The sequence below is a fragment of the Leucopleurus acutus genome (genome assembly GCF_964270905.1).
Source record: "Leucopleurus acutus genome assembly, chromosome: 11".
NCBI lineage: Eukaryota > Metazoa > Chordata > Mammalia > Artiodactyla > Delphinidae > Leucopleurus > Leucopleurus acutus.
In genome coordinates, this window is record NC_139152.1 from 7,249,154 (window position 1) to 7,362,133 (window position 112,980).

Consider the following 112,980-nt stretch of genomic DNA (forward strand, 5'->3'; position numbering starts at 1 on the left):
TTTTCAGTCTATTAAGACTGGTAAAGATAAGTACATACACTTTGAACCAGAAACTGCACCTCCTAAGAATGTATTCCACAGAGCCATGTTACTCAAAATGCGGTCCAGAGACCAGCAGAATTGGTATCGCTTTAAGGGGTCGGAATCTACATTTTAATGAGCTCCTCAGGCAATTCCTATGCACAGTAAAATTTGAGAAGTACTGTTACAGAGTACTCACACCGAAGAGCAAAGATATATCTATGAGGATTTCTATTGCAGGATTGTTTATAATGTTGATAATTTTCTTTAAAGTTAATACACCTCGGGCTTCCCTGGTGGCGCAGTGGTTGAGAATCTGCCTGCCAATTCAGGGGACACAGTTTCGAGCCCTGGTCTGGGAAGATCCCACATGCCGCGGAGCAACTAGGCCCGGGAGCCACAAGTAATGAGCCTGCGCGTCTGGAGCTTGTGCTCCACAACAAGAGAGGCCGCGACAGTGAGAGGCCCGCGCACCACGATGAAGAGAGGCCCCCGCCCGCCGCAACTAGAGAAAGCCCACGCACAGAAACAAAGACCCAACACAGCCATAAATAAATAAAATTAAAAAAAAAAAGTTAATATTCCTCAACAGAAAACAGTTAAAAAATTACCATATAGCTACATAATGGAAGACTTAGAAAACTATAAACAAAGAGGTAGATAAATGTTTAGTAATATGAAAGATGTCTAAGACATATTGTTAAATGAAAATAATCCAGATGTATGTATGATTGATACCATTTTTGTCTTTTAAAAATCTATATATTAATGAGAGTGGTGCTGAGGGGGATCATGGACTTTTATGTTCCTCTATACACACATCTCTACTATTGCATTTTTTTTTTTTTTTTTTTTTTTTGCGGTACGCGGGCCTCTCACTGTTGTGGCCTCTCCCGTTGCGGAGCACAGGCTCCGGACGCGTAGGCTCAGCGGCCATGGCTCACAGGCCCAGCCGCTCCGCGGCATGTGGGATCTTCCCGGACCGGCACACGAACCCGTGTCCCCTGCATCGGCAGGCGGACTCAACCACTGCGCCACCAAGGAAGCCCTATTTGCATTTTTATTTTAATTAAATAGTACTTTTGTAATCGAAGGAGATGTTCTCTAGACCAGGCACTGGGGGAAGGATGTCACTGAGAAGGACGTGGAGTTTCTAGCTCTCATTACACGGCATCGATTCAGTCCTTGTCAACAAAACAAAATAAAACCTCCAGCGACTCCTTACAGCTTTTGGGATAAAGTCCAACCGTCTGTTGCTCCTCCCTCATGCTCCTGAGTGCACCTCCGCTCCAGCCAGCAGAACCCCTGCCTTCCTTCCACTGACACTGAGCTCTTTCTCCTCCAGGACTTAACACCGGCGCCTCTTCTGTCTAGAGTCTCTGCCCTGAACATGTGATATTATGTGCACATGTGTATTATAAGATTATCCCCTGGCACTTCGTAAAAGCCCTGTAAGTGCTGGGTTTCATTATTATAACATATTTCTCATTATATTGAATTACTTGTCCACTAACCCTATCCCTGGACTCTAAGCCCCCTGAAGACAAGGCCTGTGTTTTACTGTCCTTGAGTGCCCAGCCAGTCCAGCCGGGCAGAGAGTAAGTGCTTAACAAAAGCATGCTAAATGATCCCTCCCTTTCTTCTGTGCCAAGGAAGAAAATCACATCCTTTCTCTCCGACTACATCAAACCACCTGGATGCTCCCCTTCTCCACACTCCAGCAATGTGATAACTCCTTTGCAAAGCACTTCTAGCCCTTCAGAGAGCTTTCCTATCTACTCTTTTTTTCCCCATTAATTAATTAATTTATTTATTTTTGGCTGCATTGGGTCTTCGTTGCTGCGCACAGGCTTTCTCTAGTTGCTGTGAGCGGGGACTACTCTTTGTTGCGGTACGTGGGCTTCTCATTGCAGTGGCTTCTCTTGTTGCAGAGTACGGGCTCTAGGCACGTGGAATTCAGTAGTTGTAGCTCGCAGGTTCAGTAGTTGTGGTGCATGGGCTTAGTTGCTCCATGGCATGTGGGATCTTCCTGAACCAGGGCTCGAACCCGTGTCCCTGCATTGGCAGGCGTATTCTTAACCACTGCGCCACCAGGGAAGTCCCCTATTTACTCTTTTTTATTCCTCACAACAACCCCAGGACCGAGGAAACAGGCAAGGGGTGGGTGGGAGATGTTTACGAGGGTTAACTAAGTGAAGGCGGTAACTCACACTCTTTTAAGTGTCCAGCAGTCTTTTGAGGTGGACATGTTTATCCCCATTTCAAAAATGTGAGAATGAAACCTCAGTAAAATGATATAACCTGCTGAGGAACACGCAGCTATTAAGTGGTGGAGTGCGTTTGGAACCTGCTCTCTCTGACTTTAAAACCCCAGCTAGTTCCATGATACCAAGTGAACAGATTTGTCTGTGAACTATATTAGCCAAGCCAGACAAGGCAGGAGGTAGTATTTCCCGATTTTCAACTCAACACATCTGTCATCAGACCACTTTTCCTGTTGTATAGTCTGTAACGCAAACGTTAACAATTAATCACATGACATGTTACCTTGTGACCTAATTGTTTTATTTACATTAGATTCTACAGGATTGATAATATCCCCCTTCCTCCATGCAGGAATATTAGCTTCGCTAAGCCTTAATTTCCTCTTCTCCCAAATATCTATCCCACAGGACTGATGTGGAGATTCAATAGCACTCGCAAAGGCATCTCACACAATGTCTGGCAGAAATATCTGGCACAATGTCCCTCCAGAAATATTTGTTGCATCTCAACCTCTCTTTTCCATCTCCTTCAACAAGTCACACAGGCTTGAGTGCCTGGGTGTGGCTGTACCAATTCTTGTTGATTATTTATATGACAGTGCCGGATGAGGATTATTTTAGTGGACTCCTGCTGGATTTTCTCCCTTTATATCCCACAGAAGGTTTGCATCAAAAGATGAGGATGGAAATGGTCCCAAGCTGGGTTTAGCAATCGATACAGTGCTTCAGCATACATCACACTCTTACTCCATCCCTGTAAGCTGGTATAGTTAAACTTATTTTATAGATGAGAAAGTGGGGTCTTAGGTAACTTGCTAGCGAATTACAGATCTGTCAAGACTCCAAAACAGGCTTTTTTTTTTTTTTTTTTGGCTTTGCTGCGTAACTTGTGGGATCTTAGTTCCCTGACCAGGGTTCGAACCCAGGCCACAGCAGTGAAAGTGCTGAGTCCTAACCACTGGACGGCCAGGGAATTCCCAACAATCCAGGTCTTAAGATACATCGGGCCTGGGCTCCTTCCACTCCAGGAAGCCACCTGCCAGAGGTCTACCTGAAAATAATTATTGGGTGGGACCAATAATTATCGGTGGGGGAACCAGACCAAATACCACTTGGTAGGTATTTCTTTCCTTTCTTTTTTTTTTTTTTTTCTCTTTATAGTCCCTGAGCCTCTCCTTGTCCCATCATGAGGTCTTAATTTATTTTATTTACTTTTGCTGTGTTGGGTCTTTGTTTCTGTGCCAGGACTTTGTCTAGTTGTGGCAAGTGGGGGCCACTCTTCATCACGGTGTGCGGGCCTCTCACTATCGCGGCCTCTCTTGTTGCGGAGCTCCAGATGTGCAGGCTCAGTAGTTGTGGCTCACGGGCCCAGTTGCTCCGCGGCATGTGGGATCTTCCCAGACCAGGGCTCGAACCCGTGTCCCCTGCATTAGCAGGCAGATTCCCCACCACTGCGCCACCAGGGAAGCCCCCTCTTTTTTTTTTTTTATAAGTTTATTTATTTACTTATTTTGGCGGCAGTGGATCTTCGTTGCTGCGCATGGGCTTTCTCTAGTTGTGGTGAGAGGGGGCTACTCTTGTTGGGTGTGCGGGCTTCTCATTGCGGTGGCTTCTTTTGTTGGGAGCACTGACTCTAGGCGCGCAGGCTTCAGTAGTTGTGGTACTTAGGTTTCAGTAGTTATGGCTCGCGGGGTCTAGAGGGCAGGCTCAGTAGCTGTGGTGCACGGAACGTAGGATTTCCCTGGACCAGGGCTCGAACCCGTGCCCCCTGCATTGTCAGGTGGATTCTTAACCACTGCGCCACCCACCACTTGGTATTTCTTGCTCTTCTTCCCCACCTTTTGCTTCAGGGAATGAGTTTCTTTTGAATTCACAGTACTTCTGCATTGAGGTTGTCCGGTTCCTTTAAGGTCTCGCATGATGCAATGGCTAGCCCGCCCCTGTCCCGCCCCTCAGCTCTACTAAGCCACGCCCACTTACTTTTTCAGCGGGCCAATTACCGCCCTTCATTCGTGTTCCTAGGACTGGGAAATTGGGCTCGTAACCAGGCAACTACCGGTCTACTTGCTTCGCGGCGGATTTTCAGTTCGGTTATTCGCAGCTCTTCTCTCAACGGCTGCCAGCTGCGGAAGGCGAGTGCCCGCCCCCCCCGCCCATTGCCATAACAGCAGTACACAACTCCTTCTCCCTTGCCCTCTACCAAACAGTCCTTCCCTCTGGGGCCAAGACCTCTCCAGTAGAGCTTCTAGTTGAGCAGAACCAGGGTCTGCGCCCCTTTGCAAAGGAGGATTGATTGAGTGGGAGGGTTGGAGGCTGCGTGTCAGGCTGGTGTCCCAGAGGGGACAGGGAAATGGGTCTACGCGGCGTGGGAGAGTTAGAAGAGAGGAGTAGAGCAGGGGTTATAGAGATGGAAGGGGATGGGAAGGGGCAGTAGGGAGGTTTGGAGGAGAACGTGGCTTAAGGCAGAAGTGGGGAGAACTAAAGAGAGGGAAGTCCAGGAAGCTGGACACCGAGCTGCTGGAGGAGTTGGAGCCCCTGAGAAGGGCAGGAAATGTCTTGGGGGTCTGGGAAGGCATCCAAGTGAGAGGGGTCCTTGGTGGGAAGTATGAAGTGGAGGTTGGGAGTCAAAATGAGATGTTCACAGGGATGAGGAAAGAAGCATCGCTGGCAGGAGGTCTGGGGTGATAGGGTGATGAGAGGGGTACCCATTCATGGAGGTGAGGGAGGGAGCGTTGGCAGACGCTGAAGAGACCTTCTTTCTCAGGGCCGGGACCTAGCTGGATTTGACTCCAGAGCCTTCAGCAGGGAAGAAAAATGTCAGATGAAGATGATCTGGAAGACTTTGAGTCAAACCTGGATGGTCTGGAAAGGGAAGACGACGAGAAGGAGACAGAGGAGTGGGAGGACCACAGGAAAGAGGGAGAAGACTCTGAGGAAGTGAGAGCTTGGAAACAGAGGGGCCGGGATTAAGGGCTGGGGAGAAAGGGATGCCTGAGTCCGCTTCCTACTGCAGTGGATGTCCACGCCCCTCACAGAGGACATGATGAAGGAAGGGCTTTCTGCGCTCTGCAAGACGGGTAATGGACTGGCCCATGCTTACGTCAAGCTGGTGGTTAAAGACAGGTGTGTTCATGGGGGACCAGGAGAGGTCTGAGGATGTGGGACCCAGTGTCCTTTCTCAGCCTCCATCCTGGGTGTTTCGGCTGAGGTTGGATATCTGGCATCCTGGACCAGCGAGGAGGGAAGGATAGAGTCTACTTTTCAGGACGCTGTGACTCCCTGTGTCAGAGCTGGCCTGGGCAATTGGAGGCTGTGAGGGTATGGGATGGGGGTGGGGATTCCTGTTGGACTACCTCACTAGTCTTTCAGAGTGTCGCTTCTCGGCCCTTCACAGACACAAGGTCCCTGCCCACCGTTGAGAACCCACCTACCTTCTCTTCCCCCTCCCCAGCCCTCCCTTCTGTCAGCCCCTCTCCTCTCCACTCTAAGCCATCTTCACACTGCCCTCTGCTTTAGTACCTCTGATAGTCCTTGCTGGATTCTTAACCCTGACCCTGGCCTCTACCATCTCCTAGGGATCTGACAGACATCCACTTGCTGCGTTCCTACATCCATCTGCGCTTTGTGGATGTTTCCAGAAACCACTTGACAGACTTGTCCCCACTCAATTGCCTCACCCACCTGCTCTGGCTCAAGGCTGACGGCAACAGGCTGCGGAGTGCCCGGTTGAGCGAACTGCCCTACCTGCAGATCGCCAGCTTTGCCTATAACCAGATCACCGACACTGAGGGCATCTCTCATCCTCGTCTGGCCAGCCTGGATCTCAAAGGTGGGGCCTTGGGATGGGCCTCACAAGATTCCTTCCTCACCTGGGGCCGACATAAGTGGGCAGTGTGGTCCTTGGCTGTGCCACACAGCAATCTGCATTCATGCATTCACTCATTCACGATGGTTCACGATGACAGTTCTGTGTGCTGGAGATGTAGCAGTGAACAAAACAAAGAAAATCCCTCTTCTCCTGTAGCTTACATTGTAGTCAAGGGAGGCAGGCAATTATCAGTGATCAGTATTTTATTTTTAATTTTTGGCTGTACTGCGTGGCATGTGGGATCTTAGTTCCCCAAGCAGGGATCAAACCCGTATCCCCTGCAGTGGAAGGATGGAGTCTTAGCCACTGGACCACCAGGGAAGTCCCAATGATCACAATAAATAAGTAAATTTAGGGACTTCCCTGGTGGCGCAGTGGTTAAGAATCCGCCTGCCAATGCAGGGGACACAGGTTCGAGCCCTGGTCCAGGAAGATCCCACATGCTGCGGAGCAACTAAGCCCGCGAGCCACAACTCCTGAGCCCGTGCGCCGCAACTACTGATGCCCGCGCACCTAGAGCCTGTGATCCGCAACAAGAGAAGCCACCGCAGTGAGAAGCCCGCTCACTGCAACTAGAGAAAGCCTGTGCGCAGTAACAAAAGACCCAACACGGCCAAAAATAAATAAATAAAAATTTAAAAAAATAAGTAAATTTATAAAGCATGTTAAAAGGAGATAAGTGCTATGGAAAAAATCAGGGTAAAGGAAAAGGGGGGAGCAGGGGTGGCGATTTCAAACAGGTTGGTTAGGACAAGTGTCATTGGGAAGTTGACATTGGAGCAAAGACTTGAAGGAGGAGAGGGAGTTAGCCATATAGATTGCTGGGCACCCTTCATTCACTCCTCAAAGACTTAGGTGGGCACATCCATCGGGCCCTTGGACTGCCAGACCACTGTCCAGGGCTCTGCAGCCCTTAAGTCTGGAGCTGTCCCTCCTCGTATCACCTGGCATTAGAGAAGGTGATGCAGAGGCTCCCCAAATTCAGGCTCTACTGCTGAACATTTGAAGTGGCCCTTTGAACTCTTGACACCCTCCTTCTCAGGGAACCACATCCACATGGTGACAGGTCTGGACCCCCAGAAGCTGATGAGCCTGCACACACTGGAGCTTCGGGGGAACCAGCTGAACAGCACCCTGGGAATCAACCTTCCTAAGCTGAAGAACCTCTTCCTGGTAGCTCACTGGGTCAGAGGGTGGTTGGTGCCGGGAAGGGGGTGCTGTCCTGGGGGCCAGGATGCCCGGTTCTAGTAGACTCGCCTACTAACTTCATCATCATCGTAATTGGTATCATTTCCTGAGTGCTTACTCGGTGCCAGGTGCTGTGTGGATTCAGAGTCAAAACAGACAAGGTGCTCAGCACCTAGCAGGGCCGATAATACACGATGTGTGGATAATACAGAGACAGTTTGCTTTGATACAGGTAGCAGCACCTTGTGCATAACTGAGGTTCAGATCAGGCTAAGGAGGCCACTTATGTGTCTAGGCTTTTAGACTCTTGAGTCGCCTCATTCCAGGATGGAGCTGAAGCCATTTCTCCTCAGTGGAGCAGTGAGGCTCTTGGTGCGGGCGGTGGGCTGAAGCATCTCCTCCTTAATCAGAGGTGGCCATGCTGGGATGGGCAGTAGGAGTCACTGCTGAGCTGTCTCTGGGTTGGCAGCTTCTTCTGGATTCTTTACTCTCTACGCGGGTCTCTACCCACCTCCACTGCCCTCCTGTACCCTCTCTACCTCTTAGATTTGCCCTTTTGCTGCATCTCTTTCTGATTTCCTTCCCTCTCCCTGCTCCCCTCTCCCAATCGATCTACTGTATCCTGGGGTCTAGGCCCAGAACCTGTTGAAGAAGGTGGAAGGCTTGGAAAGCCTAAGCAATCTCACTACCTTGCATCTTCGAGACAACCAGATTGAAACTCTGAGTGGCTTCTCCAAGGAAATGGAATCACTGCAGTACCTCAACCTAAGGTAGGAACCCCCTCCAGGCCCCCCGTGCCTCTACCCTTGACCAGGAGCCACCTTTGCCCCTATGTTTCTCCCTGGTCCCAATCCCCCAGTTCTACACCACCCCCAGATTCTCACCTCATCCTCCATCCTGATCCTCCCCCCTCCTGTCCTTACTTTCTTCTGCATCAGTCCTAATTACAGCACTGAGACCTTTGTAGCCTGAGACCCCTGAACCCTATTCATTCAACCCACATATTGAGAATGTACTACGTGCCAGGCCTTGTGCTGTATTCCGGGAACCATCTGAAGGAATCAGAGATGGTCCCTGTTCTCAGGGACTCACAGTCTGGCTCCATCCCATATAAGTTTCCACTGCCCTTCTCCATCTCCTGGGCCCCAATTCCCCTTCCAGTTTCCTGCCTCTCTTCTCCTGAGCCCCACCTGTAATGGGCCCCATACTGCTATAAAACACAAGACATGCTCAGATTTGTTTTTGTTTTTTTTTTCCATAAATTTATTTATTTATTTTTGGCTGCGTTGGGTCCTCGTTGCTGCGCGGGCTTTCTCTAGTTGTGGCGAGCAGGGGCTACTCTTCATTGCGGTGCACGGGTTTCTCACTGCGGTGGCTTCTCTTGTTGTGGAGCACAGGCTCTAGGCACGCTGGCTTCAGTAGTTGTGGCACGCGGGCTCAGTAGCTGTGGCTCGCGGGCTCTAGAACGCAGGCTCAGTAGTTGTGGCGCACGGGCTTAGTTGCTCCGCGGCATGTGGGATCTTCCCGGACCAGGGCTCGAACCCGTGTCCCCTGAATTGGCAGACGGATTCTTAACCACTGCGCCACGAGGTAAGTCCCCGTGCTCAGATCTGAGGTGAGAAGAGTATTTAAAAGAAAATCTCTAGATGGAAAGGCACTGAGGATCAGGGGCGATTTTCTTGCAGCAACTCTTGTCAGATGGAGGATTTTATGTGTGTATCTTTAAGCAAAGACGTAAGGAAATTGCCTCTTTCGTCAACAAAGACAAATCCTCGATTCTGGCAGTGGAAAAAGAGTCTCCATGTAGGGAGTGGTGGTTGTACCTTGAAGCCCAAAGTCCTGCTTTGACTGCTGGAGCGATCTCTTGCTAATTAGCTCTGCCCCCTTGGTCTGGTAGGGTGCAGGGGGTATGGTTTTCCTGTTAATGGTCTAGACAGGGATAATGGACCTTCCTCAGTGGCTATTTACCAGGGATGTTTAGAAGTAAGTGTGGGGCAGAGGGGTTGTCTCAGTGACTGGGAGGTGCCCCTGGGGCCAAAGACCTGCAAGCAGGGACAGTCCAGCCTCTGAGGCGTGAGGCAAGAGCATGAAAACAATACACAGTATCCTACAATGAGGTACTTGAGGGGAGGAAGCTTATTCTTCAGGCTCGGAGGCCCCGACCCATCCCCAGCGCCAGGCTCCTTCCTGTGGGAGCACCGAGACAGCACCACCTCCATGACCCTAGAGCCCATTTCCTTCTCCACTGCCTCGGTCCTACCTTCTAACCTTTGGTTAGGTGTGATGACACAGAAATCTGTCCCTACAAAGGAGATACCCCCCTACTCCCCAACTACAAGACAGGGCTGATACCTAGCTCTGCTGCTCCAAAAAGATAAATATGACACATTACAGAATAGACAGTGGCGCCTAGGGATTCCCTGAAGGGCGGAACAGGACAGGAGTAGGGTCACACAGCGTCTCTGCAGCAAATCTGGCAGTGCGTGGCAGGCCAGTCCACAGAGGCCATGTTTCTAGAGAAACCGGAGCCCAGTGGGAGACTCCCCCTGAGGGCCCATACCTGGTAGCTAGCCTCCGAAGCCCATCGTTCTCTCGTGAACACCTCCCCACCACACCGGCAGGGGCAACATGGTGGCTGACCTGGGGGAGCTCGCCAAGCTGCGGAACCTGCCCAAGCTGCGAGCCTTGGTGCTGCTGGACAACCCGTGTACGGACGAGAACGACTACCGCCGGGAGGCCCTGGTGCAGGTGGCGCATCTCGAGCGCCTGGACAAGGACTTCTACGAGGAGGAGGAGAGAGCTGAGGCTGACGAGATCCGGCAGAGGGTGAAGGAGGAGGCCGAGCCCGAGCCCGAATTGGAACTGGACCAGTCATCGATCTCGCAGTTCCCCTAGCCTCCAAGGACAGTAAGGATGGGGGGCAGGGAGGCCAGAAGAGGAGGCCAAGGGCCTGGCGGACGGGAAGGGAAGTTGCTGCAGGAGGAGGTGGGTGAGGGAGGCAGAGGCAAGGAGAACCCTTGGGGAGACCTGGGTTAGGAGTCACAGGTGAGGAGAAAGACCAGAAGAGCCTGGGAGGAGCTGAGAGAGGCTTAGGAGATACATCAGGAGGCCCGAGGAGTAAGCAGTGTGAATGGGGTGGCAGGCAGAGAGGTGGCTGTGGGCTGGGCAGCCACACCTGATGGGAAATGCTGGGTCTGGGGCATGGGGGGGGCGGGGTTGGGGGCCGTGGTGTATGAGGATGGCAGCTGGGCCTAGAGAAGGCAGGAGAGGAAGATCCTGCACTAAAGAGCAGAGCTAAGAATAACAGGACAGAAGGAAGAAAGGAGGGCAGGAGGCAGGAAGAGACAGGCTATGAGACCAGGGAAGCGTGGCAGCTGGCACTTCAGGTGGGGCAGAGGCAGCAGTGGGAGTGCAGGGGGCCCAGGGGATTGGCTTCTGTCCTCTTCCTCCAGGAGACCAAAGATGCTGGCTCCAAGACCGAGGAGACTCCCAGTTGGGGGGGCCCACACCCCCTCTTCCGGAGACAGAGGACGCCTTCTCTTGCCCCAGGCCTAGGAATTCATCACAGCCCGCCTCCCAGACTCTGTGACGGGCACCTGGGCAGCGGTGACTGCGCGGGAGCAGCCCTCGGGTAGGCCTGGTGGGAACCGGGCTTGGATGGGCCAGGGGATGCTTGAGGAACTGGCTGCGGAGGCGGCGGCCTGGAGTGTTAGGAACAGTTGTTCGTTTTTCCAATAAAGAGACATTTTGATACTCTCGTGTCTGACCGGGTTTGTGAGACACTGAGGCTGTCACGGGCTTCACTGGCGTCAGGCTGAGATTGTTACTTTCCACGGGGTCGGGGCGTGGGTATGAGCGCGCGTGGGCGGCGGGGGTATAGGTCGTGGGTGGCCCCCGGCCCCTCCCACATCGCTCTCCTCCTGCCCTCCCCGCCCCATCCCATCGGTACCCCCCCCCTCCTCCGCGCTCCTACGTGCGCCTCCGCTGGCGGCTCCTGAATCATCGGGGGCTCCGGGTCACATGCGCCCGCCCGGCCCTATCCGCGCCTCCCCCGCCCGCCGCCCGGGCGCCGCAGCCGCAGCCGCCGCCACCGCCACTCCCGCTCTCTCTGCGCCGCCACCACCACCACTGCCAGCGCCACCGACAGCGCCACCGCCACAGGCTGGGTCTGCAGCCCCAAGGTGAAGCCCCAGACGAGCCCCGCGCCCCTCCGGCCCCCTCCCCTCGCCGCCGCGCCCCCGCCCCTCTCCCCGGGACTCGCGCATCCCTCGCCCCGCGGCGCTGCGCACCTGCTTCGCCACCCGCGCCCCGCAGGCACCTCCTTCCCCAGCCTTCCCGGACCGCTCGTCTCGGTTTCAGGCTGTCGCCCCCTCCTCATTCGCGCGCCAGGCCTCTGCGCACCTGTGTCCAACTGCGCCTTTCTCCACCCTTGTCTGCCCCCTCCCCATGCCCCTTTTCGCCTCGGGTTCTGTCGATGATAAGGTTTCGCGGTCTCCCCGGGCTGTGCATTTTTACCCTGGCACGTCCTTTGGCTTTGCATCGGGGAAATGTCTTTCTCACCCTTCCTCGGCGTCCGCAGACTTCCTCTAGACGCCCCTCTCCCACTCCTCTCCCGCATCGCCCACTCCGGTTACAGTGTTTCCACTGCACCGGGGAGGGATGGGAAGAAGGGAGAATTTGTCTAGGGGCCGGGAGAGGACCGGCCCAGCCGTGCCTCTCCCCACGGGTCTCTCTTCGTCCTCCTCCCTCCCCACGGCAACTCTCAGAGACTGAGGACCCTCTCGCAGACTTCTCTACTGTACATCTCTCGGGAAGAGGAGGGACATACATTTGGAGGGAGATTGGGACCTTGGAGTGGGGGTTGGAGCATTAGATTGTGGGGGATGGGGGCTCAGGAGGAGAGGCCTCCCGCTGCCCATACGACCCATGCTCTTCTGGGCTCCAAGGAGAAATGCAAACCTAGCAGCCGGACCGCCCTGAGGAGATCTGGGGGAACCCCACCAGCCGGCTGCTGAGGGGGCGAGGGAACCACTGCCGTGCCCTTCCCCACCCCTCCTCACTGCGGAGTCCTCCCATCTCGTTTTTTTTTTTTTTTTTTTTGTTTAACATCTTTATTGGGGTATAATTGCTTTACAATGGTGTGTTAGTTTCTGCTTTATAACAAAGTGAATCAGTCCCATCTCGTTTTTGATCCTACCCCGCCCCCCACTGCAGTGACCTCCCCTTCCTCACTGCATTGACCTTCTCCTCTCCCCACGGGCGGGGGGATCCCTTCTACAGCCGACGACTGCAGCCAGCTCCTCGTCACCCCCCACACCCCGCCCAGTGCAGTAACCTCTTTCCCATCCCTCCCAGCCTCCCAGCCTTTGGCCCCTCCCACTGGTCTCAGGCTCCACCCCTCTAAGCCTCTTACCTTTCTCCTTCCTTCCCTTCCACCCAAGGAGATCCCAGCCATCATGTCCATTGAGAAGATCTGGGCCCGGGAGATCCTGGACTCCCGTGGGAATCCCACGGTGGAGGTGGATCTCTACACTGCCAAAGGTAATGGGCAGGGCCTTCCCACAGCCGCCATGCTGGCTTTGCCCTCGCCTGGCATGGGAGGCTCCCCGGGGATTCCCAGTGGGGATGGGGCGCTGGGCCAGGCTCACGAGCCTGTAGCGGGGCGGGGTGGATCCTCCTTTTCCAGGGGAGCCAGATAGGCCGGTCTCTGTGTGCTAGTTTAGTGTGTGATACACAGCCTGCTTCTGCCCTCTGTGTTCACCGTGTGTGCGTGTGTGTACCGTGTGTGCGTGCACCATGTGTGCTGCCTGCGTAGCTTCATTTCTGTGGGTTCCCACTTGCGCACGTGGGACCTCAGTTGGGTGGATGAGGAGGCCAGTGCTTGTGCATCCGCCTCCGTGCGTGTGTCCGGGTCGGGGCGGGGCGGGGGGGTCGTTAAGGAGCACTGGTGGAAGAAGGCTGGATGCGGCTGCAGGGGCGTAGAGCTGGAAGGCTGAAGAATCTCTGGTCCCTGTGGTGTCCTCTCTCTCCATCCTCATTCCACGTTCCCCTCCCAGGGCTTTTCCGGGCTGCCGTGCCCAGTGGAGCCTCCACTGGTATCTATGAGGCCCTGGAGCTAAGGGATGGGGACAAACAGCGTTACTTAGGCAAAGGTGAGGCCCTTTGTCTTTTCCCGGCTCTCCCGTCCCTCTACTGGGGACCTCACACCAGTCCCCAGCCCTCTTCCTGCATGCCTTCCCCCCACCTTTCCTCTTCGGGCCCCGCCTGGCCTGAGCCGGCCTGACCTCTCCACCTCTCCCTAGGTGTCTTGAAGGCAGTGGACCACATCAACACCGCCATCGCCCCGGCCCTCATCAGCTCAGTGAGGCCCGCTCTTTGCTGGGGGTGGGGACCAGGGTCCTGGAAGGAACCCTGGATTAGGGGATGATGAAGGAGAGGGAGAAAGGCCCACCTCTTGGGAATCATGGTTACCGGGGAAGGATGCCCCCTGCTCCCATGGAGCTTCAGGTCCCCTAATCCAGACAGGCCGCTGTTGCAGGAAGCTGGTTGGACCCTGGCTAGATGTGAGCCTGTGTGTGGATGTAGGGGGCCCGCTGGCTTAGGGTCCAGCCTTCATCCTGGCTTTGGGTGATGGAGGTTCTGCTCACAGGGTCTCTCTGTGGTGGAACAAGAGAAGCTGGACAACCTCATGTTGGACTTGGATGGGACTGAGAACAAGTGTAAGCGGGGGCTGGGAGAGAGTCGGGGTGGGGAGGGAACTCATGGAACAGATGGAGAACTGAGGGGCCAGCGCTGTGGGGGGCTTTTTAGGAAGGATGACCTGGGACTTCCCTGGAGGTCCAGTGGTTAGGACTCCACGCATGAGCTTCCGCTGCAGGGGGCACGGGTACGATCCCTGGTCGGATCCTGCAGGCTGTGAGGTGTGGCCAAAAAAAAAAAAAAAAAAAAGAGAGAGAGAAGGATGACCCGAGGAGGACTAGCCCTTCAAGAAACCATGAGTTTAACGCCAGTGGGAGGGGAATGACATTAGACAGAAGGGAGAACTTTGCAGCATAAGGAGGGGGGAGTTGGTGGCAGATAGTCTGTGGTCTCAGGGGTGTTTAGCAATAGTGCCGCTCTCTGCCCTTTCCACTCACCTCCCCTCGCCGACCCCCACTATTTTCAGGAGAGGATGGATGAGGTGTTGCAGGAGTGGGGAGGGAGGAGGGGGGTCTCCTTTACTGGCTCCTTTTGGGGAGTGTAGGTGGAGGCGAGGCCTGGAAGGGGAAGGGGACGTGTTTGCTCAGTGCCTTCCTCTGTAATCTCCCAGCCAAGTTTGGGGCCAATGCCATCCTGGGTGTGTCCCTGGCCGTGTGTAAGGCAGGGGCGGCCGAGCAGGAATTGCCCCTCTACCGCCACATTGCTCAGCTGGCCGGGAACTCAGACCTCATCCTGCCTGTGCCGGTGAGACTATGACCTGCCCCTCCCAGGGGTGGGTGGGGAGGGAGTATGAAGCCTTGTGAGGACTGATGAGGCGCAGCTAAAGAGAAAGGATGGGGACAGGGGACTCTGAGTCCAGGAAGCTGGAGGAAGTTTGGGATTTGGGGTTGACACTCCCAGGGGCGGAGAGGGAAGTGCTCTGTGACTTTTCTGTCCTCCTGTGGCTCCCAGGCCTTCAATGTGATCAATGGGGGCTCCCATGCTGGGAACAAGCTGGCCATGCAGGAGTTTATGATCCTCCCAGTGGGCGCTGAGAGCTTTCGGGATGCCATGCGACTCGGGGCGGAGGTCTATCACACACTCAAGGGCGTCATCAAGGACAAGTATGGCAAGGATGCCACCAACGTGGGAGATGAAGGTGGCTTTGCCCCCAATATCCTGGAGAACAGTGAAGGTGAGGCCAGGAGCCCCACTCCTAGCTCTAAGTCTCACTCCATCCCGGGACATCAGGAAGGGGCACACATTTCACCAAGTCCCGAGGAGGCTGCGTGAGGGTCCCTGAGCTAATTCCAAGAAGTTCCATTCCTCGGAGTGGGTGCCAGAGGGCCTAACAAATTCACATGCAGGCCTAAGAGGACATTCTTTATCCACCCAGCCAGATCTGTAAGCATCTGCAAGTTCCCACTGGAGCCCCTGGGGATGCTGGGAGATGGTCTAGGTGACCTTTGGGATCCGTCCCCACCTTTAACTCCGATGGAGCCTCAGTTTGATGAGATACACCATACTGCAGGGAATCCACTCCAAATCTATCCCATTCTCACCCCAACCTCTTAGACATCTAGGATTTCTAGCCTTTCTCTGCCCTGGGAGAAACCTTATAGTGAAGAGAAACTATACAGGCAGGTAGTGGCTAAGAGTTAACTTTCTGGGGCCAAATTGCCTGGATTTGAACCTTGACTTGAAGAGTTACTGGCTGGGGATCTTGCTCACTTAACTTCTCTGTGCTTGTCTTTCTCATCTGTAAAATGGGAACAACAGTCTCTACCTCTTAGCATATTGTGAGGATTAAATGAGATCATGTGTAAGTGCTTAGGTGACATAGTTAAGCCCTCAATAAATTATAGCTATTTAAAACAAAACAAACAAACAACAAACAAAACTGGGCTTCCCTGATGGCGCAGTGGTTGACAGTCCGCCTGCCGATGCAGGGGACACGGGTTCGTGCCCCGGTCCGGGAAGATCCCACGTGCCGCGGAGCGGCTGGGCCCGTGAGTCTTGGCCGCTGAGCCTGCGCGTCCGGAGCCTGTGCTCCGCAACGGGAGAGGCCACAACAGTGAGAGGCCCACGTACCGCAAAAAAACAAAACAAGACAAAACTATGGAACTTCCCTGGTGGTCCAGTGGTTAAGAGTCCATGCTTCCAATGCAGGGGCTGCGGTTCGATCCCTGGTCAGGGAACCAAGATCCCACACACCGTGCGGCGCGGCCAAAACAAAAACAAAAAGACTATTATTAACACAATTCCATTCCTCTGCCTTCCTAAAAGGTGGCCTGCTCGTCGCAGACCTGAGAATAACCCCAAAACAACCTTAACCAGACCTCTCCCTAGCAACAGCCCTCCACTTCTGTTCTGAATTTCTTTCTTTCCCTCATTCCCCCTCGCCCATCGTATTCCATCCCCAGCCTTGGAGCTGGTGAAGGAAGCCATTGACAAGGCTGGCTACACAGAAAAGATCGTCATTGGCATGGATGTCGCCGCCTCGGAGTTTCATCGTGATGGCAAATACGACTTGGACTTCAAGTCTCCCGCTAATCCTTCCCGATACATCACTGGGGACCAGCTGGGGGCCCTCTACCAGGACTTTGTCAGGAACTATCCTGGTGAGAGCAAGAACTGTGGCAGGGGGAGGGCAGGGGGCAGGCAGGGATGTGCTGGGGACAACTCTGGACCTTACGGGGGTGCTGACCCGGGTGTCAGGGAGAGATGTCCTGCGAGGAACCTGAGAACCAGGGATGGGGTGAAGGAGCCTCCTGCAGAGGTGGGGCTTTGGATGTCGTGTAATTGTGCAGGTACCAGTGGTGAGTCTGTTCCATCTGCTTTGGATCCTGATTAAAGTCATGATCTCTGAAGCTGCTGGGATCAGGGGGCGGGTTTGGGAGGAACCAGGCCTGGTGAGAGGGTGACTGGAACTAGCACAGTTCAGGATCTTTGGTTGAGAAAACTGGATGCTGGGGAATTCCCTGGCGGTCCAGTGATTAGGACTCTGCACTTTCACTGCCGAGGGCACGGGTTCAATCCCTGGTCAGGGAACTAAGATCCCATAAGCCAGCAGTGTGGTGGCTGGATGCTGGATGCTGAGTGGAGCTGGACGTCATGCGGATGCGGAGGTGCTGAATCGCCCTCTCTAGGTCCCCCAGTGGCTTTTACCCCTGGACGGAGGCTCTTGGCTTCCAGTTCCTGAGACAAAGCGAGAGAAAATAGACTTAGATTGCAGAATGAAGTTTTTAGAATAGCAACGAGGAAGGGCTTCCTGGTAGAAGATGGGAAAATACCAAGATAGGTTGTGAGAAAGTTTCTAAACTCTTGTTTTTGAAGGTTTTATGGCAGAATCAAGAAGCAGTTAGGGCAGGCTTGTTTCGGGGGAAGCAGGGGTGAGGAAGCTGAATTGGCCAGGGGGTCTGACCTGTCCATTCAGGGAATCTCAGCGGGGTGTTCCTGCCTGACTCAGAGCCTCCGCATCGCTCTCCCATCAGTGGTCTCTATTGAGGACCCCTTTGACCAGGACGACTGGGCTGCCTGGTCCAAGTTCACAGCCAACGTGGGGATCCAGATTGTGGGTGACGACCTGACAGTGACCAACCCAAAGCGAATCGAGCGGGCCGTGGAGGAGAAGGCCTGCAACTGTCTGCTGCTGAAGGTCAACCAGATCGGTTCGGTCACCGAAGCCATCCAAGCGTGAGTGCCTGCCGTCCCTGACTCAGCCCGTTTCTCCCAGCCCAGTCTTGCCCACAAGTGCTAAAGGGGGCAGGGAACCTGGAGTCACTTTCATGGCTCTCCTGGTTCTGCTCCCTCCACCCAGACGTTTCTTGACCAACATAGGGGATGAGAAGAGGGTGCGGGCATGAGAAGAGGGTGCGGGCATGAGAAGAGGGTGCGGGCATGAGAAGAGGGTGCGGGCGTGAGGCGCTGGGGCTCAGTGGTGCTGTACGGATGCAGGTGCAAGCTGGCCCAGGAGAATGGCTGGGGGGTCATGGTGAGTCACCGCTCGGGAGAGACTGAGGACACGTTCATTGCGGACCTGGTGGTAGGGCTGTGCACAGGCCAGGTGAGCGCCAGGGAGCCCTTTGTGCAATTGGTGGGTTCTAGGCTCGGGTGGCTCTCTCCTTCCAGGTGTTTGCGGGTGTTGGGGGAATTTCAAGGGAGTATAAGTTTTCTTTCACGGGGCAAAGGGCGGCCACGGAGCTGCTTCTCTTTTGTGGTGTTTCAGATCAAGACTGGTGCCCCATGCCGTTCCGAGCGTCTGGCTAAGTACAACCAGCTCATGAGGTGAGGGGACCCGGGGAATGGAAGCCCAGGGCCCAGGGGGTTATAAGCTGTGTTTCTCCACCATTTCATCTCCAGTGCCCGGGGCCTGGAGAACAAACAGTAGGCATCCAGAGAATACTTGTTTTTGATTGATGGGTTTACAGATGGCCTGATTGACAGCCCACGGAAAGCCAGGGAATGCCCTCGCTCAGGCCAGGACCCGGGAGCAGGTGGTGCGAGGGGCTTGGAGGATGGCGGCCCCATGGGAAGCGGGGGCGGTCCTCCTGCTTCCCTGACTCTTTTCCTTTCTGACTCACCTCTCTCAGAATCGAAGAAGAGCTGGGGGACGAAGCTCGCTTCGCCGGACATAATTTCCGCAATCCCAGCGTGCTGTGATCCCTCTACCTGCCTGGAGACTTGGAACCCCTCGCCTGTCCTCCTGGAACCTCTTCTTTCCAGTCCTGCTCGAAATTTCACCCCAGACAACACCCCGGCTGACCTGCTGCGCTGCTCCTTGACTGGTCCAGCCCCTGCTGTCTCCGCTCTCGCCCACTCTGGGTTCCACACTCTCCACTCCTTCCTTTCTCTTCTCCCTCCTCAAAAACTGGCCATGGACTGAGGATGTAAGGGCATCCATGGAAGACCGATCAGGGTCTGTGCCGGAGCGTCAGGGCTGGTTGTTGCGGTGTGTAGAGGGGCCGTGTGTCATGTGTGCTTTGCGCTGGGTCTGTTCGTTTCCAGGTTGCATATGAGACGGGAACTGCACAGTGCTGAGTGGAGGGGAGTGCTGGCTGCGTGCTCAGGCCTGGCCCAAGGCACTGATGTATTATTTATTCATTTATTTATTTTTCATTCATCCTGTTAATGATTCACTTCCTCATAACTCCAGGGCCAGAAACTGGCCTGACTGGACGGGACCGTGTGTCTGTATTTCATGTGACTGTAGATTCTGAGATGGCCTGGGGTGGGGGTCTTGCTGGAACGGGAAGGGTCACAGAAAGGGGCCTCGATGAGGGTTCCTGTGTGCGTGCCAAGCCTTCACCTCAGCCTGGCTCGGTCCAGAGGTGGGGCTGTGTGCCCGGGGCTCCTCCCCTGTCCCTCTCTCCCCAGCCCGTCTGCCCCTCGTTCGTTCTTCCTGCAGCTGCACCTGAGCACCGTCTCACTCCCCCGTGCCGTGTTCCACAGCTGCCAGCACCTCTGTGGCGTTGAAATGAGCACCACCATTAAAGTGTGAGTCACCGTGCATTACTGTGTCTGCGGAGTCTTACTCTCGTCCACACGAGGGGAGAGAAGATGGAGCTCCTGGAAGTCGGTGAAACTGGATAGCAGAGCTGGGGAGGGCACAGAAAGAGGAAGAAGCCCAACAAATAGGCCAGGAGGATGGCATTGCCCACCTCACCCTGGCCAGGCAGGGAGCACATTGCCCTGCCGTGTCAGTGGCAAGCCTGGCCCCAGGACCCAGGGGAATTGGGGGTCCTTAACCTGGGGCCCCAGAATTCCTAAAAGTATCAAAAATTGTGTGTGTATATGCATTTTTGGAGAAAGGGATCCAAAGGGTTTGCAGATTCACCAAAGGCCTTGACCAGAGGAGGGATAAAGCTGTGGGCTGGAGCAGCTCCGGTACTGGGCCTCTCCCAGAACAAGTCCTGGCTGCTTCTGGGATCGACCAGCACTGCCTGGGCAGCACCCCCTGCAAGGTGGGGGCCCGGGGAGGAAAGGATGGTGCTTGGGAAGAATGGTACTGGGGGTACAGAAGCCGGAGGAAACAGCCTTCCAGTAAACTGGAGATTCAGGACCTGGGGTGCTCAACGGGCCCCTCCCTGGGTCAGCCTGCGAGAAGGGTGCCAGTGTGTGGCTGGGGAGACACACTATCACCCTTCAGCTCCAGCGGAGCCCCAGCATTGAGATGGGAACCCAGGAACCACCGGGGAGGAGGGGGGCGGGGAGGGGGGAGGGGCCGGAGGAGGGGGGCGGGGGAGCCCCCTCCAGGGCTCGGATACCCGGGTGGAGCTGTGGCCACTGGAGCGAATCAAGCTTCTGTAGGCTGTTGACTGCACTGGCTTCAGGGCGAGGGTGGGGGGAATTGCAAGGCTGCTCCCTCTGTGGGCCTCCCACTCTGTTTCTTCTCTGAGTTCTGGTCCTGGACCCCCTCTGCCATTCTGCCCAGCTCCAGGACTGAAAGAGGATTCCCATTCTGTATGGGCAGGACCCGTTTCTCTGCTTTTCTCCTCCTGTGTGGCTGACAACTCGGCCCTTTTCAGTCGAAGAGTTTCTCGCCCCATCCTCTGTGCTCTTCATTACAGCGCGGGCATCTCAGCTTTCCCTTCTCTGCTGTCTCCTGGTGTCCTTTTCTGTTTCCCTTGGGGGCACACCGTACTTTTCTCTAGGGTCCATTATATCCATCTTTCTTCAGTAACTCCTGGTCAGAGCCACATTTCTTAACCTCTGCCCTTTCCTCCTTGCTAGGTCGCCTTCTCATGCCCCCCCCACCCCAACCCCTCAGGTACTGGCTTGGATTGGGTTACAGCTAGCTCTGCCTGGGCCTCCCAGGCCCCTCTCTCCACTTTCCTTTTGTGCCGTTGCCTGGAGACGGGTGGGTCGTGGGGGACTGGGGCCAGAGAGGGAGCTGGGGTGAGGGATGGTGGTGGGGTGTGTGTGATGCTCCCTGAAGCTGAGTTGTGAGCCTGGCCCTCAGGTAGGGGAGGAATTGGAGGGGGTAGGCCCTGGCTTCCCTTCTCACTCTCCTTATCCCGTTTCCACCACTGCCTACGTTTTTCTTTTAGGCTCCGCTATGTCACCATCCTAGCCCATCCCTTAGTGGTTAAAAAAGGAGGGAGATGAGCTCGGCCTGGAAAGGAGCTGGGAAGAGCCTGGGCCAGGGCCCAGTGGGGGACTGAACTGAACAGTGCAGACAGGGAGGAAATGCAATGGAGGGGGAACCATGGGGAGAGGAGGAGCCTTGGAACAAAGTTGGGGGGTGGGGAGAAGGAGCTGGGGTTCTCCTAGGACACAGATGAAGGGAGTGGGCAGCGGGGGTGGGTGGGTGGGGTGGAGCTGTCTGGAAAGCCCTGAGGGATAAGGATGGTGGGACTGGGGTAATAAAGTGAGTGCCAACCAGTTCAAGAGTCTGAAGAGTGGTGATTCATTCCTAGGCCAGGGAAGCCTTCCTGCTCGGGTTCCCCAGTGCCACAGGATCCATTCAGAGCTTCTGGTACTCCTAGAACTAGGCTGAGCCTGGCCCAGGGAAATAGGCAAAATCTACCAGTTGCTGCAGAGCCAAGCTCCTTCCCTCTCAGAAGGCTGGTGGGATCCTACCCTCAGGGCCCACCCTCGGCCTCTGGCTGGCGGGCTCACACACAAACACCACCCCCAGCCCCGACCTGGAGCGCTACTGAGGGCTCCCAGTCCAGACTCCGGCTCCAGCTCTTCCCGTTTCCCAGTCTGCCTCCCTCCCATTCTCTGGCCTTCCCGATCTCAGCTGCCAAAAATCACCCAGCGTCTTGGTGTCCTTTGTCCTGAGAGATGTTGCTGCTCGGTGTGGGGCAGGGAGAGAGCCCAGGAGGCTCTGGGGGTGGGGACTGGGGGTGCTGGCCTCCTGGCTGAAGACTGGGAGTGGCTGGGGACTGTCAGGGGCAGAGGCTGCCTGGAGAGGGGTCTGCGGTGGAGCTGTCTCCACATTAGAATGATCGCGATGGGGGAACCTGGGCACCAGGGGTTGTCTCCACGTGGAGCCTAATCCCCACCCGACCCCTTCCCTGTAGCCCAAAGTACTGTGAGTGATTACTTTGTACAGATTTGAGAAGGAAAATGGAGCTGCTACCAGCCAGAGGGCCTGAGGATGGTGTCCCACTCCCATAAATGAACGCTCATGCGCCCCCATTCCTACCATTTCCTTCTACTGCTTTCCCTTTCCATCTCCCCTGGCTTGTCCTCCCTATCACTGAATTTCCCTCCTCCTCCGCATGGCCACCAAAGGCCTTGTCTGTCTTACATTTCTTTCTCATCTTCATTACCACTCCCTTCCACCCGCACCCCATTCTATCTACTTTGTCTTGCCAAACGAAACCCTCCACAGCTCTTTTGGAAACCACTCCCCCGCCCCCCCTGGAATCCAGCCATCCCCCCCACCCCCGCCCCATCTTCCACTTTCCTCTCCCACCCAGAACCCTAGAATCTGCATCTGGTCCTACGTCTCCATCCTTTCTTAAGGTTCCTCTTGCTTTCCCTTCTCTCTCCACATGACATCTCTAGACTTGTCATTACCCCCAATTCTTATATTTGCAGTTCTTTTCCCAACACCAATCACCCCCAAACTCTTCACTCTCGTCCAGAAACCCCATCCTCCCGTGTATGTCTCCATCTTTTCAATTTCTTCCCCTCCTTATGACCCCAAACTTCCATCCCATTCTCTCTCACAAATGCCCTCCCAAAGCTCTTCTGCTACACGTTTGCCAAAGACGCTGTCACCCCAAGCTTCTTTCCCCTCCCCTTGTCACACACCTCACTGCCCCCGTGGCCCCCAAGAAACTCCATCTCTCCAACCTAACTCCATTACCCCATCTCTGCCACAAACCCACAGGCTCCCCCCCTCACCTCTACCGCACACCCCTTGGCCCCCAAACTTCTCCAGCCCCCCTCATAACTGCCCATACAACCCACGGCCCCTCCTACCTAGCCCTCTCCCGCGCCAGGCCCGCGGGCTCCCCGCATTCCGCCTGAGCGAACCCCTCCCCGCGCCCAGGCCCCCTCGGCCTCTGTCTCTGACAACTCGCCCGGCGCCTCCCCTTCTCCGGATCCCCCTCCCCCCCCTCGCCTCGCCGCTCGCCTCGCGCTCCCTCCCTCCCTAGCGGCTCCCTCCCGGCCCCTCTCTCCTCCGTTCCTCCGCGCTCCCTCCTTCTCCCTCTTCCTCCCTTCTCCCATCCCCCTCTCCCAAGCGCCCTCCCTTCGCCGTCCGCTTTCCTGTGCGAGTCGCCGGACGCGCAGCCCAGCCCGCCCGCCCGCAGCCCCGCGTCGGGCCGGGGCCTGGGGCCGGGACCCGTTTCGGGGGGACCGCCGGCCTCCGGGAGGGGCCAGGAGGGGGCGAGGGAGACGACCGCCCGGGAAGGGGCGGGGGCCGCGGGCGGAGGCCGCCTAGGGGGCCGGGGATCGCGCGACTGCAGGCTGCGCGGGGCGGGCGCGGGCGGCGGGCGGCGGGTCGGAGCCGAGCGGAGCGCCAGCCGGGCCGCGGGGGCGGGCGGCGGCGCGGCGGGGGCGGGCTGCGCGGCCCGGGCGTTCCGGGTGGCCTGGGGAGGCGGCAGGCCTGGGGAGGGGCCGAGCGAGAGCGGGGATCGGGATTTGCTCCGGAGGCGGGCGGGTGATCGGGGCCAGGTGGGGTAGAAGGGGGGATGGGGGCCGCCCTCCGGGGGGATCGGGGCCGCCGCCGCCGCCGTCGCGGCGGCGACTGAAGCCGGGAAGAGGAGAGGGGGGCGGGGGAGCGGCCGCCGCCGCCCCCCGGAGGCGCCGGAGCCCCGAATCCCGCTCGGAGCCAGCCAGCCGTCCCGAGCTACAACCAGGTAAGATCTGCCGCGGCCCGGGCCTCGGGCCCGCCCGGGTTCTGGCCCGCGGCTCCCCACCCCCACCCCTCGTAGTTCCCCCTCCCGCCGCCGCCGCCGCCTCCATTTGTTATTTTCCCGATCCGGTACCCCACTGCGGGCACTGCCTGGCCTGAGGTTGGGGGCTCAGGGGGTGGGGACGGCCCCCGAGGAGGGATGGGGGCCGGGGCACCCGGAGGATCGGGAAGGTGGGGGGAGGTGGGAGGATCTCAGGAGGAGGGCTGATGGGGCAGGAGGGTAGCCAGGACCCTGGGACCCAAAGAGGAACCCTGAGGTGGAGGATCGGCGGAGGAAAAATGGGATGCCCGTGAGGGGGCTTCGGGGCGAAGGCAAAAAGGAATGGAGAGATGGCAGCGAGGTAGGGCATGAGGACTCCAGGAAAAGCCCCAAAGGCCCAGAACCCGGGTTTCAGAGCCCGGGGTTCGGGGTGCTAGGTGTAGAAGGGAGTTGGGAAATGGGGAAGGGGTGTGGTAGGTGGGAAGAGAGGGATTGTAGCTGATGAGGGAGGAGAATGGAACCTGGGGAAACGGGGGCTCTGAGAGGGCCACCTTTGAGAAGAAGAACCCGGCGTGTTCCCGGGTGGAAGTGGGAAAGTGATGCCTTTGTGACTCAGTTTTCTTTCCCCTACCCCGGGTCACCTCTGACCTTGTTTTTCCAATCTCAGACACAGGTACTTCTTGGAGAGGGGCACACTGGGGCCCAGTAGTGTGGGTCCTCCTGCAACTGATGAGGAAGACTGGAACCCTGAAGGGAGAGTCAGGGAGCAAGGGTTTCTGGGAGGGTGGAAACAGAGGAGAGAATTGGGCAGTCTTATAGGCACTCCAGACAAGTTGTGACCCCCATCCTCAAATCCGCAGAGCACCCACTGCCCCTCTAGCTGCGGTTTCCTTAAGAGGGGGTGGACCTTCATTACTGTTTTGTGCCCAGAGATTTCCCTTTGTGCGTGGACTTATTTCTACTGGGGTAGGTACTCTTAAGCTCCCTTCCCTGAGGGTGCTATAGGAGGACAGGAGCTGCTTTGGCAACTGTAGGGGGAGTTGCTGGCAGCTGGACCCCAGGAATGGACTGTAGAGGAGCAAGTTCTGCCATTTTGTTGCCATGGCAATGATCCAGCGGGATGTCTAATAGATGGGGGTTCAGAATCTTGATGGGGCCTTTGGCTGTGCCCTTGGAACTCTTGGCTGGGTTCTGGAGGATGTTTCTGGAGCTGCTCATGGAGAGGAGGTTCCCCAAGGGGTCCACCCCCTTCCATCCAGCTGTCTTTGGGAAAAAGGTAGACATATTACCTGCAGGTCATAGTTGTTTCTCTAAGACCCTCCCTTTAGGCGTGGTGGGGGGATAGAAATGCTCCTGTTCCAAGTTATACCATCCTTTGGTAGTTCATTATTAGGGACTTTCTGTATAGTCTTTTTGCTTCTTTGCACAGGTATTCTTCCATTTTCTTAAACTTGAGTCTTCCTTCCCAAGTATCCCTTTTCGTCTTTCCCAGACTATCCCCCACAGCGACCCCTTCCCTCAGCTAACCTTGGACCTTCTGTTTCTCTGACCTTGTAGGAATGGCTGGGCTCTCCATGCCCATCCCAGGTGAGGGTGGCCCGGGGGAGAGGGCCGTGGAACAGCCTGGTGTAGTGGAAATACTCCAGAACAGGAGTCGGGAGACCTGGGTCTAGTCCTGGCTGTACCTCTAACTAACTGTGACCTTGGTCAAGTCACTTCTTATTTCTTTGAGCCTCAGCTTCATTATCAGATGAAGGGATTATAGATAAGATGATATCTGAGGCCCCTCTGACAACTGTAGATTCTCAGGCTTAGGCCAGTGCCTTGTTATCTGCTGGTCTGGGCTGCACTGTTATCTAGGACTGGCTTGTGAGTCTGGCAGGTCTGGAATGATGGTGGAGGCTGGGCCAAAGATCCTGGAATTCACCCTGCAAGCCCATCCTAGAAAGCCTTGTGCCTCGAGTGTATTCCTTCAGACAGCCTCCTCAGATTTCTCCCTTAATTTCTTTTCTTGTTCTTACTTAGAGACTCTTTCCCTATTTTTCACGTTTTCACCTCCGCAATCTGGCCTTTATCCTTTTGCTTTTGCGGTAAGGTGCCGAAGTTGAATGTGCTTAGTGTTTTGCAGACACATAGTAGGTGCTTGTAGATAGATCGGAGTTACAGTGACCGGCTACTAGGACAGGAAGGAGGGTAGCTCAGCTTGTTGGTGCTCTAGGTTCAGGAATGTATATATAACCAGCCCTACCTCCTTCTCTCTCCTGCCACTCCTTCTCCCCAGGGTCACCTACCCTTTTACGACTGCTTTTCTCCTTCAGAGCTACTCATTGCTAATTTTATCAGATTTTAACTGATTAAAGAAGTTGAGGTGGGGGAGGGCCACGCGAGGCTTGCTCTGTTCTTCAGGTACATCCCTGCCTTTCTCTGACCTATTGGATCCCCTGCCTCTCACCAACCATGAACAGGTTCTGTGATAGGAAGGAGAGATGAGCACCCTCCTTTAAGGGACTGGCAAAGACACCCCGGTCATCTCTCGTGCTTTTGTTAGGATTGTTTTCCCCTTTTGTTATGTTGGGTTTTGTTCTTTGCGGGGGGGGGGGGGGGGGGGCGTTGACAGTATTTGAAAACCAATTCACACAACAACTCAAAAGTGTAGTAATAGTTGTAATGGAAGAGAAATGGCTGGTGTACTGGGCAGAGCACCAGCTGTAAGTTCAGAAGACAGGGGGCTCCGTCCCAGCTATTTCGGGACTCTAAGTAAGTAAATTGTTATTAAGTTTCCTGGAAAGGTTAGGCTCACCCCTCACTGCATGCCTCAGTAGGGTTCAGTGGAGGTGAGTGAGAGGTATTTACTCTGTATTCCTTGGGAAAAATAGTGCTACAGAATGTAGAAAGGCTATTTCCCTAGCCAGGCCTCCTAACTAACTCAGAATAGGTGGTTAAGCCTACTCCATTTGCACTGAGGCCAGCAGCACTTCATTCGAGAAGACCTACTGAAGTTAGTGGGTTTAAAGGTCAGTAGCAAGAACAGACCAGAACATCCATATATACATGGCATCTGTGGGGAATAGAGAAAGGAAGAAAACTGTAAGAAGATATCATTTTTGTTCTCAGAAGATCTTACGGTTAGTAATATGGAGAGATGTGACACTTCGCAAGAAATACAAACACGTGCAAATGAAAATTACTGGCTATATAGCTAGGCCGTGAGGAGGGATGAGTCCCTGTCTAAGCCAGGTGGGAAGACAGGCTTACAAATGTGTACATTTGTCTCGTTTACCCACTGTTATTCACTGATTTGGTTGGTAGAGTGAGAGCCTGGACTTCTCCTCTAGCCATAGGGAATGCAAGCACTAGAGCAGGGGTCTTACGAGACTCTCAGAATTGAAGTTCTGCACTTTGGGGATACCTAGGTTTGGTCTTGGCCTTGGTCGGGCTGTGTGCCTTTGCACTGTAGAATGGGACATTGTTCTCCCACCTACTCTGATGTGAAAAAAGATTCTTTTCATATCTCTGGGACTGATCTAGGCCTTCTGAGAATTCTCCCCACCAACTTCTGATGAGAGTACAGCTAAGTACTGAAGAGCGAGCATGGGCTTTGAAGTCAGGGAGATGGGGCTTGGTTCTGCTGCTGTCACTGGTTCCTCACTGTGTATTTATCACACGAAGTTGGGCAAGTCACAGTCACAATCTTTGAGCCTCGGTTTCTTCACCTGTATAATGGGGATAATAAGAACACCTCCTTTTCAGGGTTGGTTGTAAATATTAAATGAAATTGTACACGTAAGGGCTTGACGGAAAGAAGGTACTCCGTAAATCAGCTAATACTTCAGCTACATTTCCTTATGCTCCTTTTAAAGGCTCTGGAATTCGTGTGTGTGCATCTATTTCCTAGGGATCACGAAGGGTGACGCGGTGTGATCTCCTGAACTGGGGTGCACAGGCACCTCGGCGTTTTCTGCCTTCCCACGAGATGAAAGGGATGCTGTTGCCGGCAGAGTTGCCCTCACAGGCGGCTGGGACGACCCATGGGCACGCCAGCAGTGTCTCATGGCTGGGCTGCTTACTCAGCCCCTTGACAGGCACGGTAGTGTCCCCTTCAGACTAGTGTTCCCCAATTTGGAGACGCTGATGGTCTTTTTCCAACAGGCTTCACTGAAAACAGACCGTGTGAGTTCCAGGTGCCTGTACTGGAAACTTGGAGATCCTGCTTCCTAGGCCACAGCTGTGGGGAACTTAGGGTGAAGCAGATAAGTTTCTGTATTCAGCTGCCCAGGCGGAGGAGAATGGGGTCTCCACAGCCTGAAGAATGAAGACACGACAGAATAAAGACTCAGTGAGTAGGAGCTAAAATGAGAAACACGAAAGATCAAGGGCAGGGAAGCTTCTGGCCTGTCCCAGGGCCCAGCCCGCCCCTGCCACCCAGCTCCACTCTTTCCTCTCTTCCACCGCCAGGCAGCACCTCCACCCCCCAGCAGACGAGCCTGGCTTTGAACCCCATCCTTCTGGGACACCCGCTGGCGGGGGGAGAGTAGAAATAAGGCACATGATGAAGTGAGGCACAAGGTAGAAAACGACATGACCTGCTTGCCTCCTTCTCCCTCAGATGTCAATGAGGAGTGGACGGAAGAAAGAGGCCCCTGGGCCCCGGGAAGAACTGAGATCGAGGGGCCGGGCCTCGCCTGGAGGGGTCAGCACGTCCAGCAGCGATGGCAAAGCCGAGAAGTCTAGGCAGACGGCCAAGGTATTCTGTCCCCATGTCCTGCCACAGGCTGCCCAGGCACCAGGGCTGATGGTGTGTATGTGTGTTGGGGGGAACCTCCTGTCTGGCTGAGGGTCCTGGTGGAGCTCGCGAGGTATAGGACAGGCATTTTCTTTCTAACAGAAGGCCCGAGTGGAGGAAGCCTCCACCCCAAAGGTGAGCAAGCAGGGCCGGAGTGAGGAGATCTCGGAGAGTGAAAGTGAGGAGACCAACGCGCCGAAAAAGACCAAAACTGAGGTGGGAGACGCTTGCAGCCACCCTGACCCATGTTCTGACCATTCTTTCACCCAAACTTCCTTTTGCTCACAGTTCTTATTTTAGTTTTGCCTGGAACGTGCGAGAAGAGTCTTATCCTAGCGCTTATTAAAGTAGCCTGTCTGTGTGTCGGTCAGATCTTCAGAGCCTTGGCCAGACTGGCAGATGATCAGGCAGGGCCGGAAGGGGACGGGAAGAGTGTGGGGATTCTAGCCTCTCCTTTTCTAGGTGCTGGCTTTCATGCAGGGGCTGGGGAGGAGATCCAGGCTGAGGAGTCTCAGTGGAAGGAACAAATAAATCATAAGGAGCATGCAGAGGTGGTCTTTTTAAGAACCAGTGGTTTCTGGGATGTGTAGTTAAAGGGGTGGATGAGACGAGAGGATGGCAGATGGGCTGGTGGGTGGAAGACAGGGATTTGGGTTCAGCTGTGGACTGGGAGAAGGTGCTAGAGGTGGACACTCGAGGAGGGAACTCAGGCGGCTGCTGGGGAGCAGCAGAGACCGCGGGGAGAGTGGGGGAACCCCCGGATGGCAGGGAGGTGGGCTCCAGCAGGAGTACTCAGCGCATCGTGGCACAGTGGTGTGCTGTGAGCGGGAGGTTATTTTGTGCGAGGGAGGCCCCCAATCCAGAAGCAAGGAAGGAAAAGGGAAGGGAGAAATGGCCGTCCCTCTTCTACCGCAGGAGCTCCCTCGGCCACAGTCTCCCTCAGATCTGGATAGCTTGGATGGGCGGAGCCTCAATGATGATGGCAGCAGCGACCCTAGGGATATCGACCAGGATAACCGAAGCACGTCCCCCAGCATCTACAGCCCTGGAAGCGTGGAGAATGACTCCGACTCGTCTTCTGGCCTGTCCCAGGGCCCAGCCCGCCCCTACCATCCACCTCCACTCTTTCCTCCCTCCCCTCCCCCTCCAGAGAGCACCCCCCGACAGCCAGAGCCTGGCTTTGAATCCCATCCTTCTGGGACACCCACTGGGTATCATGCTCCCATGGAGCCTCCCACATCTCGAATGTTCCAGGCTCCTCCAGGGGCCCCTCCCCCTCATCCACAGCTCTATCCTGGGGGCGCTGGTGGAGGAGTTCTGTCTGGACCCCCAGTGGGCCCCAAGGGAGGAGGGGCTGCCGCTTCAGTGGGGGCCCCTAGTGGGGGTAAGCAGCACCCCCAGCCCCCCACCCCCATTTCAATATCAGGCTCTGGGGCTGGTGGGGCTCCCCCAACAAAGCCACCCAACACTCCAGCTGGTGGTGGAAACCTACCGTCTGCTCCACCACCAGCCACCTTCCCCCATGTGACACCAAACCTGCCTCCCCCGCCTGCCCTGAGGCCCCTTAACAATGCCTCCGCCTCTCCTCCTGGCCTGGGGGCCCAGCCGCTAGCTGGGCATCTGCCCTCCCCCCATGCCATGGGGCAGGGTATGGGTGGACTTCCTCCCGGCCCAGAGAAGGGCCCCACTCTCGCTCCGTCACCCCACCCTTTGCCCGCTGCGTCCACCTCTTCTGCTCCCGCCCCGCCAATGAGGTATCCTTATTCGTCCTCTAGCAGCAGCTCTGCAGCAGCCTCCTCTTCCAGTTCTTCTGCCTCGGCCTCGGCCTCCCAGTACCCAGCTTCCCAGGCACTGCCCAGTTATCCCCACTCCTTCCCTCCCCCCACCAGCCTCTCTGTCTCCAATCAGCCACCCAAGTATACTCAGCCTTCTCTCCCATCCCAAGCTGTGTGGAGCCAGGGTCCCCCCCCACCTCCTCCCTACGGCCGCCTCTTGGCCAACAGCAATGCCCACCCAGGCCCCCTCCCTCCTTCAGCTGGAGGCCAATCCGCTGCCCACCCGCCAGTCCCGACACATCACCACCACCACCAGCAACAGCAGCAGCAGCAGCAGCACCATGGGGGCTCTGGGCCCCCTCCACCCGGGGCATATCCTCACTCCCTGGAGAGCGGTAGCTCCCACCACGCACACCCCTATGCCATGTCTCCCTCACTGGGGTCTCTGAGGCCTTACCCACCAGGGCCCGCACACCTGCCTCCACCTCACAGCCAGGTGGCCTACAGCCAAGCAGGTCCCAGCGGCCCCCCAGCCTCTTCCTCTTCCAATGCCTCTTCCTCCTCTCAAGGGTCCTACCCGTGTTCACACCCCTCTCCTTCCCAGGGCCCCCAAGGGGCGCCCTACCCCTTCCCACCGGTGCCTCCGGTCACCACCTCCTCGTCTACGCTTTCCACGGTCATTGCCACGGTGGCTTCCTCGCCAGCAGGCTACAAGACAGCCTCCCCACCTGGGCCCCCACCGTATGGCAAGCGAGCCCCGTCCCCAGGGGCCTACAAGACAGCCACCCCGCCCGGATACAAGCCGGGGTCCCCGCCCTCCTTCCGAACGGGGACCCCACCGGGCTACCGAGGCGCCTCGCCACCCGCAGGCCCAGGGACCTTCAAGCCGGGCTCGCCCACGGTGGGGACCGGGCCGCTGCCGCCTGCAGGGCCCTCGGGCCTGTCATCCCTGCCACCACCGTCTGCGGCCCCCGCCTCAGGGCCGCCCCTGAGCGCCACGCAGATCAAACAGGAGCCGGCTGAGGAATATGAGACCCCCGAGAGCCCGGCGCCCCCGGCCCGCAGCCCCTCGCCCCCTCCCAAGGTGGTAGACGTGCCCAGCCACGCCAGCCAGTCGGCCAGGTGAGAGGCGGGGTGGGGGTGGGGTGGCGGGCGCGGGACGGGCCTTGCATTCGTTCGTGTGGTGCTTTTCAAAGTACTCCAGGCTCTGGTCTCGGCCGCTGGTGCGGGGCCGCTCGCAGGGGCTGAGCGCGCGCTGCCTCCGCGCCCGGCAGGTTCAACAAACACCTGGACCGCGGCTTTAACTCGTGCGCGCGCAGCGATCTGTACTTCGTGCCGCTGGAGGGCTCCAAGCTGGCCAAGAAGCGAGCCGACCTGGTGGAGAAGGTGCGGCGCGAGGCCGAGCAGCGCGCGCGCGAAGAAAAGGAGCGCGAGCGCGAGCGGGAACGCGAGAAGGAGCGCGAGCGCGAAAAGGAGCGCGAGCTGGAACGCAGCGTGGTGAGTTCACCGCGCGCCGCCTCCCGCCTCTGGCCCGCCCTCTACGCGACTCGGGGAGGCTCGAGGGGTGGGGGGTGGGGGGGTGGGTGGGGTCATGCGCCACCTGTCGGAGAGGAGGAGCCACTGCAGCCCAGGAAATGGAGACCAAAGGATTCCAGCGGGAGGAACTGCATCTCTGGGCTGGAGGAAGGCAAGCTCAGGTCAGAGTACCTGTGGATCCCAGGAAGAGCCACTAACCTACATAGGAAGAGAAGGGGCAGGGAAGTCCCTGGCGGGCTGAGTTCCAATGAGTTGAAGCTTTAGGTGTTCAATGCTGAGACATGAGCAGCTGAGGACCAGGGCCAGCCACCTCTTTCCAACCTGCCTTTTTGACCCCGCTTCTCCGTGTATCCCACAGAAGTTGGCTCAGGAGGGCCGTGCTCCAGTGGAGTGCCCACCGCTCGGCCCAGTGCCTCATCGCCCTCCATTTGAGCCGGGCAGTGCTGTGGCTACAGTGCCCCCCTACCTGGGTCCCGACACTCCAGCCCTGCGCACCCTCAGTGAATACGCCCGGCCCCACGTCATGTCTCCTGGAAATCGCAACCATCCATTCTACGTGCCCCTGGGGGCAGTGGACCCGGGGCTCCTGGGTTACAATGTCCCGGCCCTGTACAGCAGTGACCCAGCAGCCCGGGAGAGGGAGCGGGAAGCCCGTGAACGAGACCTGCGTGACCGCCTCAAGCCTGGCTTCGAGGTGAAGCCTAGTGAGCTGGAACCCCTGCACGGGGTCCCTGGGCCAGGCCTGGATCCCTTCCCCCGACACGGGGGCCTGGCTCTGCAGCCTGGCCCACCTGGCTTGCACCCTTTCCCCTTTCATCCGAGCCTGGGGCCCCTGGAGAGAGAACGTCTAGCGCTGGCAGCTGGGCCAGCCCTGCGGCCTGACATGTCCTACGCGGAGCGTCTGGCAGCTGAGAGGCAGCATGCAGAAAGGGTGGCTGCCCTGGGCAACGACCCGCTGGCCCGGCTACAGATGCTCAACGTGACCCCCCATCACCACCAGCACTCCCACATCCACTCTCACCTGCACCTCCACCAGCAGGATGCCATCCATGCAGGTGAGACTCCTGCTTCCTTGCCCAGGCCCTTTGAGGCCACCTTGCCGCCCTGGCAAGTGATCGGTGCTTCTGTCCCTCGGGCCAGGACTTCCCTCCCCACGTCTGGCCTGAGCCTCTCTCCTGAGATTGCTGCCCTGGCCTTTGCCTTCGCAGCCCGTCTCCTCCTGCCCCAGCCTTGCCACGGAGACCCTTCCCCACACCCCAGCCCTCTTCAGGTCTGGTGCCCACCCACGACAGAGGCCCAAGGTGGGAACCTTTGAAGGAGCACGGTCTTCCTCCCCTCACAGCCCCTGCCTCTGAGCCTTCACGTAACTATTTTCTTCTTCCTCTGGATTCAACTCTTGTTTCTTGCCATCTTCTCCCCTCCCTGGCGGAGGTGTTTCATGTTCCTCTCTGCCTCTGGATCTGTGACCTTCTGGAAAGAGAGCCTTGTGGCTCTGGGATCACAGTTGACAACGAGCTTTACTCACTGTCTTTTCACTGCGTTTCTTACTGTCAGAACACTGCCCCGTCTAGCCTCACAGTCACGTTCATTGCAGGCTCCTTGTGCTTTCTCTCTTTGAAGCTCCTCCCCGTCTCATTTCCTAAACTTCCAATCCTCTTCCGTCTCCTCTCAGCAGTCCACTCCTCCCTCCCTATTCCTCAGGTCCCTCTGCCAACTGTAATCTCCTGTCCTCTGCCATCTGTACATCCCTACTGCAGTAGGGTCTTGCCCTGTCCATCTCCCAGGCCCCTAGTTCCTCCACTGTGCCTCCTTGATCCACTGGATCTCCCAGTGTGTGATTGCCCACCTCTCGTCCCAGGCATGGATGCCTTCACCCAAATGCATGGCTTTCCCCAAACCTCCCTCTGGTGACACCTTCCTCTTCTCTACTCTCCAGCCTCTGCCTCGGTGCACCCTCTCATTGACCCCCTGGCCTCAGGGTCTCACCTTACCCGGATCCCCTACCCAGCTGGGACCCTCCCCAACCCCCTTCTTCCTCACCCTCTGCACGAGAACGAAGTTCTTCGTCACCAGCTCTTTGGTAAGGATGGAGGTCTCGGGGTTGGGGAAGGTCTCACGAGGGAAGGGCAGAAAGGAGGAAGTTAGGTGGTGGGATTGGCCTGGTTGGGCTTGGGGAGGGATGAGGAGGTGCCCAGAGGAGCTGGGAACAGGAGTAGGAGGGCTGAGGCCCTGCCCAAGAGTGGCACAGGGTTTAGGGCCAGGCTAAGAGGCCTGAATCCTAACCACCCCTGGCAACTTGCTGGGCTGGCTGTCACCTAAGTTGATTAGTGGCAGCTCCTCTATATGTAAAGCAGGTGGCTACCTCAGTACGCCATCAGTCACGTGGCCCCTGCCCTTCCTGCCCACAGCTGCTCCTTACCGGGACCTGCCAGCCTCCCTGTCTGCCCCGATGTCAGCAGCTCACCAGCTGCAGGCCATGCACGCGCAGTCCGCGGAGCTGCAGCGCTTGGCGCTGGAGCAGCAGCAGTGGCTGCACGCCCATCACCCGCTGCACAGTGTGCCGCTCCCTGCCCAGGAGGACTACTACAGGTACCGCAGGGCGCCCTAGGCCAGCCCGAGGGGACGTAGCTCAGCCCGCCTGGGATGGGCTGTGGCTCCCGTGGGAGGGGAACCCCTTCCCCACCATCCTCTGTGAGAGGGGCCAGGTCAGGATGGACCTCAGTCTCTCAGTTCCTGCTCTGCCCCCCTCTTCCCCCAGTCACCTGAAGAAGGAAAGCGACAAGCCGCTGTAGAACCTGCGATCAAGAGAGCACCCGTGGCCCCTGCATCTGGACCCAGGAGGCCTCCCTCCCCGCCTGCCACTCAGAGCGGAGGGGGGTGCCGCTCAGTCCCAGGGCCTGGGCCTCTGGGCAGAAGGAAGGAGGAAGGGACAGATGGAAGGCCAAGGCTCCTGTGGTGTGCGGAGGTGGGGAGGGGGCGGGGGTGAGGGCGGAAAGCGCACAGCATCTTGGACCAGGTCCCTCTCCCTTGGCCCCCGCCTTTCTCCCTCCCCCACGCCCCACCCCCGTGGCCACCGCCTCTCCCCCACCCCTTGGTGTGATTATTTCATCTGTTAGATGTGGCTGTTTTGCGTAGCATCGTGTGCTGCCCCTGCCCCTCCCCAGCCCCCGTGTGCGCGCCCCCCCACTGCGATGTATGCCCCTCGCCCTTCCCCCACATTAATAATTTATATATATAAATATCTATATGACGCTCTTTAAAAAACATCCCAAACAAAACCAACCAAACAAAAACACCCTCACGACTCCCCAGGAAGATGTCTGTGGCTGTTTCTTTGTGGGCTACTGGGCGTGGGTTGGGGGCGTGGGTCTCTGCGCGGCGACGCCTCGAGAGAAAGCTGTGGGATCACCGGAGACTAGCCCGGAGGTGGGTGGGGCCCCTGGAGAGTTGGAGAGGGGACCTCGAAGAGCCCGGGGTCCTGGAGCTCTGGCTCTGCCCTAACGGGGTCCGTTATGGCGCAGGGTCTTGGCCTTCCTCCCAAGGCCGGCGAGTCAGGACGCTGGCGGCTTGGGACAGCTCTAGGCAACTACGCAGACTTGGGAGGCACTTCTGCCACTGGCCCCACAGTTAGGGGCCACCAGAGACTTGCATCTTTTCCGTAGGATAGTTAGAAATGGTGTTGAAGCAGAGGTGCAGGGAGCGTGGCTGCTATAAGTTTAAGCGTTCAGAACGCAGGAGTTTTAACCACCCTATAGTTCGAGGAGGGAGTGGGTGACAATTTCAAACGCCCGGAAGGGAAAGGAAATTAGAGGGCGTTAGCTTCCCCCCACCCCACCCCGACACAAGGCCATTTTCGGAAAGTGCGGGAGCCGCTTTAACGCCAAGCTTTTACTGCTGCGAATCCTTGTCTACGTTCTTAAAAACTAAAGGGGAGTGACTGGCTTCTTCCTGAGCCAATCGGCATAGAGTTATTTGCATAGGCCTGTACCAAACGTTCACAAACTCTAGAAACGGATGATTTAAGAGAGTTCTTTTCAATACTGTTTTCCCTTCTGAAAGCTGCAGTGTGTCCTGTTGCTTGTATAGCAGTAAAGATTAGGAAATGCCATGGGAGCTCACCCTCACCAATAGTGGAGTTGGTGGACATGCCACCTTCTCTCCAGGGCGTGTTCCGGTAGTGTTACAGCTCTTTTAGAATTTGTCTAGTAGGTTTTCTGGTTTTTGCCGGAAAACCCCCCACCATAGAGTTTGTCTTTAACAATAGAATAATTTTAAGTAAGCTGTAAGAATTTCAGATTGTAGGTTAGCTCACTATTCTCACGACGAGCTCGTTATTGGTTGTTAAAAATGGAGAAAGGGAAGCGGAATCGTGAGGTTTCCGGCATAAGCTGATGCAATTTCCCTACCGCCCCGCCCGCTGGGAGAGCCGCTCTAGGATATTGCTTGTTTCTCCTGGCTGTTTCTCGAGCACGGTTGCACGTGTATCTTTTGTTCTATGGCGACCGCCTCTGCTCAAGCTGCAGCGTTGAGCGCCGAGCAGGCCAAGGGTGAGAAACCTTTTAGTTGTCGGATGGGATTCTTGCTAAAGAAGAGTGCGGGAAAAAGATCTGGGGCGAGAGAAATGGCTGCGTTCGCTGGGAAATGCGGGTACTCGGTACCATACTCTGTCAATTAACAAGGGTCCTTGCTCCTGGAGCGAGAGATTCGGAGGCCGAGTTCCTTGGGTTACTATGGTTTCAGCCTGTTAAATAATTCCCTGCCCTCTTTCTTGTGTTTTCGGCTGGGCCCGCCGGCCGTGCGCCGATGCATACCCGGGACTTCTTCCGGGATGCGTCTGTTGCACAGTGGTCCTGGCCGAGGTGATCCAGGCGTTCTCGGCGCCGGAGAACGCCGTGCGCATGGACGAGGCTCGGGACAACGCGTGTAACGACATGGGCAAGATGCTGCAATTCGTGCTGCCCGTGGCCACGCAGATTCAGCAGGAGGTTATCAAAGCTTATGGCTTCAGCTGCGACGGGGAAGGTGGGTCGGACGGGGATGGAGGAGAGAGCGATGGATCCCTTGGGTCTCCGAGCCGTAATCCCTTTTCTCGCCACACGGCGGCAGCCACACTCTAATAGTATTGGTACTCTGAGACCAGGGTCTGTTCATGAACTTGAGCCAAGCGAAGTCTGAAGTGAGCTTTCTAGTTACCATTAATTATACTGTTACACCATTTTAAGATGAGGAAACAGACTCTAGAAAGTGCCAGAGGTCACAGCCGAGTTGGACCTGAAACCCGTTCTGACGGCTTGTAGTGAGGTGTCTGCATGACAGTACAGTTCTGCAGCCCCTCCAAGGTGTTTCAACTCTTTTCTGTTTGAGGGTTGGCAGTTCAGTTTCTTTGGGGAGATCAGGGTCTTCCCCAAGGGTGTTTACTGATTCAGCCCAGCTGGCCCATGGCCCTCCTGTTCCTGGTTCTGGACTGGTGATCTTGTGGATGTGTATCCTTTGGGGTCTTGTGACTAAAGTGCTAACATGGTTCACCTGATGGTGGGCAGCACACTGCTTCGGGATATTTTCATTCACTGCATCACATCCAGTTGTGCCCCAGTGTAGACCAGGCAGTAGTTGATCCAAACCACACAGGGCAGAGGCCTGCATATGTCTCGTTTTGCAGACAGCTACCTGGGGCCAGAGCCAGAGTAGCCAGCGACTCCGGCTCACGCTGCCCCCTCCTGCCACCTTGGACACATCCGTCCGCTGGGGGTGTGGACTGATGCTCCTGTTTCCCTTTGCAGGTGTCCTTAAGTTTGCCCGCTTGGTCAAGTCTTACGAAGCCCAGGATCCCGAGATTGCCAGCCTGTCGGGCAAGCTGAAGGCGCTGTTCCTGCCGCCTATGACCCTGCCGCCCCACGGGCCTGCTTCGGGTGGCAGTGTGGCCGCCTCCTGAGGGTTGGCCCTCCCGTGGCACTGCTGGGGAAGGGAAGACCTTGGTGTTCCAGAGGATATAAATGTGCCTGTGACTTAGCCTTGCCGTCTGTCTTTTGTGACCCTGACAACCTCTGCGTCCTGGCCTGATGCGCTCTGCCTTTCGGGCTGCTCCATCTTCCTGTCCGGGTCCTCCCTGTGCTCCTGCTGGGCCCAACCAGCTCTGGGGCAGAGTGGGAGGGGCCGGCCCCTCAACGCCCTGGGTTGGGGGGCCCTGCACAGGCAGCCCCGCCTCTGAGGAGTGGGGCTTCCTGGGCTTTTCCTGAGGCCCCTTGGCTTCTGTGTGCTGGGAAGCTCCCCCATTGGTTGGTGCTCCCTTGGCCAGGGTTACTTCCTGGTCTCTGCCCGCAGCACCCATCCTCCCTCAGCTCCGTCGGCCGGAGCGCCAGGTGGAGCTCCAGGTGGCTCCTCCCTTCCCCAGGGAAGGAGGCGGGGCACAGGCAGGCGACGCTGGACCGCGGCGTGGGGCTGGAGAGAGAAGCCAGCTGCTGTGGGCGGTCTAAGGCCAGCCCCTCCCCACCTGTCCCTTTTCCGGGTTTATTAAGTCCAGGGGCTTGTCCCTGTGGCATCTTGGCCTGGCGGGCAGCATCGAGAGGAAAGTGGCTGAGTTCTGAGTGTTCTTCCTCACCTTGGGCCACTGCACGGCTGCGGCTCGGGCTCAGCCCCGCCCCCTGTGGCCATCTGCCTGTGACTCGCTACCCCTCTCGGGAAATGCTGTCCCATGGGTAAGTCCCCTGCTCTGCTTGTGTATTATGGTCCTCTGTTCATTTGGGAGGGAGGGGCAGTATTCCTGCTCACTCCTGACAGGTGTGTGACCACGAGCACGACCTGCCTCTGCCCCCTGCCCTGGGTCGGCTTCCCCGAAAGATGTCAGGAACTCCGGGCTCATTCGTAGCCCTCTGCACCACCCCCCCCTTCTCTAGCACTTTCTCCCTGACAGATGCATATTTCTTCTCACCATTGCATTTCTCCCTTCACCCTCTGGTCCCCTGCTTCTGCCATCTGCTTAGGATCTGTCCCCCTGGGGAGCCCATGTCACCTGAATGAAACATTACACGTCTGAAAGGCAAATCTGAGAAGGCTCCCCTGTTCCCACTAAACTTCCCAGTATCCTTCATTCAGATTTCCTTCAGTTTCCCTGCACTCCTCTGCATCAGTTCATTCAACAGATACCTGTTGAGCATCTGTTATACGCCAGGTGCTTTTTAAGGTGCTGCCAATACTGTAGCAAACAAGAGAGACATGGTCCCTGCTCTCAGGAAGCTTCACTCACTCCAGTGAAGGTGACAGACTGCCCAAGGAACCCACTAAGTAGGATAATTGCAGGTTCTCAGAAGTGTTACCCAGAAAATGAAACAGCTTCACGTGCTAGTAAGTGACTGCGGTGCCAGTGGCGTCACTGGCTGGAGGGGGCAGGGAGGGCTTTCCTGAGGAGGTGACACAGGAGATGTGACCTGGAGGGGGAGCCAGGCTCCAGTGCCCCTGGGCGGAGGGAACGGCCAGTGCAAAGGCCCTGCTGTGAGAGCAAACTAAAGGACAGTGCCTGCAGCAGAGCAGGCCAGTGGGGAGGGCCGGGACAGACCAGGCCTTGCTGGAGTTCGGATGCTCCAGTGAGGACCTGCTTGGCGTGTTGGTGAGTTGATGGGTTGGTCACCCCCGAGTCCTGCAGGTTCTTGCTTCTCACACTGACATCTGCCCTGGGGTGGGCCCTGCCTCCCCCAGTGCACACCTTGTCTCCTTCAGCCCTGATGTCAAGGTTTGGATTGAGTTGCCTGGTCCCTGATCCCTTCCGCACTCCCGCCTCGGTCGTTTTCCTACCACGTGGTTGGCAAGGCCTCTCCTGGGGCAGAGTCCTTCCTTGGGTCCCCAGCCTGCCCCTGTGAGACCCTCTGCCGTGGGTCCCAGCCTCTGAGAGCAGCTCAGCTCAGCCACAGGGCCCTGCTCACACGCAGCGCTGCCACAGTGGGTCCTGTGCCTGCCACCCGGGTGCCTTTGCAGATCCTGCCTCTGCAGGAGCGCCGGCCCCTGTGGCCTCCTCATGGGCTGTGCCAGTGCCCTGCCTCCTCCAGCAGTGGCTGGTGTGGTGGGAAGGGCCGTGGCCTCACATCAGACAGCCTTGGTTGGTTTGTTGCCTTCCCCTTACTAGCTTGTGACCTTGGGCAAGTTACTTCTCTGAGGCTTAGTTTTTGTTTCTAAAATTGGGCTAATGAGACCTACTAATAATGTTGGCCTGTGGATTAATAATGTCACATAGAAGGTGTTCGTGCCAAAAACTTACTTCGTATTGGTCTTTTGTATCAGTATTTGGGAAATATTGTTAAGCTCATTTATCAGGTAGGGATACTGAGGCTCAGGGAACTTCAAGAACTTTCTACATATTATTTCACCTTCTTTGCTCTTCCAGACTGCCTGTCTTTCTGCATCCCCCTTGATCTTCATCTCTACCTTTATTTCCTTGCTTTCCAAGTGAATAATTTTCTCTTCAGAATTAGTAGACCCTTACTTTTGTAACTCTCAGCTTCCTTGAGCCTGTTTTCCTCCCTTAAAAAAAAATTCAGAAAAATAACTCCTACATCACAGGGATGTCTGAGGCCCAAATGGGATTGTGTGTGTGTGTGCAAGTGCTCTGTGAACTCCAGAGCACTTAATGTCAAGGGAAGGGAGGTGCTTCTTATTTATTTTCGTGCCAGAGGACAGCAGAGATAGTACATCTCATCCTGGTGTCTGCCTGTCTTCTGGCTTGACCCCCTTCAGAGAAATGCCTGCTGCTTCCGTGGTCAGGAGTTTCTGGGTTCTTAGTTAGTTTCTCTCCACCAAGTGGTGTAAAAGCTTCAGAAGGAGAGTGGCCTGTGGCCAGGGTGCAGGGAGTGTTCAGTGTCGAGCATGGACCTGCAGCTTCGTGTGTGGTCAGGATGTGGTGTCCATGTGTGGGTGTTTGCACCCAACCAGGTACGTGCGTAGATGGACGTGGATACGGTGAGGTGTACGTAGTGGGGCTGTGTGTGCATAAGTGGATGCTAGTGTGCTTGTGTGTGCGCGCGTGTGTGTATACTCATCTGTATATGACGAGTAGGGTGCGCATGTGTAGGACCGGACCTGGGCTTGTGACCAAGTATGTGCATAGGTCTGGATGAGCTTGGTTATTGGACACATACTCTGTGCGAGGCATGGTGCTAAGTTTTGACCCCTTGGAGGTGAGCCAGACTGGCAGCGGACGCCCTGTGGTGGAGAAGGCGATGTCCACCTCCTTCCTGCCCCCTACTGTGGGGGTGAGTTCATGGTCTTTCAGGGCAGCTGTCCAAGACTGGAGGTAGTCAGTGTTAGACCATGCAATAAACAGACCAAGCAAGGCTCCCAGGGCCCCAGAAAGAGGTGGAAAAAAGAAGCCCTTCTTGGGGTGGGGGGGGAAATTGATGTTCAAAAAATGATAAAGGAGCCAACATAAGAAAATAGACTTTGGTTGGGCTTGAGCACTTTGTTATTTATTTTCCTTACTTTTTGAGGCACAGCATACGTCACGTGCATGAATATTGAACATCACATTTATTCCGTCCGTGTGTACACCACCCAGATCGCGATGTAGAGCATGCCCAGTACCGCAGAAGTGTCCCAGGAGTTGCCATCTCCCAGTCAGTTTACTTATTTTTATAAAGGTAATACGTGCCCGTGATATAACCTTCAAAAAGGTGGAAGGGAGAAGGAAAGGTCCCTCCCAGCCCTCTCCTCCAGCCACCTGGTCCCCCTCCCTAGGGAAGCCACCAACAGGAGTTTCTTGCGTCTGTTTCGTTGGGCTTCTTTCCTCTTGCTTTGGTTTGTATTTGGAATTACAGGGAGCATGGCAAGCTTTTAGTGTTTAGGGCCTCTCCAGGTCAACCGGCCCTGAGAATAAGCCCTGGAAGGCCCTGCGCCCCCAGCCCCAGTCCCAGGAGACAGGCCTCTGGTCAGAGTCCTGAACTCCAGTGGATTCAGACCGGACCCCCTTGGCAAGAACCTACAGCTCAGGCATAGGGTGGACGCACCCATGGGGGCTGGTGGCTCCGCCCACACCTGCTTCCGTAGGTCTGCTCCTTACCTGACTGCAGGGTTGGGGCCAGATGGATGGGCCAAAGCCTGAGGACAAGAAGCAGAGAAGGTGCAAGTTGTACAGGGCATAGGGGTCATTCTGTCTATCCCTCTGCCCCAGGGCACCTCTTCAGCTATGTGTGTCAAGGGAGGGGAGGGCATCCCTCTGTAGGCATCTTCCTGGCCTTGGCAATTACGGAGTCTCCCCCTCCCACTGCGACCCTAATGGAAGAGTCTCCCAACCTCTGTTCTTCAGTTTTTATTTTTATTTTACTTTTTAAAATATTTATTTATTTATTTTTTGGCTGCGTCAGGATTTAGTTGGGGCATGCGGGCTCTTTGCTTAAGTTGCGGTGCGTGTGCGGGCTTCTCTCTAGTTGTGGCACGCGTGGCATGTGGGATCTTAGTTCCCCAACCAGGGATCGAACTGGCGTCCCCTGCATTGCAAGATGGAGTCATTTTTTTTAAATTTATTTTTAATTATTTTATTTTATTTATTTGTTTTTGGCTGCATTGGGTCTTCGTTGCTGCACGCGGGCTTTCTCTAGTTGCGGCGAGTGGGGCTACTCTTTGTTGCGGTGTGCGGGCTTCTCACTGCGGTGTCTTCTTTTGTTGCAGAGCATGGGCTCTAGACACGTGGGCTCAGCAGTTGTGGCTCGCAGGCTCTAGAAAGCAGGCTCAGTAGTTGTGGCGCACGGGCTTAGTTGCTCTGCAGCATGCGGGATCTTCCCAGACCAGGGCTCGGACCCGTGTCCCCTGCATTGGCAGGCGGATTCTTAACCACTGCACCACCAGGGAAGCCCCAGCTCTTTACTTTTTTATTGGAGTACAGTTCCAACCTCTGTTCTTTGAAGCCCTGAGTCCTGGCATACAGTAGCTAAAATCACCGGCTTTGGAACCAGGCCGTCTGGTTTGCATCCTGGCACCGCCACTTACTGACTGTGTGACCCTGGGCGAGCTCCCTACACGCCCTGAGCCCCAGGTTCCTTGTCTGGAAAATGGGGATAACGAAGGTACATGCTTCAGGGGGCTATGGTGATGACACATCAGATAAGGCATGTAAATATCATACAGGACAGTGCCTGGCATACAGACTCCATTAGTGACAGTTGCCACCATCACCATCATTGGTGGCATGGACCAGGGAAGGCTGTGTGGAAGTGGCTGGCGGAGCAGGAGTAGACGGCGCGTGACTGGGTGGCTTCCCACGTGCCGAGCATGATCTGCGCCCGGAGTGCGCCAGGCGCACGTGTGTCCTTACTTGGGTGTCCCCCCATGTATGGAGGGCCTCACTCCCGAGGCCTTTGATGACAGGCGTGTGGGAAGTGGGCCCCCCCGCGCCCACTGCCACCCCGCGCAGCTTCTCCCCACTCTGCTCTAAAACGAGAAGTACAGTGAGTTCCCCCAAGGGGTCGGCCGCGCCCCTTCCTGTCCCCGCCCTGCCGGCTGCCCCAGGCCAGTGGAGTGGCAGCCCCAGAACCAGGACGGCAGTGGTGAGGTGACCTGGGCGCTGAGAGCCTCGGGAGGCTTAGCCCCAGCGTTCTCCACCTGCCCGGACTCAGCAGCTCCACCCTGTTGCCTGCACCCCCTTCCCCCCGGGCACCCCCAGGATGGTGAGGTAAGGGCCGGGGACCCTGGGTAGGCAGGAGGTGGGGTGCCCCAGGGCCCTCTCCTCACTGCCCTCCTGGCCTCCCAGGTGGTTTCACCGAGACCTCAGTGGGCTGGATGCCGAGACCCTGCTCAAGGGCCGAGGGGTCAACGGGAGCTTCCTGGCTCGGCCCAGTCGCAAGAACCAGGGCGACTTCTCCCTCTCCGTCAGGTGGGTGGCCCGAGGCTCTAGCAGGGGCCAGGACTTGGCCTCTCACTCTGGTTGCCCAGGCCCCAGCACGCCCCGGCCCTGTGTGTGTCCACCCCGCCCCCGTGTGCGCTCCCTGCCCAGGACCCCCGCCCATCCCCCACGCCGTCCCCACCTCCGCTCTCGTATCCACCGGCGTCACCTCCGCCCGGTGCCCTGCAGGGTGGGGGATCAGGTGACCCACATTCGGATCCAGAACTCGGGGGATTTCTACGACCTGTATGGAGGGGAGAAGTTCGCGACGCTGGCGGAGCTGGTGGAGTACTACACGCAGCAGCAGGGCGTCCTGCAGGACCGCGATGGTACCGTCATCCACCTCAAGTACCCGCTGAACTGCTCAGACCCCACCAGTGAGAGGTGAGGGGCTTCGCGCCCTGGCCCAGCCCACGGAGAGGAGGGCTGGCCTCCACCCCAAGTGCCCCTCCCCCCCCCGCCCCCGCCCCCGCTCCTTCTCAGGGCTCTGTGGGGCCTCTTCCCTCCATGTGATCCTGGGGCCCCTTTCCATCAACCACTGAGGAAGCAAGAGAAGGTCACCTCGCCCTTCTCCAGGGTCCCTGTCTGCCAGCAGCGCAGGCTCTACTAGTGTCCGAGAGGCCACTCCTCGTGGCTGTGTTCCCAGCAGTCTGGCTCTGTTGTTAGAAAGAGCTTCTTCTTACCTGGAACAGAATCTGCCCTCCTGTAACTGTTCCCTCCCCAGCAGGGGTTAATACAGGGACAGGCTGATGTTGAGGAAGAGCGTAGGGGCCAGCGTTTATGAGGACACTTAGTGCCTCATCTCAGCAACCCGTGAGGACGGGTCTGCCCTCTTGGGCTGGGTGGAGCTGGACGAGTCCCTTGACCAGAACCCAGATCATTGAAAACTGTGTGATGGGTGTGTAAGGGGCCTAGTACCTGGGCACAGGGTAATACTCCAGGCATCTTTTTGGCTCCAAAGATGTGGTCCCCAAAACTGGGTTGGCTACTTCCCATGCAGTCTCCCCAGTGCACGGGTGGAGGGTGGTGGGACCCTAACACTCGGCAGGACATGGTGGCTCATGTTATAGCTTCATCTCCATGACAGCTCCCATTGAGGGGAAGGGCAGCTGAACAACTCTGGGTTTTTTTTTTTTCACACTCCTAGGGCCAAGTCAGCTTGCCCTTGTCCTGTATTTGTGTATCGACTGTTGAAATGATTCTGAACTTGGATTCTGTCCGCTTTCAGTCTCTCTGACATGCATGCCTCCCAGCGCACATTCATATTGTTTTCAAGTCAGTGATTGAAACTTAGCCCTGGATGAGGCTGAGATAAAGGCCCTGGGGCCCCCCCCTGGAGACCTCTTTCCCGTGAACGTGAAGCCACTGATCCCCTTCCTGTGAAGCTACCTCTTCTAGGAGGGAAGCCACATTGATGACCTTGCTGGTGGCTGCCCTTTCTTGCCCTTTTCCTGCACCCCACCTGCAACATTCATGCGGATTTTCCACCCAGACTCTCTTGAGCTCTTCATGTCCTGGCTTCCTCCTCGTCCTGGCCAGGATCTGCCCTGCTGGCTGCTGCAGGAAGAGGGTGGAGCTGGAAGAGGGATGGAGCTGAGCAGACCCCCTGGGAGGGGCCTGAGGCCTGGGTTCCAACTGGGGCTGGGAGAAGTCGAGGACCGAGGATCCAGGGAATCAAGACCAGGGCAGCTGACTCCAAGAGGCCCTTTTGGTTACCCGTGCCAGGAGGCCTGGGCTCACCCTTGACCCTGGGAGTGTGTGGAGGAGGCTCTTTCTCCAAACCTCCACTTGTGTTCTCGCAGCTGCCCCACCCCCTCTGTGGGAATTTGCATTTGTCCCCTCACTGGCTAGCTCTCCCCTGTGGTCAGCCTGACATTTGCATGGAAACTTCCTCATCCTGGGGCCCGGGGGAAGCGGGTTAGCCCCCTCTCCATAGCCCTGGGGACCTGGCCTATCCCCGAGTGATGGGATGGGGTGGCCCAGGGGGTCCTGGACAGGGCAGGAGACTCTGGAAGTCTCTGAGCTGCAGTCTCCTTGGGGCAGGAGTGAGATGGGGCGGGACAGACTGGCCCCCTCCCTCCTTCTCCCCGTTCCTGCGGTTGGAAAATGCCCCCCCTCCCCTGGTCCCTGGGCTGAGGAAACCTCACAACCTCACTTCTCACTCTCTCCCCAGAAGGAGTTTTGTGTTTTTTCCATCACGTGGTTTCCTGTGGGGCTGGGCATTGCGGGGCTACAGTTTCCTCCTGGGAAGGGGGTGTGCTTTGGGGAAAGGTCCTAGTTCTGCTTTCTGCCCCTCTGAGCCCCTCTGAGCCCCTCTAACAGCTCGTTCAGTGACATTATCCCAGGCACCCCAGAGCCCCCAAACCACTCTTACCCAGCGAGGTTGTCTGCCTTCCCGCACCCCTGGGGGACTTCTCCCCATTATGCCTCCCTTGTGACTTCCGTCTCTCCCATCCCCAGCACTCTCTGTGGTCTGGCCTCTGCATTTGTTCCCCTAGCCCAGCCCTGTCTTTCATGGAGACCCTTCCTGGATTTCTCCCCTCCAAGTATTCTGGATATGGCCTGCCTGTCTGCCTTTGTCTTAAACTTTCAGAGGTGGGCCTGCTTAGAAGTCCTGAGGCTCGCCTCTTATCAGCAAGGGCCTTGGGCCAGTGTGCAATCACCCAGCCTCAGTTTCTTCATCTGCAGAATGGGTAGTATCTACCTCTCAGCATTTTTGTGATGGTGGTGGGTTTGAAAGCATATAGCAGAGTGCCTGCACGTGGCAGGTGCCCGGTTTCCCTGCCCCCTCCGTGAATGTCTACCCAGCACCTGCCCCTGGCCTCGGTCTCACCTCCCCGGGTGCTGTCTTCTCTAGGTGGTACCATGGCCACATGTCTGGAGGGCAGGCAGAGACACTGCTGCAGGCCAAGGGTGAGCCCTGGACTTTTCTCGTGCGTGAAAGTCTCAGCCAGCCTGGAGATTTTGTGCTGTCCGTGCTCAGCGACCAGCCCAAGGCTGGGCCGGACTCCCCTCTCAGAGTCACCCATATCAAGGTCATGTGTGAGGTAAGGCATCTGGGTAGTGGGGCGGCATCCTGCTGGGGGTCCATCTGTGCGCCAGCGTTGCCTGTGGGGAGGGTCAGCCCGGGCTTCGGTCTGAGGCTGGGGGTCCAGGGAGGGAGACTCGGGTCCCGAGAGGTGGCCTGACTCGGCCCCCCTCAGGGTGGACGCTACACAGTGGGCGGTTCGGAGACCTTCGACAGCCTTACGGACCTGGTGGAGCATTTCAAGAGGACGGGGATCGAGGAGGCCTCGGGCGCCTTCGTCTACCTGCGGCAGGTGAGGGGTGGGCCAGGCTGCCTCCTTCCTTCCCCTGAGCTTCTGAGCTCTAGAAGCGGCTGACTTCTCGCCCTCCCTCGCCCCAGCCGTACTACGCCACGAGGGTGAACGCAGCTGACATTGAGAACCGGGTCTTGGAACTGAACAAGAAGCAGGAGTCGGAGAACACAGCCAAGGCTGGCTTCTGGGAGGAGTTTGAGGTGTGTGAGGGGAACAGCAGGGCAAAGGGCCTGGGGTCCCAGGCAGACCCCGTGCCCTCTCTCCCCACCCCTTCCACTGATCTGCCCCACGTCCTCGCCACCCGTGGATGGCCTTCTCCAGGGCCTGGGGCTCCATTTCCCCCTCTTGCCCCACAGAGTCTGCAGAAGCAGGAGGTGAAGAACTTGCACCAGCGGCTGGAAGGGCAGCGGCCAGAAAACAAGAGCAAGAACCGTTACAAGAACATCCTTCCGTGTGAGTGCCCTGTCCCTGGGCAGCCTCCAGCCCTCCCACAGCCACTCGCCTAGGAGACTCCCCTTCCGCCGGCTGGCCTCGCCCCATCTCAGAAGCTCTCTTCCCCCAGCTCGAGGGGGGACCCCTCTCCACCTGCAATAGCCTCCCCTCCTCCAAAAAGCCTCTGCTCCTCCCAGAGGGGCCTCCGGCACCCCCCCACCCCCTTCTTCCTCTGTAAACCTCCAGCCCCACCCCACACAGATCCCTCCCCCCATACAGATCCCCCATCCCTACCTGCCCGCAGGGCTCTGAGAGCTCGTGGCTTCTGGGCAAGAAAGGCCTGGAAACTCAGGAAGGGTCTGACCCACACCTTTCTTGCTTCCTCTCTGCTCGCTCCCAGTCGACCACAGCCGAGTGGTCCTGCAGGGACGCGACAGTAGCATCCCTGGGTCCGACTACATTAACGCCAACTACGTCAAGGTGGGTGTGCCCGCCGGTCATGGGGGAGGGGGGGCTGGGCCCTGGGGACCCCCGTTCGTGGGGGGGCTGGGTCCAAACATGCACGGGCGAAGCCAGAGCTGTTGCCTTGGGTGGCTGAGTGTGGCAGGGGTGCGAGGGGCTCACAGTCCTGCGTGTCTCTGCACCCACGTCCAGAACCAGCTGCTAGGCCCTGATGAGAATGCTAAGACCTACATCGCCAGCCAGGGCTGCCTGGAGGCCACAGTCAACGACTTCTGGCAGATGGTGTGGCAGGAGAACACCCGTGTCGTCGTCATGACCACCCGGGAGGTGGAGAAGGGCCGGGTAAGCCGAGCCACGTGCCATGAGCCCCCCAGTGGTCGTCCGCCACCATTAAGCCAAAGAGACTTGGGGCACCTCGGAGGGCAAGGGTCCTACCTTGTTGGGAAACTGAGGCACAAGGTCTGGGTACACGCTGACTCCCGGATCCCCGCTTCCCACCCTGGGCTCCCCTGACCACCAGACCCAGATTTCCAGTGGCCTCTTTCCTTAAAGTGTCCCTCTGTTCCGCTCTGGGCAGCAGCCCTTCCTGTCCTCTTGGCCTCATAATACTGTCTGGAGTCAGCCCCAAACCCTCATGCCACAGGCAAGCTACCTCCCTGCCTGCAGGCTGCCCCCTTCCCACGGCACCCTCTGCAGTGGAGTGGCCATGACCCGTGCAGAGCACACACTGCACCAGGCTGCTCCCTCTGAGAACCCTGCCGTGGCTCCCAGCTGCCTTCAGAGCAGTCACACTGCCGGACCTGGCGCTCAGGCCTGGTGGCTGCCCTCCAGCCCTCGCTGCCTCTGACCGGCCAGGGTCCCTAAGGTTTCCATGCCTCTGCACGAGCTCATTTCCGCTAGGGACTGACTTCCTGGCTCTGCACTCTCTCTGCCTCACAGACTCCTCGCTTTTTCTTTTTTCCTTCCTTTCTTTCTTTCTTTCTTTTCGGTTGCATTGGTTCTTCGTTGCTGCGTGCGGGCTTTCTCTAGTTGCAGCGAGCGGGGGCTACTCTTCGTTCGTTGCAGTGTGCGGGCTTCTCATTGCAGTGGCTTCTCTTTGTTGCGGAGCACGGGCTCTAGGCACGCGGGCTGCAGTAGTTGTGGCATGTGGACTCAGTAGTTGTGGCTCACGGGCTCTAGAGCGCAGGCTCAGTAGTTGTGGCGCACGGGCTTAGTTGCTCCGCGGCATGTGGGATCTTCCCGGACCAGGGCTCGAACCCGTGTTCCCTGCATTGGCAGGTGGATTCTTAACCACTGTGCCACCAGGGGAGCCCGACTCCTCGTTTTGTGAAGACCCAGCTCAAATGCTCCCTCCTCTGTGAAGCTGTCCCTGATTTCCTCCGTTCCCAAGAGGGAGGATTAGTCTCTCCCTCCCCCCGGCTCCTCAGCGGCTCTGGTTCCCCGCTCACCTATCTCTCTGTGAGCTCCTGTAGGCACAGGGGCATAGGCTGCGTCTTACTTGTGTCTAACTCCAGCCCGGTTTGCACAGCTTCAGTTTCAGTGCGTGTGCCAGCCAACGTGCACTGAATGACTTGTTAAGTGGCTGGTGAGGTCTCACCACCTGTAAGAGGCCGAGCCAGGCCCTATGTCTCTGACTCTTGGCCATTTAATCTGTTCATCCATTGGATGCTGACGGGGCCAGCGCCAGGGACTCAGGCCCTGCTCGAGGTGGGCACAGGCCTGAGTCCCCACCTTTACCCTCCCTTTTCAGAACAAATGTGTCCCATACTGGCCAGAGGTGGGCACTCAGCACGTTTATGGACTCTACGCTGTAACCAACTGCAGGGAACACGACGCAGCTGAGTACAAACTCCGCACCTTACAGGTCTCCCCGCTGGACAATGTGAGTGGCCCCTGCCCCATGCCCGGGGCCCTCCTCACACCTGTTCTCTTTGGTTGGGTCGAATGAGGCCATGCGTGGGAGCAGGGGGCACTGACTATGTCCTTGACCCAGGGGGACCTGGTTCGGGAGATCTGGCACTACCAGTACCTGAGCTGGCCTGACCACGGGGTCCCCAGCGAGCCTGGGGGTGTCCTCAGCTTCCTGGACCAGATCAACCAGCGGCAGGAAAGTCTGCCTCACGCAGGGCCCATCATCGTGCACTGCAGGTGAGAATAAGAATGATGATGATGTTATTATTAATAATAATCATCAAAGTAGTAGCTGGCAAGTGAGTACTGCCGAGTGCCGTGTGCACTTGTAAGCAGTTGACATATTAACTCATCTAACGCCCCCCCTGGCCTCCACCTCTTCTGGGTTCCCTGATGCTGTTTTTTGTTTTGTTTTGGCCATGCCGTGTGGCGTGTGGGATCTCAGTTCCCGCGCCAGGGATGGAACCCGCGCCTCCTGCATTGGGAGTGAGGAGTCTTAACCTCTGGACCACCAGGGAAGTCCCTGGGTTCCCTGATGACTCCAGACCCATGGGTGGAGCTTAAGCTTGAACCAAGCCCATTGTTTGATCCTGTGCCTGGTGGGGTGGGCTTCCTCAGAGACTTCCCTGGATGTAGCATCTAGTCCAACCCTGCCACATACAGATGAGGAAACAGGCCCAGCCTCTTGCCAGGTCACCGCTGGTCAGTGGGGGAGCCTGGAGCAGGGCTCACGGTAGACCCAGGTCCTGGTCACTCCTGTTTTCTCAGACGCGCCTACCCAGCCGGTGTTTCTGGTATTTCTCCTTGGGGTTGGTGTAGCTCCCCATCCCTTCTCTTTTCCATCTGCAGCCCTGGCGGCAGGCTGAGGCTTCTTCATTGCTGCAACCTATCTCTCCCTTCCCGCCAGTGCCCCCAACTCAGCCCTTGGGCTTATGCTCCACTGGCTCCACTGGAGACCCTCATGTTCATGATCAGGAGACCCCATTCCTACTAAGGGGGGAAGCTGAGGGGTCAGCAAGGAGGAGCAGGTGTCCCATCAGGCCTGAGGGGGATGGGAGGCAGCAGGCACAGGGTCCCGGACAGACTTGCTGCTCAAAATTCCAGCTCCTCCACTCACCGGCTGTGCGATCTTGGGCAAAGGACTTCCCTTCTCTGACCCCCGGATTCTTGTCCGTAAAATCAGGGTCTTATAGGGTTGTTGTGAGTGTGAGACCCTCTCACTGTGTCTGGAATACAGTAAATGCCCAAGAATGGGAACGGTTAATGCTTTAATAACTCACGTCAGGCAGGGAGTGGGGAAATGGGAATCTGCTCTGTCCTCTTCCCTTCCAGCTCCCTCCACGTGACCCCGGGGCCGTGAGGGCTGGGGCTTCCTCCTTCTGCCCCACCAGCAATTGTGCGTCCTGGGGCAGGGCCGGGGGGCTGCGTCTGGAGGTGCCCCCCACGTGCTGCCTCAGGGACTCTGCCTCCAGGCCGTTCCCCCCCCCACTTCTTGAAATCCCCATGGCCTTAATTTAGACGTTACAGGAAGGAAGTGGGTGAGGGGGTGTTATTTTTGACAATCTGGGTTTGAAATTAGACAGTGCAACTCAGGGCATTGGCCTGACTGGCCTAGCCGAGGGGGTGGCACTGGGGTCTGTGTGCGGTCCTGAGGCTCCTGGGGTCTGTTGCAGCAGAGGGTGGGGAGAAGGCAGACTTCCTGCTGCGATGCTCCCCCAAGTTGCCTGAGCCCGGTGGCTCCCGAGGCCTGCTGTCTTGGACGCTGCCCTTGCCCTGCCATCAGGATCTGAAGAAAAAGGGAAATGGAGCCTTGCCGAAAGATGCTCCCAAGGCGAGGAGGGCAGCCTCGCTGGGGCCAAGGCTGTGGGAGCGGGCCGGGGAGGCCCAGAGTACCAGGGGAGCAGGCAGGATGTGGTCGGGGAACGGGGTCCCAGACCTCCTGGGGTGGGGGGCAGAGTGAGGAGTGGAAGCAGGCGGTGGAGTGTGGTGCTGGGAAGGAAAGTGATGGGTGTCTGGGGAGCAGCGTCTTAGCACTTGAGAGCCAGCTTCTGCCCCCAGATCCCTTGGCTGGAGTGATGAGCACGGGTGCAGAGTTGGGCAGACTTCCACCCTGCCTACCTTCCCAGTGACCCTGCCTGGTTCCCTAAGCCCCGCCCCTGCCGGTGCTGTGCTGACACCCCGCCCCCGGGCCCCCCTGCCCTGCCGCCGCTTCCCGGCTAGTGCAGGCTGGGCCTCTGATGGTGCCCCTCCTCTCCGCAGCGCCGGCATTGGCCGCACCGGCACCATCATTGTCATCGACATGCTTATGGAGAGCATCTCCACCAAGGGTGAGGGTGACCTGTGGGAGATGCGGGGCAGGTGGGGGAGCGGCCCCCCGTGTCCACCACCTCTGCCCAGGGCCTGACGTCCAGCTGCCCTCCCTGCCAGGCCTGGACTGTGACATCGACATCCAGAAGACGATCCAGATGGTACGGGCCCAGCGCTCGGGCATGGTGCAGACGGAGGCGCAGTACAAGTTCATCTACGTGGCCATCGCCCAGTTCATCGAAACCACCAAGAAGAAGCTGGAGGTCATGCAGGTGCGGGCAGAGCATGGCCTGGAGGGGCCGAGGGGGGCAGTGGGCATTGCCCGGTGCTGCTGGGACCACTGGCCTCCCACCACATTTCTTCCCACAGTCCCAGAAGGGCTGGGAGTCAGAGTACGGGAACATTACCTACCCCCCAGCCATGAAGAATGCCCATGCCAAGGCCGCCCGCACCTCCTCCAAGTGAGTGGCCCCACCTCCCACCTCCCAGCGTCTGCCCCTTTCTCTTCCCCAGCCCGACCCGTCCTTTCCAGGGAGGTTCGGGTTAAAGTTCAAGCTTGGTTCTTACAAGCTGTGCTCACAAGTGTCTCCTGAGTGCCCTCCCCGTGGGGCCTGTGCTAGGCACTGATGTGTGAGATGGAGCCTCTGCCCCCAAAGGAGCTTCTAGTCTAGTATAAGGACACTGTCAGGACTGGTCTCCTTGCTCTCCTGGCCTCAGTCTGCTCACCTGTGAGATGGGGGTGTCCCCGAGGGGCTGCTGGTGCCGGAGACCCCTGCCCTGTGTCCTGACTGCCCGCACCCACCTGCCCCGCCTGCAGACACAAGGAGGACGTGTATGAGAACGTGCACAGTAAGAACAAGAAGGACGAGAAGGTGAAGAAGCAGCGGTCGGCGGACAAGGAGAAGAGCAAGGGTTCCCTGAAGAGGAAGTGAGCTGGGCCCGTCCTGGGGCGGCCATGGTACGGCCCCTCCCTGGCCTGCCCTCAGGGGCCCCCAGGCTCGGTGCTCTCCCTGGGATGGACGGGGCGGCTGCGGCCTCACCCTGTCTTCCCAACCCAACCAGACCTGTGTCTTGTCCCCCCTCCAGGTCCAACCCCGTCTTATCCCTTCCTTCCCTGTCTCTGCAGCCTCAGCCCCGTCCCTGCAGAGGCCTCCAGTGGAAGACCCAGAGCCTGAACCTCGGAGCCTGGCCCCCATTCCATTGTAATTTAAATGGCCATGTCCCCACCTCCCTCTCCCCGCCCCTGTATATAGCCCAGCAAGGCCCCTGGCAGGGCCGGGCCCTTCTCTTGTAAATAAAGCCTCTAGGTCACTGTGTGTGGGTCTCTAACTGTGTGCCTGGGCGGGAGGGGAGGCGGGCAGGGAGTGCTACATGTGGACACAGAAGGCTGGGCCTTCACAGTCCGACACACGAGTGTGAGTGTGGGTCAGCTTCCGCCGTCTCGTCCCTTTAAAGTGGAGGATGATCCTGCAAGGGTGGTCGTGAAGATCACTGAGATCAGGGACGAGGAAATTCGTTATACTCTTGCTGTGTGTCAGGCGCTGTTGAAAAGACTAAAAGCGGTTATTGAACCGAGGTACCTGTAGCACTCCCGTTTTACAGTGGGAGAAACTGACACAGAGATTAAATAACTTGCTCGAGGCCACAGGACTATTGAGCAGTGAACCTAAGATTTTATTTTAACTCAGGCCTTCTGGCCTCAGAGCCTGCATTCCTGGAGACGCAGCCAGGGTCACCCCGAGGGGGACATAACCACATTCTCCGGCCCGGACTTCTACATCCAGGAGCTAAGAAGATGGATAACAACGGCCAGTTAACACAGGCCCAGGGCCAACCTCCCTCCCCCGGGCACCTGGTGTGCAAAGGAGCGCCACGCTCCTCCCTTTCTGGGGCTACTCAGAGCCCTTAGGCCCTTGGTCAGAGCTTCAGTTTTATTTTTGTTCGCTCTTCCCTCCCCCGGGTCCACAGTGGACAACAGCGACGATTCCTTCTTTGCGTTAAGGCTTTATGTTGGTTATGATGCTAGTCTCCTGGGGAGTTGAGCCTGAGAGAGTCTGACTTGGGAAGGCCCGGCTCCCTGCTGCTGGGCCCGCTGAGGCTGGGCGGTCGTTCACTCAGCATACACTTTGTTTATTGAGCGTCCCTGTGTCCCAGGCACTGGAGCAGTGCTGGGGCATGATGGTGAACCTGACAGTTCCTGTCCTGGTGGGAAGGCAGACCCAGAAACAGTCCACAAACATAGAATAAGTACAGACAAGAATTAAGAAGGACGCAAACAAAGGTGTGGGGGTGTTAGGGTGCGAGAAGGCAGAGCTGGGATTGGGCGACACAGCTCAGCTCCCAGGAGCTATCGCCCTCCAGGGGGTGCGTGGGTGGAGCATCACCTGTGGGCCTCAGGGCCCCTCTCCCAGCAACGCCCTTTCTATCCCAGCTTGAGCCACACAAAAGAAAGGCGGGTCCCATCCCCTCTCACCGCCCTCGGGCTGACTGCCCGGCGGCTGGGACTTGGACTCTCCAGGGCTGTGAGGTGGGTCCAGGGGCAGCTCTGCCCGGCGGGGTGCCCGGCCCCTCTGGAGAGCAGAGCCAGGGCTGCAGGAGAGCAGATCAGAACCTGAATCGGCCGGGTCAGTGCCGACGCTCCTGGCCAGCTTGGGACTCTTGGCGGGAGGGGGGGGCACCCCAATACTAAGGGTGAGGACAGAGAGGCGCCCCTGGGGGACCCGCCTGCCCTCCACACAGGTGGGCACCGGGCAGGGGCACAACCCAGTCCCTGCTGAGCTGAGCCCTCTCTGCCCTCAGGCTCTCGGGCAGGGGCCTGGGGGAAGGGGCTAGCCGGGGGTGGGAGTGGCCGTGGGGCGAGGCCAAGGAGGAAGGCGAAGGGGGCGAAGACAACCCGTCCCTCTGTCCCTCCGACACCAGGCTCCCTGGTCTGGGCCCCGGGGCAGAGGAGGCAGGTAGGAGAGGAGAGACCACGGCCGAGGGGCCGAGGGTCGGGGCCTGCCGGGGTGACCAGGCCTCAGAGGAGGCGCCTGCGGCTGGCGCTGGGAGGGAAGGGGTTAAGGCAGCGGGGGGTGCAGCCTATGGCTGGAGGACACACCTGTGCGCAGGGGCGGCGGGCGGGGCCCAGGTAGGAGCCTGCGCTGCCCGGCAGGCGAGAAGGAAGGAGGAAGAGTGGAGGCCAGGGCGGCTTCTAGGCCTTGACTCCCGAGCCTCGATTCCTCCTCCTCTCCACGGCCCTCGCTCCCTGGGGGGCAGGCGGCCTGGTGGCAGGTAAAGGCCGGCGGGAGAGGGGTCCTGGGGCTGAGTGAGGGACTGCTGGGGTGTGGGGGGGTGCTGAGGGTGGTGAGCTGGTGCCTGGGGGGCAGGGAGAGGCTGGCGGGGCGGGGAGGGGGCTCAGGGCGGGGAAGAGATGGGCGAGGGGCTTCCGAAGCCTTGACCCGGCCTCAGTGGATCAGCAACCCGGGATGGGCCTGGTGACGGCTGCCGGGCTCACCCGGAAGTGTCCCCGGGGACACGGGCGGTGGGGGAGGGGAGCCAGGGCTCCGCAGCTCCACCGGGCGCCTGGGCGAGGACTGCCGGCCCGTCCGGGCGGTGGGGTGGGGGCCCCCGTCTTACCCAGCAGTGTTTGGGTGCTGGTTGAGAGTCTCTAATACTGCCGGGTAATGATGGAGGCCCCTGCCCCGTGCCAGCGACGCCCACCGCCCCGGGCCCCCAGCACCCAGCTGGCCGTGACGCCCACTCCCGAGCCTCCCCCACCCTGGAGGCCCCTTCCTCTTGAGCAGAGGGTGCTGAGAAAGAGGTGGCCCTCGGTTGGCTGTTGGCTGCTTGCCCACGGAAGAGACACAATGGCCCCAGCCCCTCCCCCAACCCAGTGTGATTTGTCATCTGGAGGACCCAGAACCCACAGCTTGACCCTGAGCTGGGGATTGGCTCGCAGACTTTCAAAGGACCTCAGCGGGCCTGCGGCCAGGGTCCCTGGAGCGATGGCCGGCTTCAGCCCTGACGCCTGTGGCCGGCTCTGGGTCCATCTTCCAGCACAGTGTTGGATGGTCTAACGCTGAAGCTCCTAACACTGTCTGGTAAAGATGGCCCCCGGCCGGCGCCCTCGGCAGTGACCTTCACGGAGCCCTGAAGACCACGGAGGCCTCCAGACCAGCAACCTCTGACCTTTACCCTTGGGGAGGGGGGGTTAAGTCTCTAGGAAAGGTAAACAATGGGAGGAGACAAAATGGCTGCCTCGGAGACGCAGCGGCACTCGGGAACACGTTGGTTCTCTGGGCACCTCCATCCTCCTCCTGCCTCGGGAATGCGAAGGAAATAAAATGTGGATGGGACTTGGGCGGACTCGTTCTGCGCATTCACCTCTCACCTTGGGCTTCCAGTTCCTCAGGGCTGGGGCGGCCACATCTGCTTTGGTCTCCCCGTCCCTTTCATGACAACCTGCAGAGCAGGGGACAGTTAATCTACTTTCTTCAAAAACCGAAGCAGCTGAAGGTGAACCCAGGCCCTCTGCCCTCTAACCCCACCACTAAGAATTCCAGGATTCCTACCTACACTTTCGCCCCGGCACGGCTGGGGTGGCACGTGGGCACAGCCAGCGGCCTCGTTTCTCTACCGCCCAACGACCCTCAGTGAGGGCGGCGCCGGGAAGGGAGGAGGCGCCTGTCCCGTTGGGGGCCCAGGGCTGTGGGAGTGAAGAGCCCACCTCCAGAGGTCGAGCCCTGACTGAGAGACTGAAGTGTGGGTAGCCTGCAGCAGGCGACGGTCCGCCAGCCGTCTGAACACGTAAACCCCCTGATGAGCACAAGTGGTCTCCCCACAGCTGCATGGAGCCGTTACCAAGGAAGCAGCTCCTGTTGGGGTCATCAGATTTTTGGTCTAGCTCAGCAAAGCCACAGCTGCTCCAGCCTTTAAAAAAGGAGATGTTGGTAAGCAAAGGGCTGATGCGGTTTAGGAGGGAGGGGTGGGGAGTGCAGCTGGCCTCGGACTCCAGGACTCGCAGTTCCCACCCTGGGTCCTGTTCTGGATCCGGCTCAGGGCTTCCAGGGTGAGAGCGGCAGGCCCCGGCTCTCCCTACCTGCCCCGGCCGGTGTCCTCGCGCCCCCTGCTGGAAGAGACGAAGAAGGACCCAGGAGTGCTCGGTGTGAGCGTGCGCATGCGTGCCTCCCCAGCCCAGTTCAGACACCAGAGGCTTTGACTTCGGATTAAGTAATAAACATTTATTGAGAATCTCTGGGGTGGTGGTTGTTGCTTCTGACCACGAGGGAGGAACCAACCCTGAAGGAAATCACACAGTCCCAACACCTCTGGCCGACACAGGGAGGAAAGTCACTCCCCTGAAAATGGTCAGTCTTTGTTCACCCGAGAAGGGCTGGGAGGACAGATGCAGAAGAACCATCACTTGACGGTGGGGGCGGGGTAGGGCCCCAAGCTGGCTCCTCAAAAATCGGGGAAGAAAAAGATCCACTTCCTCCCTGAGGGTGGAGTTCTTGTTCAGCAGTTCATTTCTTACCCTTGATGAGGCTGTCACTGTGGAAATGAGACAGACGGTGACATTATTAGGGGGGATGTACCTGTGACAGGCAGAGCACCTCGGGCCACTCCCTCCTCAACTACCCTCCTCCCTGAATGTGTGGGTGGGGAGGTGAGAAAGGTGATGTGGTGGGGAAAAGGCAGGACCCCACAGAAACAAGGATGCACCATCAACTTACCTTCCCCTGTGGACGCCAGGTCACCAGATGAACAGGGAACACAGAACGACAAGAGAAAGGTACATGTGACTTGACAGTTTCATGCCCCACCCAACTCTAAACCCTCCTCCGCTCCCAAGAGAAAAAGACAAGCGCGTTGGAAGCCCGGAATCTCAGGCTCTGGGAAGAAGACTTGCTCCCTGGCCACTGCCATTTCTCACCCCTGCTTTCCCAGCATCCTTCCGTGCCCCAGAGCAGCTCCCGAGGAGGAACAGCCAGTATCATCTTTTACCACTTTTCACTTAAAAACTTTATAATTAAAGTGCTTTTTACGTGAATAATCCCACTGGATCGCATAAAATCAATCCTGTGAGATTCAAGTTAGGAATTGTCAACCACCCACTTTTCTAAGTGGTTCAGAGACATGGTGTTTTCAAGGGTCACACGAGTAGGCTGGTAACAGGCTCCAGAGCCCAGGCGGCCAGACTCCGGCCCTTGTTCTGTGTCAACACCCCACCTGAAGGCCATGCCTCTCACCGGGTGAAACTTTCATCCTGTAGGTTCAGCACAAGGTTGTCAGCAGTGAGATAGACACGATTCTGTGATGTGGCGATCTACAGGGCAGAAAGTAAGATGGATGTTTGTACCAAGCAAAAAAGACCTTGATTCCTACCGTTGCAATTCAGTAACCACTGGTGGAACACACGTGTGGGTTACGAACAGCGAAGTGGTGATGTGACAGCCACGGTTTCTGCGCTCACACAAGGATCCAGAGCAGCGAGCAACTGTGATGCATTAGGTCCACAAGAGGCATGAACAAAAGGTCAGGGGCGCCCAGGGGACGCCATTTTCGATGGGAGGAGGAGTGTCAGAGAAGCCAGTTTGAATAGAAATCCGAACACGCAAGACCCTAATTCCCTCATTTCAATGTGTAGAAACACCTTTCCCCCTCAAGGCGGCCTTGAGCTCACACTCACCGTCTTGGAGATGTTCTGGGCTGCCCGAATCTTGCGCAGCTTGATGTAGCCTGGGTTCTTGCCCAGAGCTTCTCCCAGGTGAGCAGGGTGGGGTTAAGGGTTCACACGAGGCCAGATCTCAGCTGGGGCCGCACCCTATGACTCGGCTCACTCAGCCGTCCTCTGGGCTGTCAGATCCAAGGTTGCGCTCAGGTGGCTCGTGCCCAGCCCTACTTTGCCCCTGCCTGTAGGCCTCCCCGCAGGCAGCTGCCGGAAACAGGAGGCAGCAGCACAGATGGAGGCAAGGCCAGCAGTGCTATCGATCTGCCTTACAGCGAGGAGCCAGGCCTCAGGTGCCCCACTGAGACTTCAGATCCCACCCGGCACCCCAACCCCCCAGGGGTCAGAGAGCACCGTTCGCATTCGCCTTAGTCTCATCAGCCAGCCCACGGGGCCGGGTGGGAAGCAGAGTGTTCCAGGGGCTGGGCTGAGAGCTCTGCAGCAGAAGGATATCATCTTGGCGGCCTCAGCCTCACCCTCGGCCTGCACGATCTTCTGCCGCTGTTCCTGCTTCGCTTTTTCCACCAGGAACTGGGCCCGCTGGGCCTCCTGCTGGGCTGTAGCGGGAGAGAACCGGGGTCACAGACGTAAGGTGTCAGGAACCCCAGCCCTCCTCCTGCTTCCTCAGAAACCCCTGCCTGACTCCCCTTGCGACTCACCCACTTGTTTAGCTTCTACAGCAGCTGTGTACTCTCGGCTAAAGCTTAGCTCAGTGATGGCTACGTCATCCAGTATGAGGCTGAAGTCCTTGGCCCTCTCTGTCAGCTCCCGTCGGATCAACAAGGACACCTGGGGGCCGGGGGGAGGAGAGAGGGGCGTTGAGGGGACTGGAGAACCGAAAGGAAGGCGTGCTTCTGTGATCGTCAGAATCCCAGATCTCCGGAGAACCGCAGAAAGTGCGCTAACCCCTTCTTAGTTCCTCGTTAGGCCAGTTGAGCTGGGAAGGACTTGGGTCACGCTGACTCCTCCATGCTGTACCAACCCCACATGCACGCCTGGACCACTTTTCTCCCACGCAGCCCGACACTAACTGCTATCGAGCTCCAATCTTGGCTCTCCTTGTTTCCCACGGTGGCCATCTGCACAGCTTTTTGGCGGCAACGGACCTCGGGTCACTACCCTTTCCTAACACCCAGTGTGCTGGGCCTAGGAGGGAAATGCTGATGCTACGCAGATGGTGATGGGAGCCGGAGCCAGAGCCAGACCTGGGCCCGCTGGGTGATCAGCTGGGAGGCGTTGAACTTGGCCACCACGCTCTTGAGCACCTCGTTGACGATGGACGGCAACACGCGCTCCTCGTAATCCAGCCCCAGGCGCTGGTACATGCTGGGAAGCTCCGCGGCGTTGGGTCTGGACAGCACCCGCAGGGAGATGTTCACCATCTGCAGGTCTAAGCGTGAGGTTAGCAGTGGCTGGGCAAAGCCACGGGGGCCTCACCTGGCTTCCTAGCAAAGCCTCCCTCCTCAAGCATTTTCTCCTCTGGCTTCTCTCTTTACCCAGGGCAATGCCCTGTGGTCCGGAACTGCCCCGCGGGGAGGAGAGTGATTCGGCACAGACCAAATGCGTCCTTGTCCACTGTCAAGTCTTCTCTACCCACAACCCTCCTCCAGCAAAGCTGACCTTTCTTTTCGCTACTCTACTTTAGGCTGTTACACTGTACCATAATCCTGAACTAGACTGTAAGGACTTGAAAACAGAGATGGTGTTTTGTGAATCCTTGATTTCTTAGGGCCTAGGGTTTTGGGAATATTAAGCAACCTGCACTAAAAATCGTGCAAAACAGTACGTTACAGGTGAGCTACTTGCCTCATTGTGAACGTGTGTGTGTGTGTGTGTGTGTGTGTGTGTGTGTGTGTGTGTGTGTGTGTGTGTGTAAGGGGTGGTCTGGGGAATCTCAAAGGCAACAGCTTCTGTGAATGGTCTAGGAGGGAACAGGTGCACCAGTGAAAAGTGCAGCCAAGTTTCCCCAGAACAGAGCGTACCAGCAGATTAATGAGTCAAAGAATTAAAAGAAAGGTTTTAAAACAAAGCTTTGTTCTAGGCAGTGACTAAGACAAAGGACAAACAATGCTCTCACCGAGTTCACGTTAGGGAAGAGGAACAGTTGAAAAATGTACAAACACACAGCGTGTCCAGAATGTACTGCTTGAACTCCAGAAGCAGGTACCTTTATTTTAGCTTGTTTGCAAAGGTGGAAACGAAGGCCCAAGAGATCTGACACTCCCATCTTGCCTAGTCTCTGGCTAGGCTCCCTTGTTTACTGCCAGTGGCACCCCACTGCCCAGACCTACCTTTGGAGCCTGTGGGGGAGGAAATTTTTCGGGGTCTGGCGCGAATGTCATAGATGATGGGATACTGGAACCAGGGAATCCTGGAGGGAAGGGAACAGGGACAGGGATTAGGAGACTACCGTTTCCCTAGTTTTGTCCGGTTTTCCTTCACCACGTGTTTCTTGGCCTGCTCCTCCTCTTAATGACCACGGTCAAAAAGAAATTCTCTTTTCCCTCCGGAGAACAACAGTATGTGCTCCTGAAGATGTCGCCAGCACGCACTGTTCTGGGAGATGGGGTGAGGAAGGTAAAGAGCGGCGCGGAATCCCGCTGAAAGTCCTCCCACAGCCATAGGTGGGTCGGCGTTCAAGGGTGAAGGGTCAGGGTCAGGGTCAGTCCGCTCTGCCCGCCATTACCTGAAGTGAAGGCCCTCGGCCAGAATGGTGTCCTGCTGCACACCTCCGATCCGATTAAAGAAAATGGCTCTGTGCCCTCCTTCCACTGCAGGGAGAGGGGTAGGGGTCAGCCCAGGCCGGGCTCAGAGTACGTGCCAGCCTCTGGTGGGGCGGGGTGAGGGGCTGGGTGAGCGCGGGGACCTGGCGGGGCTGGGCAGGGGTCCGGGAAGCGTCGGGCGGAGTCCGGAGGGCAGGCTGAGGTTGCTCACCGGTGAACACCGACTCGCGGACGCCGTAGGCCACGGCGCCGGCCCCCAGCAGCAGCTTCAGCGCCGTGCCCATGCCCCGGGGCCCGGAGGGCAGCCGTCCTGCTAAGTCCTTCAAGTTCTGGGCCATGTTCGGTCCTGAGGCCGGCGGCACCAGTGGTCCGAAGGGGGTGCCGGCCCGCCTCTACAGCTCTCCAGTTTACGGATCGCACCCTCCACACGAGGGTCCGGCCCCAGGTACTCGCGGGAGAAAGGGCACCGGAAGTGCGTTCCCTTCTAAACTCTCCCCCCAGCCTACGGCGGACCTGAGCTTGCGGCACAGGAAGCACGCCTCTGGAAGTTCCCTCCCCTTTCTGGAACCCTGCCCTCCCAGAGCGGCTTCGGGAGCATCTGCAGCCAGCCGTCGCCATTTCCGAGCGCCCACTTTCAAAATGGCAGACGGAAGGAAGCTTGCATTTGGGGCGAGAGCGAGGCCCTAGTTTAAGGACGTTACACAATTTCCGGTCCGGTTGCAAGATGGCAGCGCCCGGTGGTGGATTCCAACCTCGTGAGCGGCGCGCCGCGGAGCAGGAAGAGGACTGGGATGCTGTGACGCCCAAGCGGCCCCGACTCGGGGTGGGAAGCAAGATCGGAGGCCGTAGGCTCATTGTGGTGCTGGAAGGGGCCAGTCTGGAGACAGTCAAGGTAGTTTCGGACTAGGGGGTGCAGAGCTAGTAGATCGATAGGATGGGACCAGGTTGGGTGAGGGTGATGGGCTCAAAGTGGATGGAGAAAGCGGAGACAGGTGAAACATGCTTTGGAGAAAGAGTGGCCTAATCGACTGTCTCTTCCTTTAACACGGGTCGGCAGTGCTCGTTTTCTTTGCCCTTGAATCCCATTGCAGCCGTCACATGCTTGCTTCCGATTGATTTACTAGGATTCTATGGTAACCCTAACCCCATCCCCAACCCCAGAGTCGTCTAAGGGGGAGGGGTTTCGTCCATCGCGTCGTCCCGCTTCATCCCAAGACAAGCTTACTAGGTAGAGGGGAAAGGTAGTTACTGCAGCTCAGTCTTCCCACCCTTTTATTTGTAAGGACTTAATGTTTTAATACGTTGAAAGGTGTCTGTCACTCTCCTTTATATTACTGTACATTTCAAAACACTGCCTGGACCAGATTATCATTAATACTTTCACATCTTTATTTTTACTTATCATTGGGCTCTTCTCCCGAACAAATCCGGCAGTTCCCCGTCTTAAAAATTTGTGCAGTGTTCTCATTCTTTCTGATATTGTTTCTCATACTGTTTAGAACTAAACTTGTTCAGTGAGTAGGGCCAGAAGAAATAGCACTGGTTTAGAAGCCAGACCCGGATTTTAATCTTGGTTCTTACACTTATTTCAAGTGTGTGATTTTGAGAAAACAAGTTTGTCCTTAGTTTGTAAAGCGGGGGTTAATACTTTGCAGGGGGACTGTAATGAAAGTGCTTTAATAGTACCTTGCCATAGTAATCCGAGTGCAATTCAGTTCCAGCTTTTCTTCCTCAACCACTATGGCACTTTATCAAGCTTGCAGTTTAGAAAACTGTTTTCTTTTTTCAAACGACCAGCTCATCAGGTTTCCTTTCATTTTCTTCTATAATTGATATTTCTAACCTAATTATAGGTTCATATATTCATCTCTCACTTCATTGCCGCTGTCTTCCCAGGCTATTAATTCTGAGCATCACTTAACCACTTCATGTCTTCATATCTGTGGGGATGACAGTAGTACCTATTTTACTGGGCTGTTGGAAGGATTAAAGGAGTTAAGATGTGGAAAGGGTTTAGAATAATTTCTGTCACTTGGAAATAGTTGTTATTATTATTCTTGATTCAGGTTACTTATTAGCAAGTTGAAAAGGTTGTGGGCAAATTAAAGTTCCTAGAGCATGCTCTGGAATAAATTAGGCCAGTTGTCATTAATGGTACTCCAAGGGTGATGGACTCCATAGCTGGTTGAAATCTTCCATACTGTTAGCTTTTGTCTTCCTTGTGCTGATACCTCTTGCTTCTGCAAGCCTCATCTGGGCCTGCACTCTCCATTTATTCTTTTTCAATTTTTAAAAATTGTTTATTTTTTATTAGAGTGTAATTGCTTTACAATGTTCCTTTAGTTTTTGCTGTACAATGAAGTGAATCAGCTATATGTATACGTATATCCCCCCCTTTAAATAAATTAATTAATTAATTTGGTTGTGCTGGGTCTTAGTTGGGGCAGGCGGGCTCCTTAGTTGCGGCTCCAGGGCTCCTTAATGTGGCTCGCTGGCTCCTTAGTTGTGGCATGCAAACTGTTAGTTGCAGCATGCATGTGGGATCTAGTTCCCTGACCAGGGATCGAACCCTGTGTTGGGAGCACAGGGTCTTATCCACTGCACCACCAGGGAAGTCCCTCCATTTATTCTTTGTACTCCAACCTCACTGGCCTTCTTTAAGCTCTTTGAAAGCACTATGTTCTCTTATACCTTAAGGTCATTGCAGATAATGTTGTTTAACTGCAAGCACCCTTTACTCGACTCTTTGCTTTATTAATTCCTACTTAATGTTGATTCATTTAACAATTATTGAGCCTATTGGACGACTCATTCTTCAGTTATTAGGTTAAATGTTACTTTCCCATAGAAATGACTCCCTTCCTGGTATAAATCAGGTCCTCATAATTCTTTAGTGAACCGTTTAGTTTTCCTTCGTAGTGTTTATCACAATTCGCATTAAATACTCATGTGCTTGTTTAGTTTGTCTCTGCCACTAGAAGGCTATGAGGACAGAGAATAAGGTTTTAAAAATTCTTGTATCTCCAGTGCCTATTACAGAATACACATGGTATTCATTCTCTGGTTATTCTAGTTAGTGGTTTTCAAGCTTATTAACCACAGCCCACAGTAAAAAAAATTACATCGTGAGCCAGTATGCGCACTCAATTATATGAAGCTGAAAGTTCCATAAGCCTTTACTTACGATGACTATACTTGAAGTACTCTGATGTTTTCTATTCTGTTCCATTAAGAGAACGAAAACCCTGGTTATAACTTACTAATCGGTCAAAACTAGATTCTTCTATTCAAGAGGTTCTTTTTCTTCTATAACTAAGAGTGTCCCATGGACTTAGTTCTTGGTCCTTTGTTTTACTCTCTGTGACATTCTTGTAATTTCAGTTACTCAGTTAATTTCAAAATCTATATGCCTCTTCCCCCAAACTTTTTGGAGTCATATCTCAAGATGTTGCCGGACATACAAATGTTGTGTTGATACATAAAAACTTGGCCTTTTCGAAACCTGTGTTTGTACTTACTGGTATGTTTTTATTTTTTTTTAATTTATTTTTTTAAAGTCTTTTACTAGAGTACTTGGAAAGCTACGTATTTTTTTTTAATAAATTTATTTATTTATCTTTGGCTGTGTTGTGTCTTCGTTTCTGTGCAAGGGCTTTCTCCAGTTGCAGCGAGCGGGGGCCACTCTTCATCGCGGTGCACGAGCCTCTCACTGTTGCGGCCTCTTGTTGCAGAGCACAGGCTCCAGACCCGCAGGCTCAGTAGTTGTGGCTTACGGGCCCAGTTGGTCCGCGGCATGTGGGATCCTCCCAGACCAGGGCTCGAACCTGTGTCGCCTGCATTAGCAGGAGGATTCTCAACCACTGCGCCACCAGGGAAGCCCTACTGGTATGTTTTTTTTTTTTTTCCTACTGGTATGTTTTTAAACTTTTTATTGACCACCCTATAATGCTCCTCAGGGCTCTGATTTGCAGTTGTTTCTTTTAGCGGTTGCTCACACGCCTTAAAATTGGAACCACCCCTCTTTGTTTTACTTATGAGAACGTTCCTTGGTTAAACTACCTCTTGCCCCGTTAGAATTTTCACATTCTTCCTGCTCAGACTTGCAGCTCTTTGTGCATGTTTGTTTTAAGCAACCTGAGGGTAGTGACCGCGTATGTTTTGCCGTGTCTACATAATGCTTTTGTGATAAACAAGCATTCAGTCTTGCTCATTAACCTCACTTCTGCCTGGTTCCAGAATCCCTCACTGGCTTTGCCCAATACCCATAGGTTTTAAAATGAAATCCAGTTTAGGGACTTCCCTGGTGGCGCAGTGGTTAAGAATCCGCCTGCCAATGCAGGGGACACGGGTTCGAGTCCTGGTCCGGGAAGATCCCATGTGCCACGGAGCAACTAAGCCCGTGCACCACAACTACTGAGCCTGCGCTCCAGAGCCCGCGAGCCACAACTACTGAAGCCCACGCGCCAAGAGCCTATGCTCCGCAACAAGAGAAGCCACCGCAGTGAGAAGCCGGCACACCGCAATGAAGAGCAGCCCCTGCTCGCTGCAACTAGAGAACACCTGTGCGCAGCAACAAAGACCCAGCGCAGCCAAAAATAAATAAATTAAAAAAATTCAATCCAGTTTAGATTGTGTGGAATCACAGGCTGCACTCTTCCTCCCTTTTCCCTCCAAGACCAGTTATGGGATGGGGTGTGGGGGGAGGACGTGGCCACACAGTAATCCCCTGGACGGTTTTCAGGGCCGCACACCGTGTGTCTGATTTAGTAGGTCTGGAGTGGACGTGAGAATGTGACTGTCTAACAGGTTTCCAGATGTTGCTGGTTGGGGACCACCTGAGAGCCGCTGTTCCAGGTAAAAGCAGCTTATGTTGCTCTTGACCTTGTTCCCTGTTCGTCAGGTGGGGAAGACGTATGAGCTGCTCAGCTGTGACAAGCACAAGTCCATGTTGTTGAAGAACGGACGGGACCCTGGGGAAGTGAGACCAGACATAGCTCACCAGGTAACTCCAGGGACAGGGCTCAGGCCCCCGTGCCTCTGTACGGAAGGTAAGGCAGCTGCGTGTGACTTCTCTTCAGTCTTAACCGTGCCTTGGTCTCCGCCTCCCTCAGAGTTTACTGATGCTGATGGACAGTCCCCTGAACCGGGCTGGCTTGCTACAGGTTTATATCCACACGCAGAAGAATGTGCTGATTGAAGTGAACCCCCAGACTCGAATTCCCAGAACCTTTGACCGCTTCTGTGGCCTCATGGGTGAGATAGAAGGCTTAGGACTTAAACTTGGCAGTAGTGATGAAGGGAGAGGCAAAGGGATAAATTAAGTGTGGCATTTTTAAGTGGGGGAGGGGCACATGTGGCTGATTCCAGAACAGGGGGTCTGCGCTTTCTCCCCACGCACAGTGGGTACAGCCCGCGTGGGTTCCTGGCTGAGGAGCAGGGAGGGGGCCTGTCACCACACAACCAGCGATGTGCTCGACAGCTGCTTGGCCGTGACGTCTCAGTCGTGTAGACACGCGTGGAGCTCGCCTCACCTGAGGTTCTTCCTGGTTAAGTTACTGGGCATAGAGGCAGGCTCTCTGGCTAGCTCTGAACTCTTTTTTCTGCCCTAGTTCAGCTTTTACACAAACTCAGCGTTCGAGCAGCTGATGGCCCCCAGAAGCTCTTGAAGGTGAGGTGTTGACAGCTACTAGTTGGAGGTGGTGCTCTGGGAATGTGTCTGGGGCTGATTTTTCTGTCTTTCTTTAGGTGATTAAGAATCCAGTGTCACATCACTTCCCGGTTGGGTGCATGAAAATCGGCACTTCTTTTTCCGCCCCGGTCGTCGGCGATGTGCGGGAGCTGGTGCCCAGCGGCGACCCTGTTGTCTTTGTGGTGGGGGCCTTTGCCCACGGCAGGGTAAGGCCTGGGCTCAGCTCTTAGATTCTTCCCGGAGCTGAAGCTCAGGACAGAATCCCAGGAGCACTTAGTGTTTTGATGATCCTTGTCCTTATAAGTTGGGGACAGATGAAGCTTCCATTTCCTGCCCCCAGGGCGCATCCTTTGAGGAATGCTGGCGTATGTGGCATGGTCAGAGCCAGGGCCGTCTCCGTCCTTTGCTCACACTGGTATTAAACAGCACTGGGAAATGGTAGTTTTCCTGCCCTAGACAAGGGCTGAACCTGTGACGGAGTGACAGAGCCGGCTGACTGACTGCTCTCTCCCCAGCTGGATGTGGAGTACACAGAGAAGATGGTGTCCATCAGCAACTACCCACTCTCTGCTGCCCTCACCTGTGCAAAGCTCACCACAGCCTTTGAAGAAGCGTGGGGCGTCATCTGACAGAAGCACCCTGCCCTGACACAGAGACTGTGGACATTGCTTCCCCGCCCCGGTGCCCAGCTGACTGCCGCAAGACCCCCTTCCTGCACCGAGACCGGGGTTTGCGTGGGTCCGGGCTGTACACCTGCTATTTGTTTATCTTATAAACATTGTTCTTGCAAACCTAGTTGTCCTTTGGGGATTCCTAAGCTCAGCAGCCTCTGATGGTGTGACCTGGCGTAACCCCTCAGACCTCAGGAAGACACATGAGGTTACAGTGTCTGCAGTTTGGCCCTGGGCTTCGCAGGTGGGCTTTGTGCCCTAAAGGAGGGAGCCCTGATTATTTCAGCCATGGCAGATGTGGAGGGCTGTGTCTGAAAGAAGGCAGTCAGGAGCGCTAGAAGTGAAAAACAACACACTGAGGTGACTTTATCTGGTACAATCCTAGGTAGAAAAGTGGAGCAGGTGGGGCTGTGCCCCTCCCCTCCCCCCATGGGGGGGGCGGAGGTAGCGGCACATATACAATCATAATAAATTGGCAGAAGAAAACCACAACAGATTCCTGGCTAGAGGGGGAGAGATAAGGCAACGTGCATGGGGGAGCCCAGAGGGGAGACAACGGGCCCCTCTACTCCTCCCACGAGAGTCTCCCCTTTGGCCCCAGATGGAGACGTGGCCGGCAGCAGAGGCACAGCTGGGGGAGCCCCGTCTTCCCGCACCCTGGCTTCTGGTTCTCTGTGCTCTGGGACGAAGGAGTGCTGTGGAAAGGGAGGCGAGTCGTTTCTGCACCAGTCCTGCTCTGGGCCACCTGCAAGGGGAGAAGGCGGGCGGGCAGGTCGGTCTCGCCCTCCTAGTCCCCGGTCTGCAGCCCTTCCAGCTCCCTCCGGGCGCACCTCAGGGTAGTCAGTGCCCCATGCTGTGCTTCCTGGAAGGCAGGCCCCGTGAGGTTCCCCCCGCATCTCCGGTACTACCCCCCGCCCCAGTCTGTTGCTCTCTTCTGTGACCCGGTAGTTTCAGCTCAGCTGGAGGGATCTTACCAGGGAAATAGATTATTCCATTTTCTTTAACTTCTCTTTCCTCGGCACCAGTGCTTTGCGAACATAAGGCAATGTGAATAGTAGACTCAAGAAGAAGACGTGGCCAAGGAAATAGACGGATTTATACACCTGTGGAGGGATACAGGCCACCGCGGTAGACAAGAGGGCCTGGATTCAGCCCCACTGCCTGAGGTTTCAGTGGCTCCCTCCCCTCCTGGCAGGCAGGCCCTCGTGTACCTTCAGCCATTTGTCCCACGTGAAGAGGCAGAAGGCAGTCATCGAGTAACCCATGAAGAGCCAGTGGATGGTCTGCTGCACCAGATAGTAGAGGGGCTGCAGGACCCTGACGGAGGCCAGGCTGCTCAGGGCTGGGCTGTCTTGAATCAGGCTGGCAGCCTGTGGAGGAAGGGGAGAGGGCTCAGCGCCTTACCCCTTCTCAGGCCCCTTTCATCCACCACCCTTTTAATGTTTACCTGTCTTTCCACAATAACAATGAGGAATTCCATCTGAAAGCAGACCAGGTACCCTGAATGGAGGCCGTGCCAGAGGGACAAGAATAGCAATGAGAGGCCCTGGGATAGTTGTTTATTTCCAAGGAACTTGAGTCGTTTGAAGAAGTAACTAGAGAGAAGGGTGAGAAAGGATGAGACTCAGATCCATCCTGCCTCTGGGTTCTTGGAGCCCTTAGGGGTGCAGGGGTGGCGGCTGCTCCCACAGGGCCCCCTGGGGGAGGGGAGGCAGTGCCCTCCGATCACTTTATTTATTTATGGCTGCACTGGGTCTTCGTTGCTCCGCACGGGCTTTCTCTAGTTGCGGCGAGCGGGGGCTACTCTTACTTGCGGTGCGCGGGCTTCTCACTGCAGTGGCTTGTTGCGGAGCATGGGCTCTAGGCGCGCGGGCTTCAGTAGTTGTGGCTCGCGGGCTCTAGAGCACAGGCTCAGTGATTGTGGCGCACGGGCTTAGTTGCTCTACGGCATGTGGGATCTTCCCGGACCAGGGCTGGAACCCGTGTCCCCTGCATTGGCAGGCGGATTCTTAACCACTGCGCCACCGGGGAAGCCCTTCCGATCACTTTAGAATGAAAGGCAGTGAAGCTGACGAGTCACGGCTTAGACAGAAAATAGACGTAAGGCTCAGCCGGGGCCCCGCCTGGTACAACGGGGAATGACGGAGGGCCTGCGCTGCAGCGGTGAGCGGGGCAGGCCCTGCACCCACACTGCTGACGGTGCCCCCACGCGTGGGACTGAGGAAGTGTTTGTGAACATAAGGCTGGCAGCAGAAGTGGGGTGAAAACCCAGCACTTAAGGCCATGTATGCCTTGTTTCTGTCTTTCAAAAATGACAGGGATGGGACTTCCCTGTGGTACAGTGGTTAAGAATCCGCCTGCCAATGCAGGGGACACAGGTTCCAGCCCTGGTCCGGGAAGATCCCACATGCTGCGGAGCAACTAGGCCCATGCGCCACAACTACTGAGCCTGAGCTCTAGAGCCCGTAAGCCACAACTGTTGAGCCCAGGTGTCACAGCTACCAAAGCCTGCGCGCCTAGTGCCCGTGCTCCGCAACAGGAGAAGCCACCGCAGTGAGAAGCCCGCGCACCACAACGAAGAGTAGCCCCCGCTCGCCGCAACTGGAGAAAGCCCGCGCAGCAACGAAGACCCAATGCAGCCAAAAAAAAAAAGACAGGGACGGTTTGGGGAGGTTGGGTTGGGGACAAAACTGGGTGTGGCTGGGGCTGTGAGAGTGACTGATGGGGGGGGCCCCCGAAGTGGGGAAAGCTGGAGGAAGTGACGTGCGACCTCCCTGGCTGGGCGCTTACCGGGCCACCCAGGCGTTGGTGTTGATGTTGAAAGAGGCGATGGTGCCCGTGAAGCGGGGGTCTGTCTCAAAGAGCCACACCTTCATATTGGCGCAGGTGTCCCACTTGGCCCTCCCGAGCTCGTCAAGTCCGTGGAAGCCCAGCCCCGTCAGGATGCACACGCCTTCCTGAGGGAGCCACGGCGTAAGCGACCCCGCCGCTCTGCGCCGCACCCAGCCTGCAGCTCGTCTCGCTGCGGCCCTGGGCCCTCTCTCCTTACCGTGACCAGCCAACAGGCGACGTATTTGTACAGCACAACCTTGCCCCAGACCAGCATGTACAGGCAGCGGAACCAGAAGCTGCGGTTCTTGACAGGAGAGAAGGCATGAGCATTAGGGACACCGCCAGGCCAGGAGGGGCCCCCGTGCTCCCCGTCCTCACACGTGTGGCTGACTACTACCCTGTGTCCCCCCGACGGTCTGCCTAACTGCTTTGCAAGAGGCCAAGGGGACCCAGCAGGGAGCCCCCTCGGAGAGGCCCTCAGACAGTGCTGTCCTCAACTCCTCTCCTACAGAGCCGGGCACCTGGGACACTAGTGCTGGGGGACTTTCACATCCACGTTTGACGTCAGCTGAAGGAGACCAACCTCCCCAGAGCCGGGACGGAGCCTGAGCCAGCACTCCCCCTCCCTGGGTCCTGAGCTCCTAGAGCCCTGGTCTGCCTGGGCCGGAGGGGGCTCGAGCCGCCTGGCTGTAAGAGGGCGAGCTCGAGCCGCTGGGGGAAGGTCAGGGGTGCTGAAGTGCACCTGGCACAGCCCTGTGCCCGCGAAGGTCGTTCAGTGCTGGCTGATGAACGGGTCCCGGCCCGGCTGGCATTGACACCAACTCTCAGATCTAGAGCAAAACCAACACGCGTTTGTAGGTGGTGTTACCCACTTCTCGGCTATCTACGGGCTCCTGGCCTGGCCACTGTCTATCTCTGGCGCAGTCGCACTGCTGCTGTTCAGGAAGCACTCACTTCGTAGTCGTCAGTGAGGAGATAGTCTTCTGTGATGTGCTGGCTGAGCAGGGTGTAGCCCACTAGGTAGACAAGGCCCAGACTCAGGCGCTTGAGAGCAGGTATGGTGCTGGAAAGGAACAAGCAGGGTCACCACGGGCGGAGGCCCCTCCCTTCGCCCTCCGACCTTCACGAGGGAGCAGCTTCCCAGAGTGAGCGCAGCCTTAGGGCCGGACGCGAGGATGGAGTGTGCAGACCCTGCGAGTTCTGGGGTGGGGGTGGGGCAACAGGGGGGCGGGCCGGGGAATCTGGGGTGCTCGCCCTCGGGGGTCCCGTGGACCTCGAAGGCTCCCCCATGTGCTTGGGCTACATCGGGACTGAAAGCCCGATGCAGAGACGGGGAAGGACCGGTTTTGGATCTGCTCCCTCCTCTCCTGGATGGATCAATGCTCAAACGCAGGCTGGACAAGTTCTCCACAAAGGGATTTTCCTGGTAACTTATCAATCTTCTACTGTGAGATATATTTATATATAGATAGATTTTGATATATTTAACAGTATTATTTCTTAACAGTATTTTTTAAACTGGGAAAGTGAGTGTTAAAGGCAGGGACGTGACTGGTTCAGGCAAAATCCTACGGCATAAAAGTGAATTTTTATTGTTTGTACTACAGGGTCGGGAGGGATGGCGGGAAGTGACCCAAGCTGAAAAGGGCCCCCTTCCTGCAGTGAGCAGGCATGGAGCGCCCGTCACAGGCCGTGAGCCAGGGCCAGGCCACAGAATGCAGCCGGCCGGCCTGCAGGAAGTCACTTCAGAAGTGGCTTTTTGTCGGGCGAGACGCCTACGCAGACGCCCTGACCGAAGGGGGCCGTTACCTGTTTGGTATCTTGCCTGGTAGGTCAGTCAGCTGTCCCTGCACCAGCTTCATGTAGTGGTTCATTGAGAACTGGGGCCCCACCAAGAAGGCCCCATAGAAGTAGGAGAAGCCAGCAACCTCCAGCAGGGAAGGGACACCCCGTATGGCGTATTTCTGTTGCTCAGAGGACAGGGATTTCTATGCCGAGAAGAGAACGAATGGTTCAGGACCCAAGGGCCAGTCTGAGGGCTCCCCACCCTCGTCCCCACTGATCCAGGTTCTTCAAATAGAGCCTCTCTGAGGGGATGACAGCGCGGAGAAGAGTCGGTGCTTCGGGGGTAATGGGCACGCGCAGGCGCAGCTCGGCCTAGGCCGGCGGCTGCTCTTCCCAATGCCTTGCTGGCCCTGATCTCTGGACTCTGAGCTAGAGCTGGACCCGGGCAATTAGACTTGTCGGTCCTTGATCAGTGCGGCCGGAAACGGCGATCACACGGGCGGGCATGAGGGCATGGGGATAACAACAGCCGTCCTCCTTCCCTCTGGTTAAACTCCTTCACGTCTCTGTGGAGGGAGGGGTACTTACTTGATCTTTCCCTCCGTCATAGTAGTCGATGACGAGACCTGAGCAGAGAGAGAAGGTGTGGGTGGAGAGGAGGGAGGGGACACGGGACATGGCCAGGAGCACACGGGGCAGGGCCCGGGGTAAGCCTAAGGTCTGAAGAGAGGAGCCTGGGTGTCAACGGGGAAGGCAGGGCCCCACCACTCACCGATCAGCTTCAAGGTCAGGACACAATGTGGCATTGTCCACTTGATATCGTAGTTGCCAGTGGCTGTGTAATAGTATCCGGCAAGAAGGTAGGCCTAGGAGAGGGGCAAATATTTATTCTACCATTGCTCTGATTTATTTTCTCCCTGCTCTGAAATCCAATGTATTCTTTTCACCTTTCCTTTCTCCTGGTCTAGAAACTGAACCTGTAAAGGGGAAGAGACGTCCTCAACGCTTACACTCTGTGGCTCATTCTACGTGGATTTTCTGCCTTGCCTTTAAGTGACTCCCCTCATGGACAGCTGCGCTAATCTGGTCAGACTCAAAGAACCCCAATGGCACAGTCCTATGCACAAAGGACGGCCGGCACCCCGTCCTTGAGGTGGGTGAAGCATCGTCACTGCAGCCTGCAGATGAAACACCTGGGGCTTCTGGCAAGTGACCCAGAGCCACACTGCCAAGTGTCGTGGGGAGAAAGGATTAGAAACTGGCTCTCCCAGTCCACGGCTTCCTCTGCACCACAGTCCCCATCCTCCCCGCCCCCAACTGCTGTCAGCTGTGACCTGAGCTGCCCAGGGAAAGACGTTTACCATCTGGAAGCAAAAGGTAGTGAGGACGGCAGTGATGGTGCGGCCCATCAGCCGGAGGATGAGGAACTGAAGCACGACGCATAGCAGGGAGTGGTAGAGCTGGATTCCTGGATGCGGAGGAGAGAGCAAAGGGTATACATATAAAAACCTTCGGTGTCAGGATTTTTCTTCTTTTTTAATAGCCTCATGTTTTGGAGGAAGGGAAGGGAATGAACTGTATAAATAGAAAGGACCGCCAGGGAGTTGCTGTACTTCTGAACTTTGGGCCTTCGGGATGCTCCTGAGGGGACTGCTTGGGTCTGTCGGCCAGTTCCAGCCACAGCAGAGACAAACTGGTGCTTCTCTGTGGACGGTGTCTGGTAAGGGTACCCATTCTCAACATGCTTTTACCGGGGAGGGGAATGTATGTGAAGGGAGAAGTTAAGCTTGTGTCCCCGCCCATACAAACCCTCTGCTACCAGAGCATCACAACTTCCCTCCCCATCAAATTCTCTCCAGGAAATTTTGTTCAGGTCTGTTCCTTCCGAGCTTCCCTGTAATCGCAGTGCTCCGTTCACTCACCGAAGTTATAATAAGCAATTGAGAGGCCTGTAAAGGCGTGGAAGAGGTGGATGAGGTAGCTGTCCTTGTAGAAAAGGTAATGCCGGTAAAACAAAGCCAAAGGGTAACCTGGAGGGGGAGAAGAGCAGAAGAGGGTTACTCGTGCCTGGCGTCCTCCCAGGTTTGTTTTGGAAGTCGATCTGGCATGAAACTCAGCCCAGAGAGGAAAACATATGCATTATATGGATGTCTACAAAGACAATAACAGTATCCCCAATTATCAAAAGAAGTCTCTTTGTAAATACAAATTTAAAACTGAAGGTATTTTATATTGAGGCAATACAAACTGGGTCTGAAGACTAGGTTTCATTTTTGGCTTATTAAATATTGCTAGGAATTTTCTCTTGCATTTTCCTTAAATGATACAAGGGATTCAGGGTGCCCAGAAACACCATTTTACACCTTTATGACCTATAATAATTTCATCACTAGCAGAGTATTATCAGTCGGATTCTTTTTTCTTTCTTTTTTTTTTTTTGGCCGCCTGGCATGTGGGATCTTAGTTCCCTGACCAGGGATCGAACCCACGCCCCCTGCAGTGGAAGCGTGGAGTCCTAACCACTGGACCACTGGGGAAGTCCCTCAGTCAGATTGTTAAGAGGATAAATATAAATTATTCCCGGCTACAAACTGGGGTTGCTGACGGCCTATACGGTTGCACAGCAGTTACAGGACACATGTAGATACTCCTTACATAATGGGCATCGACCAAGTTATAAATCCAGCTAGGTATACTGGGAAAATGTCTTCTCAAGCCGTGATTTAGAGTATGGTCCCGGGGCTTGACTGAACTACAGGGGATCTCCTGATGGGCCATGAACTGATGACGCACGGCCAAGGGCTGCTTACTGAATTAAAAAGGGCCAACAACGTTCGTTATTCCTCAACCAAAATTAGCATGTTCTCTGGTTTTACTACAGACCCACACTCAGTTCCCATCAAGAAGTCTGGCTGATGTGCTTGGCGACCTTCCTACTGCAGTAGCGTGTGTGCGAGGAGTTGGGATCCCTACTGTTTTTTGGAAGGACACTTTACCCAGTCTATCATTGCATAATCAGTGTTCTGAGTTGGTCATGGTTTACAGCTGCTGCAATTCTTACTTTTTTTCTTTTTTTGGCCACGTGGCTTGCGGGAATCTTAGTTCCCTGACCAGGGATAGAAACTGTGCCCTCGGCAGTGAAAGCCTGGAGTCCTAACCACTGGACCCCCTGGGAATTCCCCTTACTTTTCAATCATAAGTTGCAGTTAGTTTATCATTGGCGATATAGTTGTGAGTTTGGTTAACTCTGCAAGGCTTAGATGAGTGTCATACATAAAGTGCTCAATTATTTAAGTGAATAAGTAAATGGATAATCATGTTATATATTAGCTTATGTCCTTTTAGTCTTTTTTCCCATAACTTTTTTTTTAAACTTATGATCACAACCTGGGTACTCATGTATCCTAGTTTTTTCACACAACAGTGTATCAACCATTTATCTTCTTGGTGCCAGGATTTGCTGGTGTTCTTTTTTTTTAAATTTAATTAATTTTTAAATTTATTTTTGGCTGTGTTGGGTCTTCATTGCCGTGCGCGGGCTTTCTCTAGTTGTGGCGAGCGGGGGCTACTCTTTGTTGCGGTGCGCGGGCTTCTCATTGCGGTGGCTTCTCTTGTTGCAGAGCACGGGCTCTAGGTGCGTGGGCTTCAGTAGTTGGGGCATGCGGGCTTCAGTAGTTGTGGTGCGCGGGCTCAGTAGTTGTGGCTCGCGGGCTTAGTTGCTCCGTGGCATGTGGGATCTTCCCGGACCAGGGCTTGAACCCGCATTCCCTGCATTGGTAGGCGGATTCTTAACCACTGCGCCACCAGGGAAGCCCTGGTATGTCGTTATTTTTTATGGCTGAATAATATTCTTTTGTTTGGACAGACCATACTTCATTTACCCAATCATCAGTTGATGGACATCTGGGTTGTTTCCACTTTTGGGGTATTAAGAATAAGGCTGCTATGGACATTCCTGTACAACTTTTGGTGTGGTGTATGTTTTCAGTTCTCTCGGGTATATACTTAGGAGTGGACCTCTTGGCTCTTTTATCCTCTGACTAGCCCTTCTTGGTCAGTGGTATAGACCAGTTTTCAAAATTCCCCATGCGTTGTGGACCAATACTTTTGTAAAGTACAAAGTCATGGGCTTGGATGATGTGGCACTATGGAGTGGCTACAAAAGTTCCTCAATGTTTACTTTTCATTCATTGTGCTTGCTTTGAGCTTTGCCTTGGCCAAGGGTGGTGACGCAATTCAAGTAGATCGCGCCAACCTCTCTTTCTTTGTCTCTTTCACCCAAGGCTTTTCTCTGGCTTCTGAATACAGCTGACCTCCAGGAGTCAGCCCTGGTCCTCTGCTATTCTTTTTTTTTTTTGCAGCATGTGGGCCTCTCACTGCCGTGGCCTCTCTCGTTGCGGAGCACAGGCTCCGGACGCGCAGGTTCTGCGGCCGTGGCTCACGGGCCCAGCCGCTCCGCGGCATGTGGGATCTTCCCGGACCGGGGCACGATCCCGCGTCCCCTGCATCGGCAGGCGGACTCTCAACCACTGCGCCACCAGGGAAGCCCTGCTATTCTTGCTATACTGTCCTCTGGAAACTCCATCCACTCTCATGTAACTTAATATGATCTTTACGCCAAAGACAGGTCCACATCTTTAATCCTGACTTCTCAAGTTTCAGTTCCACATTTCCTACTTCCTGGCTGGGCATTTTCAGTTTGATATCACATACCATCTCAAACTCTGTGTGACTACAACATGGACTTTCCCCCGAATCAGTCTTCTCTTGGCTTCTTTTGTTTGTTAATGGTGTTGCCGTTCTCCAGGCCACACAACTACATTCAAAGGCTTGACGTTGTCTTTGCCTCTTCCCTCTCCTTGGTTCCCTATACCTACGCCACCAAATCCTGTTGATTCCTCCTTGCCGGTGTTTCTCGCCACCGTCACACCCCCTCCTTTCCTGTGCTGCATCTGCAGTGAAGGCCGTCAAGCACTCCCCCTTCAGCTCTTGCCGTGGCCTCACCTCTGCCTGCAGCCTCACCCTCCAACAATCCCCCACCAGAGGGCTCTTCCTGTAACCCCTGCTCAGAAAACAGCAACCGCTCCAGCCGACTACTCAACACAGTACCAGTTCCCAGGCCGAAGATTCAAGGTCTATCTTCTAAACTACATTTCCGGTTAAAGCCTCTATCTCCCTGCTCCAGGTGACTGATATGCTAGTTTTTGCTCAAATGTATCTTGGGTCTTTCATCTCTAGACCTTCGCTTGTGCCAATGCCTTTGGGTGGGACACCTTCTCCAACCACTCCTCTACCCAGTAGAGTCCTACCCATTCTCGGAGACCCAGTTCAAGTGTCACTTAGGGCTGAAGACTCTCATTTGGCAAATCATTGTATACAACAAATTCCCATTCCTTACATTCTTGTTTTATCTTAAAATTAATACATGTTCACAATCTCTTTTCCTCAAGTCCTCCTAGACCTTTGGATCTCCCACAGCACACTATCCTGTGTACTTCATTTTTTGATTGGCTGACCAACAGTAATTGACACTTAATAGCCATTTGATGTTGAGCGTCAGTTTCCTCATCTGTAAAATGGGGACAGTACCTGCCTCAATGAGTTGTTGTAAGGACTAAAGGAGATAATGCACATAAAGTAGTTAGCACAGCCTAAAATATTGTAAGTGGTCACAAAAATTACACACACACACACACACACACACACATTCACACAAAGTTACAGGGAGTTTGTAAAGCAGGCCTTAACTGAGAAATTCTGGTGAAAGTGGGTATCAGGGCTTCTGAATCTAATCTCCATTCCATGTGACAAATGACTAAGGGATTTCCTTCCCATCTTCATTTCAAAAGAAGAGTCACAGCATATTTATTTTATAAGGATACTGATTATGGTTTGCCAAGAGCATTTTTTCCAAAATGCAACGTACTATTAAATTAAGGCACTGTATGGTTAGAAGAACACGAACTCTGGAGTTGAGACAGATCTCAGTTTGAATCCCGGTTCTGCTACTTACTAGCTGCTCCCTCAGGCTGGTTGATGAGTTAATTTTTTTTGGCCCTTAGTTTCATCAGTAAAATGAGTATCTAGGTTTGGGTTCATGTATTAAGCCTGGTACATATTAGATACTCAATAACTGTGAGACTGCTTCAACCTCTGCTTTAACAGAGAAGTGCCCGGCGATCTCATCCAGCCACATGGCTTTAAATACCATCTGTCTGCTGATGGCTCCCAAATTTGTTCTTCACACTCGTGTACAACGTGGACTGGGTGCACGCCTAACGGATATCTCAAATTTAACAGGTGTCAAACTGAACTGCTGACACATCTCCCTCACAAAGCCTGCTCCTCCCCTGGCTTCCTCATTTCAGCAAACGCCAACTCACCTTTCTGCTCACTCGAGGCTGAGGCTCCGCGACCTTCTCATCCTTCCTGAACCCCACCCTCCCCCTGCAACCAGTCTGTCAGCAAACTCTGTTCTACCTTCAAAGTGAACCCGGAATTTGACCACTTCTTCCCCTGGTCCAGGTCAACGCCATCTCTGGCCTGTACCATTTAAAAATTTTTTTATAGTATTTTCTGAAATTTTTATTTATTTTTGGCTGCATTGGGTCTTTGTTGCTGCACGCAGGCTTTCTCTAGTTGCGGCGAGCGGGGAGCTACTCTTCATTGTGGTGCGCGGGCTTCTCCTTGCAGTGGTTTCTCTTGTTGCGGAGCACGGGCTCTAGGCGCTCGGGCTGCAGTAGTTGTGGCTCGCGGGCTCTAGAGCGCAGGCTCAGTAGTTGTGGTGCACGGCTTAGTTGCTCTGCGGCATGTGGGATCTTCCTGGACCAGGGCTCGAACCCTGCATTGGCAGATGGATTCTTAACCGCTATGCCACCAGGGAAGTCCCTCTGGCCTGTACTATTACAGTCACCTCCTGATTAATCGCCCCACAGGCCTTCAGTCTCACTCAGCAAAAGCCAAAGTCCAACCAGAACCTACCAGACTGATCTGTTCATCACTCCCCCACCTTTGTCTGACTCATCTCTTACTCTCGGCTGCCCTTCCTGGAATGCCAGCCAGGTGCAACCTTAGAGCCTTCACATTAATAGGTTCCTTGCCTGGGATGCTCTTTCACAGATAAGCTCAAGTCCCTCCAGCCCTTCAGATTTTTACTAAAATGTCACCTTATCAGTGAGGCCTTCATAGTATCTAAAATTGCACACACTCACCCCACCCTCTATGCCACCAACACACACTTCCTGTTCTTCTTTCTTACTTCATTTTTCTATTTCCCCTCAACACTTATTACTCTTTCACATACAATGTATTCTACTTATGTATCAGTCTTTGAAGGCAAGGATTTTTGTCTCTTTTTTTCCCCTGCTGTACCACAAGTACCTTGTACAAAAAAGGTCTTTTCCTGGTACAGAAATGGTCTTTTCCTGGTACAAAAAAGGTCTCAAAAATATTTGTTGAATGGAGGAAAGAATAAAAGAATGAATGAACGAATACTGTATTCTAGGCAGTCAATAAAATATTTATAGAGCATCCATTAAGTGGTCAGCAATGCATTAGGCAAAAGGAGAATATGGTCGAGTGTAAGAGATGCTTTTAGACTCTTAAGGAGCTTTTTAGAGAGAAAAGAAAATCAAGCAACAATGTTCTATAAATGCTAATTGCATGGAATAGCCAATGTTGTAGAGGTTAGAGGAGAGGTCAATAATGAACACAGCAGTTAGGATGAAAAGGGAAGAAATAAGGAATTATGTACTAAAGACACGGTGGTAGGAAACAGCATGGAACAGTCACTTCACAAGACCAGCTTGACCACAAGAAGGGCCAGGAAGGTTTGGAAAACCAGGCAGAGTCTGAAATTGATATAATAGGAAAAAAAATCAAGAGGAATGACTGGAACGGGGGGTATGATGGAAAGGGATAAATTAAAGGTGGCTAAGCCCCTACAATGGTCTTCAAACTTTTTTTTTTTGTTTTTGGCGGTACGCGGGCCTCTCACTGTTGTGGCCTCTCCCGTTGCGGAGCACAGGCTCCGGACGCGCAGGCTCAGCGGCCATGGCTCACGGGTCCAGCCACTCCACGGCATGTGGGATCTTCCCAGACCGGGGCACGAACCCGTGTTCCCTGCATCGGCAGGCGGACTCTCAACCACTGTGCCACCAGGGAAGCCCCTTCAAACTTTTTGGATGGAATAGCCCCTGAAAGAATTCTGAAAAAATATAGATGCCTTCTCACATTTGTAAGTTGCCATCTAACGTTTATAAGTTTTGCTTTTAATTAGTTTTTATTGGCGTACAGTTGCTTTACAATGTTGTGTTAGTTTCTATTGCACAGCAAAGTGAATCAGCAGTACATATACACATACCCCCTCTTATTTGGATTTCCTTCCCATTTAGGTCACCACAGAGCACTGAGCAGAGTTCCCGGTGCTATACTGCAGGTTCTCATTAGTTGTCTACTTTATACATGGTCTCAATAGCGTATACGTGTCAATCCCAATCTCCCAATTCCTCCCACCCCCAACCTTCCCCCTTGGTATCTGTACGTTCGTTCTCTGCATCTGTGTCTGTAAGTTTAAACAACAGCAAATGATGTGTTTTTAAACATGTATATTGAAGGTGTGCTTTAACTACACATGGAAAACGTCTGCCTTGTGATCTAAATGGCAAACCAATCAGCTTGATCACTTTCTGTCAAAAGAGGTCTAACCTCATTTTTTAATTCAAATAAACAAGTTAATACTTCTCCCTCATGACAACCACCTTGTCTCTGAATTCTACTTCTAAGATGGAACGATAAGGCAGAGGGTTGTCATGAGTTTGTCTCCTGGATAAAATAAGGGGCTGCTCCTCTTTGCTTCACTTTCGTGGCTCCTGTGAAATGTTTCCCTGGGGCACCCCTTACCCCCGGGCCTTTCTCCTTTTTTTTTTTGCCACGCCGTGCGGCATGCAGAACTTCCCCGACCGGGGATCGAACCTGCATCCCCTGCAGTGGAAGCACAGAGTCTAAACCACTGGACCACTGGGCAAGTCTCCTTTCTAAAGGCTGGTGAAGAGTGATTGTAAGAGAACTTTCAGAGCAGACACTGTCTCAAGCACGTCAATTTTAGAAAAGAATACATATGGAAGCTTAAAATCTGAAAGTGGATTCCCTCATCTGTGCCCATGTATCCCCTGGGAAGTCTTCATGTACCCCTAGGGTACATGGACCGCAATGGGAAGACCACTGGCCTCAAGGTTCCATGTCAGAAGGTGGTGCCACTGACAGAGACACACAGATCAGAGGAGACAGCTGGCTCTGCTGGCAACAACTGAAGCCAGATAAAACTCTCACAGGGCGAGGCCGCAAAGGCAGGGCTGAGTCCTGGAAAATGCCTGTACTGAAGGGAGCCAAGCAAAAGAAACGGAGATAAAACAGAGAACAAGAGGTAAATGAGGACAGTACCCATGTGAGAAAGGAAGATGACTTCTGCGGTAGGAAAGGAGTTTAAAAACATCGAATGTGCCGGAAGTTTAAGGAGCGTGAGGAAGACGTTCACAATGAGATCGTTAGTCACCGTGAAACAGAGCAGCACGAGGGACACGGGGGCTGGGACCTGGGGGCCAGCTAAGAAGCGGGGGCTGGACCAAGAGGAAATGCAGGCTGGACGTGGAGGCGAGGCAGTAGGCAGTAAAAGACTCTGGCCAGAGAGCGTGGCCACTGAGTGAAGGGACGCATTTCTAATACAGAGATGTTCTATCCATATGTTCTTTTTTGTTTTTGGGGAGGGATGTCTCTGGATTCTTTCTGTTTGTATATGCTTGGGAGATGGCATGCTGCTTTGTTTTTTTTTTAAAATAAATTTATTTATTTACTTTTGGCTGCATTGGCTCTTCGTTGCTGTGCGCGGGCTTTCTCTAGTTGCGGCGAGCAGGGGCTGCTCTTCGTGTGGTGCGCGGGCTTCTCAATGCGGTGGCTTCTCTCGTTGTGGAGCACGGGCTCTAGGCGCACGGGCTGCAGTAGTTGTGGCATGCGGGCTCAGTAATTGTGGCTCATGGGCTCTCGAGCGCAGGCTCAGTAGTTGTGGCGCACGGGCTTAGTTGCTCTGCGGCATGTGGGATCTTCCCGGACCAGGGCTCGAACCCGTGTCCCCTACATTGGCAGGCAGATTCTTAACCACTGCGCCACCAGGGACATTCCCATATGTATTTTATGGAAGAAGACAAGCAGTATAGTGGGCGAGGACAGTATCTGTGGGAGAGCAACAAGCGTTTACCGCAGAAAGAGGGAAGAAGCCCTGGCCCTTCCCCTGAGACTGGAGGGCGAGGCAAGGAGACTGGCAGAGAAACCTGGGAGGCGGGCGAGCAAGTTCAGGAAAAGAACCCTCCTCGCCTCAGTGAGATGGGTGGCGAGGGCTGTCCCTCGGGAAGAACGGCCGGGTAGGAGGAGCTGGATGAGACAGAGGGCTGCAGGGACCCCAGCCCACGCCCAGGGAATCAGTCAACCCGACTGATTCTCTTTGGAAAGGTTATCGAAAACAGGAGTGGGCAATTCCTCAGCTGTGGAACACGCTTCTTTCTTCAGAAGCTGGGACTGCGTAGGAGCATGGCAGAGAGCTCCCAAGTTCTGATTTAGAACATCGCCGCCAATGTCCGCGTCTCATTGTCTAAACGTAAGCAACTGATAGGAGCTGGGAGACAGGTGTGGCATACCCACTTTCCTAGAAGTTCTGCAGGAAAAATTCTCAAGTAATTTAACTGGTAAAACAAATCCATTATACAAAATGGAATGCCAAGTTGTCCTGTACTTTAAAGATACAACACGAGCCTTCAATGACACTTCTGTCTTTCAACAGCTGTTTTAGGCTGAGTCCCTGAGCCCCGGAGAGGATACCTTTGTTTAGTTTTCCACCCTGGCCTTCAGGGAGCTGTCCGCGGGAAAACTGAAGAAGCTCTGCTTGAAATCCAAGCTTTTCTCCTTCTCTCCAGACTCAGAGGAAGATGTCCCTCCCTTCTCTTTAAACACCCTCCCCTCCTTCCCTTTGGTTCCAATCCTCTGAATTCTATCTACTCCAACCACTCTTAGGTGGGAACTTCGCCTGTGATCTTTCTTGCCGGCTTCCTCAGTCTTTTCTTCCCAATAATAACAAGTATTACCATCAATACTGGCAGCTAACCTTTATCACGGGCTTACCATGTGGCATGTATTGAGTTTTACACGAAAGTTAGGCACATTACCCCAGTGAGTCCTCACAACAACTATATGAGGTAAGTAATCGTTTATGGTCTGCATTTTACGAATACAGGGACATCAAACACATCAAAGCAGTTATCTAACCTGTACTGACGGCTCGTGACTGATGAAGCTGGATCCACACATGACTCGGTCGCTCCGCACATTCCCTCCGCCCCCTTCCAAAGGCACAGCCCCACCCCTCTAGCCCCCGGCTCCTTGGCCCCGTGCTGCTCCTTCCAGCTACTACCCTTTTGCAGTCAACCTCCTAGAGTTGTGGTCTAGCTCATCGCCTCTGTTTCCTGTCTACCCATTTCTTCCTTGGCCTGCGGGAACGTGGTAACATACCCCCAGCCCAGGGCCACTTGCCCTCACCTCCTGTGAGAAGATCTGGTTCAGAGTGTCAATGGGCTCCTTAGAGTGAAGTGATGAAAAGTCATCTCAAACTCAAAATTCATGCTCATGGTCAGAGATAAAGGGATGGGGGACACAGGATCTCAAAAGAAGGCTATGTCTGCCCATCACTGCTCTTAGGGCTTGTTTACTGACACGGTTATGGTGACTCTGCAGTTTCTGGTTAAAGGAGGTGGTTGGAAAAACCTGTTTCAGCCTTGCGTCATCTGGATGTTGGCAGTTTCCTAGACTATGTAATGTTCCCGTAGATAATGGGCATTTTGCTTTGGGCAACTGGAAAGCCACTTTCAGGATCGAATTTCAGTTCAATTTCCCCAAGCATCACAGACTAGAATATGAAACAGGACTGCCTCTGAATATGGCTTATTGGTAGATTATTTTTACCAAATATTTTCACATGATAATTTTATCATTCTTATTTCTGCTGTGAAGATCTGCCACTCAAATTCCTTTTCTTTTCTTTCACCAAAGTGGAAATTCCTTGTGCTGAAGAACTATACAGAGAAAAGGAAGACAAGTAGAGATAGGGAAGAGAGTGAGGGCCTGCGTGACACTGTCTCTTCTCGGGGACAGGTAACTGATGAGGCACTGAACGCTTCAAGCCGAGTTACTGATCACTCTGCCAGCCGGAAGAACACGGGGAGGTTATGGACACTGAGGTGGGGATGAAGCTCGCCTTTGGAAGCTGTTCACGATGGCCCTGTTTCTCTTCTGCAGATTAGGTGCCAACACACCTTCCCCACTCGACAGTCTGTATGGCTCGGGCTGAGTCATATGCTGAATGGTGATTCATAAGATCCAGATTCTTCGAACCCAAGAAACCTTAGGAATCACTGACTCCAAACCCTTCATTAGATAAGAAATTAAGGCCCAAAGGGGACAACTGGCACGCCTCAGGTTAACAGAGCAGAGCTGCAATTAGAACCCACATCCCTTGATTTCCATGTTGAAACTTTGCCGCACGCCTTGACACCTGGCAGTGGCCTGCGAGTGCATCTCTAACAACCAGCTGTGTGTTTAAAGCTACAGCTGTATTATTCTCTGATTCTCTGTTCACCGACGCATACAGGCCCATGTTTACGTCTGCTTATCTTCCTATCTAAAACGATTCAAAAACTTCATTTCAGTGCTAAATTTAGGTGCTCTTCCCTACTTTCTTTCTTCATCAATTCTTGGGGACTCCCTGTCCCTACCCTCGTACTGTGCAGTTCATTTCTTGTTTTTTTTTTTTGGCGGCATGCGGGCCTCCCACTGCTGCGGCCCCTCCCACTGCGGAGCACAGGCTCTGGACGCACAGGCTCAGTGGCCATGGCCCACGGGCCCAGCTGCTCTGTGGCATGTGGGATCTTCCTGGATCGGGGCACAAACCCGTGTCCCCTACATTGGCAAGCGGACCCCCAACCACTGTGCCACCAGAGAAGTCCTGGTTTCTTTTTTTTTTTCTCCAATTTTTTGGCCATGCCACGTGGCTTGCAGAATCTTAGTTCCCCGACCAGGGATCGAACCCAGGCCCACAGTGGTGCAGGCGCCAGGTCCTAACCCCTGGACCACCAGGGAATTCCCTGTGCAGTTCATTTCTGAAAGTGACCTCCAGCTGAGTATCTCAAACGTTTTGACAACTGTAGTACAGGATTCAGGGAAATTGGGAGAAATTATCAAAATGTCCTGGGAATAAATGAAGAACAGAGGGGACATTTTAAGGGTAAACTAGTAAATGGCTGTTACTTGTGAGAAAGAAAGGAAAAGTGTTCTTATGAAGATTAAGAAATATTAGTTTTTTTAGTCACTTGGCCCAAATAAACAACCTCAACCTGAACTGCCCCGAAGTCCCACCAAAAGTCAGTCTTTAATTGCTTCACTCAAACCACGTGCTCTTGGTAGTTAATAAGCAAGGACTTCTTAAGCTTAGTGTCAATGACACGCATGCCGGCGGGCTGGTGGAACCTGCTGCCAAAGCTGAGAAGTTATAACACTACAACAGACCAGCCCTGAAGCCGCCAATCCCCTCTCTGTGACCCTATGGGGAGCAGACACTCACAGGCGCTCACTGGCTTCTGAGCCCAGGAAAAGTCAGTCACCCGGCAGTGGCCAGCCCTCAGGGGTATCTCAAGCCTGATCAGATGGCAAAAGGGATGCTCGGAACACCGTCCTCATCTGTGCACATCTGGATTACAGTCTTTTCTGTACTACTACAGATTGTTCAAACGGTCACGTAGTTATTTTGTTATGACAAAAATTTATAGACCGAAAGAATGTTAAGGCTGTTGACTAGCAGTTCTTCCCTTTAGTGGAACGGGGACAACAGAGGTTGACTGACTTTGACGCACTTTAAGACACCGAAATGCCTTTTCTAGCAAAGATAAAGGGCACTCCTGTTGCTTATATTCAGTGCATTTAATCACATTTTAATTCTTTGCAAGTTAGCGAACCACATGGTGGCAACTTCTAGCCAGATTATCTGATTCTAGCTAGACTATCCCCGGACTCAGGAATCAGAGTAAACTGGTTTAGAAATTCAGCTCTGCCACTTGGGCGAATCACTTAGATGCTTTGTACCTTAATTGCTTCATCTCTGAAATAGGGATGTAAAGAAAAGAATGTTGCCCCCCCATTCCAGTTCTACAGGGACCAAGCCATCAGGCACTGCAGTCACCCACCGACAATGCACCCAGAGGGGAATTCAGGACGAGAAAAACTGGAAGGATTCTGGGCTTCGGATACGGGCCCTGGATAGTTAAGATGTATATCTAAGGAATAGTTTCAATCAGCCCAGATTCTTGCATCTTCCCATACAGAGAAAAGCACTAAAATCATTAATTTGAGATGTCTGCTCTTTGTGATTGGCAGTAATCTTTTGATGCTCAACTACATGTTTTTTCCCAGCAAAAAATTCCTATATATCCTGGCTCCTCCCTTGCCTCTTCGGGGCAGTTCCTCAGAGCTATCTGAGAGGCTGTTTCCAGGACTACAGTCCTCAGTAAGGTCCCCGAATGAAACTTAACTTGCAGCTTTTAGGTTGTGCGTTGTTCTTTCAGCTGACAGGGAAAATATCAGCCATCTTGCAGGCTGGTGTGCAGACTAAAGGAGAAAATATCTGTAAAAGCATTATACATGTGCTTCCTTGAGGCCACTTAGAAGATATTTACGGGGCTTCCCTGGTGGCGCAGCGGTTGGGAGTCCGCCTGCCGACGCAGGGGACGTGGGTTCGTGCCCCGGTCCGGGAAGATCCCACGTGCCGCGGAGCGGCTGGGCCCGTGAGCCATGGCCGCTGAGCCTGCGCGTCCGGAGCCTGTGCTCCGCAACGGGAGAGGCCACAGCAGTGAGAGGCCCGCGTACCGCAAAAAAAAAAAAAAAAGAGGATTTCTAGTAGCCCTTATGGGGCAATATTTTTAACCAGGGCCCTGTATGCTGTTCTCCAACTGTAATCAGTCTGTTCTACTTTTGTCTGAGGTATAAGCCATAGGAGCCTTAAAGGGTACCGTTCCAGCTGGCCTCTGCTTGCTGGCTTGCAAACAGAGGTTTTATATTTATGGACAGTAATCCAGAGTGGTGTCCATCTGAGTTTAGAATTGCTATCACAGCAGAAACTGGAAACCTCAAGAGCTATAAGCCATTCAGCACGTCTACATGGAAGCCACTTCTCATTAGAGCACATACAAATATACAGTGACCAGAACTTAGCCTCCTGGGCTCTCATATCCTCCTCAGATGTGCATACAACATATGCACACGAGTCCTCTATTTTTTGTTTATAGTGAATTCTTAATTGCCTGCAAAATTACTATCTCACCACTTATAATTTCATGTAGCAGGTATGACTATGTATACTTTTTTTTTTAACATCTTTATTGGAGTATAATTGCTTTACAATGTTGTGTTAGTTTCTGCTGTATAACAAGGTGAATCAGCTATACGTATACATATATCCCCATATCCCCTCCCTCTTGCATCTCCCTCCCACCCTCCCTATCCCACCCCTCTAGGTGGTCACAAAGCACCGAGCTGATCTCCCTGTGCTATGCGGCTGCTTCCCACTAGCTATCTATTTTACATTTGGTAGTGTATATATGTCAGTGTTACTCTCTCACTTCGTCCCAGCTTACCCTTCCCTCTCCCCGTGTCCTCAAGTCCATTCTCTACATCTGTGTCTTTATTCATGTCTGACTATGTATACTTTTCTTATCAAAATGCCGTAGCAACATGATAGCTACTTGATACTGAAAAGTATCTTTAATTGACAAAGCTTTTTAATTTAAACTTAGCCTATGGTTAGCGTGAGGCATTTAAACCATCTACTTGACTTCACGTGAATCAAGAACAAAACCTGAATCTGATCATTTCTGGCCTGACCTTCTACCCGCTTTCTGGCCAACTGTCTCTATAATTCGAACGCAATGACGCTTCCATCAGACGCCTCTATTACTAACAATTATAGTACACACGGTTTTCAGACAGAATCCTTCATTCAGGGTGTCCAGAGTTTCATGAATCTCACTTATCTTCAAAGCCACTGCTTGAATAGGGAGGAACTTAGATTTCAAAAGCAGTCCATTTTAAACCAAAAGGAAACTCGTATCCAGAAATTATTTATCCTTATTTTTAGTGTCTTACTCGCCCCCCGCTTCCCCTTCTTGTTTTGAAAATAGAGGTAAATAAAGATGCATGCAACATCTCTTGGGCTACACAAATCTTAGGCTTTAAGGTCTCTAGGAAGCTATTATTGCTTCATCAAGAGAACTCCAAGTGGGCCCTAAATCTCCTTACCCTTGACTTCAGCAACTGCTGGGAAAATGTCAGCACACACACCCCTACCTTAAAAACTCTCTGCTTGGGCTTCCCTGGTGGCGCAGTGGTTGAGAGTCTGCCTGCCGATGCAGGGGACACGGGTTTGTGCCCCGGTCTGGGAGGATCCCACATGCTGCGGAGCGGCTGGGCCCGTGAGCCATGGCCGCTGAGCCTGCGCGTCCGGAGCCTGTGCTCCGCAACGAGAGAGGCCACAACAGTGAGAGGCCCGCGTACCGCAAAAAAAAAAAAAAAAAAAAAAAAAAAACAACTCTCTGCTTGAGAAGGACAGTTCACTTAGAACATCTTTCCCCGGCAGCTGCAATGAGGGCACCTAATTTTTGTTAAAGCTCCAAGTCACAACAGACGGTGTGGGTAATGATAGTTCTGATAATAAAGATGATAATGATATAATAACGTCATTGTTATAATGACATTAATCATATGATTCAAGAATGATCATAAGATTTGGAGAATAACAAGAGATGTTAGCAAACGGGGAAAACTAAGCCATAAAGAACCTGAGAGCATTTTGTTTATTTCAAAGATCATAGGATACAATGACATTTCAAAAAGTTTAAGGTACTATCAGGACATCAAGTATTACAAAACAGATACTTGAAGCCACACGCTAAACCCTTGATCCTCAAACGTCAGGGGAACCGGTAAAACTTGGAGGGCTTGTTAAACCACAGACCACTGGGCCCCGTCCTCAGTTCCTCATTCAGTCGGTTGGGGGTGGACCTGAGAATCTGCGTGTCTAACGCGTTCCTAGGAGAGCTGATGCTGCTGGCCCCAAGACCACCCTTGGAGTCTCCTGGGAAAGGAAGGAGATGAAGATCTATTGAGGGAAGGGAGAGAACGGTTACTTAGAACTACCCTGGGTCAGGCTTGCTCAGGTGTTTATACAGTTCATCTCGTTTAGTCCTCAGAGCTTCCCAAGGAGCAATGCTTCTCACGCTTTGCAGAGCGGAACGAGAGTGAACACACACATGTGAAGGATCCGTTAGGCAGTTCTCCAGAAATAAAACAGCTCTTTGATGACTATATTATCTTTTAAAATGCAGGTACATTTTGTATTCTGTTTCACAATATTGCTGCTTGTTATGAATTAAACATAATTAAAGAATTATTGATCAGATACACTGCTTAACTCTTAACCTCAATTTCTTTAGTAAAGTTGGCCTTTGGGAACATGAGGAAGAGGATGGCTGAAGTTTAGTAATTGGTCGATGGTGAAAGGGCTAGTAGTACATGTTTAATCTTTTTTTTTTTTTTTGGCTGTGCCGTGCAGCATGTGGGATCCTAGTTCCCTGACCAGGAATCAAACCCGTGCCCCCTGCAGGGCAGGCACGGAGTCTTAAGCACTGGACTGCCAGGGAAGTCCCAGTACGTATTTAATCTTAATTAGTTTTAGAGACGCGCACGTAGGCCCGCAGGTCTCAGAAGATGATGCGCGTCCTGCCAGCTTACTCAACCTACTCGGCCACCTGCACCTCCCACACACCTGAACACTCCACCAGGCTCTTCTCTGCTCCTCCTTTATGGAGCCTCTGTTGTTCTGGCCAAACTGGATTACTTGCTGTTCCTCAGAATTTTCTCACTTTTCCTGCTCTCCACATACATGCTCATTATTCTTTGCCGCTGGAAAGCTCCCTTTTTATTTCCACCTGACTAGAATCTTCCACACCTTTTAAGATCCAGCTGAGATGCCATTTCCTTTTTGAAGACCAAACCCCATTTTTAAAAGGCTGCTGGACGGAACTCCTTCAGTGAGTTCCCATGGCTGCCCGGACAGATTTAATGTCAGTGGGCATGTAATTGCTTTTGTTAAATTCCTCTGTGTGTATAATCTCATGGGCCCTGATTTACACACGCCTCTGCAAAGAAATGGTTCTGTTTGACATTAAAGTTATACTGGCATTCAAACATGAAGTTTCGTGCAATGTAAGATATTGGAGTGTAGATAAAAAGTAGTTGGAAAGAGGGAAGGGCTATGGGGACATATGTATATGTATAACTGATTCACTTTGTGATAAAGCAGAAACTAACACACCATTGTAAAGCAATTATACTCCAATAAAGATGTTAAAAAAAAAGAAAATGAGTAAAATTCTAATTAATTGCTTTAAAGTCATGAATGTGTCAAACTGGTTTGTTGGAACATTTATTTTCAAAAAAAAAAAAAAAAAGTAGTTGGAAAAATATATTTAAAAGAAATCCCCAACAGGAAGCTTTAGGTTATGATGAAATTTGTGGCTATGAATTAGAATGAAGTCTAAAATGTAGAATGTACCTAGCCTTTTAGGATATCAGAAGAGGCTTTGAAAGTCATTTAGGACAACTCCCTTATTTCACAATCATAGAATTTTTGGAAACTGCTTTGTACTATGGTCTGAAGTCCCATTTGTTTAGTTAATGCAGTGCAATTTTCATCTTGCTTACCTTTGGTTTTCTTCATATTGCTACCCGAAGAAAGCTTTTTGCCCTGAATGATGATTTAGTTCTGAAGGGCCAGACCTGACTTTGGTCCAAAGGGAGCTTAACTGCAGGACCTCCTTTGATTTTAAAGGTTGCTAACCGTAGTGGTGCTAATTTGGAACCTCCGAGGAATGAGCCCTTACCCCCAAGTGCCATTGGTGAGTCCACCAGCAAAGCCACAGCTGCGGCCAAGCTTGGGGAGGAAGCTTGCGCTGGGCGGGGTGGCCATCCGCTTTATTTGGCCGGCGCCAGCTTTGGCCTCAGAGAGGTATCTCACATGCTGCTGACATCTTGGCTCAATCGCGTAGAATGAAAACAGTGAAGGACGCCAAGGGCCTTTGCCTTTCCCACCTCTGCATGCTCCTCCCAATCCCGAGGTGGTGGAGCAGGGATTTTAGAGGTGGGCAGAAACAGGTGTGACCTTAGGAAAGCTATTCAACCTTTGGAGGTCCCAGTTCCCTATCTACACAAAGGAGATGATAAGAGTACTGTAAATATCTTAGGGGTAATTGGCAAGCTTAGGTGGGGTATTGTTGAGCACTTTATAAATGTCAGCCACTGTCATTATCAGCAAAGGGCAGCAACATCAACACACTCTAGATTCTCTTCTGTGTAAGCTTCAGTCCCTCCCTGACTCAATTATGATATCACTATTGACTCCTAAAACTATATCTTTATTTATTTATTTATTTTGGGCTGTATTGGGTCTTTGTTGCTGCATGCAGGCTTTCTCCAGTTGCAGCGAGAGGGGGGCTACTCTTCGTTGCTTCTCATTGCGGTGGCTTCTCTTGTTGCGGAGCACGGGATCCAGGCCGGGATCCAGGCGTGTGGTCTTCAGTAGTTGTGGCACGTGGGCTTCAGTAGTTGTGGCACGTGGGCTTCAGTAGTTGTGGCTCGCAGGCTCAGTAGTTGTGGCTTGAGGGCTCTAGAGCACAGACTCAGTAGTTGTGGCACACAGGCTTAGCTGCTCCACGGCATGTGGGATCTTCTCGGACCAGGGCTCGAACCCGTGTCCCCTGCACCGGCAGGCGGATTCTTAACCACTGCACCACAGGGAAGTCCCTAAAACTACATCTTTAGTCCAACTTTTTTCCTGAACTGAACACTAGGCTTCACAATACAACCTGGAGGTGCCCTTGGAACCTAAAGCAAGTCCAAAACTAGATCATTCCCTGGCACTGAGCACCATCTCCTCTTGACCTCTCATTTGTGAAAGACACTGTCACCTTTCTAGCTACGCTGGCAGAAAGACTCAGTTTGTTTTTTTTTTCAACTACTTCTTTATCCTCCATGGAATCAGTTGCCCAGTCATTCATTCACACATTCACTTATTCAACAATTATTTATTGGGCCTTTTCCATAAGCTAGGTACTGTATTAAACTCTGGGTACACAGTGACGAACAAAACTTACATGATTTCTGCCCTCATCTGCAAATATATAATTACACATTGGCATGTATACTTAGAAAGAGATTTCAGTCAGTAGGAGAAAGTACAGCAGGGGACTTAACTTAAAATGAGAGGCAGGAAAGAACACTTGGAGGAAGTGAACATTTGAACTGAGGCCTGAAAGACGAAAAGGCTCTGTCAGGTAGGTAATGAGTGCAGCGTGTTGCTGGCAATGGGATCAGCAGGTACAAAGGCTCGAGGCTGGAACGGACCTGATGCATTTTCTGAGGAACGGGGGGAAGGCCACGTGGCTACAAGGCTGTGAACTTGCTTGAGTCAAGGCGGGAGCAGGAGATTCCCAGGGGGGTATGGGAGCCCCTGAAGGGGTCTGAGTAGGAGAGGCGCAGGGTCGGACCACCCTGGCTGCTCTCAGAGAACGGACTGGGTGGGCAGGAAGAAATCAGAGACCCATCTGGGGGCTGCTCAGGTGGTTCTGGTGACAGATGGTCAGTGGCCGTGGTGATGGAGGAAAGTGGTGTATCTGACACACAATTTGGAGGTGGTGTTGATAGGACTTGGTGATGGCGGTGAGAGGAGAGAGAGAAAGGGAGGTGGCAAGGCCGCTTCTTAGGCTTCTGGCTCGAGCAGCTGTGTAGATGAAAGTGGCCACGGAACCTACCTTCCAAAAGAGCCTCTACCGCTGTATCAGCTCCCAGTACAGTGCCAGCCACATCGCTCCCCTTTCAGGTATCTGGGAAGGCTCCCTATCACCTGCTTAAGCACACACTCCTTGCCTTGGCTTTCAAGGCTCCACGACCCACGTTTCCAGTCTTATTTCCCACCACTTCTCTCCTTAGGTTCTGCTTTGGTCCAGCTGGACCACTTCCTGTTCCCTGAAGGTGTAACCACACATCCCTGCCTCGGTGCCCCCGGCTCACCCTATTCCTCCGTCTCACCATCTCCGTCTGCTGAAACCTTATTCAACGACTTTCAAGGTTCATTAAAGGGCCAGTGTTTAAATCTCACAAAGCTCTGTAACTCTCTGATGGCACTTAGACTCCTGCCTGTTACTGTGGTTATGACAGTACTTATCTTGTGCCCATTCCCTGCCCCCAACAGACCGTATGTCATACCTTCGGGTGCCCGGCCCTATTACTCATTCTGCACCACCGCCCTTGCCCTCACAAGGCTCAAGTACAGGGCTTCACCCACAGTAGGTACATTTTACTGAATTCGTTTGGGACAATTCATGTTATTAATTATGCTAAGGAACGCTGAGACCCAATTTTTTGAGGCCGAGATGTTTTCCAGTAGCATCTGGCAGCACCAGAGCTCACAGCAGAATTTATCTTCCACCAAAACTCCTGGCAAATCATATGCAACACAAACCATGCCTCCCACAACAGTCCTCTGCCTGCTCAAAATACTCCAGCGCAGCAGTGCTCGTAAGCTTACCCTTTCCTCGAAGTACGGAATATTAAAAATCAGTCTCTAACTCAGGATTTTTCAAACTGCTTGTTGTAACCCATTAATGGGTCATGAAATCAATTTAGCAGGTCATCAACAATACTAAAAAATAAAATAGAAAATAGCCAAACACACTGCCTATACTCAGGATGAGTAATGTTTCCTGAAACTTTTGCTTCCAATGCAAGCATTCACCTATGTGTATAATGGGTCATGATGTAAAACATATTTCTTATCAGGGGTCTCAGTTAAAAAGGTTTAAAGGCTGGGTGGCCCACCTCAAGATCGGCACATAGAACTCAAGTAGGGAGAGTAAGATGTTAAGGAAAAAGTAATGAGACTATCTAATTAAAATAGTAATGAGGGGGTAATCATATGGTTCAGTAATGATAATAATATTTGGAGAATAACAAGAGATGTTAGCAAATGGGGAAAACTAAGCCATAAAGAAACTGAGAGCATTTTGTTTATTCCAAAGATCATAGGATACAATGATGTTTCAAAAAGTTTAGGTATTGGGACTTCCCTGGTGGCACAGTGGTTAAGGATCCGCCTGCCAACGCAGGGGACATGGGTTCGAGCCCTGGTCCGGGAAGATCCCACATGCTGCGGAGCAACTAAGCCTGTGCGCCACAACTACTCAGCCTGCGCTCCAGAGCCTGCAAGCCACAACGACTGGGCCCGTGTGCTGCAACTACTGAAGCCTGAGCGCCTAGAGCCCGTGCTCCGCATCAAGAGAAGCCACCACAAGAAGCCTGAATACTGCAACAAAGAGTAGCCCCCCGCTCGCCGCAACTAGAGAAAGACTGGGCGCAGCAATGAAGACCCAACGCAGCCAAAAATAAATAAAAATTTAAAAAATAAAGTTCCCTTAAAAAATGTCGAGTACAATTTAAAAAAAAGTAATGAGACTATCCCTTTAAAATGTGACTGTCTGATATCAATATATAATACCTAACCCTTCCCTCAGGGTACCTGCATTTAGGTGCTTTTAACCCACATTAATCTCATTAGTAGAAAGTGAAGAAAGTGAGTCAGAAATCATTTCGGACTACAGGCCTTCTTGGTACCTCAAGCAAGGATTTCCTCCAGTATCCCAGCTCCCCAAGAGAGCTGGTTCAGGAACTCCATTGCTGAAAAGCTACTGGTTTCTAGGTTACAATACACAGAAGTGATAATACCTTTGTAAGAGAAACATATTTACAACCAGAATGCATCCTTTCTTCCACACACTTGTCAACAAGCTTATCAATTTATGTTTCTATGTATTTATTTAACATAAACCTAGAAAATACAGTCCTATACATCCACGTGCAAGACCTATGCCTGATCTGAGGTAACGTGAACCCCAAGTTGATCTAAATGTGAGATATACTGTGAGGTACTGAAGGCAATAGCACATGTGGGATAGGAAGGGGGGATGTGGGAAATGGTACAATGGACAAGGGGGCTCAGGAGTGTGGTAGATGTATTATGCCAAGTGTTCATTACTTTGATGCTTGGTGGTAATGAGAGGATGAGGTTAGAGGGGTGGGATACGGAGAAAACAATTTTCTAGACAGCTGTATGCACCATGATAGTATATAGTAGTCCACCAGGAGAGTACAGGCTGTATTTGATTATGTCAGCACTAAAAGGACAGATTCCAAGTCCTAATTCCAGCCCCAGCTCCATTTAACAGGTTGCCTCTTATAATTTGTTGCTTCTTGTGTTACATTCTCAATTTATAGTTGAGACATCAACAGTGAGCTTCCTAAGGAATGAAATGTAAACACTCTTAATTGCCAATTAGAATACCAACAAATAACTGGGCCAGAGACAAGGATGAAGAAGTAGGAAGTTCAAAGTTGGTATGGTGCAGAGAAACTTAGATTGAGGTACTGATAAATTTGGGTTAGATCTGGGTGATGTGACATGAAGCAAGTCACACAACCAAACGTTCTGTCCGCCTCTAAAATTTTACAGTTCTACAAGGGAGGGAAAAGGTGACCTTCATCTGGAAGAAAGGAAGATTATATTGGTTCGGTGTGTAATAGGCAAGTGACAATGACATTACCCAAGGTTGTTTAAATATGAATTAATGCCTCTCCCATTATCTAGATCAGGTTAGGTGATACATGTGAGTGTCTCTACTGACTACTGGATAACTTCCAAATTTCTTTCCCGGCATTTAAGGCTTTCCACATCTGCCCAAGTTATCTCAAATTTCTTGTGGTTCAGACCCACTCTTGCCCCCAGTCTTGTGTGCTTAGTTCTTCCCCATCCCTACTCTCCTAGCTAATGTCCCATAACCTTCCTAAAACCTTCCAGCTACTCAAATATTTATGTATCAGCTCTTCACCTTTGAATTCCTACAAGACTTTACAGCAATCCTATCAGATTATCGTCCTCATTTCATAAATAAGAAAACTGAGGCTCAGAGAGGTTAAGTGGTTTGCCCAGGGTCCCACAGTTTGTAAGCAGCAGCAGGGCTGGGTCTGATTTGTTTTCCAAGTCCACACACTTTTTTTTTCCTCTCATTGTGCCATGCTGCTTCCGTGTATTAAAAAACCACGGAGAAAGGATGCAGTAAAAAAGCCTATAAACCAGTTATAATACAGTTTGTTGTGACAAAAATGCAGATACAAAACATCCTTTGAACCACGTGTGCAATAAACGCTTGGGGTAGCATGGTTAGTTTTTAAGAAGTTGCCACTCTTGTTTCCCAAGCCCAGTATTAAAGCGATATTCCAGGGTAAATGACAGGTGTATGGCTGAGGAAAAGAAAAAGCAATATGGTATAAGAGGAAAATATTAGAAGCGGGACAAAAAGATGAAGGTGTAATACAAGCTGGGAATGCACAAGAGACACTCAGAATATGCAAGTATGGAGTATGGGGCTGAGGGGGCCCATAGGACTAAAATATCTAAGTAAGGGGGCCTGTAACTGCCAGTAAGAAGCGCACGTGTGTGACGGTTGATATTAATAACAGCAGTACACATGGACAGAGAGAACTCCAGAGAGAGACAAATAAGGACGGGTCGCCGGGACACAGGGTAGAGCATGGCAGGATGAGAGGGTGGTGGCGCCTAATGAGGGGCCAGAAGGGTACAGCAGGGGTCGAAGGGAAAGGTGAAGAGGTTCAGAGGGCACGTCGCCCCCAGACTCGGGACTAGACTCGTCTTCCTCTCCACAGCTGGTTGGTGTGTTCTAGGATTCACATCTGCACCCCACAAAGCCCTCCAGGTGGCTCCGGGAAGAGGGGGCGGTCACTTCCCCGTTCCTTGGGGACTCCGCGAGGGGTCCTTACCTAGGAAGATGGAGATGATGAGCCGCAGCGCCTGTTCTGACGCGCCCAGGGACGTCGCCAACTTGTTAAGGCTCAGGTTCTGGAAACCGCCCCGCAGCACCGTCGCCAGCTCCGCCGCCGCTCCCACGTCCCCCTCGGCTGCGGACGCCATCTTAGCTCCGGGCGCCCCCCGGGGACCCCTCAGCTCCGCGCGCCCCAAACGTGGGCACAACGCTGGAGCTTCACCCCCAATTCCGGCCCGGAGCCCGCCCACGGCGTGCGCATTGGCTGCAGGACCGCCCAGCGGCTCCGGGATCAGCCGATCATTGGTCGGCCCGGGCAGGGGGCGGGGCCTCACGCCGCAAGGTAGGCAGGGGGCGGGGCCGAACGTTTGTAAGGCAAAGGTGACTCGGGCCGAGAATGAACGCGGGGCCGGCAGGGGGCGGGGCTCGGAATCGGGAACTAGACCCTTGATTGGAAAAGTCAGAAGCCGACGGCGCGGCGACTGTACAACTCAGTTCTAACAGCTCGGGGGAGGAGTCGGGGCGGGCGAGAGTCCGGCCGGCTCGAGCGCTGCCTCCCCATTGGCTGAGACGGAGCAGGCGAGAGTCAGGGCGGGGGGGCCGTCACCCGATCGCGAGGTTACTCTCGGTCGCCGGCGCGCCGGGGTTACTGGGGCATGTAACGGGAGGGCGGGAATTCCTGCCGCGGGCTCGCGAGCGCCCTCTAACGGCGCCTCGGCCGTTTTTGAACAGTTAGGCACGCCGCCTTCCCTCCCCGAGGGTGGGGAGAGCCCGGCGCCCCCAGCACTCTTTGCCTGCTCCTTTGATTTCATGTAACTTCCTGTATTAAAACTACCTACCCCCGAGAGGCGATGCAGTTAAGATATGCTGATTTAGTCCTTATGATTTTAATTAAAAATTAAACTAGTTTGTCACTATTCAGGTAATACAGGTTCAAGATCAAAGTGCAAAGAGGATAGAGACTGAAGACAAAATAAAAGTCCTTTCTTCCCACCTTGCTTCCCATTCTTACTTCCACTGTTCAGATTAGGCTAACGAAAATGTACCAGGGCCTGTGCTGGGCTCTGAGCCCAGAGCTGTGGAGTGGGGATGGCGCACGGTCATATAAAGCGTGTAATTGCAAGAGAAAGGAACAAGGTTCCGTGAGAATACTTAACAAAGGAACACTAAGAGTTTCCAGTAACCACTGGAATTCGTGGAGCATTCTTGTACAATTACAGCTAATACTTCTATAGCACTTCGCGCTTTATGCAGCTCTGATACCCATATTATTTCGCTTAATTGATTATGAAACAGGATATTTATTATTACGATGTCCTCTTACAGACACAGAGGCTTGGAGAAATTAAGGAACTCGCTAAGTTCCTTCCCTAGTAAGGGGCAGCGACAGAATTGAAACCTTAAATTTCACCTCCCTCCTCTTTTTTGGGGGACAAAATTAAAAAAAAATCAGAGAAGTCAAGAATAATATAACATCCCCCAGGTTAAGAAACAAACATCACATGTACAGCTGAAGAGCCTGGTGTATCCCTTCCACAGGGCATTTCCCTCCTTTCCTTCTCAGAGGTCACCTCCTTTCTGACTTTGGTACTTATCAACCCCATGCCTATTTTTATACTTTACACTCTGTATATATCCAGAAACAATTATAATATAGTTTTGCATGCTTTTAAAGTTTATATTTATGGTTACAGTGAATGTATCATTTTGCAACTTGTTTTTATGCTTAACATCTTTATTGAGACATTCATGTTTCTACATGTAGCTGTAATACAGTCGTTTTAACTGTGAAGTAACATTGCACTGTTTGATTATACCACAATTATTTTTCATGATTATGTTGAGGAATACTTGGATCACTTACTATTCATGTATTTCTTTTATTACAAACATGGCTGCTGTGGACATTCTCCTTTAAGCAACAGTGAAAGTTTCTCTAGGGCTGTAACTCCAAACGGATTTTTTGTTTGTTTGTTTGTTTGTTTTAATTAACTGGGGTCTATTGTAGGAAACACATTGCTATCCAGTATACACACATGCTCATACACTATGCAACTAATATGTACACGCATGTGTGCAGCGTGTGTATGTGATGTGTTCTCTTATATTTTCTATTCTATTTTAATTCATTAAAAAAATTGCTCATCAGGATCCACTAACTTGATATCACTACTTGCTCAGTGTAGAAAACACCCCTCTAGGGTTTATAACCAGGAGGGGAATCATGAGTTGTAAGGTTTGCACACCTTCAATTTTACTAGATTTTGCCTAATTGAAGTGTTTGGCTAAATGTTACTTAAGACCCTTAAAATCTTTGATTTGCTGAATAAGTAAGATATATTTATTAAAGCATCTAGTTAGTTAGACCCTATTTAAAAATAGACGAAGTCGGTTTCTTTTCGTTTTGTGCAATTAGGTAATATGTCTGCCCCTTCTTACACCTCTGGTTTTCCAAGACGAGAGTCTGTGTGGCAAGAGGCTGTGTCTCCGTTGACACAACAGATTCCTGTTTGCCTTTCCCCTCAGGTGTTTGATCGGCTACATTCCCTTCATTCTTCCTACTGTTCCAACGCAGCACCTGTTTCTCCAGTTATACTAGCTGCTGAGCTAGTGAGTGGGAGAAGATTAAGATTATATGGCCTCTTACTTTATAATGCAGCACATTCATGGAGGGCTTAGTAAGTCAGGTTCTGTGCTGGTCCCTCGATGCAAAGATCCATAAGAGACAGTCCCTGCCCACAGGAAGCTCTGTGTATGGGGGAAGAGAGACCTGAAAAGATAATTATAAACCAAAGTGGTTGTGTCTGTATAGAAATAAGCATCAGGTATTAGTGAAATCCCTCCTCTCTCATTACTGCTTTTCCCCGCCCTGTCCTTCCTTCTTTAGCAAGTTCAGTATTTCCTTCTACTCCCTTTCCTCTGGCTCATTGACCTCTGCTATCTATTGCTATCTGCAGGGCTTCCCACCTTAAACACCTTCCCTTTCTCTGGGGTTACTGGCCTCTTTTCCCTCCTTACCGTACTTGTGGAGAAACAGTCTGGTTGGAGTTCACTCAATATCCAGGCATGGCTTTACAACTGCTCAACCCCCTTGCAGTAAGCTTGAGACCACATGACTAGTTATGGCCCATGGACTGTAAGCAGAAATGAAGCGTCATTTCCTGGCCCAGGAGGTGCACAGCTAGTGTGACTCCCAAATCTCTCTCTTCCCTAGATAGTAGCACATACAGAGGCCATGCGTCCTGTCTGGTATAGTATGAGATGGAGGAAGCCGCCCAACTGGCATCTTGCTCAACACTTAGCTTAAGCGAAAAGTAAACATTTGTGGTATTAAACCCCAAGATTTAAGGTTACTGCTTTAACTTACCCTGACTAAGACACTTACCCACCAGTCTTTATACCCATTAGAACTTGGTACTCATTTTCACCACTTATGAAACTATTCACACAAAGGCCACCAACTATTCCTTAATAGTTACATGTACTCTCCCTTCTCCATCTCATTTTTTTTTTTTTTTTTTTTTTTGCGGTATGCGGGCCTCTCACTGCTGTGGCCTCTCCCGCTGCGGAACACAGGCTCTGGACGCGCAGGCTCAGTGGCCGTGGCTCACGGGCCCAGCCGCTCCGTGGCATGTGGGATCTTCCCGGACCGGGGCACGAACCCGTGTCCCCTGCATCGGCAGGCGGACTCTCAACCACTGCACCACCAGGGAAGCCCTCCATCTCATTTTTAATAACCTTGTTTTTTTTTTGCCTGCGCTGCCCAGCTTGCAGAATCTTAGTTCCCCCACTAGGGATCGAATCCGCACCCCTGCAGTGGAAGTGCAGAGTCCTAACCACGGACCTCCAGGGAATTAAATCCCTCCATCTCATATTCTTAATTTTCAAGAACTCTTTATGCTGAGATAGCATCTTTTTTCCCCCACAGCATTCTTGTTTTATGGATGAACTTTGCTATACTAGCCTTCTGAGAAGATTAATTAGGGATTTGGGGGGATTTTTTATTTGTTTACTTATATTTCTTCTTTTATTCCCTGCATTTTTCCTTTTCCCTCAGGATTTCTGCTTTCTTTTTGTTTCTTTTATCTCTTTTAAGATGCCGACTGTCCTTTCTAATACAAACAAGGCATTACAAAGTTGATTGGATATATGGACCCTGAGTAGGGCTTGTTGACTGGTGAATTTCCCTGAAGGGGATTGGGCTGGGAGCTCCCCTTTTGACCTAGAAACTTCCAAATGTCTGTATGTGGAGGGTTTATTTATTTTTTATTTATTAAAAAAATTTTAATTCTATTTTAGGGCTGCATCGGGTCTTCGTTGCTGCACTCTTCGTTGCAGTGGGCAGGCTCAGTAGTTGCGGCACCCAGGCCCTGGAGTGCAGGGGCTTCAGCAGTTGTGGCTCGCGGGCTCTAGAGCGCAGGCTCGGTAGTTGTGGCGCACGGGCTTAGTTGCTCCGCGACATGTGGGATCTTCCTGGACCAGGGATCGAATCTGTGTCCCCTGCCTTGGCAGGCAGATTCTTAACCACTGCACCACCAGGGAAGTCCCTGGAGGCTTTATTCTTTAGGATTATTCAGTCTCTTCAGAGAGGAGTCTCCCAGTCTCCTGCTTGGAAGATGTACGTCTGTTTTATAGGTGCACATCTCTCTCTTGTTCCATGCAATGCTTGATGTCTTTGGGTCCAGAGTCTTTCCTATCCATTTTCGCAGAGAATATAGCATCAATTCTCTGCCTGGTGGTGGTGGGGTTGGGTACTTCCCTGGTTGTGCTAGGTAGGGAGGGGGCTTGAGGGTCCACCTTTCTGGAGTCTAGGCTTTCAGTCCATTCCTCCTGTTTTGACTCCTTGTCAGCTACTTCCCCTGGGCTGTATCATCACTACACCACACCTTCTTTCCATTTTTCAAAACTGTGTTTAAATGTTTCATCTGCTCTTCTTCCATTCACTTTGTTCCTATAGATTTATACCTTCTCCACTCCACCCTTTACTATATTTTAGTGGGATTTTAGGCACAAGAGGCAAGTTAATTTGCCATCTTTATGAGAAGTTTTCCTCTTTGTTTTAAAGTATATTTCTTTTCTTTTTAAAATTATTTATTTGTTTATTTATTTATTTTGGCCACACCATGTGGCATGTGGGATCTTTTTTTAAATTTTATTTATTTATTTTTGGCTGTGTTGGGTCTTTGTTGCTACCGGGCTTTCTCTAGTTGCGGCCAGTGGGGGCTACTCTTCGTTGCACTGCGCGGGCTTCTCATTGCGGTGGCTTCTCTTGTTGGGGGCACGGGCTCTAGGCGCGTGCGCTTCAGTAGTTGTGGCACTCGGGCTCAGTAGTTGTGGCTCGTGGGCTCTAGAGCGCAGGCTCAGTCGTTGTGGCGCACGGGCTTAGTTGCTCCGCGGCATGTGGGATCTTCCCTGACCAGGGATCGAACCCGTGTCCCCTGCATTGGCAGGCAGATTCTCAACCATTGTGCCACCAGGCAAGTCCGGCATGTGGGATCTTAGTTCCCCAACCCTGTGCCCTGTGCAGTGGAAGCGCAAAGTCTTAACCACTGGACCTCCAGGGAAGTCCCTACAAGTATTTTTCTAATCGTCTGCTTTAAAAAGTACTTCTACGGCTTCCCTGGTGGCGCAGTGGTTGAGGGTCCGCCTGCCGATGCAGGGGACACGGGTTCGTGCCCTGGTCCGGGAAGATCCCACATACCGTGGAGCGGCTGGGCCCGTGGGCCATGGCCGCTGAGCCTGCGCGTCTGGAGCCTGTGCTCCGCAGCGGGAGAGGCCACAGCAGTGAGAGGCCCGCGTACCGCAAAAAAAAAAAAAAAAAGTACTTTTAGGGAATACCTAGCTGGTCCAGTGGTTAGGACTCTGTGCTCTCACTGCCGAGGGCCCGGATTCAGTCCCTGTTTGGGGAACTAAGATCCCACATCTCACAAGCCACGTGACACCGCCAAGAAGAAAAACCCAAAAAGCTCTTAGATAATCTGTATTTTGAATAGTTTTATGTCTTTAAAGAACATGCTTAAGCTTCTGTATTAGTCTGGGTTCTGCAGAGAAACAGAGCCAGTAGGATAAATGTATATAGTTGACCCTTGAACAACAGAGGCTTGAACGGTGTGGGTCCACTTATGTGCAGATTTTGTTTTACTATATGCATACAGGAGTGCCACACGATCCACAGTTGGTTGAATCAGCAGATGCAGAATCACTGATACAGAGGGTTGACTGTATAATTATACGCAGATTTTCAACTGTGTAAGGGGGTGGCATCCCTAACCCCCATGTTGTTCAAGGGTCAACTACATATATATAGGTATATATATATAAAATAAGGAATTGGCCCATGTGAATATGGAGGCTGAGAAGTCCCTAGATTCACAGTCAGCAAATTGGAAATGCAGGAGAGACAATGGTCCAGTTCCAGTCCAATTCTGAAGGCCTGACAACCAGGAGAGCCAAAGATGTTATTTTCAGGCCAAGTCTGAGTCTGAAAGCAGGAGAAACCAATATTCTAGCTCAAAGGCAGGCAGAGAGAGCAAATTCTCCTTTACTCAGCCTTTTATTCTTTCAGGTCTTCAAGGAACTGGATTAGGCCCACTCAGTAAAGCAGATAGCTTTACTCAGTCTGCATATTCAAATGTTTATCTCATCCAGGAACACTCTTACAGACACACTCAGAATAATGTTTAACCAGATATCTGGGCACCTCATGGCCCAGTCAATTGACACATAAAATTAATCATCACGATTCTATCCCCTGTCAATTTGACACTCATATGTGTGTCCTTAAGCCATACTTATTCTCCAAATAAAGACAACAAGGTCATCATTCCACCTAACGTGATACAACCATCCTGTGTGCAACTGAGAATGCACCAACCCCTTCCCCAGAAGGTGAGGTAAAGTCCCTGAGTGATGCTTACTCTTCTCCTCGATCTCTCATAACTTCAATACTATGATGTAAAATTAAAAACACTTAAATTCGGGACTTCCCTGGTGGTCCAATGGTTAAGAATCTGCCTTCCAATGCAGAGGATGTGGGTTCGATCCCTGGTCGGGGAACTAAGATCTCACATGCTGCAGTGCAACTAAGCCCGCGTGCTCTAGAGCCCGTGTGCCACAACTACTGAGCCCGCATGCAGCAACAAAAATTCCCACATGCTGCAACTAAGACCTGACGCGGCCAAAGAAAGAAAGAAAGGAAGAATGCAAGGGGCAGTATAAATAATATGATGTATGGATGTCATGAGGCTAGTGAGGAGCAGGGGATTCATTCTAATGAGGGGAAATCACTGAGCCTAAGTTAAAAAAACCCACAATTCTATGAAAGAAAGTCAATATATATTATGGTACATGATAAGGGAATAAGAGGGGAAAACCCACAATATGTATATATATATATAAATTCATAACAAAGTAAGGAGGAATACTTTTTTTTTTGATAATCTACTTTTTCTAAGAAGTAGATTTATTAATATAGGACGCTTGTAAGAGATGCAAGCGGGCAGGCGAGGAGCTCTGCCCTGAGGATTAAGTGCGCTACAGTTTTATAGTCAAAGGAAAGGGGGAGGGGAAAAGACCGCCTTCTTCGAGTAGACATGAGGCTTACATCACTAGTTCCAAGGAGGAATACTTTTGATAATTACAGTCTTTATGTAACTGGTCACATGGCCATAGCTGGTATTTATAACTACCTTCTTTTACTACCCATTCTATAATTCCTTTGCCTTCAGCAAGCACCTCAGTTTGTTGTGGTTCTTTACTTGGTGGAGTGACTCGCACCTTCATTCCCGAGAGGTCTGGGTCATAGATAGTCCCGCCTGGATTGGATTGTCAGTTTTCCATTGACCTTCATCACAGGGCATGGTAATGGGAAGAGAAGCCCTAAGGGATCTCTTGTATGGCAGACTTACTCTCCCTTATGCCCATTGTGGAGAAGCAGTCCAGTTTCCCCTTGGAAGTCAGGGTCAGTCAGCCCAGCCAGCACAGTAACTCCCTTCTTTGAGTTCCTCATGCCTCTGAATCAACAGGCAAGGTGGCCGGGCAGCAGTCTTACCTTCCAGTTCAATGGAATCATTGCTGTGTCTCCTCGTGGAAGCATTCCTTCCTCTGAACCAAGACCTCCAGGCCAGCAGAGCATAAGGACACAGGGACAGGAAGCAAACATTTTGCCAGTGGGTTCCTAGGATTAGTAGCGATCACTGCCACTCCCATTTCCACCCCTTGATTCCTGGACCCATGAATCTTGGCTGTGGGTGAAATATTTTAGGTGCTGATTCAGAGCATATACAGCCTTCTGGAGGACCTTGCCCCAGCCTTGCCAGGTATGACCACTGTAGGGGAGCAAAATTTGTCATCCCAAAATGTCTCTTTGGCATGTGGCTTATTTTGAGCTGAAGATAATCAAGGCCTAAAAGACTCAGGAAGAACATTTGACCTTCTCCCTAACTGCCTGAAACAATTCAGATAGAGGGTTTGTTCCTAGAATAGACCTATCACCAGAGATATCTGCAAAGAATATGGGCTGAGTGTGGTGGGGAAACTCGGCAGGGCCTGAGATCCATGCATTGTCCCCACCACTGTCTTTTGTCTTCAGCTGAAGAGACTATTGAAGGTGAGGATTTTGGCCATCGTGTTGCTCGGTTTTCCTGGGTCTCTCCCATGTAAACACGTTATTAAACTTTTGTTTGATTTTCTCCTGTAACTCTGTCTCACGTCAGTTTGATTCTTAGACCAGTCAGAAGAACCTAGAAGGGTAGAGGACAATTTCTTCTTCCCCAAACCCACTGCGGGGGAGGGGAATTTCCTCCTCTTTCCCCTCTTAGTTCTTTTTGGCTGTCAATCAAAATGACATAAGGCAGATTAACAGGAGAAAAGTCAAATTGATTACATGCGCATGACGAATCCACATAAGCGTGAAGAATTCCCAAGACAGCAAGGCAAGATGAAGAATATATATTATTCTAGACTAAGGACAGGGAGTCTGACACTTCAAAGGGAAGTAAGGTAATTCACAGGAAGATAAAAAGAGTTAATATTTGGCAAACAGATCCAAAGACAGTGGCACACAGAGAGGACTTTGATCAAATGGGCCTTGCTAGGCTTCTCCCTGTCTACCACACCTAATTTATACTTTACTGTAGTTATTTATAATTCCTTCCTGGGACAGCCCTCCTATCTTAAATCCTTTGGGGCAATAAGAGTGGGGAGTTGTTCAAAGGTTCTTCCCGAGTCTTTTAGGTCTTTCTGCTTTCAGCTCGAAATAATCTGCGTGTCAGCCTGACACATCTTGGGGTGACCTGTCCTGAGCCCCATCACCCCCTAGCTGGCACTGTAACTCAGTCTTCAAAAGTCTACAAAAGCTATCAAGCCAGCTGCTTCAGGATGGTGAGGAACATGATAAAACCAGCGAATTCCATGAACATGGACCTGTTGCTGCCCTTCTTTTGCTGTGAAGTGAGTTCTTTGATATGAAGCAGTGCTGTCCATCCATGATGGTGGATAAGTCTTTCTGTACGTCCACAGATGGTAGGTTTGGCAGAAGCATTGCAAGCGGGAAGACAAATCCATATCCGAAGTGTCTAATTGCAGTAAGAACAAAATGCTGACCTTCCACGATGGAAGTGAAACAGGAGGGAAGGGGGCAGAGCATAACCTTTAAAAGAATGACACAGCCATTGAGGACAGGACAAAAACTGGTTAGAACCAACTAGGTCCAAGACGGCAGAAGGCTCGACTTCCAGTAGACCTTGAACCTCATTACACGCTTATTGTAATGCATTAGCATATGCTAAATGACACACCCACCAGCACCATGACTGTTCCAAAGCTAACAATAAAAGGCCGGAAAAGTGGGCAGTGGCCCAATTCCTGGAAAGCTCCACCCCTTCTCCAAAATAGTTGGAATAATCCTCCCGCTCATTAGCCTTTGAAATTACCCAACCCCAAAATACAAAATACCCCATATTTTAAGGCCTCTCACCTTCTGAGATAGCCCACACTCGGTCTATGGAATATGTATCTCTTTAAATAAATCCACTTCTTACCTATCACTTTGTTTCTCACTGAATTCTTTCTGCGATGAGACATAAAGAATCTGACTTTTGGGCTTTCCTGGTGGTGCAGTGGTTGAGGGTCCGCCTGCTGATGCAGGGGACATGGGTTTGTGACCCGGTCGGGGAGGATCCCACATGCCGCGGAGCGGCTAGGCCCGTGAGCCATGGCCGCTGAGCCTGTGCGTCCAGAGCCTGTGCTCCGCAACGGGAGAGGCCACAACAGTGAGAGGCCCGTGTACTGCAAAAAAAAAAAAAAAAAAGAATCTGACTTTCATCAAGTCCTGAGACCACATGTGTGGTGTGATCTCAACTAAAAGACAGTGGGCTCACGTCCCAGTTTGGGTTTTGTCTGGGTTCGAGTCCTGGCCCGTGGGTTCAAGTCCCAATCTGAGTCGTGTGGTTTCAGAAGTAATTCAGTGTAATCAACTTGCCACCATGTTGATCACCCCTGGGAAATGTTGCCATATTGGAGACTTGGTGTTTGTTTCCGCTGTCAGCAGATTGGGCATTGAGCAGTGACCATAGCCAAGTTGGCCTTGGTGAATGGAAGTTCATGTTGCTGAGGCCATGTATAATCTCCATCCCAGCCACCGTGACCACTTTGTTCATAAGTTCATTAAGCAATGATAGGTGGCTGGGAAGAGGCTGACTGGTATCCACAGAATGGGTCATCTTTTCCATGTGATTCTTAAAATCCTCCTCTGCTGGGGTCACCCTTTGGTGAACATTCACATGGGACAAAAATATATTCATGCTTTTTGCCCATTCAGAGAGGCCTACTATATACCTTTTCCCCAGATTTCCTTGTCATCTATTTTCCAACTGTGTTCCTCCCAAGTGTTCGACTATCCAACTAAACCACTGGCTACAGCCCATGAATTGATATGTAATTGCACATCTGACCATTTCTCCTCCAAGCAAACTGAACAGCAAGTTGCACTAATCTGTGTTTTGCCCACTGGGGTTTCCCTTCACCGCTTTTCTTCAGAGATGTCCCAGAAAGGGACATCTGTCCACATTCAAATGTTACCTGTGTATCCTGCAACGCCATCTGTAAACCAGTCCTTCACTTTCTCTTCCTCTGTCAACTGATTGTAGGGACTCCCCATGAGACCATAGGTACAGGCTTGGAGAGAGGAGGCGGTGTAGCAGGAGTGTGGACCATGGACATTTGAGCCACTTCCTCATGTAACTTTTTTTGTGCATTCAGAGCCTGCTTGGACCACTTCTGTTTGGTGATGGAATGCTGCTGTGCACACCCAACTTTATGGGTGGGTCATGTGACACCTAGTTCATGATGGGCAGCTCAGGTTGCATGGTAATTGGGTGGCCCACGGTTAAGTGTTCAGTCTCTACTAAGGCCCAGTAGCAGGCCAAGAGCTGTTTCTCAAAAGGAGAGTAGTTATCTGCAGAGGATGGCAGGGCTTTGCTTCAAAATCCTAAGAGCCTGCCCTGCGATTCACCTATAGGGGCCTGCTGAAGGCTCCTGATGAAACCGAACAAAGGGCTCATGTGCCCACAGCACAAAAAGCCAAAGTCTGAGAGTGGGTATTTTAAAAATTTAATTTAATTTAATTTAATTTTTTTGGCTGTGCCGTGTGGCATGCGGGATCTTAGCTCCCAGATCAGGGAACTTGGCGTGAGACCTCTGCGTCCTAACCACTGGACCGCCAGGGAATTCCCAACAGTGGGTGTCTATAGCAGAGTAAGGATTTTATTGCAGGGTGCCAAGCAAGTCTCAGATCCACTCCAACTTGGTCTCTAAATTAGGGGTTTTTAAAGGGGAAGAACAGAGGAGCTGGGGTTCATCATCTTAGTCATCTGCAGTCTACGCTTTTGGTCTGCTGACCTGGGTGGGGAGAGGACCCTGTCAACACAATCTGTAAAGGCCATCTTGCCCTGGAAGATAACTTAAACAGCACATAAACAGTGATGCTTATCGGAAAGTGTGGCTCAAGTCACCTGATCTTCATTCTCCTTATTGATTAGCCTGTGGTCAAATAGGTATGGGCTAAGACAAAAGGGAACAAAAGAGGAATGAGAAAGACAAGAACAGAAACCCAGGCATTAGTTTTAATTATAAATGAACCATAGGACTCGGTTTCACAAACAGCATCCCTATCTGCCGCTGCCACTTCAAACATCATTGGATCTGCTGGACCACATGCACCCAGTAGCTGAGCAGCTTGCCTAGCAGTCTGGACCCGTGATAGGGTATCCCCACGTTTCATCTCCACTCAAAACTAGTGGATTTGGGTTGCTTGTAACGAACCCAAATGAGGACTGTGTTGCCTCCCAAATCCAAAGGGGCTCAACAAGCATTGTGCCTCTTTTTTGACTGTAGGAGGAGCCAGACGCAACAACTTATCCTTTACCTTAGAAGGGTAAAGATCTCAAGATGCCCCACATCACTGGACTCCTAGAATTTCACTGAGGCAAAGTCTCCTGAATTTTGTTGGATTTTTTTCCCACCCTCTGCATGCAAATATTTTATCAGTAAGTCTAGAGTTTTTTTTTTTTTTTTTTTTTGCGGTACGCGGGCCTGTCTCACTGTTGTGGCCTCTCCCGTTGCGGAGCACAGGCTCCGGACGCGCAGGCTCAGCGGCCACGGCTCACGGGCCCAGCTGCTCCGCGGCATGTGGGATTTTCCCGGACCGGGGCACGAACCCACGTCCCCTGCATCGGCAGGCAGACTCTCAATCACTGCGCCACCAGGGAAGCCCTGCAGCATTATTTATAATAGTCAAGATATGGAAGCAACCTAAGTGTCCATCTGTAGATGGATGGATAAAGAAGATATGATATACATATATAATGGAATATTACTCAGCCATTAAAAAGAACAAAATCTTGCCACTTGTGACAATATGGATGGACCTAGAGGGTATTAAGCTAACCGAAATAAGTCAGACAGAGAAAGGCAAATACCATATGATTTCACTTATATGTGGAATTAAAAAAACAAAACGATTGAACAAATATAACTACACGCAGGAACAGACTCATAGATACAGAGGACAAATAGGTGGTTGCCAGAGGGGAGGGGGTTGAGGGGAACGAGTGAAATAGGTGAGGGAGATTAAGAGGGACAAACTTCCAGTTACAAAATAAGTGAGTCCCAGGGATGAAATTTACAATGTGGAGAATATAGTCAAGAATGTTGTAATCACTTTGTATGGTGACAGATGGTAACTGAACTTATCATGGTGATCATTTTGTAAAGTATAGAAGTATCTGATCACTATGCCGTGCACCTGGAAAAACAAAGAGATGTGATAGAGCAAAGGATGCGTCAAATTGCTTAGAAAGGGTCCTGATGCAATATGGTTGAACTGAAGCCGCTAACTCTCTTGAAAAACATCCCCTGCGCTTTCCAACATGGTTCGAGAGCCAAGATGAGAAATAAGCACACAAATCCGAAGTGACACTTACGAATAAAAACTGTGAGAAATGACCGTTTCCAGTAGCAAAGAGAGCACTGATAGCCCACGGCGTGACCCGGCATTAGAGACACTCCAAGTATCTCCTTTGGATACTCCTAATCAACCACTTGTAATAAGAAGGAGCTGGGGCCTCCCTGGCGGCGCAGTGGTTGAGAGTCCGCCTGCCGATGCAGGGGACGCGGGTGCGTGCCCCGGTCCGGGAAGATCCCACGTGCCGCGGAGCGCCTGGGCCCGTAGCCGTGGCCGCTGCGCCTGCGCATCCGGAGCCTGTGCTCCGCATCGGGAGAGGCCTCAACAGTGAGAGGCCCGCGTACCGCAAAAAAAAAAAAAAAAAAAAAGGAGCTGGATGAGTGTGTATATAATACTTCTATAGATGAGGAAAAGTAATTTCCCCTCTGTGTTCTAGGTTCTTGGAGGAGACACCCCTGTAATTAAAGACAGGTTAATAAGAGGAAAGCAAAACAGAAGTTTAAACACATGTATACCTTCTGTATATATGGGAGATGCCTAGGAAAACTGAGTAACTCCCAGAAATGGCCCAGGCCATCACCTTAAATACCATCTTCCACTAAAGACAGAAGATGTTGGTGGAGGGGCAGCCAGTTAAGGGAGGATATCAAGCAAAGCACAGGAGGGTCTGGTTGTTACGTAGTCAGTCCCTACAGGCTAGATATTCTGTTTCCTTCAAAGAAGCTGGAAGCATGTGTGTATAACCTTCTGTATTTTTTTTTTACAATTAAAAAATTTTATTTATTATTTATTTTTGGCTGCATTTGGTCTTCGTTGCTGCGCGCGGGCTTTCTCTAGTTGTGGCGAGCGGGGCTACTCTTTGTTGCAGTGCATGGGAGTCTCATTGCGGTGGCTTCCCTTGTTGTGGAGCACGGGCTCTAGGTGCGCAGGCTTCAGTAGTTGTGGCTCGCGGGCTCTAGAGAGCAGGCTCAGTCGTTGTGGCGCACGGGCTTAGCTGCTCCACGACATGTGGGATCTTCCCGGACCAGGGCTCGAACCCGTGTTGCCTGCATTGGCAGGGAGATTCTTAACCACTGAGCCACCAGGGAAGTCCCAAACCTTCTGTTTTTTAATCTTGGTGACTAATTAAAAAATTTTAAAAATTCTGTGTAGGCCAGTACTATATAAGGCAAATCAAACACATTTGCTGGGTAGTTTTGGCATATTTTGTCTCAGTGGCCTCATACTTTCGGATCAGTTCACCTGTGTAGTGAGAGGCAGAGGATGGTGGTCCCAGCCTAACTTGGGATGCATTCTTATGGGGCTCTCTCTGGGGAATGGGCGAGGTGAGTGTATCAGTAATCTACTTGCACAAGGAGCTTCCTGGGAGAGAATGCAACCAAAGGCAAGGAGGAACTTGGTCTGATATGCTCAACTCATAACAAAATCTCTGGATCAGGGTTGACGTGAGACTCTCCACACTGGACTGTGACTCCTATATGGGCAAGGACTGTGTCATTTTGGGTACACTGTGCATCCGGAGCTTAGCGGAGCCTGGCACATAGTAGATACTCAGTAAATGTTGACTGAAGGACTGGCTGCCTGACTGCATTCTTATTACTGCCCAGTGCCTGTCACTCAAGTTGGTTTTTGTTTGTTTGTTTGTTTGTTCTTTTTGCGGTACGCGGGCCTCTCACTGCCGCGGCCTCTCCCGTTGTGGAGCAAAGGCTCCGGAAGCACAGGCCCAGCGGCCATGGCCCACGGGCCCAGCCGCTCCGCGGCACGTGGGATCTTCCCGGACCGGGGCACGAACCCGCATCCCCTGCATCGACAGGTGGAT

General features: G+C 53.2%; 8 protein-coding genes across 11 annotated transcripts; 6 read left to right on the top strand and 2 right to left on the bottom strand.

The window, feature by feature from the left end:
* Positions 1 to 5,099: 5,099 nt before the first annotated feature.
* LRRC23 (leucine rich repeat containing 23) lies at positions 5,100 to 10,236 on the top strand (the record flags this gene model as incomplete). The annotated part of the gene is made up of 6 exons (XM_082849335.1): positions 5,100 to 5,222; positions 5,299 to 5,408; positions 5,861 to 6,114; positions 7,196 to 7,326; positions 7,975 to 8,111; positions 9,963 to 10,236. 6 exons carry the CDS (start codon positions 5,100 to 5,102, stop codon positions 10,234 to 10,236), a joined length of 1,029 nt encoding a protein of 342 aa, XP_082705461.1.
* Positions 10,237 to 12,797: 2,561 nt separating this feature from the next.
* Positions 12,798 to 18,681, top strand: ENO2 (enolase 2; the record flags this gene model as incomplete). Its single annotated transcript, XM_082849333.1, has 11 exons — positions 12,798 to 12,882; positions 13,398 to 13,493; positions 13,644 to 13,702; positions 13,991 to 14,060; positions 14,651 to 14,784; positions 14,992 to 15,214; positions 16,443 to 16,640; positions 17,514 to 17,715; positions 17,977 to 18,085; positions 18,248 to 18,306; positions 18,612 to 18,681. 11 exons carry the CDS (start codon positions 12,798 to 12,800, stop codon positions 18,679 to 18,681), a joined length of 1,305 nt encoding a protein of 434 aa, XP_082705459.1.
* Positions 18,682 to 23,709: 5,028 nt separating this feature from the next.
* Positions 23,710 to 35,249, top strand: ATN1 (atrophin 1). The gene is made up of 10 exons (XM_082849300.1): positions 23,710 to 23,837; positions 28,023 to 28,209; positions 28,480 to 28,617; positions 28,759 to 28,872; positions 29,572 to 31,553; positions 31,706 to 31,928; positions 32,326 to 33,022; positions 33,904 to 34,047; positions 34,376 to 34,556; positions 34,726 to 35,249. The coding sequence occupies exons 2-10, from the start codon at positions 28,183 to 28,185 to the stop codon at positions 34,757 to 34,759; spliced, it is 3,540 nt and encodes a 1,179-aa protein (XP_082705426.1). The 5' UTR covers positions 23,710 to 23,837; positions 28,023 to 28,182; the 3' UTR covers positions 34,760 to 35,249.
* Positions 35,250 to 36,158: 909 nt separating this feature from the next.
* Positions 36,159 to 37,976, top strand: LOC309968180 (protein C10). Its single transcript, XM_082849359.1, has 3 exons — positions 36,159 to 36,514; positions 36,813 to 36,989; positions 37,748 to 37,976. The coding sequence occupies exons 1-3, from the start codon at positions 36,463 to 36,465 to the stop codon at positions 37,897 to 37,899; spliced, it is 381 nt and encodes a 126-aa protein (XP_082705485.1). The 5' UTR covers positions 36,159 to 36,462; the 3' UTR covers positions 37,900 to 37,976.
* A 484-nt stretch (positions 37,977 to 38,460) lies between these two features.
* On the top strand, positions 38,461 to 53,567 carry PTPN6 (protein tyrosine phosphatase non-receptor type 6). 3 transcript variants are annotated; one of them, XM_082849321.1, is made up of 16 exons: positions 38,461 to 38,662; positions 43,696 to 43,818; positions 44,017 to 44,211; positions 46,685 to 46,874; positions 47,031 to 47,147; positions 47,234 to 47,347; positions 47,504 to 47,600; positions 47,980 to 48,059; positions 48,234 to 48,383; positions 49,792 to 49,923; positions 50,035 to 50,189; positions 52,212 to 52,279; positions 52,380 to 52,531; positions 52,629 to 52,720; positions 53,077 to 53,217; positions 53,346 to 53,567. In XM_082849321.1, the coding sequence occupies exons 1-15, from the start codon at positions 38,649 to 38,651 to the stop codon at positions 53,189 to 53,191; spliced, it is 1,794 nt and encodes a 597-aa protein (XP_082705447.1). In that variant the 5' UTR covers positions 38,461 to 38,648; the 3' UTR covers positions 53,192 to 53,217; positions 53,346 to 53,567. The 3 variants fall into 3 exon arrangements, with proteins under 3 accessions (XP_082705447.1, XP_082705446.1, XP_082705448.1); XM_082849320.1 differs by having other exon boundaries at positions 38,463 to 38,662; positions 53,386 to 53,567; XM_082849322.1 differs by lacking the exon at positions 38,461 to 38,662 and adding an exon at positions 43,498 to 43,617 and having other exon boundaries at positions 53,386 to 53,567.
* A 4,870-nt stretch (positions 53,568 to 58,437) lies between these two features.
* Positions 58,438 to 62,166, bottom strand: PHB2 (prohibitin 2). Its single transcript, XM_082849338.1, has 8 exons — positions 61,900 to 62,166; positions 61,652 to 61,736; positions 61,257 to 61,336; positions 60,171 to 60,355; positions 59,625 to 59,754; positions 59,419 to 59,522; positions 58,927 to 59,004; positions 58,438 to 58,563 (listed from the first exon to the last, which is right to left on the bottom strand). Exons 1-8 carry the CDS (start codon positions 62,024 to 62,026, stop codon positions 58,483 to 58,485), a joined length of 870 nt encoding a protein of 289 aa, XP_082705464.1. The 5' UTR covers positions 62,027 to 62,166; the 3' UTR covers positions 58,438 to 58,482.
* A 238-nt stretch (positions 62,167 to 62,404) lies between these two features.
* On the top strand, positions 62,405 to 68,162 carry EMG1 (EMG1 N1-specific pseudouridine methyltransferase). 2 transcript variants are annotated; one of them, XM_082849353.1, is made up of 6 exons: positions 62,405 to 62,580; positions 66,589 to 66,690; positions 66,800 to 66,941; positions 67,298 to 67,356; positions 67,434 to 67,583; positions 67,893 to 68,162. In XM_082849353.1, the coding sequence occupies exons 1-6, from the start codon at positions 62,413 to 62,415 to the stop codon at positions 68,004 to 68,006; spliced, it is 735 nt and encodes a 244-aa protein (XP_082705479.1). In that variant the 5' UTR covers positions 62,405 to 62,412; the 3' UTR covers positions 68,007 to 68,162. The 2 variants fall into 2 exon arrangements, with proteins under 2 accessions (XP_082705479.1, XP_082705480.1); XM_082849354.1 differs by lacking the exon at positions 67,434 to 67,583.
* Positions 68,163 to 68,395: 233 nt separating this feature from the next.
* On the bottom strand, positions 68,396 to 97,910 carry LPCAT3 (lysophosphatidylcholine acyltransferase 3). Its single transcript, XM_082849331.1, has 13 exons — positions 97,698 to 97,910; positions 74,588 to 74,695; positions 74,027 to 74,133; positions 73,438 to 73,531; positions 73,254 to 73,291; positions 72,690 to 72,868; positions 71,835 to 71,943; positions 71,098 to 71,184; positions 70,839 to 71,005; positions 69,496 to 69,643; positions 69,260 to 69,418; positions 69,023 to 69,151; positions 68,396 to 68,793 (listed from the first exon to the last, which is right to left on the bottom strand). Exons 1-12 carry the CDS (start codon positions 97,846 to 97,848, stop codon positions 69,035 to 69,037), a joined length of 1,464 nt encoding a protein of 487 aa, XP_082705457.1. The 5' UTR covers positions 97,849 to 97,910; the 3' UTR covers positions 68,396 to 68,793; positions 69,023 to 69,034.
* Positions 97,911 to 112,980: the final 15,070 nt, after the last annotated feature.

Coding starts and splice junctions, on each gene's coding strand:
- ATN1 (XM_082849300.1), top strand. CDS start 28,183: ATGAAGACACGACAGAATAAAGACTCA. Junction 28,210..28,479: donor CACGACAGAATAAAGACTCA/GTGAGTAGGAGC, acceptor CTTCTCCCTCAG/ATGTCAATGAGGAGTGGACG. Junction 33,023..33,903: donor GCAGGATGCCATCCATGCAG/GTGAGACTCCTG, acceptor TCTACTCTCCAG/CCTCTGCCTCGGTGCACCCT.
- LOC309968180 (XM_082849359.1), top strand. CDS start 36,463: ATGGCGACCGCCTCTGCTCAAGCTGCAGCGTTGAGCGCCGAGCAGGCC. Junction 36,515..36,812: donor GAGCGCCGAGCAGGCCAAGG/GTGAGAAACCTT, acceptor TCTGTTGCACAG/TGGTCCTGGCCGAGGTGATC. Junction 36,990..37,747: donor CTTCAGCTGCGACGGGGAAG/GTGGGTCGGACG, acceptor TTCCCTTTGCAG/GTGTCCTTAAGTTTGCCCGC.
- PTPN6 (XM_082849321.1), top strand. Junction 46,875..47,030: donor ATATCAAGGTCATGTGTGAG/GTAAGGCATCTG, acceptor GGCCCCCCTCAG/GGTGGACGCTACACAGTGGG. Junction 52,532..52,628: donor AGAAGCTGGAGGTCATGCAG/GTGCGGGCAGAG, acceptor TTCTTCCCACAG/TCCCAGAAGGGCTGGGAGTC.
- PHB2 (XM_082849338.1), bottom strand. CDS start 62,026: ATGGCCCAGAACTTGAAGGACTTAGCAGGACGGCTGCCCTCCGGGCCC. Junction 60,356..61,256: donor CTCCCCCACAGGCTCCAAAG/GTAGGTCTGGGC, acceptor CCTCACGCTTAG/ACCTGCAGATGGTGAACATC. Junction 58,564..58,926: donor CCCAGAACATCTCCAAGACG/GTGAGTGTGAGC, acceptor TCTGCCCTGTAG/ATCGCCACATCACAGAATCG.
- EMG1 (XM_082849353.1), top strand. CDS start 62,413: ATGGCAGCGCCCGGTGGTGGATTCCAACCTCGTGAGCGGCGCGCCGCG. Junction 66,942..67,297: donor CCGCTTCTGTGGCCTCATGG/GTGAGATAGAAG, acceptor TTTCTGCCCTAG/TTCAGCTTTTACACAAACTC. Junction 67,584..67,892: donor GGGCCTTTGCCCACGGCAGG/GTAAGGCCTGGG, acceptor CTCTCTCCCCAG/CTGGATGTGGAGTACACAGA.
- LPCAT3 (XM_082849331.1), bottom strand. CDS start 97,848: ATGGCGTCCGCAGCCGAGGGGGACGTGGGAGCGGCGGCGGAGCTGGCG. Junction 71,006..71,097: donor TCGCCTGTTGGCTGGTCACG/GTAAGGAGAGAG, acceptor TGGCTCCCTCAG/GAAGGCGTGTGCATCCTGAC. Junction 69,419..69,495: donor TTGTTATTGTGGAAAGACAG/GTAAACATTAAA, acceptor CTTCCTCCACAG/GCTGCCAGCCTGATTCAAGA.